Raw genomic sequence first — 144179 nt, 5'->3', positions numbered from 1 at the left:
GCTGATAACATCTTTACATTGTCCCCTGTTGCACCTCTCCCTTCCTCAGCCAGTGATACCCAAGGGACGTGGGATGCTGCTGATAACATCTTTACATTGTCCCCTGTCGCACCACTCCCATCCTCAGCCAGTGATACCCAAGGGACGTGGGATGCTGCTGATAACATCTTTACATTGTCCACTGTCGCACCACTCCAGTACTCCGTCAGTGACACCCAAGGGACGTGGGATGCTGCTGATTACATCTTTACATTGTCCCCTGTTGCACCTCTCCCATCCTTGGCCATTGACACCCAAGGGACGTGGGATGCTGCTGATAACATCGTTACATTGTCCCTTGTTGCACCTCTCCCTTCCTCGGCCAGTGACACCCAAGGGACGTGGGATGCTGTTGATAACATCTTTACATTGTCCCCTGTCGCACCACTCCCATCCTCGGCCAGTGACACCCAAGGGACGTGGGATGCTGCTGATAACATCTTTACATTGTCCTCTGTCGCACCTCTCCCATCCTCGGCCAGTGACACCCAAGGGACGTGGGATGCTGGTGGTAACATCTTTACATTGTCCCCTGTGGCACCTCTCTCATCCTCAGCCAGTGATACCCAAGGGACGTGGGATGCTGCTGATAACATCTTTACATTGTCCCCTGTTGCACCACTCCCATCCTCCGCCAGTGACCCCCAAGGGACGTGGGATGCTGCTGATAACATCTTTACATTGTCCCCTGTTGCACCTCTCCCTTCCTCAGCCAGTGACCCCCAAGGGACGTGGGATGCTGCTGATAACATCTTTACATTGTCCCCTGTTGCACCTCTCCCTTCCTCAGCCAGTGATACCCAAGGGACGTGGGATGCTGCTGATAACATCTTTACATTGTCCCCTGTCGCACCACTCCCATCCTCGGCCAGTGACACTCAAGGGACGTGGGATGCTGCTGATAACATCTTTACATTGTCCCCTGTTGCCCCTCTCCCATCCTCAGCCAGTGATACCCAAGGGACGTGGGATGCTGCTGATAACATCTTTACATTGTCCACTGTCGCACCTCTCCCATCCTCGGCCAGTGATACCCAAGGGACGTGGGATGCTGCTGATAACATCTTTACATTGTCCCCTGTGGCACTTCTCTCATCCTCAGCCAGTGATACCCAAGGGACGTGGGATGCTGTTGATAACATCTTTATATTGTCCCCTGTCGCACCACTCCCATTCTCGACCAGTGACACCCAAGGGACGTGGGATGCTGCTGATAACATGGTTACATTGTCCCCTGCTGCACCACTCCCATCCTCGGACAGTGACATCCACGGGACGTGGGATGCTGGTGATAACATGTTTACATTGTCCCCTGTAGCACCTCTCCCATCCTCGGACAGTGACACCCAAGGGACGTGGGATGCTGTTGATAACATCTTTACATTGTCCTCTGTCGCACCTCTCCCATCCTCAGCCAGTGATACCCAAGGGACGTGGGATGCTGCTGATAACATCTTTACATTGTCCCCTGTGGCACCTCTCACATCCTCAGCCAGTGATACCCAAGGGACGTGGATGCTGCTGATAACATCTTTACATTGTCCCCTGTGGCACCACTCCCATCCTCGGCCAGTGACACCCAAGGGACGTGGGATGCTGTTGATAACATCCTTACATTGTCCTCTGTCGCACCTCTCCCATCCTCAGCCAGTGATACCCAAAGGACGTGGGATGCTGTTGATAACATCTTTACATTGTCCCCTGTCGCACCACTCCCATCCTCGGCCAGTGACACCCTAGGGACGTGGGAGGCTGCTGATAACATGTTTACATTGTCCCCTGTGGCACCTCTCACATCCTCAGCCAGTGATACCCAAGGGACGTGGGATGCTGCTGATAACATCTTTACATTGTCCCCTGTGGCACCACTCCCATCCTCGGCCAGTGACACCACAGGGACGTGGGATGCTGCTGATAACATCTTTACATTGTCCCCTGTGGCACCTCTCTCATCCTTAGCCAGTGATACCCAAGGGACGTGGGATGCTGTTGATAACATCTTTACATTGTCCCCTGTCGCACCACTCCCATCCTCGGCCAGTGACACCCCAGGGATGTGGGATGCTGCTGATAACATGGCAACATTGTCCCCTGTTGCACCACTCCCATCCTCGGACAGTGACATCCACGGGACGTGGGATGCTGGTGATAACATCTTTACATTGTCCCCTGTGGCACCTCTCCCATCCTCAGACAGTGACACCCAAGGGACGTGGGATGCTGTTGATAACATCTTTACTTTGTCCTCTGTCGCACCTCTCCCATCCTCGGCCAGTGACACCCAAGGGACGTGGGATGCTGCTGATAACATCTTTACATTGTCCCCTGTGGCACCTCTCATCCTCAGCCAGTGATACCCAAGGGACGTGGGATGCTGTTGATAACATCTTTACATTGTCCCCTGTCGCACCACTCCCATCCTCGGCCAGTGACACCCAAGGGACGTGGGATGCTGCTGATAACATCTTTACATTGTCCCCTGTTGCACCTCTCCCATCCTCAGCCAGTGATACCCAAGGGACGTGGGATGCTGCTGATAACATCTTTACATTGTCCACTGTAGCACCACTCCCGTCCTCCGTCAGTGACAGCCAAGGGACGTGGGATGCTGCTGATAACATCTTTACATTGTCCCCTGTTGCACCTCTCCCATCCTTGGCCACTGACACCCAAGGGACGTGGGATACTGCTGATAACATCTTTACATTGTCCCTTGTTGCACCTCTCCCTTCCTCGGCCAGTGATATCCAAGGGACGTGGGATGCTGTAGATAACATCTTTACATTGTCCCCTGTCGCACCACTCCCATCCTCGGCCAGTGACACCCAAGGGACGTGGGATGCTGCTGATAACATCTTTACATTGTCCTCTGTCGCACCTCTCCCATCCTCGGCCAGTGACACCCAAGGGACGTGGGATGCTGGTGGTAACATCTTTACATTGTCCCCTGTTGCACCTCTCTCATCCTCAGCCAGTGATACCCAAGAAATGTGGGATGCTGCTGATAACATCTTTACATTGTCCCCTGTTGCACCACTCCCATCCTCCGCCAGTGACCCCCAAGGGACGTGGGATGCTGCTGATAACATCTTTACATTGTCCCCTGTTGCACCTCTCCCTTCCTCAGCCAGTAATACCCAAGGTACGTGGGATGCTGCTGATAACATCTTTACATTGTCCCCTGTCGCACCACTCCCATCCTCGGCCAGTGACACCCAAGGGACGTGGGATGCTGCTGATAACATCTTTACATTGTCCCCTGTTGCACCTCTCCCATCCTCAGCCAGTGATACCCAAGGGACGTGGGATGCTGCTGATAACATCTTTACATTGTCCACTGTCGCACCACTCCCGTCCTCCGCCAGTGACACCCAAGGGACGTAGGATGCTGTTGATAACATCTTTACATTGTCCTCTGTCGCACCTCTCCCATCCTCGGCCAGTGATACCCAAGGGACGTGGGATGCTGCTGATAACATCTTTACATTGTCCCCTGTGGCACTTCTCTCATCCTCAGCCAGTGATACCCAAGGGACGTGGGATGCTGTTGATAACATCTTTACATTGTCCCCTGTCGCACCACTCCCATTCTCGGCCAGTGACACCCCAGGGACGTGGGATGCTGCTGATAACATGGTTACATTGTCCCCTGTTGCACCACTCCCATCCTCGGACAGTGACATCCACGGGACGTGGGATGCTGGTGATAACATGTTTACATTGTCCCCTGTGGCACCTCTCCCATCCTCGGACAGTGACACCCAAGGGACGTGGGATGCTGTTGATAACATCTTTACATTGTCCTCTGTCGCACCTCTCCCATCCTCGGCCAGTGACACCCAAGGGACGTGGGATGCTGGTGATAACATGTTTACATTGTCCCCTGTGGCACCTCTCCCATCCTCGGACTGTGACACCCAAGGGACGTGGGATGCTGTTGATAACATCTTTACATTGTCCCCTGTCGCACCACTCCCATCCTCGGCCAGTGACACCCCACGGACGTGGGAGGCTGCTGATAACATGTTTACATTGTCCCCTGTGGCACCTCTCACATCCTCAGCCAGTGATACCCAAGGGGCGTGGGATGCTGCTGATAACATCTTTACATTGTCCCCTGTGGCACCACTCCCATCCTCGGCCAGTGACACCACAGGGGCGTGGGATGCTGCTGATAACATCTTTACATTGTCCCCTGTGGCACCTCTCTCATCCTTAGCCAGTGATACCCAAGGGACGTGGGATGCTGTTGATAACATCTTTACATTGTCCCCTGTCGCACCACTCCCATCCTCGGCCAGTGACACCCCAGGGATGTGGGATGCTGCTGATAACATGGCAACATTGTCCCCTGTTGCACCACTCCCATCCTCGGACAGTGACATCCACGGGACGTGGGATGCTGGTGATAACATCTTTACATTGTCCCCTGTGGCATCTCTCCCATCTTCGGACAGTGACACCCAAGGGATGTGGGATGCTGTTGATAACATCTTTACATTGTCCTCTGTCGCACCTCTCCCATCCTCGGCCAGTGACACCCAAGGGACATGGGATGCTGCTGATAACATCTTTACATTGTCCCCTGTGGCACCTCTCTCATCCTCAGCCAGTGATACCCAAGGGACGTGGGATGCTGTTGATAACATCTTTACATTGTCCCCTGTCGCACCACTCCCATCCTCGGCCAGTGACACACCAGGGACGTGGGATGTTGCTGATAACATGTTTACATTGTCCCCTGTTGCACCACTCCCATCCTCCGCCAGTGATACCCAAGGGACGTGGGATGCTGTTGATAACATCTTTACATTGTCCTTTGTCGCACCACTCCCATCCTCGGCCAGTGATACCCAAGGGATGTGGGATGCTGCTGATAACATGTTTACATTGTCCCCTGTTGCACCATATTGTCCCCTGTTGCACCACTCCCATCCTTGGCCAGTGACACCCAAGGGACGTGGGATGCTGCTGATAACATCTTTACATTGTCCCCTGTCGCACCACTCCCATCCTCGGCCAGTGACACCCACGGGACGTGGGGTGCTGGCGGTAACATCTTCACATTGTCCCCTGCTGCACCTCGCCCTTCCTCGGCCAGTGACACCTAAGGGATGTGGGATGCTGCTGATAACATCTTTACATTGTCTCCTGTTGCACCTCTCCCATCCTCGGCCAGTGATACCCAAGGGACGTGGGATGCTGGTGGTAACATGTTTACAATGTCCCCTGTTGCACCTCTCCCATCCTTGGCCACTGACACCCAAGGGACGTGGGATGCTGCTGATAACATCTTTACATTGTCCCCTGTCGCACCTCTCCCGTCCTCGGACAGTGACATCCACGGGATGTGGGATGCTGGTGGTAACATCTTTACCTTGTCCCCTGTCGCACCTCTCCCGTCCTCGGCCAGTGACATCCACGGGACGTGGGATGTTGGTGGTAACATCTTTACCTTGTCCCCTGTCGCATGTCTCCCATCCTTGGCCAGTGACACCCAAGAGACGCGGGATGCTGGTGGTAACATGTTTACATTGTCCCCTGTCGCACCTCTCCCATCCTCGGCCAGTGACCCCCAAGGGACGTGGGATGCTGGTGGTAACATGTTTACATTGTCCCCTGTCGCACCTCTCCCATCCTCGGCCAGTGACCCACAAGGGACGTGGGATGCTGCTGATAACATGTTTACATTGTCCCCTGTTGGACAACTCCCATCCTCGGCCAGTGACACCCACGGGACATGAGATGCTGCTGATAACATGTTTACATGTCCCCTGTCACACCTCTCCCATCCTTGGCCAGTGATGCCCAAGGGACGTGGGATGCTGCTGATAACATCTTTACATTATCCCCTGTCGCAGCTCTCCCATCCTTGGCCAGTGATACCCAAGGGACGTGGGATGCTGCTGATAACATCTTTACATTGTCCCCTGTCGCACCACTCCCATCCTCGGACAGTGACACCCACGGGACGTGGGATGCTGCTGATAACATGTTTACATTGTCCCCTTTCGCACCTCTCCCATCCTTGGCCAGTGATGCCCAAGGGACGTGGGATGCTGCTGATAACATCTTTACATTGTCGCCTGTTAGACCTCTCCCATCCTCGGACAGTGACACCCAAGGGACGTGGGATGCTGCTGATAACATCTTTACATTGTCCCCTGTCGCACCTCTCCCATCCTCGGCCAGTGATACCCAAGGGACGTGGGATGCTGCTGATAACATCTTTACATTGTCCACTGTCGCACCACTCCCGTCCTCGGACAGTGACACCCACAGGACGTGTGATGCTGCTGATAACATCTTTACATTGTCCCCTGTCGCACCTCTCCTGTCCTCGGACAGTGACATCCACGGGATGTGGGATGCTGGTGGTAACATCTTTACCTTGTCCCCTGTCGCACCTCTCCCGTCCTCGGACAGTGACATCCATGGGACGTGGGATGCTGGTGATAACATGTTAACATTGTCCCCTGTCGCACCTCTCCCGTCCTCGGACAGTGACATCCACGGGACGTGGGATGCTGGTGGTAACATCTTTACCTTGTCCCCTGTCGCACGTCTCCCATCCTTGGCCAGTGACACCCAAGGGACGTGGGATGCTAGTGGTAACATGTTTACATTGTCCCCTGTCGCACCACTCCCGTCCTCGGCCAGTGACACCCCAGGGACGTGGGAGGCTGCTGATAATATGTTTACATTGTCCCCTGTGGCACCTCTCACATCCTCAGCCAGTGCTACCCAAGGGACGTGGGATGCTGCTGATAACATCTTTACATTGTCCTCTGTCGCACCTCTCCCATCCTCGGACAGTGACACCCAAGGGACGTGGGATGCTGGTGGTAACATCTTTACATTGTCCCCTGCTGCACCTCGCCCTTCCTCGACCAGTGACACCGAAGGGATGTGGGATGCTGCTGATAACATCTTTACATTTTCCCCTGTTGCACCTCTCCCTTCCTCGGCCAGTGATACCCAAGGGACGTGGGATGCTGCTGATAACATCTTTACATTGTCCCCTGTTGCACCTCTCCCATCCTCTGCCAGTGACACCCAAGGGACATGGATGCTGGTGGTAACATGTTTAAATTGTCCCCTGTTGCACCTCTCCCATCCTCGGCCAGTGACACCCAAGGGACGTGGGATGCTGGTGGTAACACCTTTACATTATCCCCTGTTGCACCACTCCCATCCTCGGCCAGTGATACCCAAGGGACATGGGATGCTGCTGATAACATCTTTACATTGTCCCCTGTTGCACCTCTCCTATCCTCAGCCAGTGATACCCAAGGGACGTGGGATGCTGCTGATAACATCTTTACATTGTCCCCTGTTGCACCACTCCCATCCTCGGCCAGTGATACCCAAGGGACGTGGGATGCTGCTGATAACATCTTTACATTGTCCCCGGTCGCACCACTCCCATCCTCGGCCAGTGACACCCAAGGGACGTGGGATGCTGCTGATAACATCTTTACATTTTCCCCTGTCGCACCACTCCCATCCTCGGCCAGTGATACCCAAGGGACGTGGGATGCTGTTGATAACATCTTTACATTGTCCCCTGTGGCACCTCTCTCATCCTTAGCCAGTGATACCCAAGGGATGAGGGATGCTGCTGATAACATCTTTACATTGTCCCCTGTCGCACCACTCCCATCCTCGGCCAGTGACACACCAGGGACGTGGGATGCTGCTGATAACATCTTTACATTGTCCCCTGTGGCACCTCTCTCATCCTTAGCCAGTGATACCCAAGGGATGAGGGATGCTTCTGATAACATCTTTACATTGTCCCCTGTCGCACCACTCCCATCCTCGGCCAGTGATACCCAAGGGACGTGGGATGCTGCTGATAACACAATTCTCACTCTACAGCCAAGAAGGGAGCTGCATCCATTTTTCAATCCTTGAGATGGATGGTGGAGTTAGGACCAGGTGTCAGCTTGGAGGGATCATAAATCAGAGGAAATCCCTGGGTTCAGCCTAACGCCGCCTTCAATGTAAGGTGAGCACAGACTGGCCTTTGAGGAGCCAAGTGACCTCCAATGCCTGCTCAGAACCAGGAAGTGATGCAGTAGGCTAATGGACCTGGACCCGGCTACTCTTGAAACTTGAGCTTGTAAACAATAGTCGCTGTTTGAATAGGAACTTAGTGCTGATCGGGATCACCAGATCCAAATCTACAGACTGATGCAAAGAAGACCGCGTGGGCATTTCGATCATTGCTTATATATTTGGGTGGCTTGGTCCTACAAGCCCCCAAGAGTCAGCCTCAGAACACTTTGGGGCATATTTATACTCTGTTTGCGCCAAATTTGCGTCGTTTTTTTCTACACAAATTCGACGCAATACTAACTCCATATTTATACTTTGGCGTTAGACGCGTCTAGCGCCAAAGTTCATGGAGTTTGCGTCATTTTTTTGAGTGAACACCTTCCTTGCGTTAATGAGATGCAAGGTAGGCGTTCCCGTCTTAAAAAATGACTCCGATGCTATTGCGTCGGATTTATACTCCCGGGCAAAAATGACGCCCGGGAGTGGGCGGGACTAAAAAACCCGCATTTGCGCCGGATTTTAGCGCCTGGGTCAGGGCAGGCGTTAAGGGACCTGTGGGCTCAGAATGAGCCCAGAGGTGCCCTCCCAAGCCCCCAGGGACACCCCCTGCCACCCTTGCCCACCCCAGGAGGACACCCAAGGCTGGAGGGACCCATCCCAGGGAAGAAAAGGTAAGTTGTGGTAAGTTTTAAAAAAAAAAAAAAAAAATTGTGGCATAGGGGGGCCTGATTTGTGCCCCCCTACATGCCACTATGCCCAATGACCATGCCCAGGGGACAGAAGTCCCCTGGGCATGGCCACTGGGCAAGGGGGCATGACTCCTGTCTTTGCTAAGACAGGAGTCATGTTAATGGCGCCTGGGTGCCAAAAATAAATGGCGCAGATCGGGTTAAGACGATTTTTTTGCCTCAGCCTGACTTGCCCCATTTTTGGACGCCCAAACGCCATTTTTCCCTACGCCGGCGCTGCCTGGTGTACGTGTTTTTTTTTCACGCACAACAGGCAGCGCCGGTCGACTAACGCCGGCTAACGCATTCAATAAATACGGCGCCCGCATGGCGCTTCAGAATGGCGTTAGCCGGCGGAAATTTTTTTGGCCCAAAACTGCGTTAGCGCAGTTTTGCGTCAAAAAGTATAAATATGGCCCCTTGGATCTGATGTCGGAGTTCCGTAATCCACCAACACTGATACAGTTAACAACAAACCATTAACCATCTCATGTTGATAGACAAGACGGTGACGTCACGGGGTGGTTACTACAGACTGAATGGACCTCTGGAGGAAGTTTACGGCTGGCGTCCTAGGGCCTCAACACTGCTGCACTCAAACTGGAAGACTAAGGGGCATATTTATACTCCGTTTGCGCCGAATTTGCGTCGTTTTTTTCGGCGCAAATTCGGCGCAAAACTAACGCCATATTTATACTTTGGCGTTGGACGCGTCTAGCGCCAAAGTATGAGGAAAGAGCGTCATTTTTTTGCGTGAACGCCTTCCTTGCGTTAATGAGATGCAAGGTAGGCGTTCCCGTCTAAAAAAATGACTGCGACGCAAATGCGTTGTATTTATACTCCCGGGCAAAAATCACACCCGGGAGTGGGCGGGGCAAAAAACCCCGCATTTGCGCCGGATTTTAGCGCCTGGGTCAGGGCAGGCGTTAAGGGACCTGTGGGCTCAAAATGAGCCCACAGCTGCCCTCCCATGCCCCCAGGGACCACCCCTGCCACCCTTGCCCACCCCAGGAGGACACCCAAGGATGGAGGGACCCATCCCAGGGACATTCAGGTAAGTTCAGGTAAGTATAATTTTTAATTTTTTTTATATTTTTTTTTGGCATAGGGGGGCCTGATTTGTGCCCCCCTACATGCCTCAATGCCCAATGACCATGCCCAGGGGACATAAGTCCCCTGGGCATGGCCATTGGGCAAGGGGGCATGACTCCTGTCTTTACTAAGACAGGAGTCATGTAAATGGCGTCTGGGCGTCGTTAAAAATGGCGCAAATCGGGTGGAGGCGATTTTTTGGCGTCAACCTGACTTGCACCATTTTAAGACGCCCTAACGCCATTTTCCCCAACGCCGGCGCTGCCTGTTGTACGTGGTTTTTTTCCACGCACACCAGGCAGCGCCGGTCTGCTAGCGCCGGCTAACGCCATTCAATAAATACGGCGCCCACATGGCGCTTCAGAATGGCGTTAGCCGGCACAAAACTTTTTGACGCTAAACTGCGTTAGCGCAGTTTAGCGTCAAAAAGTATAAATACGGGCCCAAGGGGCATATTTATACTCCGTTTGCGCCGAATTTGCGTCGTTTTTTTCGACGCAAATTCGGCGCAAAACTAACGCCATATTTATACTTTGGCGTTAGACGCGTCTAGCGCCAAAGTATGATGAAAGAACGTCATTTTTTTGCGTGAACGCCTTCCTTGCGTTAATGAGATGCAAGGTAGGCGTTCCCGTCTAAAAAAAATGACTGCGACGCCAATGCGTCGTATTTATACTCCCGGGCAAAAATCACGCCCGGGAGTGGGCGGGGCAAAAAAACCCGCATTTGCGCCGGATTTTAGCGCCTGGGTCAGGGCAGGCGTTAAGGGACCTGTGGCTCAAAATGAGCCCACAGCTGCCCTCCCATGCCCCCAGGGACCCCCCCTGCCACCCTTGCCCACCCCAGGAGGACACCCAAGGATGGAGGGACCCATCCCAGGGACATTCAGGTAAGTTCAGGTAAGTATAATTTTTTATTTTTTTTATATATTTTTTTGGCATAGGGGGGCCTGATTTGTGCCCCCCTACATGCCTCAATGCCCAATGACCATGCCCAGGGGACATAAGTCCCCTGGGCATGGCCATTGGGCAAGGGGGCATGACTCCTGTCTTTACTAAGACAGGAGTCATGTAAATGGCGTCTGGGCGTCGTTAAAAATGTCGCAAATCGGGTGGAGGCGATTTTTTGGCGTCAACCTGACTTGCACCATTTTAAGACGCCCTAATGCCATTTTCCCCAACGCCGGCGCTGCCTGGTGTACGTGGTTTTTTTCCACGCACACCAGGCAGCGCCGGTCTGCTAGCGCCGGCTAACGCCATTCAATAAATACGGCGCCCGCATGGCGCTTCAGAATGGCGTTAGCCGGCGCAAAACTTTTTGACGCTAAACTGCGTTAGCGCAGTTTAGCGTCAAAAAGTATAAATACGGGCCTAAGTCCTCCGTTTAGCACGGACTCTCTCAGGGTAGCAGGCCTAGCTGGAAGCGCCTACTCCAGAAGAAAGGGTTCAAAAGTTAGAAACTCAAACACCCATCCTGCCTGGTAGTGGGGGCACATATGATGCCCCCCATCCTATAACGCTCCTGGCTACTTTCAGAAATCTACCCTCCTGGTTCCTGCTCTCACGGATCTGAGGTGCGGTCTGTGGAAAATGCCACCCCATTGTACTTTGTGCTGGAGGAGCAGGAGGGCAGAGCATGTCCTTCAGGGGTCCTTACCCTGAGATGTGCCCTCTGTTATTAAAATCCATACTCCAACTCTCTTATTCTGACTAGTTATTCATTTAGTATTCACAGAGATAAGATTCACCGTCCCTGCGCACTGAAGGACCTGAAGTCAGTTACCTACTATGTATGAACCTACAAGCCTACATCTGCTCATCCAGGTGAGACGTGCATCGATGTTGCCTGCCTGCTCCAAGCCTACATCTGATCATCCAGGTGAGACGTGCATCGATGTTGCCTGCCTGCTCCAAGCCTACATCTGATCATCCAGGTGAGACGTGCATCGATGTTGCCTGCCTGCTCCAAGCCTACATCTGCTCATCCAGGTGAGACGTGCATCGATGTTGCCTGCCTGCTCCAAGCCTACATCTGCTCATCCAGGTGAGACGTGCATCGATGTTGCCTGCCTGCTCCAAGCCTACATCTGATCATCCAGGTGAGACGTGCATCGATGTTGCCTGCCTGCTCCAAGCCTACATCTGCTCATCCAGGTGAGACGTGCATCGATGTTGCCTGCCTGCTCCAAGCCCACACCTGATCATCCAGGTGCAGATTTAATTGTGCCGTCCTTGCCTGGAGGTTTTCGGCCTTCCTGCTCTGCCGCTGTTTGGGCCCTCGGCGCCCTCCTTAGGGACTCTGATTTTCTCTGGTCGCAGTGCGGGTTGTGAGGCCCCACTACAATGTTGCCCTACAACTCAGGAGCCTATCCAAGATGCCATATTGCAACACCTAAATATCTGAAAACTCCTCCAGAATATCTCCTCTAACAAGGAAAACTCTTGATGACACAAGAAGTATCTCTGCCACTCAATTGGAATCCATTTATTAACATCTAAGGCACAGTTCGGATAAAAGTGTGCCCTGGTCACTTGCGTGGAACTGGATCCACCCTCCAGTTAGCCACCCCTTAACGTATCCAAAAATGCAGCAAAAAATGTAAAACAAACTTCTTAAACGAAATCCTGAAACACTAATTTCTGATATCTATTTATTTTGTCGCAACAAAGGAGGGATAGTTACTGATCTTATCTTCTTCACCAATAAAAGAGCACATTGGAGGAGAGCCGTTGCCTCAACACATCCAGGAAACCACAACATGGCCTTAGAATATCCACAACATCCTCACTGCTCTATCATCTCGCTCTACAAGGGAAATGTTCTCATTCAAGCATCGGACCTTAACTTAGAGCTTTTTTACAAGATATTCTTGAGAATCAAAAATACAATATTGAATGATGCCCACATCATCTGAAAAAAGTTTACTTTGCCCCTCATGCTCCATGTTGCAAACCCAGGCCTCTCCCAGAACTCCTTCTATCACTTCACCTATCTTACATCATTCCAACACTGGAACCCTCGTCGACAACCCCATACCACCCTCTCAAGGAAACGTCTCTTGCCTTTCCCTTAAATCCAGCTATCAAACCTGTCCCAACCCATAGTTCATAAAAACAATATTACCCACAGCACTAGAACTGGAAACGAACCCTGCCAGGGGACCTTCTTGGATACTATCCTGTCTCCCCCATTCAATGACACACCCTCTTCTCTCCCATCTGCTACCCAAGGGGTGAATCGCTCGATCATTCCAGTCTCCAACCTGTTACCAATGATCCATCAACATTATGGCCCTCATTCTGACCCTGGCGGTTTGTAACCGCCAGGGCAGAGGGCAGAGGAAGCACCGCCAACAGGCTGGCGGTGCTTCTGGGGCAATTCTGACCGCGGCGGTAAAGCCGCGGTCAGAAAAGGGGAACCGGCGGTTTCCCGCCGGTTTTCCCCTGCCCCAGGGAATCTTCCATGGCGGCGCTGCAAGCAGCGCCGCCATGGGGATTCCGACCCCCTTCCCGCCAGCCTTACCCTGGCGGTTTACACCGCAAGGAAGAGGCTGGTGGGAACGGGTGTCGTGGGGACCCTGGGGGCCCCTGCAGTGCCCATGCCACTGGCATGGGCACTGCAGGGGCCCCCTAACAGGGCCCCATTAAGATTTTCAGTGTCTGCAAAGCAGACACTGAAAATCGCGACGGGTGCCACTGCACCCGTCGCACCCCAGCAAATCCGCCGGCTCCATTCGGAGCCAGCTTCATCTTTGCTGGGGCTTTCCCGCTGGGCCGGCGGGCGATCTGCTTGAGATCGCCCGCCGGCCCAGCGGGAAAGTTGTGATCACCGCCGCGGACATTTGACCGCGGTGCGGTGTTTGGGCGGTTTCCGCCCGGTGGGCGGCGCCCGCCGGGGTCGGAATGACCCCCTATGTGCCTCCAGCTGTTGGTGATCTTAAGATACTTTTGCCGACCACTCTTATCGACTGCCCTCTTCCCATTTCCATCCCTAGCAGCTCTTTTAGCAATCCTCTCCCTCCTATCACGTCTCCTATCACACAACTCTCCACCTTTGCTCCCGCTCACCCACTGTCCCAACTGATGGCTCTGGAGGAGGTATACACGTCATCCGTCCCTAGGCCACATAACATTCTCCGAGGTACAGATCACCTCACTTCACTGGAGAACAAACTTGTTGATCTCAGTCAAGACTTTCAATTAGTTAAAGCCAATATCCAGAACCTTATTCACACCACCTCAAAGCTTGAGAAGCTTCTGAAACTCAACCTTACCTCCTGGGATAACCAAACCATCATCACCAAACATTGCTCACCCGCGATGGATGGCTGAGCCATTCTACATGGTAAACTCTCAGAACTTCATCTGAAAAATTCATCCCCTTTGCATTTCCATCTCCAGACCCCAGACGATTATTCACCACCTATCGGACGCTGACATCCACTCCCTTTTGTTTCCTTATACCTCTACCAACATGGATTTGCCATCCTTGCCAGCTACTCTCAAGATGATTCCCTCCAACCCACTGAGAGAACCAAGTCACAACTACAGAACCTTAAACGTGCACAACCTAGTTCAAGTTCCCATAACTCACGATGAAGTCTCTGAAACTAAGGCCCGTATTTATACTCCGTTTGCGCCGAATTAGCGTCGTTTTTTTCGACGCAAATTCGGCGCTAAACTAACGCCATATTTATACTTTGGCGTTAGACGCGTCTAGCGCCAAAGTATGGGCAAATAGCGTCATTTTTTTGCGTGAACGCCTTCCTTGCGTTAATGAGATGCAAGGAAGGCGTTCCCGTCTAAAAAAATGACGGCGACGCAAATGCGTCGTATTTATACTCCCGGGCAAAAATCACGCCCGGGAGTGGGCGGGGCAAAAAACCCCGCATTTGCGCCACTTTTTAACGCCTGGGTCAGGGTAGGCGTTAAGGGGGCTGTGGGCTCAAAATGAGCCCACAGGTGCCCTCCCATGCCCCCAGGGACCCCCCCTGCCACCCTTGCCCACCCCAGGAGGACACCCAAGGATGGAGGGACCCATCCCAGGGACATTCAGGTAAGTTCAGGTAAGTATAATTTTTTATTTTTTTTAATTTCTTTTGGTGGCATAGGGGGGCCTTATTTGTGCCCCCCTACATGCCACTATGCCCAATGACCATGCCCAGGGGACATAAGTCCCCTGGGCATGGCCATTGGGCAAGGGGGCATGACTCCTGTCTTTACTAAGACAGGAGTCATTTAAATGGCGTCTGGGCGTCGAACAAATGGCGCAAATCGGGTTGAGGCGATTTTTTTGCCTCAACCTGACTTGCCCCATTTTAAGACGCCCTAACGCCATTCCATAAATACGGCGCCCGCATGGCGCTTCAGAATGGCGTTAGACGGCGCTAAATTTTTTGACGCTAAACTGCGTTAGCGCAGTTTAGTGTCAAAAAGTATAAATATGGGCCTAAATCTCATATCAGGTCTATGCTTCTCATTTGCAGGTCTGCAGTTAAACATTGCCTCATCATATTAATGGAAACGTGGCTCACAGAGACCTCCTCACCTATCTCGGACATACTAGTCCCTCCAACTATGCCATCATCAGACTGGATAGATCTGGAAATCGGGGGAGGAGGGATGGGGGTGGGACTAGCATGCATTTACCATTCCATGCTCACCCTGAAACATTCTAGAACCGTGCCAATGCCACCTGAGGATACCTAGGTGTTGAAACTTGGAGTAATAACAAGATAGTTTGGAAACTTCACATGATTTACCACCCCCAGGTTACTTTTCATTGAACAATTTATGAAAGCCATCTCCTCTGACTCGGATAAGCCTACCAATCATATCTTCCTAGCAGACTTGAACATACGCTGACCCCATATCAAACACTTTCAAGACCTTCCTCATTGACCTCAACCTCACTCAGTTTTGTGATGGCCCCACACATATTAGAGGCTCCACCCTCGATCGTATCATATCTAAAGACAGCACCATCCAACTTGAACCCATAATCCCCTGTGACTGGTCAGACCACTACCTAATCTCTTTCCTAATCCTGGAGAAGGTGTTGACTAGAAAAGGTCAACCTCTTGAACCCAGACAGTGGACCCTCTACTGTCAACAACTCCCTGCTGCCCCCCACAAACATGACTAATTTTAATGATCTTACCGAATACTACTTACAATCTATGACTGATACCCTAGACATGATCGCTCCTAAGCAGCTAAGAAGAATACCGTGCCGACAGTCCAAACCCTGGTTTAACAACAGCCTTAATGAGGAAAGACGCAACTTAAGGCTAGCAAAAAGACCTTGGAGAAGCTCTCCCTCAACCTCTAGCTCCTGAGGTCGGCAAGAAGATCCTAGAATAACCACATCCGAAGTTCCAAAGCAGATTATTTTAGGTCACAATTAGACAATGCCAAAAACAGACCCAGGGAACTTTTCGAAATCATCAAACAAACACTATGGAACTCTAACTTACATTTGGCTGATATTGGACACTTACCAAGTGGCAAGGACTTCTCCACCTAGTTCATTGAAAAAATAGGTAGAATTGAAACTGATCACCACGACTCACAGCTTCTACTAATTCGAGCCCAACCTAGGCTCCTTCCTCAGCAGCAGATTAGCTCCCCCCTCTATGACTAGACCACTAACAGCAATGCCTCATGGAGTGCCTTCATAATCCCGGATGAATCAGCTTTACTCAAAATATTTACTGCAATAAATCTAATAATTTCATTGATCCTCTGCCCCCCAATTTCTTCAATCACCTCAGCCCTTCCTTACTCCCTCTCTGGACTAAAATTATCAATGCATCTCTCACTTAGGGCATGTCGCCAGACTGCTCAAAGACAGGACAGATCACACCTATTCCAAAAAAACGAATGTAGACCTAGCCAACCTTTCCAACTATCGCCCCATCACCAACATCCTGACACTTCCAAATTGTTTATAGGAATATGCACATATTGAACTTTGAAACCACATCAAACAATTTCAACTCATTGATCATAATCAATCTGGATTCAGAACCGGTCATAGGACATATTGTCACTGACGCCTTGAGAATGCTCGACCAGAACGAACCCTGCCTGCTTATTCTACTGGATCTTGCCTCTGCTTTCGATACGTTTGAGAAGAGGATGGGACTATCTGGTCCTGTATTAAACTGGTTTGCCTCGTTCCTTCACAATAGATGACAGAGAATCAAAAGTAAATCGAAACCTATCTGACACCACACAAGTCATGTTTGGTGTTCCACAAGGATCCTCGCTCTCTCCCACCCTTTTCAACCTGCTCGTTGAACAGCATAACGAACTTCTCAAGCTCTCTAACATTTACTACCACATGCACGCTGATGATATTTAACTGTGTTTGAAAACATCCTCTCCTGAAGACATCAAACTGCTTAACCTTACCATGTTGAAAACACAACAACGGCTGACCCGTAATCACCTCAGGCTTAACACGCTCAAAACCGAATTCCTCCTGATCACCCCTCACAATCACTTGGCCCCCATAGAAGAACGGCTAAAACAACTCACTGTCCTCAATTGCACACCTCACACGATCGATTCTACTAGATCTCTAGCTAAAACGCTTGATAAATACCTGAACATGGTAGATCAGATCAGTTCCACTACCAGGGGAGCCAATTACCAACTAAATATACTGAGGAAAATAAAACCTTTCCAGACCCCGGTTGACTTTCAGCTAGCTGTCCAATCTCTGGTCATCTCCGGCTTAGATTTCGGGAGTGCTACACTGGCAGGTTTACCTAAAGTAAAGCTTGCACCTCTGTGTGGCACTTTAAACTCAGCTGATAGGCTCATTACTGGTTCAACCAAACGCAACCACCGTTCCCCAGTCCTCAACCAATTAAAATGGCTCCTGTTTGAAGCTAGAGTACAGCTGAAAATAGCCTACATGACTCACAGGGCCCTTCATTTCAACACACTTGTCTACTTGGCCAGTAAACTTCAACTATCAAGTGGCAGTCTCCCCTCAAGAAGCTCTAACACACTACTGCTGAAGCCACAAAAGTATAAAAAAAAAACTTACAACCGCTCTTTCCCTGGTCTTACTCCCAAGAATATGGAGCACGCTTCCACCTGAAACTTCCATCAGAAACTGGGGCGAATCCCTCTCTACAGTCTTCAAGAAAGAAGTAAAAAGCTTCTGCTGAATTGGCTTCTCCACTAGTTACACGTACTGTTCGTGCGAGTTCATTCGAGTGTGGACTCCTTTTGGATCATTGACCTACCGAGCAGTGGAGATCGTTGACCTACCGAGCAGTGGAGATCGTTGACCTACCGAGCAGCCAAGATCATTGACCTACCTAGCAGCCGAGATCATTGACCTACCGAGCAGCCGAGATTGTTGACCTACCTAGCAGCCGAGATCGTTGACCTACTGAGCAGCCGAGATCGTTGACCTACCGAGCAGCGGAGATCGTTGACCTACCTAGCAGCCGAGATCGTTGACCTACCTAACAGCCGAGATCGTTGACCTACCGAGAAGCCAAGGTTTACTGCATCTCTTTTTGTGTTTGCATTATTCCCTATGCGTTTCCTTGCACCACCCTTCCTGACCTGACCTGACAGCTACCTGTACAAGCGCTTTGAAAACCAGATGGGTCATGTTCTTGCTTTATAAAACTCTGCAAATAAATAGATAAACAAGTGGGAGCATTGATCTTACCATGGCCACTGAAGAGACCCCCATGTAAATACATCCAGAAATCTAATTAAAGAAATGTAACCACAACTGCTTAACCTCCTGACCTGCAATAGAAAAATCCTGAACTTTTTTCCATAAAGATCCCACTCCACCCTGAGCTCGACTCAGTGGCTAAGATAAGATGCAGGAGCGATGCCACCCCCCACACCGCACCTACCTGACTCCAACTTCCATCCCGGCCCCCAGTCCCTCACCACGTTGTGCCTCCCATACTCAGCCTCCCTCCTGAAGATGCTGTGGTATACCAGGTTCCGAGAATGCGAAGGGATCTGTCACAAGGTCACCATCCAAATCACCCCACTTGGCAGACAAGAAGAGGGGACAAACAATTAACAGAGGAGGCCGCGTCCCGGCCTTACTCTCGCTTCTACATCATCATGTCCTCACCCAGGTAACCAATGGACATCTGTACCCAGATTCTTTACCTCAGGGTAATGTTTGGGACATTTTCCAGGTTAACCTTCTACGGCCTGACCACTTCTCTTCTTGAGCAGTCAAAGGAAAAGCTGAATGGGTAAGTCAGGCACTATTTTATCTTTTCTTGGTGCGGCCTGTCCGTCATAGGTCAAACCATTTGTCTACCGGTAACCCTGGGGCGTGGCTGAGGGTGCATGCTGGAAGAGAGACCTTTAAGCTCCTGAAATGTCTTATTTTTCCGTCATGCAGTCTCCAGGGCCTCTTCTTTCTGCTAGTAACAATGAACTTTTGCAGAGGTGTGTTGTAGTTTCTGCTGAGGACCGGCCCCTCTGACCTTCTTCCCGAAGAATAGAAGAGTAAATGGTGACTAGGAAAGCCTCCAGGTCTGTCCCTCTGCCCCCTCTTGCAGACCCCCTCAACCTAATATTCTCCCGCCTGCAGCGGTTCTTCAGTTCCTTCCAGGGTAAGGCAGCTACCTCTGCACAGGTTCTCAGAACCCCCAGGGAATCAGCTAATAGCTGCTTTGCACCTTCAAGGCGCCCGACTTGTCCTTCCAGGTCGATGACCTTTGTGACTATGGCATTAACTTCCAATCACAAAGTGTCTCTCTTCGTGCTCGAGTTGACCCTGTGGCTGTGCATATTGAGATCAACGTAGTTTCAGGTTTCATCATCCACAGTGCTGCCAGCAAGTCCTCTTTTGTAAATGTCAAGGTGACAGCTTTTTTTTTTAACTCTTCCTTGCCAAAGGGAAGACCCTGCTTTTTGCAGTCGGTGTTGTCTCAGTCCCCTTTGCAGGCACATCACTCTGGTTTTCACAGATACACTTACTGCTTTGTCACTCCAGGGCTAGACCCCATAGAGCGCCACCACACTGTGGGCCACCAGGAGTGATGCGGAGCGCTCCGCAACCAGACATACTTGAGACTTAGCACAGCATTCATAACTGGTTCCCCGCTCTCCAGAAAAGGTCTTGCCACTGGCCATAGCATCCCTACAATTGAGAACAGGGTCTCTTTGGCATCGGATGAAGTACAGATCCTCTGCCCAGGAGGGCACTGAGAGAAGCCGGAATTGAACAAACAAACAAACAGAGTTAACGTGAACAATGAGCTCTTGGTCTGGTACAATCTCACCTTTTCTTACCCATCCGCTCTAACCACCCCCTTCTTGCGCCCACAAACCTTTCTTCCTACCACTTTCTCTGACCCTAATTTCCCTTCCGTCTAACCCCAGGACTCCCATGCACAGCCCTCAGAGGCACCCTTTGTTCATATGTTAACCAAGGCCCTAGATTTAATCATCTCTAAGACTGACATGCTCATCATTGATGTCCACGTTCCTGATGTTATCTAAAGTCCTCCTGGTATCTGGGTTAGTGGCCACAATATTTTAAGGAATGTTCCCTGAATTCTGCTGAAGCCTCGGTGAGAGTTCCCTGTTAGGCAGTTTGTTTCCTGCTTTGTTGGATGAAGCCACATTTTCTGGAGAATAAAAGTGCTGATGGTCTACACCAGTGTTTCCCAAACTGTGGGTAACAATCCATGGGGGTGGGGGTGTCGCGAAGGAGCAATATATAAAGATGTATTTACATTTTGTATTTATCTCGTCACATTTGCTGCACTTCACACACACAGGCTAAAGGACAGCCTCTGTCTTCCGACAAATTGCTGCTTTTTCTTTTAGCATCGTGATTGGTGTTTACTTTTCTTTCTCTGACTGCAAAGTGAGAGGAGTTTTTAAAGTGAACAGTGTGACAATCTTGCTGAGGCACAGGGAGTGTATAAAGAAACAGGGGGAACCCTATAACCCTACCCTGTCCAGGGTAAATACAACATCAAACAAGAAGAAGATGACGGGTAGGGACAAATTTAATCCTAAATTATAAGAACAGTCATTAATTCTGTTGCTCCACAATTTATTTATTTCTCATATTTATTTCAAAGAAGATTTAATAGTAAAAAAGGAACTATGATTGTATAGTACAAAACTTAGTACACATACCATAAAATGAATAGACCGTTACTCAAAGAAAAATATTCACAAATAAACCACAGTGAAAAAACATCCAAGAAAGATACCCTACATATTTACATAGTGGTCACTTTTGTCTAATTCCACATGTGATCCACTACTATTAACTAAGACAATGGGTTTTTCATGCACTTCACTATCAACATATTGTGTATTTCTTTCACACAAGCGTGATATAGTGCATCTTAAGTCTTTATAAAATAGTCCATTATTCGGCAAGCCCAATCCACTTGTAATACAATGAAGTCAACGCGTTTCGGCCTACTAATTTAAGGCCTCATCAGGACTGGCGAAGGGCAATCATAATTTTGTAAGTGAACGGACGAAGAAACCCAGTCACTTTTACTGTCTCTTGTCCTTAAGCGGTGGGCCAAGCTTGTTATTGCTTATTTAAACCGCTGTCACCTAACGAGGCTCACACCAGCTATTGGGTACGGCGTGTCCAGACGGCACTTTCTTTGTCGGCACAACTGCCTTGGAGGCACAGGGAGTGGGCAAAATAGAAAGGCTCTAGGATGAAAGTTGTTTTCTAATCCATAATTACATTTAAATACCTGCAAAAGAACTGTCCATATTTTATGTGCAGTTAGGAAAGCAAACATGAGGCATATTTTATTAAATGAGATGGAAACAAAGATTTTAGCAGAATCAAAGCAAGAGACTTGGTGCTATGCAAATGAAATGCACTGAAACCCGATTTCCACACATCGTTTGTGTGCTCTATAGCTTTATCAATAAAACTGTATGTCCGTGCAATTTCAATGGAAAATGTGCTATCTATAAACGAGTGGCTACCGCATGACGCTTCAGTAACATATTTGAGACGCTGCACTCAACAAATGCACCACCAGCGACACACTACACCCTTACCACTCTCCTCCTGAATACATTTGCTACACTTTGTGTGATGCTAGGATTGTTAACAGGCCTTGTGACTTCAGTGATGTAACACTGATGTCAGCAACCACCGCCCGCCCCACCCTCTGAAAAGCACCACAGGTGGAAGGATGCTAAACAATGGCCCCAAACCCAGTTTTAAAACAAACACGTGCAAGTATTCCCAAGCAAGCCTATGGATGAACCTTCCAGTATTTGTTCTGTGTTTTTTTTTTTTTCAACAGAGAATGTGCAAGATCATACACAATCACCTTACTTGCGTATGACTTTCACACACAAATTGAGATATATGGATGTGGACTAACAGCCAGAGCTGCGGACTTCGGATCTGGGGAACGAGGTACGAGTCTTAGCGTTGGCTTTGGGAAAATCATGTATGCCAGATTTATCAAGATTTTGTATCACCCTTGCTTCACACAATGGGGCACAAGGGCGATGCAAAACCTAAGTGAGTTTTATCAAGCAATGCAAGGCCACCTTGTGTGGCCCTACATGGCTTGATAAATCTAGAGTAATGTAAGGCAGCACAAACCACTGTGTTGCGTTACTCTTTCCCAGGGAGGCGTTCCACGGGTGGAGTGTGGGTGATCCCACGCCATCCACACATAGATTCTGGCACAGTCCTGCATTTACTGTTAGTGGTAGGGCTGGGAATCTGCTGAAATGCTACACCTTCCCAGGGGAGGAGTGACAAGGAGAAATATCTGTATTTCACATTTTTCTTCCTCTACGAGTGCTGCCTTCTGCCTACAATGAAGGTACCCTGGCACCATGAAGCAAAGGTTCCTGTGTTGGCGCTGGGCAGCCAAATGTGCGCCAGTGCTAGGAAAGGACAGGAATGCGCCGTACAATGGTGAATACGGTGCACTCCTGTCCTTTCCCTTCCATGCTGCGCAGCGCAGCAAGGGGGAATGAAAGATTGATAAATCTGCCCCTTAATCTCCTGCGCTTAGAATAAAATGAATCTGTCATTGTCCATCAATCAGGATTTGTAAAGAGTGACTAATCACCCAAATGAGTATTCGGGTGCTTGCAGGTCCTGGAGAAAGCGGTGAAGATGAGGGGAAAAGCAAGAAGAAGGCACACGAGAAACAGGAGGAAAAGCAAGAAGGCGGAACTCAAAAACAGGGAAAGAGCAAGAAGACCTGAGCACAAGGGATGTGATGCAATGGCTCGTGAGAGCTGGGCCTGGGCCTGGTGTTACGGAATGCAATCTGCTGCCCTGGTAAAGCGCTCCAGTGCCTGGGCAGTGTTCATGCTATATGAAAACTGATTATATTTATAGTCCAAACTGTACCACTGGGCCTTGTTTTCACACAAAACTGGATGAGGCCTTACCACATACTCTGCTGCAGAATGAGTTTTTCAGATTTGCTAAACACACTAATACCAGCTGTAGGTCGTTGGCTCCGTATGTACCAAGATGAGGTGTAGTGTGAACAGAGTCCAGGGGTTCCCCAGAGGCTTGACAGAGGCTAAAGTAGATAATACTAACGCTCTCTTTGTGGTAGTGTGCTCGAGCAGTAGGCTTATCAGATGGTAGTGCCAAGCATTTGTTGTACACACAGGCCAATTGTTTTTATAACAAAAACATATTTGTTACTTTATTACTAGAACCAAAGGATCTTTGTTGCAGGTAAGTACAGTTGTAAGTAATTATCAAGCATATGTATCAAATGTACTTTGTTTGGGTTTTGTAGATACAGTAGTTTACAAGTAACACTTTCCAGTTTTAAAAGTTGACACACTGCAATTTTCCATAAGAGTCAATAGAGTCCTGGGGGTGGGGAAGTGTGAGTACAGACAACAGGTAAGTACACAACTTACGATTCCAGTCTTCAGGGATCAAAATGCCCATAGGTTAAAGTTAAAGCGGACCCCAAAAGTGCACCATCAGCAACACAGGGCCGGCTGGGTGCGGGGGTCAAAGCTGGGTTTGCGATGGATTCCTATGAGGACCTTGGGGGACTTAGTAGAAAAGAGATTGCAGGTAAGAACCCACAGTTTCAGGACACAGGACTTGGGGTTTAGGTCAGCACTGGGGTAGGCGGGGACACAGGTCAGCACCAAGCACACAACCTCACCGGCACAGGGGCGGCTGGGTGCAAACACAGCATTGGCGCCCAATGCTTTTCAACGAGGGAACCCCGGGGTCACAAAGATGCAGCAGGGTGGGTCCGGGGGGTCAGTTCCGGGAAACTAATGGCTGGACAGGAAGGAGAGGTGCCCGCTGGACGGTCAGTCAGTTTCCCCAAGGCCAGGGGGCTGGAGGTGGGGCACAGGTCAGCATCAAACACACAACCTCACCGGCACAGGGCGGCCGGGTGCAAGGAGCAAACACAGCATCGGGTGCCCACTGCTTTTCAACGAGGGAAACCCCGGGGTCACAAAGATGCAGCAGGGTGGGTCCAGGGGGTCGGTTCCGGGAAACCAAAGGCTGGACAGGAAGGCGAGGTGCCCGCTGGCGGTCAGTCGGTTTCCCCAAGGCCAGGGGGCTGCAGATGCAGGGATACCTTTAGGCGTCAGGAATCTTCATCAGATCCGTTCGCGGTCAGTGGGAGCCTCTGGATTCAGGCTGCAGGCGTGGTCATGCTGGCCAAGAGGGGTCAACCCAGGATGGACTCGATGCACATTTCTAACTCTATTGGTTCCTAGATGGAAGATTCTGCAAGGAGGGGGTCACTTCAGCTCTGGACATCTTAACCCCTTCGCTGCCAGGCCTTTTCCCCCTCCTGTGCCAGGCCTTTTTTTGCCTATTCGGGGCAGTTCGCGCTTAGGCCCTCATAACTTTTTGTCCACATAAGCTAACCAAGCCAAATTTGCGTCCTTTTTTTCCAACATCCTAGGGATTCTAAAGGTACCCAGACTTTGTGGGTTCCCCTGAAGGAGGCCAAGAAATTGGCCAAAATACAGTGAAATTTTCGTTTTTTTCAAAAAAATTGGAAAAAGTGGCTGCAGAAGGAGGCTTGTGGTTTTTCCCCTGAAAATGGCATCAACAAAGGGTTTGTGGTGCTAAACTCAGCAGCTTCCCAGCTTTCAGGAACAGGCAGACTTGAATCAGAAAACCCAATTTTTCAACACAATTGTGGCATTTTACTGGGGCATACCCCATTTGTGCAATTTTTTGTGCTTTCAGCCTCCTTCCAGTCAGTGACAGGAATGGTCATGAAACCAATGCTGGATCCCAGAAACCTAAACATTTCTGAAAAGTAGACAAAATTCTGAATTCAGCAAGGGGTCATTTGTGTAGATCCTACAAGGGTTTCCTACAGAAAATAACAGCTGAAAAAGAAAAATATTGAAATTGAGGTGAAAAAAACATAAATTTTTCTCTACGTTTTACTCTGTAACTTTTCCCTGCAATGTCAGATTATCGAAAGCAATATACCGTTACGTCTGCTGGACTCCTCTGGTTGCGGGGATATATAGGGTTTGTAGGTTCATCAAGAACCCGAGGAACCCAGAGCCAATAAATGAGCTGCACCCTGCAGTGCGTTTTCATTCTATACGGGTATACAGCAATTCATTTGCTGAAATATAAGGAGTAAAAAATTGCTATCAAGAAAACCTTTGCATTTCCAAAAAGGGCACAAGATAAGGTGTTGAGGAGCAGTGGTTATTTGCACATCTCTGAATTCCGGGGTGACCATAGTAGCACGTGAATTACAGGGAATTTCTCAAATAGATGTCTTTTTTACACACACTCCTATATTTGGAAGGAAAAAATGTAGAGAAAGACAAGGGGCAATAGTACTTGTTTTGCTAATCTATGTTCCCCCAAGTCTCCCGATAAAAATGGTACCTCACTTGTGTGGGTAGGCCTAGCGCCCGCGACAGGATATGCCCCAAAACACAACGTGGACACATCACAGAAAACAGAGCTGTTTTTAGCAAAGTGACTACCTGTAGATTTTGGCCTCTAGCTCAGCCGCCACCTAGGGAAACCTACCAAACCTGTGCATTTCTGAAAACTAGAGACCTAGGGGAATCCAAGGAGGGGTGACTTGTGTAGCTCGGACCAGGTTCTGTTACCCAGAATCCTTTGCAAACCTCAAAATTTAGCTAAAAAAACACATGTTCCACACATTTCTGTGGCAGAAAGTTCTGGAATCTGAGAGGAGCCACAAATTTCCTTCCACCCAGCGTTCCCCCACGTCTCCCGATAAAAACGATACCTCACTTGTGTGGGTAGGCCTAGCGCCCGCGACAGGATATGCCCCAAAACACAACGTGGACATATCACAGAAAACAGAGCTGTTTTTAGCAAAGTGACTACCTGTAGATTTTGGCCTCTAGCTCAGCCGCCACCTAGGGAAACCTACCAAACCTGTACATTTCTGAAAACTAGAGACCTAGGGGAATCCAAGGAGGGGTGACTGGCGGGGCTCGGACCTGGTTCTGTTACCCAGAATCCTTTGCAAACCTAAAAAATTGGCTAAAAAAACACATGTTCCTCACATTTCTGTGGCAGAAAGTTCTGGAATCTGAGAGGAGCCACAAATTTCCTTCCACCCAGCGTTCCCCCACGTCTCCCGATAAAAATGATACCTCACTTGCGTGGGTAGGCCTAGCGCCCGCGACAGGATATGCCCCAAAACACAACGTGGACATATCACAGAAAACAGAGCTGTTTTTAGCAAAGTGACTACCTGTAGATTTTGGCCTCTAGCTCAGCCGCCACCTAGGGAAACCTACCAAACCTGTACATTTCTGAAAACTAGAGACCTAGGGGAATCCAAGGTGGGGTGACTGGCGGGGCTCGGACCTGGTTCTGTTACCCAGAATCCTTTGCAAACCTAAAAAATTGGCTAAAAAAACACATGTTCCTCACATTTCTGTGGCAGAAAGTTCTGGAATCTGAGAGGAGCCACAAATTTCCTTCCACCCAGCGTTCCCCCACGTCTCCCGATAAAAATGATACCTCACTTGCGTGGGTAGGCCTAGCGCCCGCGACAGGATATGCCCCAAAACACAACGTGGACATATCACAGAAAACAGAGCTGTTTTTAGCAAAGTGACTACCTGTAGATTTTGGCCTCTAGCTCAGCCGCCACCTAGGGAAACCTACCAAACCTGTACATTTCTGAAAACTAGAGACCTAGGGGAATCCAAGGTGGGGTGACTGGCGGGGCTCGGACCTGGTTCTGTTACCCAGAATCCTTTGCAAACCTAAAAAATTGGCTAAAAAAACACATGTTCCTCACATTTCTGTTGCAGAAAGTTCTGGAATCTGAGAGGAGCCACAAATTTCCTTCCACCCAGCGTTCCCCCACGTCTCCCGATAAAAATGATACCTCACTTGCGTGGGTAGGCCTAGCGCCCGCGACAAGATATGCCCCAAAACACAACGTGGACATATCACAGAAAACAGAGCTGTTTTTAGCAAAGTGACTACCTGTAGATTTTGGCCTCTAGCTCAGCCGCCACCTAGGGAAACCTACCAAACCTGTACATTTCTGAAAACTAGAGACCTAGGGGAATCCAAGGAGGGGTGACTGGCGGGGCTCGGACCTGGTTCTGTTACCCAGAATCCTTTGCAAACCTAAAAAATTGGCTAAAAAAACACATGTTCCTCACATTTCTGTGGCAGAAAGTTCTGGAATCTGAGAGGAGCCACAAATTTCCTTCCACCCAGCGTTCCCCCACGTCTCCCGATAAAAATGATACCTCACTTGCGTGGGTAGGCCTAGCGCCCGCGACAGGATATGCCCCAAAACACAACGTGGACATATCACAGAAAACAGAGCTGTTTTTAGCAAAGTGACTACCTGTAGATTTTGGCCTCTAGCTCAGCCGCCACCTAGGGAAACCTACCAAACCTGTACATTTCTGAAAACTAGAGACCTAAGGGAATCCAAGGAGGGGTGACTGGCGGGGCTCGGACCTGGTTCTGTTACCCAGAATCCTTTGCAAACCTCAAAAATTGGCTAAAAAAACACATGTTCCTCACATTTCTGTGGCAGAAAGTTCTGGAATCTGAGAGGAGCCACAAATTTCCTTCCACCCAGCGTTCCCCCACGTCTCCCGATAAAAATGATACCTCACTTGCGTGGGTAGGCCTAGCGCCCGCGACAGGATATGCCCCAAAACACAACGTGGACATATCACAGAAAACAGAGCTGTTTTTAGCAAAGTGACTACCTGTAGATTTTGGCCTCTAGCTCAGCCGCCACCTAGGGAAACCTACCAAACCTGTACATTTCTGAAAACTAGAGACCTAGGGGAATCCAAGGAGGGGTGACTGGCGGGGCTCGGACCTGGTTCTGTTACCCAGAATCCTTTGCAAACCTCAAAAATTGGCTAAAAAAACACATGTTCCTCACATTTCTGTGGCAGAAAGTTCTGGAATCTGAGAGGAGCCACAAATTTCCTTCCACCCAGCGTTCCCCCACGTCTCCCGATAAAAATGATACCTCACTTGCGTGGGTAGGCCTAGCGCCCGCGACAGGATATGCCCCAAAACACAACGTGGACATATCACAGAAAACAGAGCTGTTTTTAGCAAAGTGACTACCTGTAGATTTTGGCCTCTAGCTCAGCCGCCACCTAGGGAAACCTACCAAACCTGTACATTTCTGAAAACTAGAGACCTAGGGGAATCCAAGGTGGGGTGACTGGCGGGGCTCGGACCTGGTTCTGTTACCCAGAATCCTTTGCAAACCTAAAAAATTGGCTAAAAAAACACATGTTCCTCACATTTCTGTTGCAGAAAGTTCTGGAATCTGAGAGGAGCCACAAATTTCCTTCCACCCAGCGTTCCCCCACGTCTCCCGATAAAAATGATACCTCACTTGTGTGGGTAGGCCTAGCGCCCGCGACAAGATATGCCCCAAAACACAACGTGGACATATCACAGAAAACAGAGCTGTTTTTAGCAAAGTGACTACCTGTAGATTTTGGCCTCTAGCTCAGCCGCCACCTAGGGAAACCTACCAAACCTGTACATTTCTGAAAACTAGAGACCTAGGGGAATCCAAGGAGGGGTGACTGGCGGGGCTCGGACCTGGTTCTGTTACCCAGAATCCTTTGCAAACCTAAAAAATTGGCTAAAAAAACACATGTTCCTCACATTTCTGTGGCAGAAAGTTCTGGAATCTGAGAGGAGCCACAAATTTCCTTCCACCCAGCGTTCCCCCACGTCTCCCGATAAAAATGATACCTCACTTGCGTGGGTAGGCCTAGCGCCCGCGACAAGATATGCCCCAAAACACAACGTGGACATATCACAGAAAACAGAGCTGTTTTTAGCAAAGTGACTACCTGTAGATTTTGGCCTCTAGCTCAGCCGCCACCTAGGGAAACCTACCAAACCTGTACATTTCTGAAAACTAGAGACCTAGGGGAATCCAAGGAGGGGTGACTGGCGGGGCTCGGACCTGGTTCTGTTACCCAGAATCCTTTGCAAACCTAAAAAATTGGCTAAAAAAACACATGTTCCTCACATTTCTGTGGCAGAAAGTTCTGGAATCTGAGAGGAGCCACAAATTTCCTTCCACCCAGCGTTCCCCCACGTCTCCCGATAAAAATGATACCTCACTTGCGTGGGTAGGCCTAGCGCCCGCGACAGGATATGCCCCAAAACACAACGTGGACATATCACAGAAAACAGAGCTGTTTTTAGCAAAGTGACTACCTGTAGATTTTGGCCTCTAGCTCAGCCGCCACCTAGGGAAACCTACCAAACCTGTACATTTCTGAAAACTAGAGACCTAGGGGAATCCATGGAGGGGTGACTGGCGGGGCTCGGACCTGGTTCTGTTACCCAGAATCCTTTGCAAACCTCAAAAATTGGCTAAAAAAACACATGTTCCTCACATTTCTGTGGCAGAAAGTTCTGGAATCTGAGAGGAGCCACAAATTTCCTTCCACCCAGCGTTCCCCCACGTCTCCCGATAAAAATGATACCTCACTTGCGTGGGTAGGCCTAGCGCCCGCGACAGGAAACGCCCCAAAGCGCAACGTGGACACAACCAAAATTTTTGAAGAAAACAGTGCCTACCTGTGGATTTTGGCCTGTAGCTCAGCCGGCACCTAGGGAAACCTACCAAACCTGTGCATTTCTGAAAACTAGAGACCTAGGGGAATCCAAGGAGGGGTGACTTGCGGGGCTCGGACCAGGTTTTGTTACCCAGAATCCTTTGCAAACCTCAAAATTTGGCCAAAAAAACACTTTTTCCTCTCATTTCTGTGGCAGAAAGTTCTGGAATCTGAGAGGAGCCACAAATTTCCTTCCACCCACCATTCCCCCAAGTCTCCCGATAAAAATGATACCTCACTTGTGTGGGTGGGCCAGGTGCCTGCAACAGAATAAGGCCCAAAACCTGAAGAGATAGAAGGGAGAGGTATTTTTGCAATATATCATTTTGATGTGTGCACATATGTCCGTGATGTGCCAAACACTAAAATAGTGAAAAGAAACACACTTAGGTTATGTGAAGAAGACCCCTCACCCACCAACCAAGTTGGTGGCATGCTTCATCATCGGGGTCCCACCCGAGGCACCTAGCGTGTCACAGGTGTGCTGCGACGCCTGATTACAGCGGAGCAGGTTTTGTCATTTTTTACAACACATACTGGTTGGATTTGGCACGAGGGTGAGTGATGGTTCAGTGGATCAAATTTTATTAACAAGAGATTTCACAAAAATGAAATGCACTGCTAATAACTGAAAGGCAAAAAAGTGAACCAATGACTCACAGCTCGTGAGCTGTAAAGCCGCGACAAGGCACCAACCGCTTTACAGTCCATTCACACACCTTTCATACATGACACGCACAAGACCATTCACACCGCCAGCCACGGGCCCAGCACATTACAACACTCACATCGACAGACCGCGCCACTCAAGGGCCCATCACTTACATACGCCCACATGCCTGATACAAGAATCACACCAGCTGATGGGAGAGTGGACTGCCGTTTGGCTGGCACCGCCAGCCAAGCGCCACCCCACGCACACCGCCAGCCAAGCGCCACCCCACGCACACCGCCAGCCAAGCGCCACCCCACGCACACCGCAATCACTTTTTTTAATTTATAAACAACAAATAAACTACTAATTATAAAATAGGCACTAAACTACAAACACAAAACCTCAAACTAAATACACGACAGATGCCAACCGTGAAACATATGAAAATATAAAACAGACAGCTTACGCTCACGGTATTTCCCAAAAGTTTTTCCTTGTGTGGTAACTTCTAAAACAGCTGGGCACACACAGCCCAGGCTTTGAAGGGCATTCGGGGCAGTACATCCGGCTCTCCCTCCGGATTGATCTCCGGGCACATACTCTACATTTCTTTGTGGGCATGTCTTTTTTGGGAGTGAGAGGAATGTGATCTGGAAAGTGCCGATCTTTCAATCTAGCCACATCCTCCACCACTTCTACTCTAGGAACTCTTGCCGGTTCCACCACAATAAGGCTTTCTATCACCGACTCCTGAAATTTAACAAAAGTCATCCTTGACTCAGGTGAACAATCCTTGTATACAATAAAGGCATTAAAAGTTGCCAAATGAAATAAATGTAGGGCCAACTTATTATACCACACATACGACTTACGAAGAGCAGTGTAAGGTTCCAACCTCTGATCTACTCTATCAACACCACCCATGTGCCTATTGTAGTCCAAAATGCACGCAGGTTTGCGCACTTCCGCAACCTGACCCCAAACAGCCACAGGGGAAGTACTCTCATCGTGGATGGTCGATAGCATGTACACATCCCTCCTGTCTGAAAATTTCATAGCTAACAGCTCATTATTCCGCAAGGCACTGCACTGTCCCCTCTCAAGTTTTTTACAGACAAGCTCCCTTGGATAGCCTTTGCGGTTAGAACGGATTGTGCCACAAGCAACAGTGTCCACCGTAAACAACTCCTTGAACAACTGCACTCCAGTGTAGAAATTATCTACGTACAAATGGTGACCTTTGTTAAACAGCCGTCTAGCAAGTTCCCACACAATTTTTCCGCTAACTCCAAAAGTGGCCGGACAACCAGGAGGGTCAATACTGGAATCCCTACCAGTGTAGACCCGGAAATTATAAACATATCCTGTACTGCTTTCTGACAGCAGATACAATTTAATCCCATACCGTGCCCTCTTACTAGGGATGTACTGCTTAAAAACTAAACGCCCCTTGAAAAGGACCAAAGACTCGTCCACACTTATCTCTTTGCCTGGAACATAGACCTCTGAAAACCGATCCACAAAATGATCAAGGACAGGCCTAATCTTAAAAAGGCGGTCACAATCAGGGTGATCTCGTGGCAAGGCTAAAGCATTGTCTACAAAATGCAGCATACGAAGAAGAAGCAAATACCGATTACGTGTCATAGTTGCAGGAAATATAGCAGTTGCCATCAAGGGACTAGTAGACCAATAAGAAGCCAGTGACGGCTTCCTGATCAACCCCATCAAAAAAGTCAAACCTAAAAACCTTTTCATCTCTTCCAGATATGTGGGAACCCAATGAGTAGCTCTAGACTGAGGCTTAAGTCTGGCAGCGTTGTCCCGCAAATATTGCTCTGCATACACATTTGTCTGCTCCACAATCTCTTCCAAAAATACATCGTCCATAAACAAGTGAAAGAATTGGACAGGCAGAAAGTTTTCCGTATTAACTCTACACCCTGGGAGACCAGTAAATGCAGGTAACTGTGGCTGCTCCATGTTTGGGGCAATCCAGGTGTCAGGTCTTCCAATGGGAAACCCTGCAGCCCCAGGCTGCTGCACTCTTGGCACATCAATGTCCTCCTCTAACACAGGCCCTTCATCTGCACTGAGAGTAGCTTCCTCATCAGAAGAATGCTCTTGGACAGAAAACTCACTTCCAGAATCTCCTGCTTCCTCCTCTGCCTCAGATGCAGAGTCAGTGTCGTAATCATGGTCTGAAGACGACTCAAAGAGCATGCGAACAACCTGCTGAGCGGTCACTTTGCGGCTAGCCATGATCCTAACAACAAATGGATTGCCAACAACAACTAGCACTAAAATAAGTAATGAACAAAGTGTAGCTTTATCACAAAGAGTTATGTACTACAAAAAACTATACCACACAGTTGCCTGAAATAGCTACTCACCAAGCAACTACTCTGCAATCACCAATGATATCCCACTAAAAAGAAAAAAGAAAAAAGTAATTTAGACATATGACAACACAAACACCACTGTGCTCAAATCTAAGGACAATGTCAAACACACAATACTGCATTTAGTACACCACCTACAAACATGTCAACAATACTCCTTTGGAGTAAATTGCGTTCACTTACCTAAAACATGCAACTATGCAAACCACTGGACAACTACTGCCAAAACCTCAAAGATCCACAGCAAAGGAAGCAAAAGCGTTGAACTAGAAGAAAAAGAAGAAATAAATTGTTATAATCACAAATACAAATACTTTGCCAGTTGACAAACACCCCACCACCAAGAACTTAGAAGTTGTCCCTGGTACCTAAGTGGATCCTGCCCCCCTCGGGGTAGATGGGCGTAAAAGAATTGGCCAATCGGACCCCAAGGGGGGCAGAAATGGGCAACACCTCTGTGCCCCCTTTCAGGGGGCGACCCTTCCCCAAGGGGTCGCCCCCAAAAACACACACAAAAAACGATATCCCTGGTGTCTAGTGGTTTTCGCCCCCCCCTCGGGGCAGATCCGCCGAAAAAACTGCCGATCGGCCCCCAGGGGGGGGCGAAATACAAATAAAAATTGCCCCGGGGGGGGGGGCGACCCTTGCCCAAGGGGTCGCCCCCAAAAACAAACATAAAAAAATATATCCCTGGTGTCTAGTGGTTTTCGCCCCCCCCTGGGGGCAGATCCGCCGAAAAATCGGCGAATCTGCCCCCAGGGGGGGGCGAAATACAAATAAAAATTGCCCCCGGGGGGGGGGCGACCCTTGCCCAAGGGGTCGCCCCCAAAAACACACACAAAAAACGATATCCCTGGTGTCTAGTGGTTTTCGCCCCCCCCTGGGGGCAGATCCGCCGAAAAAACGGCCGATCTGCCCCCAGGGGGGGGCGAAATACAAATAAAAATTGCCCCCGGGGGGGGCGACCCTTGCCCAAGGGGTCGCCCCCAAAAACAAACATAAAACAATACATCCCTGGTGTCTAGTGGTTTTCGCCCCCCCCCTGGGAGCAGATCCGCCGAAAAAACGGCCGATCTGCCCCCAGGGGGGGGGCGAAATCCAAATAAAAATTGCCCCCGGGGGGGGCGACCCTTGCCCAAGGGGTCGCCCCCAAATTTAGTAAAACAGAAAATCCCTGGTGGCTAGTGGAGATTCCTGCTCCACGATCGCGGGCCCTGCCCGCGATCGTGGAGCAGGAATCTTGAGAAAACAGACACAGGGGGAAAGGAAAAACCCTTTCCTTTCCCCCCATGTCTGTTTTCTCAAACCCCCCGCCCCCCAAAAACGGAGAGGACTCACCTTAGAGCTCCTGCTCCGAAGACGCGCTGGAAGCAAATGGCTTCCAGCGCGCCGGCAACACTCGATGACGTCAGCGCGCTGAGCGCGCGCTGACGTCATCGGATTGCCGTGGGGGGGGGCGGGGGTGGAAGGGGAAGGTCTTCCCCTTCCATCCCCGCCTGGGGGGGGAAGGGGGGTGCACGGGGGGCGCGCTAGCGCGCCCCCAAGTTCCCCTGTGCCATGGACGAGATGATCTCGTCCAAGGCACAGGGGAACTGTAGCCTTGGACGAGATCATCTCGTCCAAGGCACAGAACAGGTTAAGGGTGGTCTCAGCTGAAGTGGTCACTCCTTGTTTTTCCTAATTTTCCCACCGGACTTGCCGCCAAAAGTGGGGGTTGGTCCAGGGGCGGGCATCTCCACTAGCTGGAGTTCGTTGGGGCAATGTAACTGGAGGAATGAGCCTTTGAAGGTCACTGCTAAGTGTTACAGTTCCTGCGAGGGGGAGGTGTGAAGCACCTTCACCCAGAACAGGCTTTGTTTCTGACCCTTAAGCACAAAGGTCCTCACCCTATAGTCTCAGAAACTTGTCTGTTAGTGGCAGGCTGGCACAGACTGGTCAGTCCTGCACTAAAGGGTTGGGTAAAATACAGGGGGCGTCTCTAAGATGCCCTCTCATTGCATTTTACATTAAATCCAACACTGGCATCAGTGTGGGTTTATGGTGCTGAGACGTTTGATACCAAACTTCCCAGTATTTAGTGTAGCCATAATGGAGCAGTGGAGTTCGTTTTGACAAACTCCCAGACCATATACTCAATATGGCCACACTGTACTTACAATGTCTAAGAATGGACTTAGACACTGTAGGGGCATATTGATCATGCAGCTATGCCCTCACCCGTGGTATAGTGCACCCTGCCTTAGGGCTGTAAGGCCTGCTAGAGGGGTGACTTACCTATGCCACAGGCAGTATTTTGTGTGCATGGCATCCTGAGGGGGATGTCATGTCGACTTTACCTTTTTCTCCCCGCTAGCACACAATCTGCAGTGGTAGTGTGCATGTGCTAGGTGAGGGCTCTCTTAGGGTGGCAGAATACATACTGCAGCCCTTAGGGGACCTCCCTGGCCACACAGCCCTTGGTACCACTAGTACCTTTTACAAGGGGCTTAACTATGCCAGGGCTGTGCCAATTGTGGAAACAATAGTACAGTTTAAAGAAAGAACACTGGTGCTGGGGCCTGGTTAGCAGGATTTCAGCACACACAGTCAAGTCAGCATCAATACCAGGCAGAAAGTGTGTGTGTTTGGGGGGGGGGGGAGTAACCATGCCAAGAGGGGCACTTTCCTACATCAGCATCAAGATATTTCAGAAGATTTGTGATTTTAGTGAACAGATGCCACAGGACAGCGACCCATCTTCAATGCAGTTCACCATCTGACAGTTCAACATCTTGGCCATGGCTGAGAAGAAAGGGTGTGGTCAACTTATTGACATTTACAAACAAACAACTGCTGTTAGGGAGGAATGTAAAAATTGAAGAGTATGTTATTTGGTAATTCACAGCATTTTGAAAGCATGTCTACTATTACATTCAAAAATTGCCCCGCCTCATGTTCATTAAAGCTAGGCAGGTAATTAAAGTATGCCACAGAAAGTAGCATCCTAAAAAGTTTGGGAAGCACTGGTCTGCACCTCTACAAGAAGTTTCACCGTTTTGGTTTAAATCCCACACTCTACACCTCGGCAAGGGGTTTCACCGTGTTTGTTTACATCCCATACTCTACAAGAGATTTCACCGTGTTTACATCCCACACTATACACTTCTACAATAGGTTTCACTGTGTCTGTTTACATCCCACAATCCAACCTTTACAAGAGGTTTAACATGTTGGTTTACATCCCACAATCTACACCTCTATAAGGTTTCACCATGTTTGTTTACATCCCACAATCTACACCTCTAAAAGAGGTTTCACTGTGTTTACATTCCACACTACAACTCTACAAGAGGTTTCACTGTTTGTTTTCATCCCACACTATACAAGAAGTTTCACGGTGTTTGTTTACATCCCACACTACACATCTACAAGAAGTTTCACCGTGTCTGTTTACATCCCACAATCCAACCTCTACAAGGGGTTTAACATGTTGGTTTACATCCCGCAATCTACACCCCTACAAGAGGTTTCACTGTTTGTTTACATCCCACACTACACCTCTACAAGAGGTTTCACTATTTGTTTACATCCCACACTACAACTCTACAAGAGGTTTCACTGTTTGTTTACATCCCACACTACAACTCTACAAGAGGTTTCACTGTTTGTTTACATCCCACACTACACCTCTACAAGAGGTTTCACTGTTTGTTTACATCCCGCACTCTACAAGAGGTTTCACTGTTTGTTTACATCCCACACTATACCTCTACAAGAGGTTTCACCATGTTTGTTTACATCCCACACTACAACTCTACAAGAGGTTTCACTGTTTGTTTACATCCCACACTACACCTCTACAAGAGGTTTCACTGTTTGTTTACATCCCACACTACACCTCTACAAGAGGTTTCACTGTTTACATCCCACACTCTACAAGAGGTTTCACCATGTTTGTTTACATCCCACACTACACCTCTACAAGAGGTTTCACTGTTTGTTTGCATCCCACACTCTACAAGAGGTTTCACCATGTTTGTTTACATCCCACACTACACCTCTACAAGAGGTTTCACTGTTTGTTTGCATCCCACACTACACCTCTACAAGAGGTTTCACTGTTTGTTTGCATCCCACACTCTACAAGAGGTTTCACCATGTTTGTTTGCATCCCACACTCTACAAGAGGTTTCACCATGTTTGTTTACATCCCACACTACACCTCTACAAGAAGTTTCACGGTGTTTGTTTACATCCCACACTATAACTCTACAAGAGGTTTCACTGTTTGTTTGCATCCCACACTCTACAAGAAGTTTCACGGTGTTTGTTTACATCCCACACTACACCTCTACAAGAGGTTTCACTGTTTGTTTGCATCCCACACTCTACAAGAGGTTTCACCATGTTTGTTTACATCCCACACTACACCTCTACAAGAGGTTTCACTGTTTGTTTGCATCCCACACTCTACAAGAGGTTTCACCATGTTTGTTTGCATCCCACACTCTACAAGAGGTTTCACCATGTTTGTTTACATCCCACACTACACCTCTACAAGAAGTTTCACGGTGTTTGTTTACATCCCACACTACAACTCTACAAGAGGTTTCACTGTTTGTTTGCATCCCACACTCTACAAGAAGTTTCACTGTGTTTGTTTACATCCCACACTACACCTCTACAAGAGGTTTCACTGTTTGTTTGCATCCCACACTCTACAAGAGGTTTCACCATGTTTGTTTACATCCCACACTACACCTCTACAAGAGGTTTCACTGTTTGTTTGCATCCCACACTCTACAAGAGGTTTCACCATGTTTGTTTGCATCCCACACTCTACAAGAGGTTTCACCATGTTTGTTTACATCCCACACTACACCTCTACAAGAAGTTTCACGGTGTTTGTTTACATCCCACACTACAACTCTACAAGAGGTTTCACTGTTTGTTTGCATCCCACACTCTACAAGAAGTTTCACGGTGTTTGTTTACATCCCACACTACACCTCTACAAGAGGTTTCACTGTTTGTTTGCATCCCACACTCTACAAGAGGTTTCACCATGTTTGTTTACATCCCACACTACACCTCTACAAGAAGTTTCACAGTGTTTGTTTACATCCCACACTCTACAAGAGGTTTAACTGTTTGTTTGCATCCCACACTCTACAAGAAGTTTCACGGTGTTTGTTTACATCCCACACTCTACAAGAGGTTTCACTGTTTGTTTACATCCCACACTACACCTCTACAAGAGGTTTCACTGTTTGTTTACATCCCACACTCTACAAGAAGTTTCACGGTGTTTGTTTACATCCCACACTCTACAAGAGGTTTCACCATGTTTGTTTACATCCCACACTACACCTCTACAAGAAGTTTCACGGTGTTTGTTTACATCCCACACTCTACAAGAGGTTTAACTGTTTGTTTACATCCCACACTCTACAAGAGGTTTCACTGTTTGTTTACATCCCACACTACACCTCTACAAGAGGTTTCACTGTTTACATCCCACACTCTACAAGAAGTTTCACGGTGTTTGTTTACATCACACACTCTACAAGAGGTTTCACTGTTTGTTTGCATCCCACACTCTACAAGAAGTTTCACGGTGTTTGTTTACATCCCACACTCTACAAGAGGTTTCACTGTTTGTTTACATCCCACACTACACCTCTACAAGAGGTTTCACTGTTTACATCCCACACTCTACAAGAGGTTTCACTGTTTGTTTACATCCCACACTACACCTCTACAAGAGGTTTCACTGTTTGTTTACATCCCACACTCTACAAGAAGTTTCACGGTGTTTGTTTACATCCCACACTACACATCTACAAGAAGTTTCACTGTGTCTGTTTACATCCCACAATCCAACCTCTACAAGGGGTTTAACATGTTGGTTTACATCCCGCAATCTACACCCCTACAAGAGGTTTCACTATTTGTTTACATCCCACACTACAACTCTACAAGAGGTTTCACTGTTTGTTTACATCCCACACTACAACTCTACAAGAGGTTTCACTGTTTACATCCCACACTCTACAAGAGGTTTCACCATGTTTGTTTACATCCCACACTACACCTCTACAAGAGGTTTCACTGTTTGTTTACATCCCGCACTCTACAGGAGGTTTCACTGTTTGTTTACATCCCACACTACACCTCTACAAGAGGTTTCACCATGTTTGTTTACATCCCACACTACACCTCTACAAGAGGTTTCACTGTTTACATCCCACACTCTACAAGAGGTTTCACCATGTTTGTTTACATCCCACACTACACCTCTACAAGAGGTTTCACTGTTTGTTTGCATCCCACACTCTACAAGAGGTTTCACCATGTTTGTTTACATCCCACACTACACCTCTACAAGAGGTTTCACTGTTTGTTTGCATCCCACACTCTACAAGAGGTTTCACCATGTTTGTTTGCATCCCACACTCTACAAGAGGTTTCACCATGTTTGTTTGCATCCCACACTCTACAAGAGGTTTCACCATGTTTGTTTACATCCCACACTACACCTCTACAAGAAGTTTCACGGTGTTTGTTTACATCCCACACTACAACTCTACAAGAGGTTTCACTGTTTGTTTGCATCCCACACTCTACAAGAAGTTTCACGGTGTTTGTTTACATCCCACACTACACCTCTACAAGAGGTTTCACTGTTTGTTTGCATCCCACACTCTACAAGAGGTTTCACCATGTTTGTTTACATCCCACACTACACCTCTACAAGAGGTTTCACTGTTTGTTTACATCCCACACTACACCTCTACAAGAGGTTTCACTGTTTGTTTGCATCCCACACTATACAAGAAGTTTCACGGTGTTTGTTTACATCCCACACTCTACAAGAGGTTTCACTGTTTGTTTACATCCCACACTCTACAAGAGGTTTCACTGTTTGTTTACATCCCACACTACACCTCTACAAGAGGTTTCACTGTTTACATCCCACACTCTACAAGAGGTTTCACTGTTTGTTTACATCCCACACTACACCTCTACAAGAGGTTTCACGGTGTTTGTTTACATCCCACACTACACCTCTACAAGAGGTTTCACCATGTTTGTTTACATCCCACAATCCAACCTCTACAAGAAGTTTCACGGTGTTTGTTTACATCCCACACTACACCTCTACAAGAGGTTTCACTGTTTGTTTACATCCCACACTACACCTCTACAAGAGGTTTCACTCTTTGTTTACATCCCACACTCTACAAGAAGTTTCACGGTGTTTGTTTACATCCCACACTCTACAAGAGGTTTCACTGTTTGTTTGCATCCCACACTACACCTCTACAAGAGGTTTCACTGTTTACATCCCACACTCTACAAGAGGTTTCACTGTTTGTTTACATCCCACACTACACCTCTACAAGAGGTTTCACTGTTTGTTTACATCCCACACTCTACAAGAAGTTTCACGGTGTTTGTTTACATCCCACACTCTACAAGAGGTTTCACTGTTTGTTTGCATCCCACACTCTACAAGAAGTTTCACGGTGTTTGTTTACATCCCACACTCTACAAGAGGTTTCACTGTTTGTTTACATCCCACACTACACCTCTACAAGAGGTTTCACTGTTTACATCCCACACTCTACAAGAGGTTTCACTGTTTGTTTACATCCCACACTACACCTCTACAAGAGGTTTCACTGTTTGTTTACATCCCACACTACACCTCTACAAGAGGTTTCACCATGTTTGTTTACATCCCACAATCCAACCTCTACAAGAAGTTTCACGGTGTTTGTTTACATCCCACACTACACCTCTACAAGAAGTTTCACGGTGTTTGTTTACATCCCACACTCTACAAGAAGTTTCACGGTGTTTGTTTGCATCCCACACTCAAGGTTTTACCGTGTTTGTCATCGTGTTTGTTTACATCCCAATGTATTTCTTTCTGATGAAGATGCTTTAGCAACTCAAAAGGGAGCTCTTCTGATGGATGACGCCTCAATTTGTGAAGAAGATCGCTGCAAGATGTCTCCCATCTCTCTTTACACCCCACATTTTGGTGACAAGTGGAGAGAGGGACTGCTTTGCTGGGTTTTTCTGAGTTTTCAACTTCAAATGTCTCCCTGCCACTCCCTAAGGTACAGTTTTACAATGGAATGCTTCTCCTCTATAGCACTTTGCTGAGTATAGCGCCTGTATAGAGTGCCGGCCTAGGGCGGGGCAGGCGCTCATCTATGGAAACGACCTACCTCCACTTGCAGACGGTGGCCTCAGAGATCTCTCACTACTCCTGCATGGAGCACTCATTCATTGTTGCTTGGCGCCACCTTCCTCGCCCCATTCTCCCTGCAACGCATTTACTAACTCAGTCAACACAACCTCGTCCTTCCAATCCACTCTCTCCCCCCATCTCCCCTCCCCCGCGGCTTCTGTAAAATCGTAGGATTTGCAGTTTTTTGTTTAGCATTTTTCCTTTTCAGGTTAATTTCCGGTTCGCCATCGAATATTGTGTATCAGAGATCCAGATTCAAGCTTTATATATTTATGTGTGGTACTAAAAGTGAAATACTGCACAAAATGGAATATATACAAAAGTAATTGCCCTGATTAAACCTATATCATTGCTATTTATATGCAACATATTGTGATGCAAAACATCAGTGCACCCCTGGTTTTATTTTTCGTGCATCTCCGGGTGGACTCATCAGGAGCTGAGCTAAATGGAAAAACTATCTGTAAATTATTTGAAGGCGTGTGGATAAAACTGCTGAAATGAAACCATCATTGCTCTTGCATTGTTTGGGCTCAGAAGAGAATCCGCCAGACCCCAGGGACGACGATGCAGACAATGTCACAGCAAGTTTGGATTGAGTGAAAATAAAAAAATAAAAACTATACAGGAAACTTTATCTCCCCCTATCAGAAAATAATGTACAATTCTCCTGATACCCTAACACATCTCTGGGACAAGTGGGCTGAAGATCTTGGAGACCTGGACGATGCAGACTGGGCGGAAGCCATGATTCCCTCCGGGAGACTGACGTCACATCCAGACTCGACTAATCAAATTAAACGTACTAAACTGCTCAGACTACTCCCAGACAACTCCATACAAAATGGGGAACAGTAGGGGAACTTGTCAGGCACCTCCTATCAGGTAGTCTGGGGGTGCCCAAAAACCCAGGCTTATTGGCAGGCAGTTCTGAACTGAATGAAGGGGGTGCTGGGCTCTGCCTTGGTCCCATTGCCAGAACTGTGTCTTCTGAGAAGGGGGTGGTCCTGACTGACACATGGGCCGGATATGGGCAGCTTCTAACATCTATTGCTAAGCAGAAGATTGCCAAATGTCGGGCGGTGAGGATGCAGCGAGATTACTCGAATGGGACAGGGATATGGACCGGTGCATGATGGCCGAAAGCACAATATACGAGGGACGAGGTTGCCAACAGAAATGGGGCATAAGCTGGACTGTCTGGAATACTTATAGGAGTAATGTGTACAACACATTGAAACATCAGTCGATTTGACCTCCTGGAGCCATCGTTCTAGGGGACCGCGCCAGAGGCTCACCCTCCATGAAGTAAGCCAAGAAGGGAATGAGGGAGATTCAGATTAACCTACTACGTAGAAGGTGAGATGTTTTTCTTTTACGTGCTGTTGTGGTTGATTTATGTAAATCATCAATAAAAAGATTTACCAAAAAAACCATCTCCCCTAACGTGTGAACAGTATTAGAAAGGCATCACTTTGAAATGCATGTTCAAAAGGATGGTAAATCTGTTGAACTCACAGCTTTGTGTAGACTGGCTTTCACCTGTAACTTTGGTGGCATCACTGATCAGCACACAAGGGATCAGGTTATGCTGCGGTGTAAGAACGTTAAAGTAAGCGAGGAGCTGTGACTTAGGACTATTCAAAGTAACTTGAAGTGTGCTCCACTACAAACAATTAGAACATTCCTTGGTTTGCGATCATCAATCAATCAATCAATCAGAGTATTTGTAAAGCGCACTACTCACCAGTGAGGGTCTCAAGGCGCTGAGGGGACGGGGGTGGTCCTGCATGAACTATGCAAAATAAAATCCTCTTCTGAATGCATTCCAAATGAAAGGCCAGATCTACACTGACAGCTAAACCCAGAGATTTACAAACGTTTAGAGGAGTTTAAGGTGGGGCAACAAAGGTCACTTGGCCAACCACTAGGATTGTCCTACCATTGTGTTTACAAATCTTGTTGGAGATGGCACTGCTGCCTGCAAGGTCATGTAAATCACTTCAAACTCAGGACGCACCTTTTCTCATACTTGAATACTGAGCAGCATTCGTTATAGTGCTAGAGATGCTACTGGAAAGGAATTGGATTGTGAGCAGGAGGCGCCATTGAGCAGGATGAGGCCACAGAGTGGCTGGTACCTTGGGTAGTAGCATGGAAGGCCAATGGTGATATCAAGCTTTGTGAGGACTTAAGGGAGATAAGCACACATTTTCCTTAACCAACATAGCTGAGATTCTGGGTATGCCAACTGGATCCACATAGTTAACCACTCTTGATCTCATGAAAGTGTAGCACCAATTTAGGTTGAGTAGCCTAAGCATCTGACTTCCTTCATTACACTTTTAGGAACCTTCTGGTTCAACTGCACGCCATTAGGTCTTTGTTCTGTGACCTCCAAGTTGGCAGAGATTGAGGACTAGCATTCTTGGAAACAACCCTGAGGAAATATTTTCCCAGGATGACATTTTGATTTTTGGGTATACTCTGGTCATATGGTTTCTGCTAATAAGAGGCTCACCCTTAGCATGATTTCATTAAAACAATTCAGGATAAGCTCAGTCATGTGAAGAAAGAGGAAGTAACATATTTTGGGAATGCACAGATCAGTTCTCAATTTGTGCCTGATCTTGCAAGTCGATTCTGTGATAAATTGTGTTACTTGTTTGGGGGTACTTAAGGTGACTTCCAGATGCAGTCCATTCTAGCCCCCAAGAAACAGCCTAATTGTGGGCTTAAGTTTGAACTTCAGCAGCTCTAAGTGCTAAGTTAATGCAAGTCCCCAACAGGCCTGTCTGCCTGGAATGGTCTCACCTGAACAGGTGGCAGCCAGCAAGTGCAGGAACACAGGGTGCATTTCTCCAGACTCCAGTCTCTCAATTCTGAGGGTCCGCGACCTCTTGTGGTCTTTCCCTGATGTTGTGTTGATTCTTCTCAGTCACCAGACAGCACATGTCTGTCAGATGTCCTCTCCGTGGCTCCTTCGGCAATAGTCAGTTGTAGGAAGTTGGCTCTGTATGCACTATTTCAAAGTAAGGAATAGTATGCACAGAGTCCAAGGGTTCCCCTTAGAGGTAAGATAGTGGCAAAAAGAGATAATACTAATGCTCTATTTTGTGGTAGTGTGGTCGAGCAGTAGGCTTATCCAAGGAGTAGTGTTAAGCATTTGTTGCACATACACATAGACAATAAATGAGGTACACACACTCAGAGACAAATCCAGCCAATAGGTTTTTGTATAGAAAAATATATTTTCTTAGTTTATTTTAAGAACCACAGGTTCAAATTCTACATGTAATATCTCATTCGAAAGGTATTGCAGGTAAGTACTTTAGGAACTTCAAATCATCAAAATTGCATGTATACTTTTCAAGTTATTGACAAATAGCTGTTTTAAAAGTGGACACAGTGCAATTTTCACAGTTCCTAGGGGAGGTAAGTTTTGGTTAGTTTTACCAGGTAAGTAAGACACTTACAGGGTTCAGTTCTTGGTCCAAGGTAGCCCACCGTTGGGGGTTCAGAGCAACCCCAAAGTCACCACACCAGCAGCTCAGGGCCGGTCAGGTGCAGAGTTCAAAGTGGTGCCCAAAACACATAGGCTAGAATGGAGAGAAGGGGGTGCCCCGGTTCCGGTCTGCTTGCAGGTAAGTACCCGCGTCTTCGGAGGGCAGACCAGGGGGGTTTTGTAGGGCACCGGGGGGGACACAAGCCCACACAGAAATTTCACCCTCAGCGGCGCGGGGGCGGCCGGGTGCAGTGTAGAAACAAGCGTCGGGTTTGCAATGTTAGTCTATGAGAGATCTCGGGATCTCTTCAGCGCTGCAGGCAGGCAAGGGGGGGGTTCCTCGGGGAAACCTCCACTTGGTCAAGGGAGAGGGACTCCTGGGGGTCACTCCTCCAGTGAAAGTTCGGTCCTTCAGGTCCTGGGGGCTGCGGGTGCAGGGTCTCTCCCAGGTGTCGGGACTTGGGATTCAAAGAGTCGCGGTCAGGGGAAGCCTCGGGATTCCCTCTGCAGGCGGCGCTGTGGGGGTTCAGGGGGGACAGGTTTTGGTACTCACAGTATCAGAGTAGTCCTGGGGTCCCTCCTGAGGTGTTGGATCGCCACCAGCCGAGTCGGGGTCGCCGGGTGCAGTGTTGCAAGTCTCACGCTTCTTGCGGGGAGCTTACAGGGTTCTTTAAAGTTGCTGGAAACAAAGTTGCAGCTTTTCTTGGAGCAGGTCCGCTGTCCTCGGGAGTTTCTTGTCTTTTCGAAGCAGGGGCAGTCCTCAGAGGATGTCGAGGTCGCTGGTCCCTTCGGAAGCCGTCGCTGGAGCAGGATCTTTGGAAGGCAGGAGACAGGCCGGTGAGTTTCTGGAGCCAAGGCAGTTGTCGTCTTCTGGTCTTCCGCTGCAGGGGTTTTCAGCTGGGCAGTCCTTCTTCTTGTAGTTGCAGGAATCTAATTTTCTAGGGTTCAGGGTAGCCCTTAAATACTAAATTTAAGGGCGTGTTTAGGTCTGGGGGGTTAGTAGCCAATGGCTACTAGCCCTGAGGGTGGGTACACCCTCTTTGTGCCTCCTCCCAAGGGGAGGGGGTCACAATCCTAACCCTATTGGGGGAATCCTCCATCTGCAAGATGGAGGATTTCTAAAAGTTAGAGTCACTTCAGCTCAGGACACCTTAGGGGTTGTCCTGACTGGCCAGTGACTCCTCCTTGTTTTTCTCATTATTTTCTCCGGCCTTGCCGCCAAAAGTGGGGCCTGGCCGGAGGGGGCGGGCAACTCCACTAGCTGGAGTGTCCTGCTGGGTTGGCACAAAGGAGGTGAGCCTTTGAGGCTCACCGCCAGGTGTGACAATTCCTGCCTGGGGAAGGTGTTAGCATCTCCACCCAGTGCAGGCTTTGTTACTGGCCTCAGAGTGACAAAGGCACTCTCCCCATGGGGCCAGCAACATGTCTCGGTTTGTGGCAGGCTGCTAAAACTAGTCAGCCTACACAGATAGTCGGTTAAGTTTCAGGGGGCACCTCTAAGGTGCCCTCTGGGGTGTATTTGACAATAAAATGTACACTGGCATCAGTGTGCATTTATTGTGCTGAGAAGTTTGATACCAAACTTCCCAGTTTTCAGTGTAGCCATTATGGTGCTGTGGAGTTCGTGTTTGACAAACTCCCAGACCATATACTCTTATGGCTACCCTGCACTTACAATGTCTAAGGTTTTGTTTAGACACTGTAGGGGTACCATGCTCATGCACTGGTACCCTCACCTATGGTATAGTGCACCCTGCCTTAGGGCTGTAAGGCCTGCTAGAGGGGTGTCTTACCTATACTGCATAGGCAGTGAGAGGCTGGCATGGCACCCTGAGGGGAGTGCCATGTCGACTTACTCGTTTTGTCCTCACTAGCACACACAAGCTGGCAAGCAGTGTGTCTGTGCTGAGTGAGAGGTCTCCAGGGTGGCATAAGACATGCTGCAGCCCTTAGAGACCTTCCTTGGCATCAGGGCCCTTGGTACTAGAAGTACCAGTTACAAGGGACTTATCTGGATGCCAGGGTCTGCCAATTGTGGATACAAAAGTACAGGTTAGGGAAAGAACACTGGTGCTGGGGCCTGGTTAGCAGGCCTCAGCACACTTTCAATTGTAAACATAGCATCAGCAAAGGCAAAATGTCAGGGGGCAACCATGCCAAGGAGGCATTTCCTTACACAACCCCCCCCCCAAACGAAAGAGGATGAGACTAACCTTTCCCAAGAGAGTCTTCATTTTCTAAGTGGAAGAACCTGGAAAGGCCATCTGCATTGGCATGGGCAGTCCCAGGTCTGTGTTCCACTATAAAGTCCATTCCCTGTAGGGAGATGGACCACCTCAACAGTTTAGGATTTTCACCTTTCATTTGCATCAGCCATTTGAGAGGTCTGTGGTCAGTTTGAACTAGGAAGTGAGTCCCAAAGAGGTATGGTCTCAGCTTCTTCAGGGACCAAACCACAGCAAAGGCCTCCCTCTCAATGGCACTCCAACGCTGCTCCCTGGGGAGTAACCTCCTGCTAATGAAAGCAACAGGCTGGTCAAGGCCATCATCATTTGTTTGGGACAAAACTGCCCCTATCCCATGTTCAGAGGCATCAGTCTGCACAATGAACTGCTTAGAATAATCTGGAGCTTTTAGAACTGGTGCTGAGCACATTGCCTGTTTCAGGGTGTCAAAGGCCTGTTGGCATTCCACAGTCCAGTTCACTTTCTTGGGCATTTTCTTGGAGGTGAGTTCAGTGAGGGCTGTCACAATGGATCCATATCCCTTCACAAACCTCCTGTAATACCCAGTCAAGCCAAGGAATGCCCTGACTTGAGTCTGGGTTTTTGGAGCTACCCAGTCCAGAATAGTCTGGATCTTGGGTTGGAGTGGCTGAACTTGGCCTCCACCTACAAGGTGTCCCAAGTAAACCACAGTTCCCTGCCCTATCTGGCATTTGGATGCCTTGATAGAGAGGCCTGCAGATTGCAGAGCCTTCAAAACCTTCTTCAGGTGGACCAGGTGATCCTGCCAGGTGGAGCTAAAGACAGCAATATCATCAAGATAAGCTGTGCTAAAGGACTCCAAGCCAGCAAGGACTTGATTCACCAACCTTTGGAAGGTGGCAGGGGCATTCTTTAAACCAAAGGGCATAACAGTAAACTGATAATGCCCATCAGGTGTGGAGAATGCTGTTTTCTCTTTTGCTCCAGGTGCCATTTTTATTTGCCAGTACCCTGCTGTCAAGTCAAAGGTACTTAAGAATTTGGCAGCACCTAATTTGTCTATGAGCTCATCAGCTCTTGGAATTGGATGGGCATCTGTCTTGGTGACAGAATTGAGCCCTCTGTAGTCCACACAAAACCTCATCTCTTTCTTTCCATCTTTGGTGTGAGGTTTGGGGACTAAGACCACTGGGCTAGCCCAGGGGCTGTCAGAGCGCTCAATTACTCCCAATTCCAGCATCTTGTGGACTTCCACCTTGATGCTTTCCTTAACATGGTCAGATTGTCTAAAGATTTTGTTCTTGACAGGCATGCTGTCTCCTGTGTCCACATCATGGGTACACAGGTGTGTCTGACCAGGGGTTAAGGAGAAGAGTTCAGGAAACTGTTGTAGGACTCTCCTACAATCAGCTTGCTGTTGGCCAGAGAGGGTGTCTGAGTAGATCACTCCATCTACTGTGCCATCTTTTGGGTCTGATGACAGAAGATCAGGGAGAGGTTCACTCTCTGCCTCCTGATCCTCATCTGTTACCATCAACAGATTGACATCAGCCCTGTCGTGGAAGAGCTTAAGGCGGTTTACATGGATCACCCTCTTGGGGCTCCTGCTTGTGCCCAGGTCCACCAGGTAGGTGACCTGACTCTTCCTTTCTAGTACTGGGTAAGGGCCACTCCATTTGTCCTGGAGTGCCCTGGGAGCCACAGGCTCCAGAACCCAGACTTTCTGCCCTGGTTGGAACTCAACCAGTGCAGCCTTTTGGTCATACCAAAACTTCTGGAGCTGTTGGCTGGCCTCAAGGTTTTTGGTTGCCTTTTCCATGTACTCTGCCATTCTAGAGCGAAGGCCAAGTACATAGTCCACTATGTCCTGTTTAGGCTCATGGAGAGGTCTCTCCCAGCCTTCTTTAACAAGGGCAAGTGGTCCCCTTACAGGATGACCAAACAGAAGTTCAAAGGGTGAGAATCCTACTCCCTTCTGTGGCACCTCTCTGTAAGCGAAAAGCAGACATGGCAAGAGGACATCCCATCTCCTTTTGAGCTTTTCTGGGAGCCCCATGATCATGCCTTTTAATGTCTTGTTGAATCTCTCAACCAAGCCATTAGTTTGTGGATGGTATGGTGTAGTGAATTTATAAGTCACTCCACACTCATTCCACATGTGCTTTAGGTATGCTGACATGAAGTTGGTACCTCTGTCAGACACCACCTCCTTAGGGAAACCCACTCTGGTAAAGATACCAATGAGGGCCTTGGCTACTGCAGGGGCAGTAGTCGACCTAAGGGGGATAGCTTCAGGATACCTGGTAGCATGATCCACTACTACCAGGATATACATATTTCCTGAGGCTGTGGGAGGTTCCAGTGGACCAACTATGTCCACACCCACTCTTTCAAAGGGAACCCCCACCACTGGAAGTGGAATGAGGGGGGCCTTTGGATGCCCACCTGTCTTACCACTGGCTTGACAGGTGGGGCAGGAGAGGCAAAACTCCTTAACCATGTTGGACATATTGGGCCAGTAGAAGTGGTTGACTAACCTCTCCCACGTCTTGGTTTGTCCCAAATGTCCAGCAAGGGGAATGTCATGGGCCAATGTTAGGATGAACTTCCTGAACAGCTGAGGCACTACCACTCTCCTAGTGGCACCAGGTTTGGGGTCTCTGGCCTCAGTGTACAGGAGTCCATCTTCCCAATAGACCCTATGTGTTCCATTTTTCTTGCCTTTGGACTCTTCAGCAGCTTGCTGCCTAAGGCCTTCAAGAGAGGGACAGGTTTCTTGTCCCTTACACAGCTCCTCCCTTGAGGGTCCCCCTGGGCCCAAGAGCTCAACCTGGTAAGGTTCAAGCTCCAAAGGCTCAGTTCCCTCAGAGGGCAGAACTTCTTCCTGAGAAGAGAGGTTCCCTTTCTTTTGCTGTGTTGCAGTTGGTTTCCCAACTGCCTTTCCTGTTCTCTTGGTAGGCTGGGCCATTCTTCCAGACTCCAGCTCTACTTGTTCACCCTGTGCCTTGCATTGTGCTCTTGTTTTCACACACACCAGTTCAGGGATACCCAGCATTGCTGCATGGGTTTTTAGTTCTACCTCAGCCCATGCTGAGGACTCCAGGTCATTTCCAAGCAGACAGTCCACTGGGATATTTGAGGAGACCACCACCTGTTTCAGGCCATTGACCCCTCCCCATTCTAAAGTAACCATTGCCATGGGATGTACTTTTCTCTGATTGTCAGCGTTGGTGACTGTGTAAGTTTTTCCAGTCAGGTATTGGCCAGGGGAAACCAGTTTCTCTGTCACCATGGTGACACTGGCACCTGTATCCCTCAGGCCCTCTATTCTAGTCCCATTAATTAAGAGTTGCTGTCTGTATTTTTGCATGTTAGGCGGCCAGACAGCTAGTGTGGCTAAATCCACCCCACCCTCAGAAACTAGAGTAGCTTCAGTGTGGACCCTGATTTGCTCTGGGCACACTGTTGATCCCACTTGGAGACTAGCCATACCAGTGTTACCTGGATGGGAGTTTGGAGTGGAACCTTTCTTGGGCCAGGCCTTGTCTCCAGTTTGGTGTCCATGCTGTTTACAGCTATGACACCAGGCCTTTTTGGGATCAAAGTTTTTACCCTTGTACCCATTGTTTTGTGAAGAGGCTCTGGGCCCACCCTCCTGTGCAGGTTTTTGGGGGCCTGTAGAAGACTCTTTACTATTTTTAGTTTTGGTTGTCTCATCACCCTTCCCCTGGGGAGTCTTTGTGACCCCTTTCTTTTGGTCACCCCCTGTTGAAGTCTTGGACACCCTTGTCTTGACCCAATGGTCCGCCTTCTTTCCCAATTCTTGGGGAGAAATTGGTCCTAGGTCTACCAGATGCTGATGCAGTTTATCATTGAAACAATTACTTAACAGGTGTTCTTTCACAAATAAATTGTACAGCCCATCATAATTACTTACACCACTGCCTTGAATCCAACCATCTAGTGTTTTCACTGAGTAGTCAACAAAGTCAACCCAGGTCTGGCTCGAGGATTTTTGAGCCCCCCTGAACCTAATCCTGTACTCCTCAGTGGAGAATCCAAAGCCCTCAATCAGGGTACCCTTCATGAGGTCATAAGATTCTGCATCTTTTCCAGAGAGTGTGAGGAGTCTATCCCTACACTTTCCAGTGAACATTTCCCAAAGGAGAGCACCCCAGTGAGATCTGTTCACTTTTCTGGTTACACAAGCCCTCTCAAAAGCTGTGAACCACTTGGTGATGTCATCACCATCTTCAAATTTTGTCACAATCCCTTTGGGGATTTTTAACATGTCAGGAGAATCTCTGACCCTATTTATATTGCTGCCACCATTGATGGGTCCTAGGCCCATCTCTTGTCTTTCCCTTTCTATGGCTAGGAGCTGTCTCTCTAAAGCCAATCTTTTGGCCATCCTGGCTAACAGGAGGTCATCTTCACTGAGAGCATCCTCAGTGATTTCAGAAATGTGGGACCCTCCTGTGAGGGACTCACTATTTCTGACTAACACAGTTGGAGACAGGACTTGAGGGGTCCTGTTCTCCCTATTTAGGACTGGAGGAGGGACATTGGCCTCCAAGTCACTAATTTCTTCCTCTGTGATGTCATCATCAGAGGGGTTGGCTTTTTCAAACTCTGCCAACAGCTCCTGGAGCTGAATTTTGGTAGGTCTGGAGCCAATGGTTATTTTTTTGATATTACAGAGAGACCTTAGCTCCCTCATCTTAAGATGGAGGTAAGGTGTGGTGTCGAGTTCCACCACCTGCATCTCTGTATCAGACATTATTCTGCTAAGAGTTGGAAGACTTTTTAAAGAATCTAAAACTGTTTCTAGAATCTAATTTCAAACTTTTAACAAACTTTTAAACTCTAAAAGACAATGCTAAACAGGGACTTAACACACAAGGCCCTAGCAGGACTTTTAAGAATTTAGAAAAATTTCAAATTGCAAAAATGAATTTCTAATGACAATTTTGGAATTTGTCGTGTGATCAGGTATTGGCTGAGTAGTCCAGCAAATGCAAAGTCTTGTACCCCACCGCTGATCCACCAATGTAGGAAGTTGGCTCTGTATGCACTATTTCAAAGTAAGGAATAGTATGCACAGAGTCCAAGGGTTCCCCTTAGAGGTAAGATAGTGGCAAAAAGAGATAATACTAATGCTCTATTTTGTGGTAGTGTGGTCGAGCAGTAGGCTTATCCAAGGAGTAGTGTTAAGCATTTGTTGTACATATACACATAGACAATAAATGAGGTACACACACTCAGAGACAAATCCAGCCAATAGGTTTTTGTATAGAAAAATATCTTTTCTTAGTTTATTTTAAGAACCACAGGTTCAAATTCTACATGTAATATCTCATTCGAAAGGTATTGCAGGTAAGTACTTTAGGAACTTCAAATCATCAAAATTCCATGTATACTTTTCAAGTTATTGACAAATAGCTGTTTTAAAAGTGGACACTTAGTGCAATTTTCACAGTTCCTAGGGGAGGTAAGTTTTGGTTAGTTTTACCAGGTAAGTAAGACACTTACAGGGTTCAGTTCTTGGTCCAAGGTAGCCCACCGTTGGGGGTTCAGAGCAACCCCAAAGTCACCACACCAGCAGCTCAGGGCCGGTCAGGTGCAGAGTTCAAAGTGGTGCCCAAAACACATAGGCTAGAATGGAGAGAAGGGGGTGCCCCGGTTCCGGTCTGCTTGCAGGTAAGTACCCGCGTCTTCGGAGGGCAGACCAGGGGGGTTTTGTAGGGCACCGGGGGGGACACAAGCCCACACAGAAATTTCACCCTCAGCGGCGCGGGGGCGGCCGGGTGCAGTGTAGAAACAAGCGTCGGGTTTGCAATGTTAGTCTATGAGAGATCTCGGGATCTCTTCAGCGCTGCAGGCAGGCAAGGGGGGGGTTCCTCGTGGAAACCTCCACTTGGTCAAGGGAGAGGGACTCCTGGGGGTCACTCCTCCAGTGAAAGTTCGGTCCTTCAGGTCCTGGGGGCTGCGGGTGCAGGGTCTCTCCCAGGTGTCGGGACTTGGGATTCAAAGAGTCGCGGTCAGGGGAAGCCTCGGGATTCCCTCTGCAGGCGGCGCTGTGGGGGTTCAGGGGGGACAGGTTTTGGTACTCACAGTATCAGAGTAGTCCTGGGGTCCCTCCTGAGGTGTTGGATCGCCACCAGCCGAGTCGGGGTCGCCGGGTGCAGTGTTGCAAGTCTCACGCTTCTTGCGGGGAGCTTGCAGGGTTCTTTAAAGTTGCTGGAAACAAAGTTGCAGCTTTTCTTGGAGCAGGTCCGCTGTCCTCTGGAGTTTCTTGTCTTTTCGAAGCAGGGGCAGTCCTCAGAGGATGTCGAGGTCGCTGGTCCCTTCGGAAGCCGTCGCTGGAGCAGGATCTTTGGAAGGCAGGAGACAGGCCGGTGAGTTTCTGGAGCCAAGGCAGTTGTCGTCTTCTGGTCTTCCGCTGCAGGGGTTTTCAGCTGGGCAGTCCTTCTTCTTGTAGTTGCAGGAATCTAATTTTCTAGGGTTCAGGGTAGCCCTTAAATACTAAATTTAAGGGCGTGTTTAGGTCTGGGGGGTTAGTAGCCAATGGCTACTAGCCCTGAGGGTGGGTACACCCTCTTTGTGCCTCCTCCCAAGGGGAGGGGGTCACAATCCTAACCCTATTGGGGGAATCCTCCATCTGCAAGATGGAGGATTTCTAAAAGTTAGAGTCACCTCAGCTCAGGACACCTTAGGGGCTGTCCTGACTGGCCAGTGACTCCTCCTTGTTTTTCTCATTATTTTCTCCGGCCTTGCCGCCAAAAGTGGGGCCTGGCCGGAGGGGGCGGGCAACTCCACTAGCTGGAGTGTCCTGCTGGGTTGGCACAAAGGAGGTGAGCCTTTGAGGCTCACCGCCAGGTGTGACAATTCCTGCCTGGGGAAGGTGTTAGCATCTCCACCCAGTGCAGGCTTTGTTACTGGCCTCAGAGTGACAAAGGCACTCTCCCCATGGGGCCAGCAACATGTCTCGGTTTGTGGCAGGCTGCTAAAACTAGTCAGCCTACACAGATAGTCGGTTAAGTTTCAGGGGGCACCTCTAAGGTGCCCTCTGGGGTGTATTTGACAATAAAATGTACACTGGCATCAGTGTGCATTTATTGTGCTGAGAAGTTTGATACCAAACTTCCCAGTTTTCAGTGTAGCCATTATGGTGCTGTGGAGTTCGTGTTTGACAAACTCCCAGACCATATACTCTTATGGCTACCCTGCACTTACAATGTCTAAGGTTTTGTTTAGACACTGTAGGGGTACCATGCTCATGCACTGGTACCCTCACCTATGGTATAGTGCACCCTGCCTTAGGGCTGTAAGGCCTGCTAGAGGGGTGTCTTACCTATACTGCATAGGCAGTGAGAGGCTGGCATGGCACCCTGAGGGGAGTGCCATGTCGACTTACTCGTTTTGTCCTCACTAGCACACACAAGCTGGCAAGCAGTGTGTCTGTGCTGAGTGAGAGGTCTCCAGGGTGGCATAAGACATGCTGCAGCCCTTAGAGACCTTCCTTGGCATCAGGGCCCTTGGTACTAGAAGTACCAGTTACAAGGGACTTATCTGGATGCCAGGGTCTGCCAATTGTGGATACAAAAGTACAGGTTAGGGAAAGAACACTGGTGCTGGGGCCTGGTTAGCAGGCCTCAGCACACTTTCAATTGTAAACATAGCATCAGCAAAGGCAAAAAGTCAGGGGGCAACCATGCCAAGGAGGCATTTCCTTACATCAGTGTTTTTTTTTTTTTTTAATATCAGCCTGGGCACGAGGATCCAGGGCACTCACACTGCCGCCACAGTGGCCCCCTCCTGGCACACATGGGTCACAGATTTCTTCCTCATAAGAGTGATAGCCCTCACTTCGTGGTGACCCCCTCCTGGCATACAAGTGCTGCTGCCTTCTGGGATGATCTTTACTTCACAGTGGCTCCCTACTGGCATACGTGGGGGTCACTGACTTCTGCGCAAGGTTGACATCGCTTTCCCATTATTTTCTATTATTTCTCCGTATAATGACAATAGCCCTAACTTCATGGAGACCCTCTCATGATTCACAAGGTTTGCAGAGTTCTGTGAAGCACCTCACACTTTGGATCCATTCAGCAGGAACCCCACTGGGCCTCACGCCCTACAGGCGCTCTCCTCCTCACAGGGTCACTGGTCGTAGGTGTAGGAAAATGGCACCCTGTTGCAGTTACACCCCCCCACACCTTTTGCCTGATATGATGCTGACTTGAGTGTGTGCTGGGACCCTACTAACCAGGCCCCAGCACCAGAGTTCTTTCACTAAAAAATTTACCATTGTTTTCACAGTTGGCACACCCCTGTCACACATAAGTCCTTTGTAAAAGGTACCAGTGGTACCAAGGAAGGTCCCTATGGGCTGCAGCATGTGTTGTGCCACCCTAAGGGACCCCTCACCTAACACATGCACACTGCCATTGTAGATTGTTTGTGTTGGTGGGGAGGAAAAAGGCAAAGTCGACATGGCATCCCCCTCAGGGTGCCATGCACACAAAACACTGCCTGTGGCATAGTTAAGCCACCCCTCTAGCAGGCCTTACAGCCCCAAGGCAGGGTGCACTATACTTCTACAGTGTCTAAGTCCATTCTTAGACATTGTAAGTACAGTGTGGTCGTATTAAGTATATGGTCTGGGAGTTTGTCAAAACGAACTCCACAGTTCCATAATGGCTACACTGAATACTGGGAAGTTTGGTATCAAACTTCTCAGAATAATAAACCCACACTGATGACAGTGTTGGATTTATTACAAAATGCACACAGAGTGCATCTTAGAGATGCCCCCTGTATTTTACCCAACCCTTCAGTGCAGGACTGACTGGTCTGTGCCAGCCTGCTGCTGAGAGACGAGTTTCTGACCCCCGGGGAGAGCGTTTGTGCTCTCTAGTGCCAAAAACAAAGCCTGCACTGGGTGGAGGTGCTTCACACCTCCCTTGGCAGGAACTGTAACACCTGGTGGGAAGCCTCGAAGGCTCAGGCCTGGTGTTATAATGCCCCCAGGGCACTCCAGCCAGTGGAGATGCCCGCCCCCTGGGAAAGCCCCCACTTTTGGCGGCAAGTCCAGGGGAATAATAAGAAAAACAAGGAGGAGTCACCCCCTCAGCCAGGACCAGCACTAAGGTGTCCAGAACTGAAGTGACCCCCTCCTTGAGAAATCCTACATCTTGCTTTGAAGGATTAGGACCAATAGGGATAGAGATGTGCCCCCCTCCCCAGAGGGAGTGGGCACAAGCAGGGTGTAGCCACCCTCAAGGACAGTAGCCATTGGCTACTGCCCCCTGGCCCTAACACACCCCTAAATTTAGTATTTAGGGGCAACCCTTAATCCAGATCATCAGATTCCTGACGGCCTACAAAGACGAAGGTATGCCTAGCTGAAAAACCCCGCAGAGAAGAAGACGACGATAACTGCTTTGGCCCCAGCCCTACTGGCCTGTCTCCTACTTCAGAGAACCTGCACCAGTGACGCATCCTGCGGGCCCAGCAATCTCTGTCCAGAGAAACCAATGACCCAGAGAGGATCCCCAGGCGACTCTGACCACGTGACCACCCTGGGCTAACCTCTCTGCACCCCCACGAGGACACCTGCAGAGGGAATCCCGAGGACCCTCCTGACGCGACTGCCCAGGACGAAGATATCTGACACCTGGAGAAGCACTGCACCCGCAGCCCCCAGGGCCAGTGAGAAACCGACCACCGGTGTAGCAGCTTCCTACAGTAGGCAGAAAGGTTGTGCTCCAGGCTCAGAGCAAGTGGTCTTGATTCCCCGGGCGATGGCCCGTCACCCAACATGGAGATTAGCAGACCTTGGTCTATAGCCCTGGTTGCAGTAGCTAGAAGCCTTGGTGAACTTCTCTGTTGTACAGTCTTGTTGAACAGTTTGTGGTACTCAGGCTCCCACCTTCCTAGTCCAAATCTAGACATTGAAGTGATTGTGTGGAGTTTTTATGTTCCTGTGGGTGTCGATTCATTTGAAGTGCCCTGTTGTGTCCTTTGCCAAAGAAACAATCTGCCACAGCAGGAGTGGCGAATGTTTGGACTGACCCACAACACAAGCCAAGGGAATAACCACAGAACACATTTGGCCATCAGCCACCACTGAGATATTCCTCACAAAGGGCTCAGCCTTCCGCTCTATCATGATTCTCTGTTCCTACAGTGTCAACCTTGTTAGACCTGCTATGTCACTTTACAATGAGCCCAGGATCCTCTGTCCAGTAACTTTCTCAAATTAAAGCACCTTTGAAACGCACAGAGGAAAGCTCCGGTCCCCTTTCCTCCAGTGTGTGCCCCTACTCCAGGACTCTGGAATGTCAGCAATCCACATCTCCAGTGTGGGGGCTGCAGTCCTCTCCTCCACTAGCCTTTCCTGGCCATGGGCTTCTAAACCGGAACTCACTGCCCCCAGCGCTACACACATTCACCCTGTAGGCTAAGGGTGAGTCAAGTACACATCAGCAGAACTTTACATGAGTCGGCTGGTAGGCACCACTCCAGTGACAGGTAAACAACCTGTCCACACCACCAGTTCTTACTAAACAGAAAATAGGTATCCTGCCGGCACTGTGATTGTGTCATTTAACTGCTTGCAAGGGCATTAGCCATCCCTCCCTATCAGTGTAGCGCTTGGTTTTCCATAGGATGTTCATACATTCCTCAGAAAGTTGAAGACAGTCAAATGTTTAAATCTCAGATAACTTACGTCCAGATTGAGTGACCAAAAGTGCGAATGGAAAGGCCTCTCCTCCTAGAGGCTCACGTGGCACTTGCTGAAAGGCTGTATAGACAACCATGGATGATTGGTTCAATGTAGGTGCAACGAGTGGTGTCTTACCTGTGAACCTCAGGGGAATCTCCATTGAGAGCATAAGCATTGAATCGTCCAGCCCACACGCGAGTGGTCCCCGAGCACTATTTTAAAGTCTCATTTTTGTGTAACATCTTTTCTTTACTTGGCAAAGGCCAGCAAGCATGTGTTGCAAATGCATAAGTTAGCTATATTGCCAATTTCATTCATTTACTTTAAAAGATGGGAAAATGTTACTAGAAAGGGAAAAAGTGAAATTTTAAAAGCATCGTTCATGAACCTTTATTTTCTTTTAAAGTGAATGACAGGGAAGGACATGGCAATGTAGCCCTGTAGGACGCGGCGAGGGAAGGACATGGCAGCGTAGCCCTGTAGGGCACGGCGAGGGAAGGACATGGCACCGTAGCCCTGTAGGACGCGGCGAGGGAAGGACATGGCACCGTAGCCCTGTAGGACGCGGCGAGGGAAGGACATGGCAGTGCAGCCCTGTAGGATGCGGCGAGGGAAAGACACGGCAGCGTAGCCCTGTAGGGCGCGGCGAGGGAAGGACATGGCAGCGCAGCCCTGTAGGACGCGGCGAGGGAAAGACACGGCAGCGCAGCCCTGTAGGGCGCGGCGAGGGAAGGACATGGCAGCGCAGCCCTGTAGGACGCGGCGAGGGAAGGACATGGCAGCGCAGCCCTGTAGGGCGCGGCGAGGGAAGGACATGGCAGCGCAGCCCTGTAGGACGCGCGAGGGAAGGACATGGCAGTGCAGCCCTGTAGGGCACGGCGAGGGAAGGAGATGGCAGCGTAGCCCTGTAGGGCGCGGCGAGGGAAGGACATGGCAGCGCAGCCCTGTAGGACGCGGCGAGGGAAGGAGATGGCAGCGCAGCCCTGTAGGACGCGGCGAGGGAAGGAGATGGCAACGCAGCCCTGAAGGGCGCGGCGAGGGAAGGAGATGGCAGCGTAGCCCTGAAGGGCGCGGCGAGGGAAGGAGATGGCAGCGCAGCCCTGTAGGACGCGGCGAGGGAAGGAGATGGCAGCGCAGCCCTGTAGGACGCGGCGAAGGAAGGACATGGCAGCATGGCGGCGTAGCCCTGTAGGACGCAGCGAGGGAAGGACATGGCAGCGTAGCCCTGTAGGACGCGGCGAGGGAAGGACATGGCAGCGCAGCCCTGTAGGGCGCGGCGAGGGAAGGAGATGGCAGCGGAGCCCTGTAGGGCGTGGCGAGGGAAGGACATGGCAGCGCAGCCCTGTAGGATGCGGCGAGGGAAGGACATGGCAGCGCAGCCCTGTAGGGCGCGGCGAGGGAAGGACATGGCAGTGCAGCCCTGTAGGACGCGCGAGGGAAGGACATGGCAGTGCAGCCTGTAGGATGCGGTGAGGGAAGGACATGGCAGTGCAGCCCTGTAGGATGCGGTGAGGGAAGGACATGACAGCGCAGCCCTGTACGGCGCGGCGAGGGAAGGACATGACAGCGCAGCCCTGTAGGACGCGGCGAGGGAAGGACATGACAGCGCAGCCCTGTAGGACGCGGCGAGGGAAGGAGATGGCAGCGCAGCCCTGTAGGGCGCGGCGAGGGAAGGAGATGGCAGCGCAGCCCTGTAGGGCGCGGCGAGGGAAGGACATGGCAGCGCAGCCCTGTAGGACGCGGCGAGGGAAGGAGATGGCAGCGCAGCCCTGTAGGGCGCGGCGAGGGAAGGACATGGCAGTGCAGCACTGTAGGACGCGGCGAGGGAAGGACATGGCAGCGTAGCCCTGTAGGGCGCGGCGAGGGAAGGAGATGGCAGCGCAGCCCTGTAGGGCGCGGCGAGGGAAGGACATGGCAGCGCAGCCCTGTAGGGCGCGGCGAGGGAAGGACATGGCAGCGCAGCCCTGTAGGGCGCGGCGAGGGAAGGGGCGGCGAGGGAAGGACATGGCAGCGCAGCCCTGTAGGACGCGGCGAGGGAAGGAGATGGCAGCGCAGCCCTGTAGGACGCGCGAGGGAAGGAGATGGCAGCGCAGCCCTGTAGGGCGCTGCGAGGGAAGGACATGGCAGTGCAGCCCTGTAGGACGCGCGAGGGAAGGACATGGCAGTGCAGCCCTGTAGGATGCGGTGAGGGAAGGACATGGCAGCGCAGCCCTGTACGGCGCGGCGAGGGAAGGACATGGCAGCGCAGCCCTGTACGGCGCGGCGAGGGAAGGACATGGCAGCGCAGCCCTGTAGGACGCTGCGAGGGAAGGACATGGCAGCGTAGCCCTGTAGGACGCGGTGAGGGAAGGACATGGCAGCGTAGCCCTGTAGGATGCGGCGAGGGAAGGACATGGCAGTGTAGCCCTGTAGGACGCGGCGAGGGAAGGACATGGCAGCGTAGCCCTGTAGGACGCGGCGAGGGAAGGACACGGCAGCGTAGCACTGTAGGGCGTGGCGAGGGAAGGACATGGCAGCGCAGCCCTGTAGGACGCGGCGAGGGAAGGACACGGCAGCGTAGCCCTGTAGGACGCGGCGAGGGAAGGACATGGCAGCGTAGCCCTGTAGGACGCGGCGAGGGAAGGACATGGCAGCGTAGCCCTGTAGGGCGCGGTGAGGGAAGGACATGGCAGCGTAGCCCTGTAGGGCGCGGCGAGGGAAGGACATGGCAGCATAGCCCTGTAGGACGGGGCGAGGGAAGGACATGGCAGCATAGCCCTGTAGGACGGGGCGAGGGAAGGAGATGGCAGCGCAGCCCTGTAGGACGCTGCGAGGGAAGGAGATGGCAGCGCAGCCCTGTACGGCGCGGCGAGGGAAGGACATGGCAGCGCAGCCCTGTAGGACGCTGCGAGGGAAGGACATGGCAGCGTAGCCCTGTAGGACGCGGTGAGGGAAGGACATGGCAGCACAGCCCTGTAGGATGCGGCGAGGGAAGGACATGGCAGCGTAGCCCTGTAGGACGCGGCGAGGGAAGGACATGGCAGCGTAGCCCTGTAGGACGCGGCGAGGGAAAGACACAGCAGCGTAGCCCTGTAGGACGGGGCGAGGGAAGGAGATGGCAGCGCAGCCCTGTAGGACGCTGCGAGGGAAGGAGATGGCAGCGCAGCCCTGTACGGCGCGGCGAGGGAAGGAGATGGCAGCGCAGCCCTGTACGGCGCGGCGAGGGAAGGACATGGCAGCGCAGCCCTGTAGGACGCTGCGAGGGAAGGACATGGCAGCGTAGCCCTGTAGGACGCGGTGAGGGAAGGACATGGCAGCACAGCCCTGTAGGATGCGGCGAGGGAAGGACATGGCAGCGTAGCCCTGTAGGACGCGGCGAGGGAAGGACATGGCAGCGTAGCCCTGTAGGACGCGGCGAGGGAAAGACACGGCAGCGTAGCCCTGTAGGACGCGGCGAGGGAAGGACATGGCAGCGCAGCCCTGTAGGACGCGGCGAGGGAAGGACATGGCAGCGTAGCCCTGTAGGGCGCGGCGAGGGAAGGACATGGCAGCGTAGCCCTGTAGGGCGCGGCGAGGGAAGGAGATGGCAGCGCAGCCCTGTAGGGCGCGGCGAGGGAAGGACATGGCAGCGTAGCCCTGTAGGGCGCGGCGAGGGAAGGACATGGCAGTGCAGCCCTGTAGGACACGGGAGGGAAAGACATGGCAGCGCAGCCCTGTAGGGCGCGGCGAGGGAAGGACATGGCAGCGTAGCCCTGTAGGACGCGGCGAGGGAAGGAGATGGCAGCGCAGCCCTGTACGGCGCACCGAGGGAAGGACATGGCAGTGCAGCCCTGTAGGGCGCGGCGAGGGAAGGAGATGGCAGCGTAGCCCTGTAGGGCGCGGCGAGGGAAGGACATGGCAGCGCAGCCCTGTAGGACGCGGCGAGGGAAGGAGATGGCAGCGCAGCCCTGTAGGACGCGGCGAGGGAAGGAGATGGCAGCGTAGCCCTGAAGGGCGCGGCGAGGGAAGGAGATGGCAGCGTAGCCCTGTAGGGCGCGGCGAGGGAAGGAGATGGCAGCGCAGCCCTGTAGGGCGCGGCGAGGGAAGGACATGGCAGCGTAGCCCTGTAGGGCGCGGCGAGGGAAGGACATGGCAGCGTAGCCCTGTAGGACGCGGCGAGGGAAGGACATGGCAGCGTAGCCCTGTAGGACGCGGCGAGGGAAGGACATGGCAGCGCAGCCCTGTAGGACGCGGCGAGGGAAGGAGATGGCAGCGTAGCCCTGTAGGGTGCGGCGAGGGAAGGACATGGCAGTGCAGCCCTGTAGGACGCTGCGAGGGAAGGACATGGCAGCGCAGCCCTGTAGGTCGCGGCGAGGGAAGGACATGGCAGCATAGCCCTGTAGGGCGCGGCGAGGGAAGGACATGGCAGCGTAGCCCTGTAGGACGCGGCGAGGGAAGGACATGGCAGCGTAGCCCTGTAGGACGCGGCGAGGGAAGGAGAGGGCAGCGCAGCCCTGTAGGGCGCGGCGAGGGAAGGACATGGCAGTGCAGCCCTGAAGGACACGCGAGGGAAGGACATGGCAGCGTAGCCCTGTAGGACGTGGCGAGGGAAGAGCACAGTCAGACTTCAAGGGCACCTGGACCTCCAGTGTCCTATCGCGCCCTGCAGGGGCAGTTGGCTCCAAGTCCTTTCCGGCACGGAAAGTAAAACTTAGGGATGGATCAGATGTTATTCCTTCCTTCTGAAAGGTGGGATAGGAGCACATGATGCCAGTGGAGATTTACCTGAAGGAGAAGCTAGGATTACATGTTAAGGAACCATCCCTGCTCCCTCAGCGGACCTCCTCGGACAATCACTAGCAGTGAACAGTGGCCAGAATGCCAATGAGTCACAAGAGAGAGGTCAAAAGAACAGACCTCAGCAAAGAGATTTCTTAAGGAGGCCTTCCCTCCTGTAGGCATCTGATCTAGAACCTGAATCAAAACAACAGCTCTGTGTAAAAGTGTCAACAGATCTCCAGGTCGCTGCCCAGCAGATCTCGGAAACTGGGATATTTCTCGGTAAACCAGTAGTAGCCGGAGTACCTCTGGTTGAACAGGCTTCTGGTCCACCTCGTAAAGCTATGCTAGATGTTTGACAGCTCACGGACATGCAATAAACTATTCACCTGGAGAGATTGCTTCAATGTGGCAGCCCTGGCTATAACTGAGCATAGTTGACAAACACCAGTCTACAGTCCAAGTCTTTTGATTTGTCTACGCAAAGCTTTAACACTTCTGACGTCAAGTGTGTGGCGGGACCTCTCTGACGGAGACAAATGATTCTGGAAAAATGTTGGCAAAGTAATAATTTGGTCAGAAAAGAGAATCTGAAAGCACCTTGTGGAGAAGTTTGCTGTGAGTTCCCATTACTACCATATTACTATGAGAGACAGCTTGAGGTTCATGGGAATATACTTCACGTCTCCTTAAACCTGCAAGCGGATGGTGTGGCGACCAGGAAAGCAGCTTTCCATGAAACATGTCGTAAAGAAGTCTTGTGTATAAGCTCAAAGAGAGGGCTCATAAGACAGGAAAGGAATGTGTCCAATTCCCAAGGAGGCGGCGACTTTCGAATAGGAGAAAAAAATGCCTTCCAAGAACTCCTTAGCTACAGAAAATGAAATAATAAAAAATGCGTGAATGACATTCTTTGTAAATTGTGATTACCGTAAAGTGGACTATACCAGGGGAGAACTGCAGCTCTGTATTACCAAATGAAGTAGATATGCAAAGACTGCTTCTTCTTGACAAGGCCAACATTGTTCTGTGCTCATGAGAAGCAAAACCTCTTGTAGATGGTCTTCTAGTGTCCTTTAACATGATCATGTGCTCCTGAGAAAGATCCTAGGGCATATTGCATGAGTTCAGGAGCCAGGCTGCCAAGTTCAAGGACTGAAGGTTGAGGGTGAAATATCTGGCCTCCATACTAGTGCAGAAGGTTCAGTCTTCACAGCCGGTAGATGGAGAAGATCTGTGAACCACTACCGATGCGACCACCCTCGGGGGATAAGAATCATCCTGGCCTTTGAGTAAATCAGCTTGATAATTATGGCCGGCAACAGGGTAATGGGAGGAAAGGCGTACTGTAGTTAGTCTCAACAGTCAATTCACAGGAAAAAGATGTGCAAAAGATGTCACAAAACTACATAATTTATGACCCATATGTGGTTCTCTTGGATGGTTCTGATCAGTCTACTAAAACTTTCTGGATAGCTGGCAGACAACCTGCACTAGACACAGGTTTTCCAGATACAAGCCATGTCCAGATTGTCTGAGCCTCCAGAGACAAGGTTCTGGATTTGGTCTCTCCCTGGGTCGGTCAGGAAATGCATGGTTATAGTACTGATGTCGCGACAAGCATGGAATTTATCTTGAAAGGTGGAAGGAAAGCTTTTGGAGCTAGTGCCACTGATCTGAACTCTAGGAGGTTGACGTGGTAGGTCTGTTCCTTCCGAGACCAATTAGCTTGAATCTGAGGACGATCCATGTGAGCCCTGCAGCCTTATAAGGAGAAATGTTACCATCGTCTGCGTTGGGATGTCCTGCTGAAAAATCATCCCACAAGCAGATTCTCTGGAAGACACAAACTGCGTGCAGTGTTAGGATCAAGCTGTCTTCCCATTCGCCTGAGAACTTGTTCCACTGGTCATCCAGATGTTGTTATGGAGGTCTCTCACACAGACATGCATTTGGTACTAGAAGGATGCAGGACAACATTGTATCTAGAAGAAACTATATTTACCTTGTGGTTGGACGGGCTGTTTTCTTCAGATTGCAATATTTCTAAATTATGGATAATTGTGTCTCTTCCCAAGATCACTTTTGCAGTATTCAAAACCGCTCCCAGATATTGACGGGCTTGTCCTAAGATGGAACTTGATTTTTCATGATTGACATGCAAGCCTAATCTGTCGAGGTAGTGACTGCAACCTGGTAATGATGGCAACCTGGTAATGATGCAAGGTTGCTGATATGTACACACTTTGATCAGCCAATCGTCTAGATAGTGGTAGACGAAAATCTTCAACTTCCTGAGATGTGCTGGAATGAGTATTGAGCATTTTGAAAAGGTTCTGGGTGCGGACTTCAGAAAGGAAGGTAGGACTTTGTATTAGCAATGGTCAATTCCCACTGTAGGCCTCGGAAACTGTCAATGCTTTTTGGCTATACAAATATGAAAATAGGCCTCCTGAAGGCCTACAGAGCATGCGTCCTGATGGAGTTGGGGTACATCTGAAGCAGAGCCAACATCCTAAACTTTATTTTTACGAATCTTTGCACCGTCTTGAGATCTAGACTGGATCTGGATTTGTTTTGCTGCCCAGTTTTCTTCACCAGACAGTAGCACGAATAAACTGCCACCCCTCTGCGAGAAGACTGGACCTTCTCCACTGCCTGCTTGCGTGAGTTGCTCCCGATGGAGAGGGGATGACATTTTTGGAGGATGTTTGGAGGAGGATATTTGAATCAGAGACAGAATCCATTTTGTACAATATTCAGAACCCAGTTGCTGCTGGTTATGGAGTTCCACTCTTCCAGGTCATGAGCTTTTCCTTACTAGAGTGGGAAACACAGATTGGAAGTGGTAACTCAGTGCTTGACACAGTGGTAGGTTTGGTGGCTGCGGCAGATTGCTGGCAACCTCCCCTGCCCCTGGATTGCCATCTCTGCTGAGGTTACCTCTAGTGTTGTTCACTTCAAAGCTGCTGAGAGGTAATGACGCCTGTCGAAAGGTTTGTTGGAGTGGTCCCATAACTCTTTCGGATTTCCAAACCAACTCCTTGCAGTTTCACCAATTCAGCTTTCATCAATCTCACCATCAGCCCATCATCCAAATAATGTGTTCCTCAAAAAGGGCGGTTCAAATCCTGCCCAGTGCTTCAGGTTTGCAACCTGCGAGTCTTAGGAAGAACTGTGAGGCCAGACCATGACTGTATCCATGGGCTGCACAAAGATGTACTGGCTGCAGCACCGATGACTGGTTTGGGTACCATCAGACCCTTGTTTGAGATCTCCTTGAAGTCCTCACACAAGGTCATCCGAGGAGTGTGGGAGTGGGCCCCAGGGGTACCATCAGACCCTTGTTTGAGATCTCCTTGGAGTCCTCACACAAGGTCATCCATGGAGTGCTGGAGTGAGCCCCAGGGGTACCATCATACCCTTGTTTGAGATCTCCTTGAAGTCCTCACACAAGGTCATCCGAGGAGTGTGGGAGTGGGCCCCAGGGGTACCATCATACCCTTGTTTGAGATCTCCTTGAAGTCCTCACACAAGGTCATCCGTGGAGTGATGGAGTGAGCCCCAGGGGTACCATCAGACCCTTGTTTGAGATCTCCTTGAAGTCCTCACACAAGGTCATCCGTGGAGTGATGGAGTGAGCCCCAGGGGTACCATCAGACCCTTGTTTGAGATCTCCTTGAAGTCCTCACACCAGGTCATCCATGGAGTGTTGGAGTGAGCCCCAGGGGTACCACATACCTCACTGGCGTGCCGCCGGTGCTATGGCAGACAGCAGGACAGGGATTCCTGCTTCCTTCACCTCATTGGCGGGGCAGGAGAATCTTCTAGCACTCAGTGCGATGGGCTGTGAAAGGAAAAACACACCTTAAAAGGGCCAAGCGCAATACTCCAATATGTGCGCACAAGCAGGAAGAACCGAGGTAATTGCCACCTTAAGGACATCTTGGAACACTGGCGTCTAGGCGCCCTTGGAAAGCGCTATGTCCATTTTCGCTGCAGAGCTCCATTGCCCTACTCTTCTCTTTCATTCATGTTTAAAGCAAGCACAAAGGGTTGTGAAGGAGGCTTTCATTCTAGTGACGTTTCACCTTTTAAAGTAATGACTGGAATTGGTAATACAGCCTTCTAGGCTTCGAACCTATGCGCTGAAGTCACGTGACCTTTCTGAAGTAAGCAAGTACACACAAGGAACCCCGCACTGACTCCTATGAAACGGGGATCATTCTCATAGGAGCCAGGGTGATCTTCGGTACGACATGAGATAGGAAGGGGTCCGCAAGCCTCCCCAGTGGCCCTGCGTGTGGCCACCGGAGGCATCATTGTGGCAATGTTTTCTACTGTCTGCATGTGGTGGCCCCCATCTTTGAAAATGCATTTGGAGAACCCCTGCATCTGTCAGTGGCTCAGGAACAAGGTCACATTTTGATGCAACAGAGACCACCTCGTAGCGCAGCACAGGCCCGTCACCCGGCGAGTCCCTCCCGGCCACAGGAATCATCAGATCAGTCCACAGACATGTCTCTGCTCCGGTTCACGTGCAAGCGGTCGTCTGTGAGCCCCCCATAGGACTCGCTCCCCCGAAAAACAAACAACTGGTTAACATTACTGTGCCAAAAAGCACCAAGAGAGCAATAATTAATGAACATGCACTGTATAAGGGCCCACCCTCCTCCTGTATAAGGGCGCCCACCCTCCTCCTGTATAAGGGCCCACCCTCCTCCTGTATAAGGGCCCACACCCTCCTCCTGTATAAGGGCCCACACCCTCCTCCTGTATAAGGGCCCACACCCTCCTCCTGTATAAGGGCCCACACCCTCCTCCTGTATAAGGGCCCACACCCTCCTCCTGTATAAGGGCCCACACCCTCCTCCTGTATAAGGGCCCACACCCTCCTCCTGTATAAGGGCCCACACCCTCCTCCTGTATAAGGGCCCACCCTCCTCCTGTATAAGGGCACACCCTCCTCCTGTATAAGAGCACACCCTCCTCCTGTATAAGGGCCCACCCTCCTCCTGTATAAGGGCACACACCCTCCTCCTGTATAAGGGCACACACCCTCCTCCTGTATAAGGGCACACACCCTCCTCCTGTATAAGGGCACACACCCTCCTCCTGTATAAGGGCACACACCCTCCTCCTGTATAAGGGCACACACCCTCCTCCTGTATAAGGGCACACACCCTCCTCCTGTATAAGGGCACACACCCTCCTCCTGTATAAGGGCCCACACCCTCCTCCTGTATAAGGGCCCACACCCTCCTCCTGTATAAGGGCCCACACCCTCCTCCTGTATAAGGGCACACCCTCCTCCTGTATAAGAGCACACCCTCCTCCTGTATAAGGGCGCACACCCTCCTCCTGTATAAGGGCGCACACCCTCCTCCTGTATAAGGGCGCACACCCTCCTCCTGTATAAGGGCCCACCCTCCTCCTGTATAAGGGCCCACCCTCCTCCTGTATAAGGGCCCACCCTCCTCCTGTATAAGGGCACACACCCTCCTCCTGTATAAGGGCACACACCCTCCTCCTGTATAAGGGCACACACCCTCCTCCTGTATAAGAGCACCCACCCTCCTCCTGTATAAGGGCCCACCCTCCTCCTGTATAAGGGCCCGCACCCTCCTCCTGTATAAGGGCGCACCCTCCTCCTGTATAAGGGCACACACCCTCCTCCTGTATAACGGCACACACCCTCCTCCTGTATAACGGCACACACCCTCCTCCTGTATAAGGGCCCACCCTCCTCCTGTATAAGAGCACACACCCTCCTCCTGTATAAGGGCACACACCCTCCTCCTGTATAAGGGCACACACCCTCCTCCTGTATAAGGGCACACACCCTCCTCCTGTATAAGAGCACACACCCTCCTCCTGTATAAGGGCCCACCCTCCTCCTGTATAAGGACCCACACCCTCCTCCTGTATAAGGGCGCACCCTCCTCCTGTATAAGAGCGCACCCTCCTCCTGTATAAGGGCACACACCCTCCTCCTGTATAAGGGCCCACCCTCCTCCTGTATAAGGGCCCACCCTCCTCCTGTATAAGGGCCCACCCTCCTCCTGTATAAGGGCCCACCCTCCTCCTGTATAAGGGCCTACCCTCCTCCTGTATAAGAGCACACCCTCCTCCTGTATAAGGGCACACACCCTCCTCCTGTATAAGGGCACCCACCCTCCTCCTGTATAAGGGCACCCACCCTCCTCCTGTATAAGGGCCCACCCTCCTCCTGTATAAGACCACACACCCTCCTCCTGTATAAGACCACACACGCTCCTCCTGTATAAGACCACACACCCTCCTCCTGTATAAGGGCACACACCCTCCTCCTGTATAAGGGCACACCCTCCTCCTGTATAAGGGCACACACCCTCCTCCTGTATAAGGGCACACACCCTCCTCCTGTATAAGGGCACACACCCTCCTCCTGTATAAGGGCACACACCCTCCTCCTGTATAAGGGCGCCCACCCTTCTCCTGTATAAGGGCCCACCCTCCTCCTGTATAAGGGCCCACCCTCCTCCTGTATAAGAGCACACCCTCCTCCTGTATAAGAGCACCTGTATAAGAGCACACCCCCTCCTCCTCCTGTATAAGGGCCCACCCTCCTCCTGTATAAGAGCACACACCCTCCTCCTGTATAAGAGCACACACCCTCCTCCTGTGTAAGAGCGCACCCTCCTCCTGTGTAAGAGCGCACCCCCTCCTCCTGTGTAAAAGAGCACACCCTCCTCCTGTGTAAGAGCACACCCTCCTCCTGTGTAAGAGCACACCCTCCTCCTGTGTAAGAGCACACCCTCCTCCTGTGTAAGAGCACACCCTCCTCCTGTGTAAGAGCACACCCTCCTCCTGTGTAAGAGCACACACCCTCTCCTCCTGTATAAGGGCACACCCTCCTCCTGTATAAGAGCACACACCCTCCTCCTGTATAAGGGCACACACCCTCCTCCTGTATAAGGGCACACACCCTCCTCCTGTATAAGAGCACACACCCTCCTCCTGTATAAGAGCACACACCCTCCTCCTGTATAAGGGCCCACCCTCCTCCTGTATAAGGGCCCACACCCTCCTCCTGTATAAGGGCGCACCCTCCTCCTGTATAAGAGCGCACCCTCCTCCTGTATAAGGGCACACACCCTCCTCCTGTATAAGGGCCCACCCTCCTCCTGTATAAGGGCCCACCCTCCTCCTGTATAAGGGCCTACCCTCCTCCTGTATAAGAGCACACCCTCCTCCTGTATAAGGGCACACACCCTCCTCCTGTATAAGGGCACCCACCCTCCTCCTGTATAAGGGCCCACCCTCCTCCTGTATAAGGGCCCACCCTCCTCCTGTATAAGACCACACACCCTCCTCCTGTATAAGACCACACACGCTCCTCCTGTATAAGACCACACACCCTCCTCCTGTATAAGGGCACACACCCTCCTCCTGTATAAGGGCACACCCTCCTCCTGTATAAGGGCACACACCCTCCTCCTGTATAAGGGCACACACCCTCCTCCTGTATAAGGGCACACACCCTCCTCCTGTATAAGGGCACACACCCTCCTCCTGTATAAGGGCGCCCACCCTTCTCCTGTATAAGGGCCCACCCTCCTCCTGTATAAGGGCCCACCCTCCTCCTGTATAAGAGCACACCCTCCTCCTGTATAAGAGCACCTGTATAAGAGCACACCCCCTCCTCCTCCTGTATAAGGGCACACACCCTCCTCCTCCTGTATAAGGGCCCACCCTCCTCCTGTATAAGAGCACACACCCTCCTCCTGTATAAGAGCACACACCCTCCTCCTGTGTAAGAGCGCACCCTCCTCCTGTGTAAGAGCGCACCCCCTCCTCCTGTGTAAGAGCGCACACCCTCCTCCTGTGTAAGAGCACACCCTCCTCCTGTGTAAGAGCACACCCTCCTCCTGTGTAAGAGCACACCCTCCTCCTGTGTAAGAGCACACCCTCCTCCTGTGTAAGAGCACACACCCTCTCCTCCTGTATAAGGGCACACCCTCCTCCTGTATAAGAGCACCTGTATAAGAGCACACCCTCTCCTCCTGTATAAAAGCACACCCTCTCCTCCTGTATAAGGGCACACCCTCCTCCTGTATAAGAGCACACCCTCTCCTCCTGTATAAAAGCACACCCTCCTCCTGTATGAGAGCACACACCCTCTCCTCCTGTATAAGGGCGCACCCTCTGCTCCTGTATAAGAGCACACACCCTCCTTCCGTATAAGAGCACACACCCTCCTTCCGTATAAGAGCACACTCTCTCCTTTTGTATAAAAGCACACCCTCTCCTCCTGTATAAGAGCACACACCCTCTCCTCCTGTATAAGAGCACACACCCTCTCCTCCTGTATAAGAGCACACACCCTCTCCTCCTGTATAAGAGCACACACCCTCTCCTCCTGTATAAGGGCGCACCCTCCTCCTGTATAAGGGCACACCCTCCTCCTGTATAAGGGCACACCCTCCTCCTGTATAAGGGCACACCCTCCTCCTGTATAAGAGCACACACCCTCTCCTCCTGTATAAGAGCACACACCCTCTCCTCCTGTATAAGAGCACACCCTCCTCCTGTATAAGAGCACCTGTATAAGAGCACACCCCCTCCTCCTCCTGTATAAGAGCACACCCCCTCCTCCTCCTGTATAAGGGCACACACCCTCCTCCTCCTGTATAAGGGCACACACCCTCCTCCTCCTGTATAAGGGCACACACCCTCCTCCTGTATAAGGGCACACACCCTCCTCCTGTATAAGGGCACACACCCTCCTCCTGTATAAGGGCACACCCTCTCCTCCTGTATAAGAGCACACACCCTCTCCTCCTGTATAAGAGCACACACACCCTCTCCTCCTGTATAAGAGCACACACCCTCTCCTCCTGTATAAGAGCACACACCCTCTCCTCCTGTATAAGAGCACACACCCTCTCCTCCTGTATAAGGGCACACACCCTCTCCTCCTGTATAAGGGCACACACCCTCTCCTCCTGTATAAGGGCACACACCCTCCTCCTCCTGTATAAGGGCACACACCCTCTCCTCCTGTATAAGGGCACACACCCTCTCCTCCTGTATAAGGGCACACACCCTCTCCTCCTGTATAAGGGCACACACCCTCTCCTCTCCTCCTGTATAAGGGCACACACCCTCTCCTCCGGTATAAGGGCACACACCCTCTCCTCCGGTATAAGGGCACACACCCTCTCCTCCGGTATAAGGGCACACACCCTCTCCTCCGGTATAAGGGCACACACCCTCTCCTCCTGTATAAGGGCACACACCCTCTCCTCCTGTATAAGGGCACACACCCTCTCCTCCTGTATAAGGGCACACACCCTCTCCTCCTATATAAGGGCACACACCCTCTCCTCCTATATAAGGGCACACACCCTCTCCTCCGGTATAAGGGCACACACCCTCTCCTCCGGTATAAGGGCACACCCTCTCCTCCGGTATAAGGGCACACACCCTCTCCTCCGGTATAAGGGCACACACCCTCTCCTCCGGTATAAGGGCACACACCCTCTCCTCCGGTATAAGGGCACACACCCTCTCCTCCGGTATAAGGGCACACACCCTCTCCTCCGGTATAAGGGCACACACCCTCTCCTCCGGTATAAGGGCACACACCCTCTCCTCCGGTATAAGGGCACACACCCTCTCCTCCGGTATAAGGGCACACACCCTCTCCTCCGGTATAAGGGCACACACCCTCTCCTCCGGTATAAGGGCACACACCCTCTCCTCCGGTATAAGGGCACACACCCTCTCCTCCGGTATAAGGGCACACACCCTCTCCTCCGGTATAAGGGCACACACCCTCTCCTCCGGTATAAGGGCACACACCCTCTCCTCCTGTATAAGGGCACACACCCTCTCCTCCTGTATAAGGGCACACACCCTCTCCTCCTGTATAAGGGCACACACCCTCTCCTCCTGTATAAGGGCACACACCCTCTCCTCCTGTATAAGGGCACACCCTCCTCCAGTTCTCAATGCTCATTAATCAGCCTTACTGACAAATTATGATCACCTTGTGCTTGGATTACACTAACACCCCCTATCTTGGAGTTGCGGAAGCATTGGTGAATCCGCGGTAGGTGGACCAAAATGTGGCAGCTTGGCTTCTCCTGCGTTTACCTAGATGTTCTTCGATCTTGTTGGCCTTGAAGACTCTACACCGGCTGCCTGCCAGGAAACGGATCTTATTCAAAGCCATGGTTTTGGTTCACAGGGCAGTATATCTCGCTAGCCCTGGGTTATCTGCAAAGAGATTTGTCGAGTACCTCCCTCTAGAGCACGGTGTTCTGTCTCTCTTCTGGCGATCCTTCGCTTTAAGAGCATCCGAAGGGGTGCCAATGCTTTCTCCTTTCGTGCTGCTGAACCCTGGAATGAGCTCCCAATCGATCTGTGTTTGATCTCGTCTGAGCCAATATTTTGCAGAAAACGTCAAACTTGGCTCTTTACAGTGGGGCAGGAGGTTTTGTATTCCAGGAACGTACCATGGGCCGCTTGCGTTGGTGCCTGGACACTCAAGAAAACCTGCATGCTCTATAAATCTCCCATTTATTTATTTATTCATTCAGGCAATACATCATTCATTCATTCATTCATTGTCCTATCACTGTTGGCACCAACTACATATCTTTGCCCTACCATGTGCTTTTTAGTGACTGATTTTAACCCTTCATTGCTCACTGACTTTGGTCATTTGACAGCTACAGGCTTTGACATTACAATGCAACATGTCCTCCAGGACTGTAGATTTTAAACTATTGCTTTACTAAACAGACAACAACATTTTGAGAAACATTTAATCTTGTAAATTATTGAAAATATTTATACAGGACAATATTTAGGAAAGGCAGTATCCTCTAAAATGTCCTGTTTGCCCCAATACTGTAGACACAGTGTACCCCGCCGCCCACATCTACAGTACATCCCCATCCCCAGTTGCTGCCAGAAACCAGGATTATTCCACCTGCTCCAGTCCTTGCAAAAAATGTCTCTTAGTAATAGTTGCTGAGCGCCTCGCTAGAAGCTCACACTAGGCGTAGTACTGCAGGTTGGCCTTCTTCTTGGCTTGAACCTCCAGGATACCTTCCATGTAATCCTCATGGTTCAGTTCTGTAGCTCCTCTGCGAAGCGCAATCATGCCCTGTACAAGACAGAAAGTTCAGCGGATGAGACCCATGCACTCCACTCGCTCTTCTGACTCGGGGGTATCGCTATCATCATGTAAAAACTGCCATCCCACAAAAGCCTCTTCAGGGAAAGATACTCCACCCATTACAGAAACAACTTCAGAGACCAGCAATGCTGTCCAAAGACACGGGCTCTTCAGAGCCAGGTTCTGCCACAGAATTAGAAATTCTGCTCACTACACCCCTCCACTTCTAAACTTCATGAAATTAACATCCTGGGTTCCTTAAATGGACTGATAAAAAGAACAGAAAAATGGCACAAACATGAATACCAAAGTCTTTTAGGAATAGATACATTCTGTTTAAATCTTTCTTTTTTTACTACGACTATATCTAGGTAACAAACAGTATTTAATGATTATTTTCCCAAATGTCAAGGAAAAAATAATTGTTAGTGAAGCATCCTCCTTTTGAAAGAACAAACATGGAATTTTCAGGAGGGAAGATTCATTTTCTTTCCAATGCCCAGCTTCAGTCCGATCAATGGAAGCGCGGAAACTCTTCACTGAAATGCCATGACCCGACTGAGCCATGAGATACCAGGCTTGAGGGACACCATCAGTGCTCACCACCCAACTCAGACCCAAGCAGACGTCATTAAAGAGTCTTAAAATCCAGGACATTAATCCTGGAATAGTCTTCTGTAGCCTTGCACAGGCTCCCAGGGGGCTCCATCACAGAGGCTCTGCAGAGGTTTCCTCCAACTGCATTTAGGCTTCTGCTTTTCTTCTCTAGTGGAACGGGCAAAAACAAGAGGCCGAATAAACCCGACTCTGGAAAGTGTTTCTAAAGTAGGTTGAGCATCTGATCTTAAGAAACCTGCATGTTTAGGTGCCTCCTACCACTTCAGAGGATGAGAACCTGCCTCTCTGCCAAAAGCCAGAGTGTGGAAACATTCAAACCAACAGCTCTATTAGACCTGGGACCAGCTGACAAGGTCTGAATCTGCTGCGACCCAAACATAACTGACAACGTGACTTGAGGTGAGAGCACTGGGAAGCTCAGCTTTGCTGCACCCCTTGTACCGTTTAAGATATTATAGCACCCATGTGAATTCTTCGATATTAAACTACCCCTTGTAACATCTTAGATATTGAAGCATCCCTTGTGAATTCTTAGCTACTGAAGCGCCCCTTGTAAATTCTTAGCTACTGAAGCGCCCCTTGTAAATTCTTAGCTACTGAAGCGCCCCTTGTAAATTCTTAGATATTAAAGCACACCTTGTAAATTCTTAGATATTAAAGCACCTCTTGTAAATTCTTAGATATTAAAGCACCTCTTGTAAATTCTTAGATATTAAAGCACCTCTTGTAAATTCTTAGATATTAAAGCACCTCTTGTAAATTCTTAGATATTAAAGCACACCTTGTAAATTTATATTTTAAAGCACCTCTTGTAAATTCTTAGATATTAAAGTACCCCTGGAAATTCTGAAATATTAGAGCACCCTTTGGAAATTCTTAGATAGCAGAACACCCCTGGTAAAAAACAGATATTAAAGTATCCCCAATAACACCAAATTTATTAAAGAAGTTGTGAGTTTAGAGATAGGTCCTGACTGACTCAAGCAATGTCACTTTTACATGCAATGTGTCTTAAAGGGGCATGAGACCATCTTCATGTCTAACTGCCATGAAAAACATCATGTGATGGAAGACGAGATTCAGGGAAAGATCAACTTGTATTTCTGCTGTTGATGCAAATTCTCTTGGGTGAGGCATCTCTGTTGTAGGTTGTTAGAAAGAGCCTTGGGGAACAGAATCGTCTGCCTATCTACAACAGTGGTTCCTAAACTTTAGACTCCTGAGGACCCCCACAATTTATACCATTTCATTTTCAAACATTAAAACAGTAATTCTAAAAAATAAAAATAAATACACAAACAAGTACACACAAACAAATACTCGATTTACTACAGATATAATTATTTTATATTGAAAAAAAAGGAGAAAAAAAAATCTAAATTTTAATGGGAAGGTTGGCGCTACATCTGGGCGACTAACTTTTAAAAGTTTGGTTTTATTGAGGAAAGCTGAATCCTCAGGTCAGATTCTACATTTCCCAAGGGATTTTTTTTTTTATATTTTAGGTACATAAGATCTGAAAAAGCTTTTTCACATAAATATGTGGTGGGGAAAGAAAGTAAATAAATAAATAAGGGCCTCTCTTCTTTCCATAACTTCTGTCACATGTAATTCATTTGTTCTATAGCACCTCGCATACCAGTGTACGGTGTCGGAGCACTTTACAGGGGACTACAAGGTGTAGGATTCACGTCATCCATACTGGGGCACGTTTTCTAAGAATGCTTGGTCTGGAGAAGTACAAACTCAGGATTCAGAACATAACAGTGGTTAGCGTTGACTAAGATTGTTTTTTATTTTTATTTATTTTTGATTGTAAGAATGTTTTTCTATGCAAGCAAACCTTTTTTAGCAGCAAAAGGAAAATGAAAGGCTGGGGGAAAAACAACTTTCTCATTTGTGCCATGCAGCTCTTTGATGGCGGTTCACAGCTCACTGCGCTAGATTAGGGTTGTAATTTATGAACTGCACAATAACAAAATAATCTGTGACAAAAGCAGCAACCCACTTTGCTATGCACATAAAGTACTGTTCTTTGCATGAGACAGCAGGCATATTAACCCTCTGTGTTATCTTAGATGAGTCAAAACTGCCACTAGACAAAGCTTCCATCTCTCGCCAGCAGGTTAATTAATCACCAGGGTTATCCTGACGCTTTTATTTTTGCCAGAACTATGCTGGATGCACAAGGAACTTTGCAGTGCTTTTAAAACTGCTGCACAAAGGAAGTAATAAACATAAAAACATGCAGCGAGAGGACCTAGCTGGAGAAGTGCCTTTTCGTCCTGACCCAGGACTACAGACCCCTTGTGAATGTGTCACTGACCCCTGGGGGTCCGCAGACCACAGGTTGGGACACACTGATCTATGGCTTAGGCTTTGCTAGGCTGCTCAGATTTGTAAGAAGAGTGAAAGTTAGGTCCATTTAATAAATGGGAGTCTGATGACCTGGCATCTTGACTGTTGAAGTCAATAGTTACACACCAATGGTGGCTTCAATGTCTAATGTGAATACCGCTTTACCCGTGCCTTGTGACAGTATGCTGCAGGTAAAACGCACGGCAGAGGCAGGAAGTAGTTGATCATCACAGGACTGGTAATAGTGCTCCCGCTAGCAGGGAACAGTCCGCATAGACAGACCGAGGGTGTCTCCGCTGCATATCTTTAGAGACGGAGTCCCTCCCTAGCTTCAGACCTACTACATTTACTTCAAGCCGACACTTGCACACACGCCACCCCCTCCTGCAAACTGCAAGAAAGAACGCATCTTCCGATTTCTTTCTGGGAAAGAAAAAGCCACTCATGTTTGATGGAGGAGAAAAACTAATTAACCTGGCTGAAAATAATTTAATGTATTTAATGGAAGTTGACCTTTCAATGCATTATAAGCTATTTGTCCAAGCCTTGCTAAACATTTCATTTTCTATCACAGTAATGTTTCACTCTTACTTATAAAGCTTTTTTTTTTTTAAAGAAATACTAGTGAGACATTTGACTTCTTGGTCACTGAAGTAAACTATTCGTGGAAGCAGACAACAAAAGAAAACAATCTGGAAAAACCAAAGGATAACTTCCCAGTTTACAATCATTGTAAAAGTTCCTCCTAAGCCACTAAAAGGCACAGTGGCATGCCCAGCATTTCCGTCAAAGACAACAAAAAACTGAACTGGAAGCTCAGCTGCCCAAGACCAGCATGCTGTGCCAGTGAAGCTGCCTTTCCATCCAGATGCCCAGTGCTCCTGCCTGCCTGCTTCTATTTACAGGCAGGTCCTTTGTCACCTCAAAGCAGTTTCTCATTAATTTTTAATAAAGTTTAAATTCCATTTGGCGCCTCTTTAATGGAAAAAAATATTAAATGGTTAATGTTGCACACAGATTGACACAAACGGAACAAACATTTCTGCAGAGATGTTACCTCTACACTAGCGCTGCATGAGTCTGCACATGGGCGCCATATTGTTTATGACTTGGCTGAAGATCCAATTCTGCCACGATGTGTGTTCTAATCCCTATTATTTTAGTAATGCTAATCATTAAATAAGACACTCACCGCTTCCACACATACTGCTTTGCACTGAGCTCCATTGAAATCATCTGTGCATCGAGCGAGCTCTTCGTAGTTTACATCAGGGCTGAGTGGAAAGAGAAACCCATGTTACTCACTGTAGGTGGCCACGAAGAATGCCCATGCATGTGCACACTGCCTTCACCCTTCCATGAAAACCCCAAAAGCATGACAAAATGCCTACCTCCCAAAAAGGTCAGCAGCCTTCACAGACTGACTGTTCAAGAGTAGGAGACCAACACCACTGCTCTAGGAAACTGCCGACAGAAAGGTAATCCCCAAAGGCTGTGCACCCCCAAACCATGCCAGAATGTGTTGTACCCACCACACACTTCATCGCACCTCAAGACGACGCCTTGAGAACCAGAACACTATACGTACACGAAGCACCACCCCGAGGTCCCAGACTAAGAGATGCAGCTATAGCTTGGAAGGAAAAGACTGAAAACCCTCAGTAACTTTATAAAGAGCATGTGGCTTCAAAGCACCTACATCACTCAGCCTGTATGCCCTACCTTCTTAAGACCTTCACAAAGAGTCTGCAACACAACCAGGAACCTTCAAGAGCGTAACCTACTCTCTCCAAGAACCTTTGACAAGACCAGCAGAACCCCAGAATGTTCACCCCGAGGACCCTGACCAAAAGGTTACACCCCACGCCCACCCAGCATCTTCATCAAAAAGCCCTAGCCCCCCTCCCACCCTCGAAAAGACACTCATTAAAAGACCATGCACCTCCCTAGGACCCTCACCAAAAAGCCTCCTCCCACCATTCTACAAGGCTTTCAAACAAAAACAGCAAGGTCATGGCCCTCCCATGCCCCTCTCCCTCTGAAGGACCTTTATCAAGAGCTCATGGCACCCAGAGGACCTTAAGAATCTTCTGGCATCTCACTTCAATGGCAAAGTCCTCAAGATATACTCTGGGTTCCCTTCTTCTCCTCCCCCAGGTACAGAGAGTACCAAACGATGGATCCCTCCCTCTCCGGAAGCACATTAACCGCTTTTGTACCTCTCACTGACACCGCTACTACCAACCTTCTTCTTCAAATTAAATCGGGCTCCGCCCTAGACCCCGCCCCTCCTTCCATCCTCTCGCGAGTTTCAGATATTATTGTACCTCCCCTTACAAAAATACTGAATCATTCCCTATCCTTAGGTTTCCTCCCCCCTCTTTTTAAGCATGCCATCATTAAGCCTCTTTTAAAAAAAACGAAATTGAACCCATCTCTGTTAGAGAATTATAGACCCATTGCTCTCCTTCCCATTTCAACAAAAATTCTGGAGAAACATGTTAACCACCAATTAACCAGCTACTTAGAGAGCCATGAACTCCTTCACCCCACTCAAATGGGTTTCAGAGCCCATCATAGCACGGAGTCAGCCCTCCTTACAGTGACGGAGTCAGCCCGGCAACTTCTGGACCAAGGGTCTCATGTAGCCATGATTCTACTTGATCTCAGCGCAGCTTTTGATACAGTGGATCACAACCTTCTCTGCTGTAGGCTCTCTGAATTAGGGATAGGAGGCCTAGCATTGTCCTGGCTGTCCGCTTTCGTCAAAGGTAGATCTTTTCAAGTCCTGGACCGAGCCTACTTCTCTGATATCTTTCCATTGACTTGTGGAGTTCCTCAGGGCTCCTCCCTGAGTCCAACTCTTTTTAATGTTTATCTATCCCCGCTGGCTAAAGTGATCGCTCCCTACAATCTGTCTTTGGTCACCTATGCCGACGATACTCAACTTGTGGTGTCACTATCTAGTTCTGGGGATTTGTCGGCGGCCAACCTTTCGTGTTGTATGAAAGACATTGGAGTTTGGATGATCCAGTCTAAGCTTAAATTTAATGATGGAAAGTCAGAAGTCATTGTACTAGGCAATGCCCCCCCCACCCCCCCCCCCCTTTCACTATACTCTGAGGCCTTCAACAATCTTCCTCCTCCCAAGGACCAGGTAAAAAGCCTTGGTTTTTGGGTGGATTCTCGCCTGACCATGGATTATCAAGCAAAAAGAGTTTCCTCTACATGCTTTGGCATTTTAAGAGTCCTTAGGAAAATCTTTAATCTTCTTCCCCCTATTGACAGAAAAATCCTTGTTCAAACTCTGATCCTTTCCCGTCTGGACTATGGGAACTCACTTTTTCTCAGCGCCCCGGCTTATGTCATAAAAAGGCTGCAAACAGTCCAGAACGCAGCTGCCAGGCTTCTTGTCAATCTTCCCAGACATTTATCCGCTAAGCCTGCTTTTTCCATACTTCACTGGCTCCCTATTAAGCAGCGTATTTATTTCAAGACCCTATGCACTGTTCACAGAGCCCTGCAAGATAAGGGTCCAATGTTCTTAAGAAAGCGGCTATATCTTTATGTCCCCTCTCGAAGTCTAAGGTCCTCCTCCTCTCGACTTGTGACCATCTTGCGGTCTAAGAGAGCCTGGGGGGCCAACTCCTTCTCCACCAAGGCCGCTCGTCTCTGGAAGGATCTTCCCTCTGAACTCCGTCATGAACACTCAGAACTGCTTTTTAGAAAAAAACTTAAGACCATTCTTTTCTGTAGGTAGCTCTCTGAATTCTCCTATTGCTAGCACTGGTCAGGTTAGGTTTAGCGCTGGGATGCCTTCGGGTCACTACGCGCTTTATAAATCCTTAAAACTAAACTAAACTTAAGCAGGAGTCCACAGCCCCCAGTAGCTTCTCCAAGAGCCCTGACCCCTTAAAAAGCTTCATCAAGAGCCTGAAACTATTCCATGCAAAACATGTTCCATGCAAAAGTCCTTTATGAGAATCCTGGGGCTCTTCCAGGACCTAAAGGAAGAGACTGAGGGTCTCCTAACATCTTCAAAAATAGCCTGGCCTTTCCGAGAACATCCCGAGGAGCAACAGACCATTCCAGGATTTTAACAATAACACAAGAGCTCAAGTCCCACCCAGGAGTATCAACAGGAGCCCAAGGCCTCCCATGATGGTCACAAAGAATCTGTTTTTCTATGGGATTAGTCAATATAAAATCTGTTCCAGAGGAAACTTCACACTCATGTACCACAACTTGACCGGAACCACATGTTGCCTCTATCATAATCAACACCATATTTACCAACTATTTTTGGTAATGAAAACCTTCACTTACTTCCAGCCCAAAATGATCTATAAAGTGACTCTTCATGGAGAGGTTGGTTCTTTGTCCTGGCCCTGCTATCAGACAAAGTTCAAACCTCTGGAACCTGCCCCCACTGAACATCAGTCTCCCTGCTTGAGGATGCTCTAATCTGTACAGAGTCTGAGGTTTAGGTGCCCTAGTTTCAGACTCTACACTGCTCACATCTTTCGGATCTGGCCCCTGAGCATCAGTCTTCCTGCTTCAGGATGCTATAATCTCTACATTCTGCTATTGGGTTTACAGACCCCACGCTGCTCTCATTTGTGGGATCTGCCCTTAAGACATCTGTTTGGCCTCTAGTCGGTCACGTGTGAGTACCTGACATTCATTTTTCTGGAATGGATTTGCATGATGCGAGCTCGAGCCTCTTCATTGGGCATCGGGAACTCAATCTTTCGGTCTAGTCGGCCAGAACGGAGCAGGGCTGGGTCCAGGATGTCCACGCGGTTCGTAGCAGCAATAACCTGGAGGAGGTACAAAGAGCAGTATGAGGGGGGAGTATCAGCTGGGAATCAGTTATCCAAATACTGTAGAAAAATGTGTAAATCTCCAGCTACAGTTCAGTGCTTCTTTGCCTACGAGTCACACTGATACCGTGAAGAGTCCACGACGAGCTCAAGCTTTACTTACGCTGTACACAAACCTGGACAGAGTAACACCCTAAACAGACTAACATGAGCGAGTGCCATCCCTCACAGTGGGGAAAGCTGGCTGTGTGTAAATATTTTCATACATGAAGGTAATCGCTAAAAATAATGCATTGAAAATTTTAAAAATGAACATGCAAAGGCAAACAAATAACTATATTGCAATCCAATAACTTATTTTTCTGATTTGTACTTTGTTTTTGTCTTCTTGAGGAAGCCCAAGGCCCTCGTCCTGCGTCACCACTGCTGTCCTGCCTTAAACTTCTCAACCTCCACCACAAAAGAGTTGTCCGTGCACAAGGGACCAGGAATACATATATAAATAATAATAATAATAATAATAATAATAATAATAATAATAATAATAATGCACTAAATTCTCCAGTTTTATTTCTTCATCCTCCCTGGTGCATCACCCGTCACTACCCCCATATGCCCTTCCCTGAGGGTGCCTAGCTCACCACCGGCTGCTACAGCGCACTCCCCTCAGCTGCTGCCTTCTAGCTTCGAGTTCCTCACACACGTCCTCCAACATGGCAGAAAGTTTGACTGTTTAGGTTGGTATTTTTTTTTTCGTTTTTAATGTACATTTGTAAAATGCTGCAGTTCATTTAATCAGACACTTCTGTCAAACTTTTTTCAATCCATGTTTCCGATTAAACACTTCACAACTTTTTTTTTTTTTTTTAAATAGATTTTCACTGCATAGTGGCCCTGTGATTCTCCCTCCCCGCAGCCAAGCCACAGCAAACACTTCAGGTTTTGACAACTGGACCCTTAAAGCAGGGCAAAATCCAAAGTTTCATCTCGGTCCCCTGCATGCGTGCAGAGGACAGAGATGAAATGCTTCGGCAAGCAGGGAGTGGTCACGAGATGTCAAAAGAAGTGCATTACGGGAGCGCCCGTTATAGTTAGCTGAGGTACCTGTAACTGCTGAATTTCTACAAATAAATTCAGAACCTAATTATAACATCCATGTAACCTTTGTTTTTTTCAGTGAACTTCTAAGTTTTTTTAGTTTTTTTTTTATTTCCTAACTATAACGTCCCTGTAACCTTTGTTTTTTTCTGTGTGTGTATATATATATTTATATATTTACATACACACACACTCCAACTCTGTGTTTTCTCAATGTGTATAAATATATTCAGACACAAGCACAGTCTGGATGGAAAAACATGGTGCACTATAGGAAATGTAGTTGATTATCAAGTCACATGTGTCACAAGTTAAAAGCACTGGCTTTATGGACACCTGCAACTACTCTCCTATGATTAAGGCATCCCAGCCGAAACGCGTCAGGAGGACTCTGTGGGAGCTGCTTTTCACATTGTGAATAAATGCTTGGATGTTCTTTGAACTGGTGCCTCAGCATTTTGTGCTGTGATAGATAGATTGATAGATACTATAGATTATATTAAATAGACTAAGAAAAGAGCCACTTGTGAGCCACTATTGTTCCGACGGTGGAAGGGAGTGCCAGAGGGGGCAGCAGCCGGGTGCAGGTTTGCATTTCTCTTGTAGGGATGAGGGAGGGAGTGTTAAGAGGGGCTCATCACCTCTCCATTTTGTAAGTATACCTGAACCCTTTCTTCCAGGTAACAGGAAGCGGGAGAGATCTGGCCCAAGCAACAAAGAAGGTTTTTCAATTTCAGATACTTTATGTGAAAGAGTTTTGCTGCAAGAATTGATGGAAAAATCTTTATGCTAACTTTGTGCAAATGAATTACGGTCTGATATGTCGAGACCTAAAGCCAGTCTTATCCCGGAGTTATGAACCAGCTGATGTTTACAGGTAACATTAGAAGAGCACTTGCATACAGGTTTTTGGGACACCTCAACTTTTTTAATTTATTGTGCTAGTGTAAATATTCTGTGTTTAGTAAGAACTCTGTAGATTAACAATTAAGGGGCATAGAAAGCCACCTGCTTTGGAAATACTTGGCAATATCAACAGAATGCATAGACTGCAGGGTGTATGTTCACTTCAAAGTCAGCAACTGGCACAGGGAGGGCATCTGGAGAACAGACATCCTGGAAAATTCATGACCAGGTGCCAAAGAGAGGCTAAATTCAGCTCTTTTTCAGAGGCAGGTCTGAGAGACCACATAGGGACTAAAGCCAAAAAGCTTTGTGATGGCTGGAATAATCAAAATCTGGCTGGAATAATCAAAATCAAAGTTTTATGAGAAGACTAGAGGTAAGGAGGCACCAGTCACCATGAACTGCAAGTACAGAAGAAGCAGATTATTTTTTTTAGAGGAAACCAAGATGGTGAAGCAAGGATGTTGCAAAGCAAAAACAGAAATGCAGCTTGTGAAGAAGTGTTTCTAATAACCCATAGTCCAAATGAAGTTACAAGTAAAGGACAGCGGTTTCGAGCCACAGTACTTCAGTAACCATTACCTCCAAGGTATGAACATCAGTCTTCGAGAAACCAGGCCTCGAAAAAAACATAAAAATGTTACTAGACCTGCAGGTAGAGTAACTTGAATAATTTACTCAACCATAACAGTGATATAGTGGACCTGGAAACAGGTCTCAATTGTGTGATGCTATGCAAATATTTTACCTCCTTTTTCTTCATTCGCAGATATGAGTGAACCTTCAAATATGTGAGCTCAGCATTTCTCTATACAACAAAAACGTCTTCGTTTGATTAAATGGACTAAACGTTTGCTCCATGTATAAAAAGAATCCAGCCCACATACAGGGGATACTTGCCTATTAGTATACAAATAGCATTGCCATCAAGGCAGGAGTGTTTCTAGGTTTTTGTTTAAACACTCATTTTTAATAAATATTACTAAAGCATGATGTAGCCACACACTGTCATTTACAGAGAGATTTCCATGAAATATCCAAAAAAGCTTCCCACTAACTTGCAGCTTTACTAATGAAAACTATACAATCTGTTAACAAATCTGTGAAAATTGGGTTTCAGAAAACATTTATTCTTTGCACATCACCAAGTAAAGTGCTCTGATTTGTTTTCATCCAATTAAAATAGTTTTTTTATTTATCCCACAGAAGTACAAACAATGGGCTTTCACAACTACTAAATATATTTTGAAGTGTTTCTACAGTTGACTTAGCTATTTAAATGTTGTGTGTTAGGAAAAACCTGACAAAATCCTGGAACGCTGCAGTGAGAAGGAAAATTAATTGTAAGACAGATTTACTTTTGACTTCTGTCTCTGAACACAGAGCAAATGTGGCAAGAAGATTTAAAGGCCTCCTTTACTTTTTAACTGAACAGAACACGTTCTTTGTCAAATCACCAGAAGGGTCGAGTAGGTCCTAAAAATCGCTCGAACTGATAAAATAGGACTCACCACAGCGAGTGGGCAAATACAATTTGAGGCCTGGAGACCATTGCAATGAAAAAGACTTCCATCCCCCAACCACAACCTCAGAAAGCTCACTTGGGATTGTACAATGTGATATGAAATGAAAATGTCACTTACCCAGTGTACATCTGTTCGTGGCATCAGTCGCAGTAGATTCGCATGTTCTGCAATAGCTCGCCATCTGGTGTTGGGCCGGAGTGTTACAAGTTGTTTTTCTTCGAAGAAGTCTTTCGAGTCACGGGACCGAGTGACTCCTCCTTTTGTCTCCATTGCGCATGGGCGTCGACTCCATCCTCGATTGTTTTTCCCCGCAGAGGGTGAGGTAGGAGTTGAATTGTAGTAATAGTGCCCATGCAATGGAGTGACTAAGTATGCACTTATTTAAGGTTGAGATGATACATATATAAATAATTGAAGGTAACTTCCAAACTGCTACAGGCTCCCGGGGAGGCGGGTGGGCACATGCGAATCTACTGCGACTGATGCCACGAACAGATGTACACTGGGTAAGTGACATTTTCAGTTCGATGGCATCTGTCGCTGTAGATACGCATGTTCTGCAATAGACTAGTAAGCAGTTATTTCCCCAAAAGCGGTGGATCAGCCTGTAGGAGTGGAAGTAGTCTGAAATAATGTCCTTAATACAGCTTGACCTACTGTGGCTTGTTGTGCGGATAACACGTCTACACAGTAGTGCTTGGTGAATGTGTGAGGCGTAGACCATGTGGCTGCCTTACATATTTCTTGCATTGGGATGTTTCCTAGAAAGGCCATGGTAGCACCTTTCTTTCTGGTTGAGTGTGCCCTTGGTGTAATGGGCAGCTGTCGTTTAGCTTTAAGGTAGCAGATTTGGATGCATTTAACTATCCATCTGGCTATACCTTGTTTTGAAATTGGGTTTCCTGCATGAGGTTTTTGAAATGCAATAAAGAGTTGTTTAGTCTTTCTGATGTTCTTTGTTCTGTCAATGTAATACATTAATGCTCTTTTGACATCTAATGTATGTAGTGCCCTTTCAGCTACGGTATCTGGCTGTGGAAAGAACACCGGAAGTTCCACTGTTTGATTTAGATGGAACGGTGAAATAACCTTTGGCAAAAATTTAGGATTGGTCCTTAGGACGACTTTATTTTTGTGTAGTTGTATAAAAGGTTCCTGTATAGTAAACGCCTGAATCTCGCTTACTCTTCTCAGGGAAGTAATGGCGATGAGAAATGCCACCTTCCAGGTTAGGAACTGTATGTCGCAGGAGTGCATGGGTTCAAAAGGTGGACCCATAAGTCTAGTTAGGACAACATTTAGGTTCCATGAAGGAACAGGTAGTGTTCTTGGTGGTATAATTCTCCTAAGGCCCTCCATGAATGCTTTAATGACTGGTATTTTATATAGGGAAGTTGAATAGGTAGTCTGCAGGTATGCAGATATTGCTGCAAGGTGAATCTTAATGGAAGAGAAAGCTAGGTTAGATTTTTGTAAGTGAAGCAAGTAACCCACTACATGTTCTGGAGTTGTGTGTAATGGTTGTATTTGATTAATATGGCAGTAGCAAACAAACCTCTTCCATTTACTTGCATAGCAGTGCCTGGTGGACGGCCTTCTTGCTTGTTTTATGACTTCCATACATTCTTGGGTAAGTTGTAAGTGCCCGAATTCTAGGATTTCAGGAGCCAGATTGCTAGATTCAGCGATGCTGGATCTGGGTGTCTGATCCTTTGGTTGTGCTGTGTCAACAGATCTGGCCTGTTGGGCAATTTGATGCAGGGTACCACTGATAGGTCTAGCAGCGTTGTGTACCAGGGTTGCCTTGCCCAAGTTGGTGCTATCAATATGAGTTTGAGTTTGCTTTGAGTGAGTTTGTTTACCAGGTAAGGAAGGAGAGGGAGAGGAGGAAAAGCGTAAGCAAATATCCCTGACCAGTTCATCCATAGGGCATTGCCTTGGGATTGTTTGTGTGGGTATCTGGATGCGAAGTTTTGGCATTTTGCGTTCTCCCTTGTCGCAAACAAGTCTATCTGAGGTGTTCCCCAGAGTTTGAAATAAGTGTTCAGTATTTGGGGGTGAATTTCCCATTCGTGAACCTGTTGGTGATCTCGAGAGAGATTGTCTGCGAGTTGATTTTGTATCCCTGGTATAAACTGTGCAATTAGGCGAATTTGGTTGTGAATTGCCCAATGCCAAATTTTTTGTGCTAACATGCTTAACTGCGTGGAGTGCGTCCCTCCCTGCTTGTTTAGATGATACATTGTTGTCATGTTGTCTGTTTTGACGAGAATGTATTTGTGAACTATTATTGGTTGGAAAGCTTTTAGTGCTTGAAAAACTGCAAGAAGTTCTAGGTGATTGATATGCAGTTTTGTTTGATGTACGTTCCATTGTCCTTGTATGCTGTGTTGATCGAGGTGTGCTCCCCACCCTGTCATGGAAGCATCTGTTGTTATTACGTATTGTGGCACTGGGTCTTGGAAAGGCCGCCCCTTGTTTAAATTTATGTTGTTCCACCACAGAAGCGAGAGGTAAGTTTGGCGGTCTATTAACACCAGATCTAGAAGGTGACCCTGTGCTTGAGACCACTGTGATGCTAGGCATTGTTGTAAGGGCCTCATGTGCAGTCTTGCGTTTGGGACAATGGCTATGCATGATGACATCATGCCTAGGAGTTGTAATACCATCTTTGCTTGTATCTTTTGTGTTGGATACATGCGTTGTATGATGGTGTTGAAATTTTGAATTCCTTGTGGACTTGGAGTGGCTACTCCTTTTGATGTGTCTATTATGGCTCCCAGGTATTGTTGTACCTTGCGTGGCCGAATTTTGGATTTTGTGAAATTGACGGTGAACCCTAGTTTGAAGAGGGTTTGTATGATATGATTTGTGTGATTTGAGCACTCTATTAACGAATGGGCCTTGATTAGCCAGTCGTCTAGATATGGGAACACATGTATTTGCTGCCTTCTGATGTGTGCAGCGACTACCGCTAGACATTTGGTAAAGACTCTTGGTGCGGTTGTTAATCCGAAAGGCAGTACCTTGAATTGGTAATGTATTCCTTTGAATACAAACCTTAGGTATTTCCTGTGCGATGGGTGAATTGGTATATGGAAATAAGCATCCTTGAGGTCTAAAGTTGCCATGTAGTCGTGCAGCTTTAGCAATGGCAATACTTCTTGTAGTGTGACCATGTGGAAGTGGTCTGATTTGATGAAAGTGTTGACTACTCTGAGGTCTAGGATTGGTCTCAGTGTTTTGTCCTTCTTTGGTATCAGAAAGTACAGTGAGTAAACTCCTGTGTTTATTTGTGTGTTTGGCACTAATTCGATTGCATTCTTTTGCAATAGTGCCTGCACTTCTATCTCTAGGAGATTGGAATGGTGTGTTGTTAAATTTTGTGCTTTTGGTGGTATGTTTGGAGGGAACTGTAGAAATTCTATGCAGTAACCATGTTGGATAATTGCTAGAACCCAAGTGTCTGTAGTGATTTCCTCCCATGCTTTGTAATAATGACCTATTCTTCCCCCCACTGGTGTTGTGTGGAGGGGATGAGTGACATGTGAGTCACTGTTTAGTAGTAGGGGTTTTGGGGCTTTGGAATCTTCCTCTATTTCTAGGGAATTGCCCTCCTCTATATTGTCCCCGAAAACCTCCTCTATACTGTCCTTGGTAACTGGACGGTGTGGCTTGTGAGGTGCTGGCTTGTGTGCTTTGACCCCGAAACCCCCCTCGAAAGGGCGTTTTACGGAATGAGCTGTAATTCCCTCTGCTCTGCGGGGAGTAGAGTGCGCCCATGGCTTTGGCAGTGTCCGTATCTTTTTTGAGTTTCTCAATCGCTGTGTCCACTTCTGGACCGAACAGTTCTTTTTCATTAAAAGGCATATTGAGAACTGCTTGTTGAATCTCTGGTTTAAATCCAGACGTTCGGAGCCATGCATGCCTTCTGATAGTTACAGATGTATTAATTGTCCGTGCAGCTGTATCTGCAGCGTCCATGGAGGAGCGGATCTGGTTGTTGGAGATGGCCTGTCCCTCCTCAACCACTTGTTTTGCCCTATTTTGGAAGTCTTTGGGCAGATGTTCAATGAGATGTTGCATCTCGTCCCAGTGGGCTCTGTCATAGCGCGCAAGTAGTGCCTGGGAGTTCGCGATGCGCCACTGGTTTGCAGCTTGTGCTGCGACTCTTTTACCAGCTGCATCAAACTTGCGGCTTTCTTTATCTGGGGGTGGTGCATCTCCAGATGTGTGAGAGTTGGCCCTTTTCCTAGCTGCTCCTACAACAACAGAGTCTGGTGGCAGCTGTGTTGTGATGAAAGCCGGGTCTGTAGGAGGCGGCTTATACTTTTTTTCCACCCTTGGTGTGATTGCCCTACTTTTGACCGGGTCCTTAAATATGTCTTTTGCGTGCCGGAGCATACCAGGGAGCATAGGCAGGCTTTGGTAGGAGCTGTGGGTGGAGGAGAGTGTGTTGAACAAGAAATCATCCTCGACCTGTTCTGAGTGGAGGCTTACGTTGTGAAATTGTGCTGCTCTAGCCACCACCTGAGAGTACGCGGTGCTGTCTTCTGGTGGAGATGGTTTTGTAGGGTATGCCTCTGGGCTGTTATCTGACACTGGGGCGTCGTATAGGTCCCATGCGTCCTGGTCTTGGTCACCCTGGCTCATGGTGGTGTGAGCTGGGGAGTGTGATGGCGTTTGTGCTGGTGAAACGTTAATCACGGGCGGAGGAGAGGGTGGTGGTGTAACTCTTTTCACCACTTTTGGTTGTGGTGCTTGTTCCGTCTGGAACTCCAACCTTCTCTTTCTCCTAATGGGGGGAAGGGTGCTTATTTTTCCTGTCCCCTGCTGAATGAAGATACGCTTTTGCGTATGGTCCGCATCAGTTGCTTGTAGCTCTTCCTCAAACCTATGCTTCTGCATTTGGGAGGTTAGCGAGTGCTGTTCTGTATAAGAGCCTGAAGCTGGGTCGCTTGCAGTTTGTTTCGGCGTCAAAACTTTGTCTGCGTGTTTTTTCGGCTCCGAGGTGACTTTTTTCCTTTTCGGGGCCGAAACCTCTCGGCGTCGATCTGTTTCGGTGCCGCTGTCTCGGCGTCGAGCCGTGTCCACACCGGCATCTCGGTGTCGAGGCTTGTCTCCAGCACTTTCTCGGTCCCGAGAAGGCTGCGTGCCGGTGTCTCGACCGGAGTCGGACGATCTCGGCACTGTTTGGGCCTTTTTCGGTGCCGACGGTCGGTCACCGATTTTATGGGTTGAGCCATGGCCTGGTGGCAGTGGCGTCCCCTGGGCCTTGTAAATGTTTCTTTGTGTGGTTTTCGACGTCTTACTCACGGTTTGTGTATCGTCGAATCCTTCGGAGTCTGAGTCTTGGATCGAGAAGGTACCTTCCTCTTCCTGTTCCTCGAACTCCCGTCGGGCTGTCGGTGCGGACGCCATTTGAAGTCTTCTGGCTCGACGGTCTCGGAGTGTTTTTCGGGACCGGAACGCACGACAGGCCTCGCAGGTGTCTTCGCTGTGCTCAGGTGACAGGCACAGGTTGCAGACCAAGTGTTGGTCTGTGTAGGGGTATTTATTGTGGCATTTGGGGCAGAAACGGAACGGGGTCCGTTCCATCGGCGTTCTTCAGCACGCGGTCGGGCCGACCAGGCCCCGACGGAGGATCGAAAAATTACCCCGAAGGGCACCGGAGCTCTTCGATCTTCGATGCGGTGTTGAATGTAAGTATGCCGATCCCGAACGCAACAATACAGACGAAAATCTTCCGAAATTAACTATTTTTTCTGTTCCGAAACTCGGAGCGACAGGAACACGTCCGAACCCGATGGCGGAAAAAAAAAACAATCGAGGATGGAGTCGACGCCCATGCGCAATGGAGACAAAAGGAGGAGTCACTCGGTCCCGTGACTCGAAAGACTTCTTCGAAGAAAAACAACTTGTAACACTCCGGCCCAACACCAGATGGCGAGCTATTGCAGAACATGCGTATCTACAGCGACAGATGCCATCGAACATAATCTTCCTTTCAATCTATAGCACAATGCAAGTCCTCCTCCTTTATGTATCATAAACAGGATCTAACCTGGAGATACCATCTTGTGTGTGTTTTTCATTACAACCAAGGTTAATATGTACATGTGAACAACTGTCACACTGTTCTTCATAACCACCAGAAGCAGTACAACTGTCGTCATTCTTTCTGACCTCGTACTGGAGCAATGCTGAAGCGATGTGATTCAGAGAAAATCAGCATAGGGGAGTTGGAGAAAGTGGTGAGTGACTGCTCAATGGCTAGACACCCTTTTCTCTTCCCTGCCAGTGAAGCCCCTCTCTCTGTACAAAGACATCCTCTTTTTCTTTCCCGGGACCCACTGTTTTCCTCCTCCAGAGTTAATCACATCTCTGAATTGAAGCTCATCCCTCCAGCAGACTTTGCCCTCCATTTTGACACAGTTTTAAGCCTTGGACGGCTTCAAAATGACTTACTTTGACTTGCGTGTTGGGCTGGAATCCATCCAACTGGTTCAGGAGCTCGAGCATGGTTCTCTGCACTTCTCGATCACCCGCCTTCTCGCTGTCGAACCTGCACCAGAGAGGAAACATGAACAGCTGTAACCTGATCCAACAATCAGCCTGAAGTTATCAGGATAATGCCCAGCTCAGTGTGGTGACCCAGAGGTGATCCAAAAGCTTGTCATAGGCAGGACTTTCAGAGTCTCAACTGTACAGAGCACAAAAACCCTTCCACAATCTACATCACAGCCCAGAGAACACAAAGCTGAAAATGGTCTCCTGTGCTCTAATAACTGTACTACCCATGGTGCCATCCATTTTCCCCAGTCCCCCCAGTACCCCTCTCCCCCGTCACCCCCCTGCATAAGTGGAGACTACCAATGAATTTGAGTTTTTACTACAGGTGAGCAAGAAAATAAATTGGTGAGGGTGGTTGTGGGTGGTGAATTAATGACACTTATGACATCAATGAAGGTTCTGCTGATGAACTAAAAAGTACATCAACCACAGATATATATATATTTTTTATAAAGTGGCTTTACCAAGATTGGAGTCAGCTTTAGTACTGGAACTGAAGCAACCGTCTCAGAAAACTGTGAAAGACTTTCACGCACCTGCTTTACAAATATCAGAAAGAGGAGTGTCTCAGCCAGGCCATGGCTGCTGTTTGCCCTCCAGTGGAACCGGCTCTTGGTCGCCCCTGTAGCGGTTTTATCAGCCACTGACGAACACAGGAGCATCCAGGCTATGATCCAGCAAGAATGTTGGGGGTTGGCTTCTTCAAAGATGTCAAACGAACGGTCTTGCCTGGACAGAAATTCTAGATGAGATGCCAAATTAATGCATCGTTCTCAACAGTATGTGTCACAGGCTGCTATTGAAAAGGGATTCCTTGAAGTAGGTTTGTTCTCTCCCACCACAAAAGACTGTCTTGTGGACATGAGCATGTGGAGTTTCTTAATTGTTTTCCTTCTGAGACCACTGATCTTTCGAACACCGGTTGGAACGATCTCCTATGTAGTCTCACATTCGGGACAACAGATGGACATCAGTCACGTACTCCTCACTAGGGAGGAGATTTGATGTTCCGTTGAACTGTCAGCTTTAAGACGCTGACACTTCTCCGAGAGCAATGACATTCTTAGAGGGAAACACTTTTTCTAACACGGTTTCTAGTGCTGGTCCCAGAGATGTCAATCTAAATGGGGAATGTGACGGTCTCCCAAAAGTTTGTTGATCTAGACTGAGAAATAGAGACTGATCTGAGAGTCCTGCTGAACCTTCTGTGTGCCTTTATGAGCCATCCAGCCCGTAGAGTAAATGAAAACTCAGGTGATGAAGGGCTGCTACTACTGCATAAGTTTTGAAAAGGTCAAGGAGCCAACTTCTGACCATAAGAAGTATTGCATATTGATAGCGTGATGTTTCCAGTATAAAACATACGTACTTCCTGTGTTTTCTTGATACTGGAACGTGAGAGTAGGTGTCTTGTAGACCTACAGCACACACCCAATCTTCTGGTATTTGTTTACAAACCAGGAAATATCTTGAATAAATCCTCTCTCTTATGTATGGCAGGGAGTGATTCGACTGCACAACTTGAAGTTCTTTTCCTCAGGGTGACTTATTGGAACCCCACAGCGTGTGCACGTGTTAAGGTTGAGGTGGGAGATGACAACCTGGAGAACGCGGTGGTAGTGGTAGAATCTCTCATTGGAGACGTAGATATTGATTTCGACACAGTGGGGCCTGTAATGGATCATCTGCAAACCGAGGAGGCCCCAAAGGCGGTGGAGATTGTTCTTCAGCTGGCAACAGTAGCAGCCTCTTCGGCAAATCAGGTAAAAATAACGTCAAAAAATTTCAAGGTGTAGGTGGGTGCGATCACACCGCTGATGAATGCTCCCAACTCTATGGCATCGATCGGCAGACGCTGTTGTGCACTTGGTAGGCTTGAACTACAAGGGAGATGCTGCTGAGCGCCTCACGTGCCTTCACAGTGAAAAGTTACTTGACTGGTGGCAGTAATATCCTGTTGCCAACATTCAGCCAGTCTTCGACAGCGAGCGCGTGGGAGCCAATGCTTATGCTGGAGACTGAGATGGTTTTACTTATAACCTTTGGTCTGAACTCTTCTCCCTAGAGCTCCCTGGGTGGAAGTCCTATGGCATTGTTGGCACTGAACCAGTGGAAGCAGAAAGTTCTCTGGGTAACGCCTGTTTTTTCTTTTACTTTGGCCTCAGATCTTCTCTCTCTCTGTTTTAGATAACTTTTAGACGCCTTGATAACATCATGCTCCTTCCGTGGAGTGAGAAGATGGCAGAGACCCCTCGTACACCTGGGGTGGGTATCAGCAGCTTTTTTACACCCACATGAGCAACATTTGAGGAACAGGAAAGGCACTCTGCCTGTAAAATCCTGCAGAGATGGTTGGAAATGGCTTTACACCTTTGTTAGGCTTAAAAGGCATTGAGCGGAAGCAGAAGAGAGTTCTAAGATATTTCTCTGAAAAACCAGGTCAAGTGTGAAAACACCTAGCGAGTCCAGGATGCCACTCACATAAGCAGGAAAAAAAACGACTGCAAGGCGATTGCTGGTGCAAGGCATCAAGGGTAGTGGAAGGTCAGCAGCCTTACAGGGGTAGCAGCACTTTTTCTCCTCTTATAATGAATGTCTACAGGTTTGCATTTTTCCTCATTATCGGACACGTAGGCAGCAGTTTCTGTCACAGGTGCCACAATGTAGTTTTGAGAAAGGGTTTACAGTCTAAGTTCTCACAACCTTGCCAGTGAAAAGCTTCTGGAGTCCGCTCCACACCACTCACCCATATCGGGCTCCTGACCCTTTCCATTCACAAATGGTTCTATGTGTGTGTTTAGATCTGAAAAGTTCTGTAGTCGCCCCACTTACCATGGAATCATTCTGATGTCTATTACTTCAAGGTTCTGAAGAAAAAGTAGGTCTCATACTAAACCAAATCTACCTGCATTTGTGAAGGGCCCCAAGAGAAACAACTACCATGAGAGCGCAACAGCCAAACCTAAAGGCAAAAAAACCTAAAGAGAACTAATACACTACAGCATAAAAACAAGCCCACAGAGTGGAAGGACCTCCATAAAATGTATGCCTCTTAAGAATCCAACAACGAGCCTGTGGGGCAGAAGGCTTCCTCGAGAACCCCCCCCCCCCCCCCCGAGGTCGGACAGACAGATCCAAGAGGGAGAAACGTTCACACATTCTGCGAAAAGGAAACGTGTATGTCTGCCACCTGCAGATTTGCTTTGTCCCAGACCTGCCCACAGTTCATCAGTCCTCCCTCTCCCATCTGTTGTGATTCTCCTTCCTTCTGCAGTATCCTCTAACCCAGGTTTTGGCACTTCCTCCCTCAGTCTTTTGTAACCCTTTCCCTTAGTTCTTTCACTTGTCGCTACTCTACCACCCCCGATCAGTACTCCTTCAGCAATCTTTGCTTCCATCCCTTCTCTGGCACTTCTAAACTTTTCCCTCGTTGCTTCCCTCTGAATAGTTACCATTCTAAAGAATATTCTCTCCTGACATTCTTATCTGCACTTTCCGCAGGCGCTGTTATATACCTCCGCCATGCGTGGTCTCCAGTCTCACCTCTTGGTACCGATGGCATCCAGTTCATCAATAAAGATGATAGATGGAGCTTTCTCTTTCGCCAGTGCAAAAGCATCTCTGACGAGTTTGGCACCATCGCCAATGAACATCTGCACCAGCTGCGGGCCTGCCAGCTTCAGGAAGGTGGCCTGGAGGAAAGAGACAGAGGTAAGCATGTGACGTGAACAGCCGCCTCACTTACAGCGCCTAAAGCACGATCGGATGCAGATGGGATGGAGACAGGTCGGATGTATGAGATTCTCTTCTTCCCGCACATCTGATTACTTATATTAGTCTGGCCTGTGCATGCCCAATTCCTTGCCGTCTTAAGGTGCAGCTGGTTGAACACATTAAGAAGTGCACACCCTGGTGTATGGAGCGTGTGACCCTTTCCCAACCAAATTTACATGTGTGCAGCGCTTGCCCTTCTCTTACTTTGGTCTGTGCAGCACATGCTCGAGCCAGAAGGGTTTTTCCAGTGCCTGGAGGGCCATACATCAAAACTCCTTTGGGGGGCTGGATGCCAAGGTTCTCAAATTTCTCTCTGTGATTCATGGGCAGCACAATGGCCTCCACCAACTGTTAAGAAAAGACACCACATTTTACAAAGACCAACACCAGATTTTATACAGATCACCTGCAATACTCACCTTCACCAACTCCCAAGACAGAGTCAGAGACCAACAGTTGCCCTCTACCTGCTCACCAACTCCTCATTTTAAGGATCATGGAAAAAAAAAAAAAGACCCCCCCCCCCCCCCAGCTCAGAGGACAGCAGATAAATTGCACCGCAATATGTTGGGCTCAAATGATCAACAGTAAACCTAATTAGGTTTCCTCAAAAAAACAAATATGACCTTAATAGCCAATTAGGGCACATTTTTCTGATAGTCATGGTGCATTGCTCCTAATAGTAACTGGAGGCCATGTCTAGTAATGGTTTTTCGAGGCAGGCTACTGTATGTTATACAAAATTCCTGAGCGGTTTTTAATTCATCCCTGTCATGTTATAGTCAAACCACACACACAACCAGCTGCAGGAATATGATCAAATGAACCCTCAAGGAAATGAGAGGAAGGTAAGTTTGTATTTCCTATAAAGATACTTATAGCTGAAGAGCCATAATTACAGGTAAATAACTTTCAAGGGATGGCCTTAGAGCCACAAAGTGGGAAGAGTTAAACTACATCAGTAGAACTTAAACACAGATTAGAACGCTGTGGATGTATGTGGTTGGTTTTTACACACTAAATACACAACAAAGAGAATTTGGCAGCTGCAAGGACTTCACACCAATGTAAAATCTAACGACATACACCCGAACATGACAGCATAGTGTTCACTGTCACCTTCAAGTGTCCATAGGGAAGGGCCATCAGCGCCTTCTCTGACGTCTCCAGTGTTTAAGGACACCTTCAATGTCGGTATGTTTGCGCCATGGCACCGCTCCTCTTCTCTTACACTCCGACTGTCCTGAGGACAGTTAGGAGAACACTGAGGGCCTTATAATACCAAGTTATGTAAGAGAAGTATCCTCAAAGCACTAACTCACTTTCGTGTTCTGAGCGCCGGACAGGATGTGCTTTGTCAAGGTGACAAGATCAGCCAGAACCTCTCAGTGGTAAAGATCCAATTCTATATGCGGCTTACGGCATCCTTGCGGCAGGTAGTACCGAGGGCTTCTGGTGCATGCTAAAAACACACCATAATGAAAATGTCACTTACCCAGTGTACATCTGTTCGTGGCATTAGTCGCTGCAGATTCACATGTTTCGCACAGTCCGCTGCCTGGTGTTGGGCTCGGAGTATTACAAGTTGTTTTTCTTCGAAGAAGTCTTTTTTGGTCACGGGACCGAAGGACTCCTCCCTCTTCGGCTCCATTGCGCATGGGCGTCGACTCCATCTTAGATTGTTTTCCCCGCAGAGGGTGAGGATGGAGTTGTTTGCTATAAATAGTGCCCATGCAATGGAGTGAATACGTATGTAACATAAAAAGTTTATAATAATTATTTACAAATGTACAAATGTTTAAGATTTAAGATGTACTTCTAAACGGCTACAGGCTTCCCAGGGAGGCGGGAGGGCACATGTGAATCTGCAGCGACTAATGCCACGAACACTGGGTAAGTGACATTTTCAGTTCGATGGCATATGTTGCTGCAGATACACATGTTTCGCATAGACTATAAAGCAGTTACCTCCCCTAAAAGCGGTGGTTTAGCCTGTAGGAGTTGAAGTAGTTTGGAATAATGTTCTTAGTACAGCTTGGCCCACTGTAGCTTGTTGTGCATTTAGTACGTCTACACAGTAGTGTTTAGTAAATGTATGAGGCGTAGACCAGGTTGCAGCCTTACATATTTCGCTCATAGGAATGTTTCCTAGAAAGGCCATTGTAGCACCTTTCTTTCTGGTTGAGTGTGCCTTTGGTGTAATAGGCAATTCTCTTTTGGCTTTAAGATAGCAGGTTTGAATACATCTGACTATCCATCTAGCAATGCCTTGTTTAGAGATTGGATTTCCTATGTGTGGTTTTTGAAAAGCTATGAACAGTTGTTTTGTTTTCCTGATTAGCTTTGTTCTGTCAATGTAGTACATTAGTGCTCTTTTGATGTCTAATGTATGTAGTGCCCTTTCAGCCACGGAATCTGGTTGTGGGAAGAACACTGGCAATTCTACTGTTTGATTTAAATGGAATGGTGAGATTACTTTTGGTAGAAATTTTGGATTTGTTCTTAGAACTATTTTATTTTTGTGTATTTGAATAAATGGTTCTTGTATGGTAAATGCCTGTATTTCACTTACTCTTCTGAGGGATGCGATTGCAATGAGAAATGCGACTTTCCAGGTTAGATATTGCATTTCACAGGAATGCATGGGTTCGAAAGGTGGACCCATGAGTCTTGTTAAGACGATGTTAAGGTTCCATGAAGGAACTGGTGGTGTTCTTGGTGGTATAATTCTTTTTAGCCCTTCCATGAATGCTTTAATAACTGGTATTCTAAATAGAGACGATGAATGAGTAGTTTGTAGGTAAGCAGATATTGCTGCGAGGTGTATTTTTATAGATGAAAAAGCGAGATTCGCTTTTTGCAAATGTAGTAAGTATCCCACTATGTCCTTTGTAGAGGCATGCAATGGTTGGATTTGATTGGTATGGCAGTAGCAAACAAATCTTTTCCACTTAGATGCATAGCAGTGTCTAGTGGAAGCTTTTCTAGCTTGTTTTATGACCTCCATACACTCTTGTGTGAGGTCTAAGTGTCCGAATTCTAGGATTTCAGGAGCCAAATTGCCAGATTCAATGATGCTGGGTTTGGATGCCTGATCTGTTGTTTGTGTTGTGTTAACAGATCTGGTCTGTTGGGTAGTTTGACATGCGGTACTAGTGAAAGGTCTAGTAGAGTTGTATACCAAGGTTGTCTTGCCCATGTGGGTGCTATCAGTATGAGTTTGAGTTGGTTTTGACTCAACTTGTTTACTAGATATGGAAGGAGAGGGAGAGGGGGAAAAGCGTATGCAAATATCCCTGACCAACTCATCCATAGAGCATTGCCTTGTGATTCGCGGTGTGGGTACCTGGATGCGAAGTTTTGGCATTTTGCGTTTTCTTTTGTTGCGAACAAATCTATCTGGGGTGTTCCCCAAATTTGAAAGTACTTGTTCAGAACTTGGGGGTGAATTTCCCATTCGTGGACTTGTTGGTGGTCTCGCGAAAGGTTGTCTGCTAGTTGGTTTTGGATCCCTGGAATAAATTGTGCTATTAGGCGAATGTTGTTGTGAGTCGCCCACTGCCATATTTTTTGTGTTAGGAGACACAATTGTGTTGAGTGTGTTCCTCCTTGTTTGTTTAAATAATACATTGTTGTCATGTTGTCTGTTTTGACAAGAATGTATTTGTGTGTTATTATGGGTTGAAAGGCTTTTAACGCTAGAAATACTGCTAACAGTTCTAGGTAATTGATATGAAATTTTGTTTGGTGTACATCCCATTGTCCTTGAATGCTGTGGTGATTGAGGTGTGCTCCCCACCCTGTCATGGAAGCATCTGTTGTTATAACGTATTGAGGCACTGGGTCCTGAAATGTCCGCCCTTTGTTTAAATTGTTGCTGTTCCACCATAGAAGCGAGAGGTATGTTTGGCGGTCTACCAACACCAGATCTTGAAGTTGACCCTGTGCCTGTGACCATTGTGATGCTAGGCACTGTTGTAAGGGTCGCATGTGTAGTCTTGCGTTTGGGACAATGGCTATGCATGATGACATCATGCCTAGAAGTTTTAGCACAAATTTTGCTTGTATCTTTTGGTTTGGAAACATAGCACTTATTACCTTGTGGAATGCTTGCACTCTTTGTGGACTTGGAGTGGCAATTCCTTTTGATGTGTTGATGGTTGCCCCTAGATATTGGTTCGAGGTGTGACTTTGTATAGTTGATGGAGAAACCCAGTTTGTGAAGGGTTTGTATGACATATGTGGTGTCGTTTGTGCACTTTTTTACTGTGTTGGTCTTGATTAGCCAATCGTCTAGGTAAGGAAACACATGTATCTGTTGTCTCCTGATATGTGCTGCTACTACTGCTAGACATTTTGTGAATACTCTTGGTGCAGTTGTTATTCCGAATGGAAACACTTTGAATTGGTAATGTATTCCTTTGAATACGAACCTTAGGTACTTTCTGTGAGAAGGGTGTATCGGTATATGAAAGTACGCATCTTTTAGGTCTAATGTGGTCATGTAATCTTGCTGTTTGAGCAGTGGAATGATGTCTTGTAGTGTGACCATGTGAAAGTGGTCCGATATGATGTAGGTATTTAGTGTCCTGAGATCTAATATTGGTCTTAATGTTTTGTCTTTTTTTGGAATTAGAAAGTACAGGGAGTAAACTCCTGTGTTTTTTTGTTGTACTGGTACTAGCTCTATTGCATCCTTTTGCAGTAGTGCTTGAACTTCTAGTCCTAAAAGTTCTAAATGTTGTGGTGACATTTTGCGTGTTTTTGGAGGGATGTTTGGTGGGAATTTGTGGAATTCTATGCAATAGCCATGTTGGATTATTGCTAATACCCAATTGTCTGTTGTAATCTGCTGCCAAGATTGGTAGAATTGGCGTAGTCTTCCCCCCACTGGTGTTGAGTGAAGGGGTTGTGTGACTTGAAAGTCACTGTTTAGGTGGAGGTGTTTTTGGAGTCTGGAATCTTCCCCTACTCCTTGGGAATTGACCCCCTCTATATCCCCTGAAACCTCCTCTTTGGAATGAACCCCGATATGGTGTGGTTCTTGTTTGTTGGCTGGTGGTGTGTGGGTTGGCCACGAAACCCCCCTCTAAATGGAGTTTTTCTAAAAGAGCCTCTGCTCTGCGGGGAGTAGAGTGCGCCCATGGCTTTGGCCGTGTCTGTGTCCTTTTTAAGTTTTTCAATGGCTGTGTCCACTTCAGGGCCAAAAAGTTGTTTCTCGTTGAAGGGCATATTAAGGACAGCCTGCTGGATTTCCGGTTTGAAGCCTGAAGTGCGGAGCCAAGCGTGTCTCCTTATGGTGACAGCAGTGTTGACTGTTCTCGCTGCAGTATCGGCTGCGTCCATTGAAGAGCGGATTTGATTGTTTGAGATCGTTTATCCCTCTTCAACTATTTGCTGCGCCCTTTTTTGGTATTCCTGTGGAAGATGGTCTATGAGAAGTTGCATCTCATCCCAGTGTGCGCGGTCATATCGGGCCAGCAGCGCTTGAGAATTTGCGATGCGCCACTGGTTGGCTGCCTGTGATGCTACTCTTTTTCCTGCCGCATCAAATTTTCTGCTTTCTTTGTCCGGAGGTGGGGCGTTGCCAGATGTATGGGAATTTGCTCTTTTGCGAGCTGCCCCTACTACTACGGAGTCAGGTGGTAACTGCGAAGTAATAAACACTGGGTCTGTGGGTGGTGGTTTGTATTTCTTATCCACCCTTGGGGTGATGGCTCTTGATTTTACGGGCTCTTCAAAAATTTGTTTTGCGTGCCGTAACATCCCTGGTAGCATTGGGAGACATTGATATTGGCTATGTGTAGCCGAGAGGGTGTTAAATAAAAAATCATCCTCTATAGGATCGGAATGCAGTTGGACATTGTGGAATTCTGCTGCCCTAGCCACCAGTTGCGAGTATGAGGTACTGTCCTCTGGCGGTGACGGCTTTGTGGGGTATGAATCGGGATCATTGTCCGGCACTGGGGTGTCATATAGGTCCCAAGCGTCTTGATCCTGATTATCTTGACTTATGGTAGTTTGCGCTGGTGAGTGCATTGTGGCGGTGTTTGTGCCGGCGATGCCTGTTGTGGTGGAGAGGGCGGAGGCGTGACTTTTTTAACCACTTTGGCTTGTGGTTGTGCGTCATCCTTGAGAAGTCCGATCCTTCTTTTTCTCATTATTGGGGGAAGGGTTGATATCTTCCCTGTGTCTTGCTGGATGTACAGTCTCTTTTGTGTGTAGTCTGATTCTACACTTTGGAGCTCTTGTCCAAATCTGTGCATTTGGCCACTTATTCCTTGTTCCTCTGTGTAGGATGGAGGTGTGGAACTTTTCGGCGCCGAGAGAGAATCTTTTTTCGGCTTCGCCACCGACCGAATTTTTGTGGCTTTCGGCAGGGTGTCTCGGTGCCGATGTTTTTCGGTGCCGGCATCTTGTTTTTGCCTCTCGGAGCCGCTATCTCGGCTCCGAGGTTGCTCAATGGCGGTCCCTCGACCGGAGTCGGGTGTCTTCGCTATGGGCGTGCCCTTTTTCGGCGCCTTCGACGGCTCGCCGGTTTTATGGGTCGAGCCATGGCCTGTTGGCAGTGGCGTCCCCTGGGCTTTTGTCTTCTCGATGGTTTTAATTTTCCACGTCTTACTCACTGTTTGTTGCTGTTGTTCGACGTCGGAGTCTCCGGATTCTGATTCCGGAACCGAGAATGTTTCCTCTTCGTCGTCGAAACGTTGTTTTGTCGGCGTGGACGCAATTTGTAGACGCCTGGCTCTTCGGTCCCGGAGTGTTTTTCTGGACCGGAAGGCTCGACAGGCCACACAGGTATCCTCCTTGTGCTCGGGGGACAAGCACAAGTTACAGACCAAGTGCTGATCTGTATAAGGATACTTACTGTGACATTTTGGGCAGAAACGAAACGGGGTCCGTTCCATCGGCTTCGATGTCGCACGCGGTCGGGCCGACCAGGCCCCGACGGGGGATCGAAGCTACCCCAAAATCTTCCGATGATCGGTGTCGATGTACCTAACTATCCCGATACCGAACGGAACAATACCGACGCTTTCTTCCGAGATTCTGACTAACTTTCCGAACCGAAACACGGAGCGAAAAGGAATACGTCCGAACCCGACAGCGGAAAAAAACAATCTAAGATGGAGTCGACGCCCATGCGCAATGGAGCCGAAGAGGGAGGAGTCCTTCGGTCCCGTGACCAAAAAAGACTTCTTCGAAGAAAAACAACTTGTAATACTCCGAGCCCAACACCAGGCAGCGGACTGTGCGAAACATGTGTATCTGCAGCAACATATGCCATCGAACCTATGGTACCTTGCCCTCATGCTTCCCACTGATAGATGCTACCCACTGATAGGAGACTCACACATCCATCTTCAGCTATCTCCACACAGTAGAAGAGCTCACAAAGGAAACAGGGGAAATTAGAGGGCAGAGAGTCTCGTCCCAGCATTTCTCAAGTCTAGAAGAAAGTGAAAAAACCAGAAGGGCCTTGGCGGCACCTTCTTTGTTCACTTGGGATTCTACAGGCCCAGCAGGGTGTGTAGGGGTCCTGCCAAGCTTGCAGTACAAGGGAAAGGGAAGGAAGGAACCACCCAAACTCATCCACACCTTTGGCATGGCACCTGCTTTCGGCAGCCTCTGGTATAATACCTAACCGAGAAGTTCTGAATTGTCCTCCTTGCAATGGCACCTTTCAGAGAGCATCAATGCTTACAGACCTCAGTCCTAAATGGCAACTACTCTCCTGTGCTGTTCTTTGACTATCCGTCAACATTCTGCTTCAGTTGTGTTTACTCTTTGGTAAATGCTGCTGGGAGGAAAGCAGTTGAATTGCCATTTGATCTAGACAGGATTAGCTGCAACTTTAGAAGCTTTGTTACTTTTCTTTTTAATCTGGAGTAGCTGCGATGGTTCATCAGGACATTTGAAACCACTTTACAAAGAAGACTACTGGTTTAGCGAGGGTTGTCTGGAAAAGAATAGTTTTTAGTATGACGGTGCCGTCTGCCAGGAGAAGGGCTAATGGCTGCTTAAGCCTTTAAAGGACATCAATATTACAGTTTCTTAACTCAGATTTTACATAAGTGTTACATTAAATACTCAAGTGCTACCAGATTCCTGTCAAATGCCTTGGACACTGGAAAGAAATCCACCCCAACTTCTGCACCCCCTCTCCTTCCAAGCAGCAATATCTGGCAGTGCTGAGTGGCCTAAATGAAGCAGTTTCAGAATTTACAAAATGTAAAGGAACTCTTCAAGCTTAACCAATGTTAAGGCACTTTTTTTTTTTTTTTTTTTCTTTTTTCAAAGGTCCTTTACTGACCTGTTCTTATTACTAATCACCGTTTACGACTTTTGTAGGCCTTAGTTTTTGTATAACTTTGAAAAGCTGTGACATCCTACTCTTGGCATAGTTGTTGTACCTACCTTATCTTTTCATGCGTGCCGCAGGTTGGCTGCTGATCTAATGCAGGTGCTTCTTGTTCTGGTCAGACATGCACGGATCGAGACAATCCGCCTACTAGGTAGGGGCGCATTCTAAGTGTACCACCAACCATAGATGGCAGTAGGCGGCGGCTGATTATAGTTGCAGGGACACAAGGGTGAAGCCTGGAAGGATTTTTCCAGACAAGTGTATTTGAGGGAGTACAAGGTTATTTTCCATCTCTTCTGTTGTCCTTGATGCTCAGGTTCAGTGGTCGGCTCAGGCCAGGGTGCAGTGGTCGGCTCAGGCCAGGGTGCAGTGGTCGGCTCAGGCCAGGGTGCAGTGGTCGGCTCAGGCCAGGGTGCAGTGGTCGGCTCAGGCCAGGGTGCAGTGGTCGGCTCAGGCCAGGGTGCAGTGGTCGGCTCAGGCCAGGGTGCAGTGGTCGGCTCAGGCCAGGGTGCAGTGGTCGGCTCAGGCCAGGGTGCAGTGGTCGGCTCAGGCCAGGGTGCAGTGGTCGGCTCAGGCCAGGGTGCAGTGGTCGGCTCAGGCCAGGGCAACAATTTCCTGGCAGAGGATGTTAGGGAATGCTGATAGATTGAGGCCTAGTGAGTGGCTTTTGCAGCAGGAGGAGTTATTAGTAACTGGTTTTATTCCTACTGTTTTCAGGTGTGTAGAATGTTTTATCTTTGCATCGTGTGTTGAAGTTGCTGTCGAGTTTGAAATTTCCGATGAATGGGAGGTTGGAAGGTGGCAAAGGTGATGGGGCTGGAGGTTTCTTCTAGGAAGTGCTTGTTCGGTCTGGGTAGTCTGTTGATCAGATGAAAGGAGGCTGTTTTGGAGATTGGCAGTAGCAGAGTGTAGGAAAATGGCTCCCTGTTGCAATTACCCCACACGTTTTGCCTGATATTGATACTGACTTGACTGAGAAGTGTGTTGGGACCCTGCTAACCAGGCCCCAGCACCAGTGTTCTTTCACTAAAAATGTACCACTGTTTCCACAATTGGCACACCCCTGGCACACAAATAAGTCCCTTGTAAAAGGTACCAGTGGTACCAAGGGCCCTGTGACCAGGGAAGGTCCCTAAGGGCTGCAGCATGTGTTGTGCCACCCTAAGGGAACCCTCACCTAACACATGCACACTGCCACAGCAGATTGCCTTTTTCTCTCCAACAACACACACAAAGTCGACATGGCATCCCCCTCAGGGTGCCATGCCCACAAAATACTGCCTGTGGCATAGGTAAGCGACCCCTCCAGCAGGCCTTACAGCCCTAAGGCAGGATGCACTATACCCCAGGTGAGGGAATAGCTGCATGAGCAATATGCCCCTACAGTGTCTAAGTCCATTCTTAGACATTGTAAGTACAGTGTGGCCATATTAAGTATATGGTCTGGGAGTTTGTCAAAAACAAACTCCAGAGTCCCATAATGGCTACACTGAATACTGGGAAGTTTGGTATCAAACTTCTCAGAATAATAAACCCACACTGATGCGAGTGTTGGATTTATTACAAAATGCACAGAGGGCATCTTAGAAGATGCCCCCGGTAATTTACCCAATCCTTCAGGGCAGGACTGACTGGTCAGTGCCAGGCTGCCACTGAGACAAGTTTCTGCCCCCTGGGGTGAGAGCCTTTGTGCTCTGAGGACAGAAACAAAGCATGCACTGGGTGGAGGTGCTTCTCACCTCCCCCTGCAGGAACTGTAACACCTGGTGGTGAGCCTCAAAGGCTCACCCCCTTTGTTACAGCACCCCAGGGCATCCCAGCTAGTGGAGATGCCAGCCCCTCTGGACACAGCCCCCACTTTTGGCAGCAAGTCCAGAGGAGATAATGGGAAAAACAAGGAGTCGTCACCCACAATGTCAGGACAGCACCTAAGGTGCCGTGAGCTGAGGTGAACCCTGCCTGTTGAAATCCTCCATCTTGGTTTTGGAGGATTCCCCCAACAGAATTAGGGATGTGCCCCCCCCTCCCCTCAGGGAGGAGGCACAAAGAGGGTGTAGCCATCCTCCGGGACAGTAGCCATTGGCTACTGCCCTCCCAGACCTAAACACCTCTAAATCTAGTATTTAGGGGCACCCCAGAACCCAGGAAATCACATTCCTGCAACCTGAAACAAGGACGACTGCTGACATGAAAGCCCTTCAGAGACGACGGAGACAACTGCTTTGGCCCCAGCCCTACCGGCCTGTCTCCTGACTCAAAAAACTGCAACAGCGACGCATCCAACAGGGACCAGCGACCTCTGAAGCCTCAGTGGACTGCCCTGAACCTAAGGACCAAGAAACTCCTGTGAGCAGCGGCTCTGCTCAACAACAAGCAACAATTTTGCAATTTTATTGCAACTTCTAAATACTTCACTCTTCCCTCCGGAAGCGAGAGACTTCACCCTTTGCACCCGACGCCCCTAGCTCAAGCTCCAGAGAACCAACACCACAGGGAGGACTCCCAGGCGACTGCGACCTCGTGAGTAGCCCGAGACGACCCCCCCTGGATCACCACAGCGACGCATGCAGAGAGAATCCAGAGGCTCCCCCGGACCGTGACTGGCTGTAACAAGGAACCCGACGCCTGGCCCAAGCACTGCACCCGCAGCCCCCAGGACCAGAAGGAACCGAACCTCAGTGCAGGAGTGACCCCCAGGCGACCCTCTGCCTGGCCCAGTTGGTGGCTGGCCCGAAAAGCCCCCCCTGTGCCCTGCCTGCACCGCTAGAGTGACCCTCGAGTCCCTCCATTGAATCCAATACAAAACCTGACGCCTGTTTGAACACTGAAGCCAGCTGCCCCTGAGGGTGCGTTTTGTGTGCCTACTTGTGTGCCCCCCACCCAGTGCTCTACAAAACCCCCCTGGTCTGCCCTCCGAAGACGAGCACCCGTTCTTCATAGGCGCCTATGTGTTTTGGGCACCTCTGACCTCTGCACCTGACCGGCCCTGAGCTGCTGGTGTGGTAACTTTGAGGTTGCCTTGAACCCCTAACGGTGGGCTGCCCATGCCCAGGAACTGAGACTTGTAAGTGTTTTACTTACCTGACAAACTAACCATTACTTACCTCCCCCAGGAACTGTTGATTTTTGCACTGTGTCCACTTTTAAAATAGCTTATTGCCATTTTAACAAAAACTGTATGTGTTATTGCCCTAATTCAAAGTTCCTAACTTACCTGTGTGGAGTACCTAGCATTTTATGTATTTACTTCAAATCTTGAACTTGTGGTTCTAAAAATAAAGAACATTTTTCTATATAAAAACTATTGGCCTGGAGTTAAGTCTGAGTGTGTGTTTCTCATTTATTGCCTGTGTGTATACAACAAATGCTTAACACTACCCTCTGATAAGCCTACTGCTCGACCAACTGTCAAAAAAGGACATTTTAAACACCTCAAAATCAGTGAAATAAGTACAATCACAGCGAGTTACGATCATCTTTCTGATCATGGGAAATGACGGTAGCAGCAGCCCTACCACTGATCGGCCTTTTCTTTGAAGAATGCTGGGTGTTTCAAGTCACACAACATTAAATTTACACTGGAAGGCTCAAAGAGTTAGGAACAAACATCTTAAAACCTGGACTTGAAAATTAAGGGCACACTGAAGATTTATACACAGATTAACAGCTTCTGAAGTGGTATAAAACAGGCCCAACACAATGATGACATGGTCTGATCATAAATCTGGGCTGATCTTTGCTATCACTCAACAACAGGAAAGATACAAGCTTCAGACAGATGCTTTAAACTCCCGTCGCCCTCACTGCCACTCACCTCCTGGATCTGTTTGTCCAATCCACCAATGTCACTGTACTGCTCAGTAGGCCGCTCGTCTACTTCCATGGCCTTCACACGGGAATCATACTCTGTGGGGAGCGTCTCCAGGATCAAGTAGGAATCCTTATTCACACCCTTTAAACAGGCAAAGGAGAGGTGAATTGTTAATAAAAAAACGAAACAAACAAAACAAACACAAGATCTGAGTGAGGTGTAGACAAAACTATTCTTGTTCAAAGTCCACAATTGAGCTCACCTCCCACAGGCAGAGACTAAATACGATGCCTTCTCCCTTCAGGGGTTCAAAGCTAAAACTTCCCTTAATTGTCTGCCCAACTGCGCATCAAAAGTACAGATCAAACTCACTTTTCAACCACAACAAATAATAATATCCCCTGCCAGCCACCAAGAGTAAACCCAAGTTCTGTTGCGTAAGCAAACCAAGCCACCCTCTGTGACCAGCTTTAACACAACCCACTCGAAGGGCAGATGACTCCAAAACCCTCTCCTTACTAAGACCCATCAAACACTACACTGTAGTCCAAGGAAACTAGTTTTAACTCCTCCTCTGCCACCAGCAAGCTAAACTCTACTTCATACCACCATCTATGCAAACATAAGGCTTCCCCCACAAGTGCAGACATCCAGCCCTGTGGTTTTAACAAATGAAAGTACCTTTAATGAGGACACAAACACAAGACCCCTTCCCTTCACTGAAAACTGAAGTGCCATTCCTGGAACGACAAAAACCCAAGTGCAATACCATGACACACAAAACCCTTCCCTAATGATGACCTACACTACCCAAGCACCCTTCTGTGACAAAACAAACTCAAGCACCCAATTCCCAAAATCCAGCCCGTCAAAGTCCCTTTGACAGACAAATCCCAAAGCCCTCTTCCCCCCAAGAGACAAATCACAGTCTCCTTACAACTCTACAGACCCAGTCACTCCCACCAAATAAATTTGCTTTAGAGAGTTTTTTTTTTTTTTTTTTTTAAAACACAGCAGACTGGATATAATCCAATATCAGCATTTGTAGTTATTCAAAATATTGTATACAAACAGAAATCAGTTTGTTAAGAGTCCTAAAGTTACTACAGAAATTTCAAGTGCAAATGGAGCGGCCCCACATCTATGAAGAATTACTTTCTCTTCCAGCTTTCAGACCAAGCATCTGGAGACTCATTCAGGACCAAATAAAGAAAGCGTAATTGGGACTTTGGTAAAGAATAGAGACAACCAGTGCAAGAAAGCGCTTCCCAAGAACCTTCACAGGACAGGAGACCACATCTTTCCTCGCACGATCCAGATTGTGCTTTTCAGTTTCGCTGCATTTGCCACAGAGTTTCTAAAAACTATATTTAGATCTTAAGCTTACGCGCCAAACCTTCCCTGCTGCAGCAGAAACTCTCAGCTCAGAGGCAGTACTAGAAGATAAAAACTGAGTTGCGGGACATGCACCGTACAGCAGACTGTCTTACAAGACTAAGGGAAGCAAAGGCAACTCCTAGTGTTTTTTTCAGCAAAGGTCAAAGTGTCTCTTCATCCAGGTAGTGTTTGGATCAAATAAAGATTTGGGAGGAGATAGGCAAACAATGGGTACATGAAGTGTTTCCATCACTCATGTGTGGTTACCGCTTGTAACCTTCAGTTTCCAGTGTGCAACACCAGTATACAATTGTATCGCTAACCTCGCCAGTCCTTTTGTACCCAGAAATGCTACACCGTGAGTGATTTTTCCTTACCACACGTGCTCTCTCCTCCATATTTAATTGTCTTGGTATCATTTAGCCCCCACAATTGGCATACTGGTGTACCCCTGTAAGTCCCTAGTATAGGATACGTAGGTACCCAGTGCATTGGTACACCAGGGGTCTCCCATGGGCTGCAGCATGTATTATGCCACCCATGGGGGCCCATACAAACTGCGTCTGCCTACCATTTGCAGCCTTTCACTGCTGGTCACTACACCAGGTCACTGTAAGTCACCCCCTATGGTAGGCCCTTCCAGCCCTAAGGGCAGGGAGCAGGTCCCTGTGTGTGGGCACCCCTGCAAGACCTACAAACTCCAGTTCCAATTCCCTGGACTTCATAAGTGCAGGGAAGCCATTTTAGCTATGTACTGGCCACAGGTCATACTGTTCCTGTGGTCCAGCTACATAATGGTAACTCCAAACCTAGGCATGTTTGGTATCAAACATGTCGGAATCACACACCAATACTGATGCCAGTATTGGTGGCATGAGTCCATACACTCTGGGGCCTCCTTAGAGAACCCCCAGTATTGCTCCTACCAGTCTTCCAGGGTCTGCGAACAGCCCACACTGCTGCAGCCCCTCAGACAGGTTTCTGCCCTTCTGCTGCTTGACCAGCTCAAGCAGGGGAGGCAGAACAAAGGATTGCCTGTGGGAGAGGGTGCAACCTCCTCTCCAGTGGAAATAGATGTTACAAGGCTGGGGAGTGGGAGTCGCACCATGCCACGGGCTTGTTTTGAAGAACACATCTGGTGCCCTCCTTGCATAATCCAATTTGCACCAGTCCAGGGATCCCCGATCCTAGCTCAGGCATGAAACTGCACAAAGGAAAGGAGAGTGACCACTTCCCTGTCTATCACCACCCTCAGAGCTCCTCCAGGCGGCCACTTGATTCTGCCATCTTGAAACCAAGATGGGCAGAGGCCCTTGGGAGCATCTGAGTTCTCAGGGTAGGCATATGACGCCAGTGACCTCCTCTGATAGGGGGGGGACACCTATCAAAGTGACCAGGCCCCTTTTTGGGGCTATTTAGGGACCTTTTAGCAGGTGGGTCCCCAGATTCAGCGTGCAATGCTCCACCCAGACTCCTCTTCTGCTCCTGGCTACCGGAACTGCAGCCGGACTCCACAAGAACCGTCCAAGACTGCAACACCCAGATGACTTTGCCTTGCAGCATTGTTTCCGCCTTTCCTATCAGCACTTTGCAACATTTCCATGGCCGTGCATCCTCTGGGGGTCAGCAAGACTTCAGCTGCACCAAAGAAGCAAGAAGGAATCGCCCTTGGAGTGAATGAGTCACTGCCCTGCATCTGCAGGCACCTAAAGCAATGACATACGGCTGCTGAGATCTGCGAAGATTCTCCAACAGCAGTGTTTGAGGGGTCGGTCCCCTGGATCCCATTTATCTTCCATCCAACTTGGTCAACGGTGAGCCCTTGCCTCTTCCTCCAGGACAGAATCCCTGTGCACTGCGACTGTTGCAGCAACTAAGTCTGGTTGACTTCTGCTCCGAGGGCTCGTCAGGCTCCAAGTAGCCCCTGCCCCTACTACTCTACCTCTGCAAGGACAGTCTCCTCTCTGCTGCTTTGGCAACGCAAGACTATTCTTCAGGTGTGCTGCCTGGGCCTTACTGCGACTTACTGTGCCTAATGCCAGTGGGTTGCTTGTGGGGGCTCAACTGCTTCTGCTGGCTCTCCTGTCTTCCTAGGATCAGCCCAGACTCCTCTCCAAAGGTCGAGTCCCCAGGACCTTGCTGCTCCTCTTCAGCCCTGCAAATCTTTTTCAGCTCCAACTTGCATTTGCTTGTTGGTGGTCCTTCTAACCAGTCTGCAATCCGGCAATCACCGAGGAACAGCCCCTAGGCAACTTCAGGGACTCCCCTGCAGCTCCCGGACTCCGCAGCTGGTCTTCACTCATCACCATCGTCCTGGATCTTCACCCACTGAAGGGTGGGCTTTGCCTCCTGCCCCGCCTGGACACTCCTGCATGCACTGGACTCTGTCCCCTTCTTTTACAGATCCATTTCATCCGGACTCCACCATTGCTTTCCACCGGCCTGGTCCTGGTCTTGCATTGTTCCCATTCCAAGTACCCAAGTTAGCCTATGGGTCGACAAGATCATTTACCTCTGCTCTCCTGGTCGTTGGGGGTCTTCTAGATACTTACCTCTTGGGGTTCCACACTCTCCCAGCCCTCTGCTAAGTCCTCCGTATCCTCTGGTGGCGGACCCACTCTTGCATTCCACTTTTTTAGTATATGGTTTGGCCCCCTTACAGGGCCCTCGCTATTTTATGCTATTTCCCAGTACTTACCTGTGTATATTGTGTGTGTGCTTACCCCCAGAAGGGGGTTTGCCTATAGTAATCTAGTTTGGTGTCCCTGTAATAAAGTTTCTTTATTTTTGAAACACAGTGGTTCCTTTCATGTGTGATAAGTTACTGTGTGACTACTGCTGTATTGGAAGTGCTTCACACTCCTCCTGGATAAGTCTTGGCTGCTCACCACAGTTACCACTAGAGAGCCCTGGCTATCTGGACACTGTTACACTAACTAATAAGGAGTGCCTGGATCCAGTATAAGGTTTAACACCATAGGCGTCCACCACACACCAGGCCAGCCTCCTACACATAAAATGTACACTTTCCTCAGATTACACTACTGTAAAGCCAACAGTACCTTATCTTTGTGCCATAAACTTACAGCGGAGCATTCCCACAACCATAACCTATCTCTCTGGAGTTCCCAAAGAAATACAGAAGAGCCACACTCCTAGTGTATAGGGTCCAATACTTCAGAGAGGTGCTACAATCACAAGAGCCAAGAGACAGGGCGGACTGAGGAGCGAGACCACACTCAGTGTGTAGGGTCCGATACTTCGGAGAGATGCTACAATCACAAGAGCCAAGGGACAGAACAGACTGAGGAGCGAGACCACACTCGGTGTGTAGGGTCCGATACTTCGGAGAGATGCTACAATCACAAGAGCCAAGGGGCAGAACAGACTGAGGAGCGAGACCACACTCTGTGCATAGGGTCCAATACTTCAGAGAGATGCTACAATCTCAGCAATCACAAGAGCCAAGAGACAGGGCGGACTGAGGAGCGAGACCACACTCAATTTACATCTTGGTTTGTGGGTAGGAGTCACTGTGTGAGAGCTAAATTCCTGCGAGGAGTATGAATACAGTTGCTATTAGGTGACCTCGGGAGAGTAAACGGACTGTTCTCTTGCGGACATTCAGGGGTTGCCAGAACGATGTTTCGCTAATCAACAATATCACGTTTTACGGTTTATGTTCAAAGTTCAAGACTATGATCGCTCAGACCTTGGTGCAGCTACATGTTCTCACTAATGTCATGAACCATTTGATCTCTTGGTGCGGTCGCTTATCTGTATAGCAAGTTTATGGCTGGTTTCAACCATGAACAAACAAAAAGATAAAGTTGATATGCTTGCAACAAGACCTTAGAGCAGTTGCTACTATCCAGACTGGACCTCGTAAACTGCAGATGCCGAGCTGTGATTACCACGCCTCTCCTAGCCCCGAGGAAAGCCTCACTGCACGCTGCTCCTCACCCGACTACAGGGCTGACTGGTCTGATTGCATCACTTCTATTCTATTTTGCCCTCCTAAGTTGGATGCTCACTTAAGTGGGATCCATGTACCCCAAGCTCAGCAACTTCGGAGTACTCACTCCCAACTACTTGAAATCCTAGCCTCAAGGAAAAAAATAAAACAGACCTTGAAGCAGTCATTAGAAAGATGCAATGATGTGACCTTGGCCTTTAAATAACACCTGGAAGTCTTTCTCTACAATAAATTCTTCTCAAGCTAGATCGGTCAGATGCCCTGAAGCATGATCATCGCTTGTGAATATGTCCGTAAACTAGTCCCACCAACCCTTTGACTGAAGATATGGATTACAGAAGGACTCCTGACTATGGTGAAGAGACTGAGACTGTTCTATTATTCTTTCTGGAACAGAGATAGAAGGGATGATAGTCTCCCACCACCTCCCCGTCGACTAAACATTGTTCTGCTTGAATATAGTCAGATTTAAAACTGACTTAGTTCCGCACTATGGTTACAAAGTGCATGCTCCTCAGTACCTGTACGCCCTCCCATATTACTTTGCAGTTCCCTCATGTAGGAAGTTGGCTCTGTATGTGCTATTTCAAAGTAAGGAATAGCATGCACAGAGTCCAAGGGTTCCCCTTAGAGGTAAAATAGTGGTAAAAATAGATAATACTAATGCTCTATTTTGTGGTAGTGTGGTCGAGCAGTAGGCTTATCCAAGGAGTAGTGTTAAGCATTTGTTGTACATACACATAGACAATAAATGAGGTACACACACTCAGAGACAAATCCAGCCAATAGGTTTTTGTATAGAAAAATATCTTTTCTTAGTTTATTTTAAGAACCACAGGTTCAAATTTCACATGTAATATCTCATTCGAAAGGTATTGCAGGTAAGTACTTTAGGAACTTCAAATCATCAAAATTGCATGTATACTTTTCAAGTTATTCACAAATAGCTGTTTTAAAAGTGGACACTTAGTGCAATTTTCACAGTTCCTAGGGGAGGTAAGTATTTGTTAGGTTAACCAGGTAAGTAAGACACTTACAGGGCTTAGTTCTTGGTCCAAGGTAGCCCACCGTTGGGGGTTCAGAGCAACCCCAAAGTCACCACACCAGCAGCTCAGGGCCGGTCAGGTGCAGAGTTCAAAGTGGTGCCCAAAACGCATAGGCTAGAATGGAGAGAAGGGGGTGCCCCGGTTCCGGTCTGCTTGCAGGTAAGTACCCGCGTCTTCGGAGGGCAGACCAGGGGGGTTTTGTAGGGCACCGGGGGGGACACAAGCCCACACAGAAATTTCACCCTCAGCAGCGCGGGGGCGGCCGGGTGCAGTGTAGAAACAAGCGTTGGGTTTGTAATGGAAGTCAATGGGAGATCTAGGGATCTCTTCAGCGCTGCAGGCAGGCAAGGGGGGGGTTCCTCGGGGAAACCTCCACTTGGTCAAGGGAGAGGGACTCCTGGGGGTCACTCCTCCAGTGAAAGTCCGGTCCTTCAGGTCCTGGGGGCTGCGGGTGCAGGGTCTCTCCCAGGTGTCGGGACTTAGGATTCAAAGAGTCGCGGTCAGGGGAAGCCTCGGGATTCCCTCTGCAGGCGGCGCTGTGGGGGCTCAGGGGGGACAGGTTTTTGTACTCACAGTCTTAGAGTAGTCCTGGGGTCCCTCCTGAGGTGTTGGATCGCCACCAGCCGAGTCGGGGTCGCCGGGTGCAGTGTTGCAAGTCTCACGCTTCTTGCGGGGAGCTTGCAGGGTTCTTTAAAGCTGCTGGAAACAAAGTTGCAGCTTTTCTTGGAGCAGGTCCGCTGTCCTCTGGAGTTTCTTGTCTTTTCGAAGTAGGGGCAGTCCTCAGAGGATGTCGAGGTCGCTGGTCCCTTTGGAAGGCGTCGCTGGAGCAGGATCTTTGGAAGGCAGGAGACAGGCCGGTGAGTTTCTGGAGCCAAGGCAGTTGTCGTCTTCTGGTCTTCCTCTGCAGGGGTTTTTCAGCTAGGCAGTCCTTCTTGTAGTTGCAGGAATCTAATTTTCTAGGGTTCAGGGTAGCCCTTAAATACTAAATTTAAGGGCGTGTTTAGGTCTGGGGGGTTAGTAGCCAATGGCTACTAGCCCTGAGGGTGGGTACACCCTCTTTGTGCCTCCTCCCAAGGGGAGGGGGTCACAATCCTAACCCTATTGGGGGAATCCTCCATCTGCAAGATGGAGGATTTCTAAAAGTTAGAGTCACTTCAGCTCAGGACACCTTAGGGGCTGTCCTGACTGGCCAGTGACTCCTCCTTGTTGCTTTCTTTGTTCCCTCCAGCCTTGCCGCCAAAAGTGGGGGCCGTGGCCGGAGGGGGCGGGCAACTCCACTAAGCTGGAGTGCCCTGCTGGGCTGTGACAAAGGGGTGAGCCTTTGAGGCTCACCGCCAGGTGTCACAGCTCCTGCCTGGGGGAGGTGTTAGCATCTCCACCCAGTGCAGGCTTTGTTACTGGCCTCAGAGTGACAAAGGCACTCTCCCCATGGGGCCAGCAACATGTCTCTGGTGTGGCAGGCTGCTGGAACTAGTCAGCCTACACAGACAGTCGGTTACGTTTCAGGGGGCACCTCTAAGGTGCCCTCTGTGGTGTATTTTACAATAAAATGTACACTGGCATCAGTGTGCATTTATTGTGCTGAGAAGTTTGATACCAAACTTCCCAGTTTTCAGTGTAGCCATTATGGGGCTGTGGAGTTCGTGTTTGACAAACTCCCAGACCATATACTCTTATGGCTACCCTGCACTTACAATGTCTAAGGTTTTGTTTAGACACTGTAGGGGTACCATGCTCATGCACTGGTACCCTCACCTATGGTATAGTGCACCCTGCCTTAGGGCTGTAAGGCCTGCTAGAGGGGTGTCTTACCTATACTGCATAGGCAGTGAGAGGCTGGCATGGCACCCTGAGGGGAGTGCCATGTCGACTTACTCGTTTTGTCCTCACTAGCACACACAAGCTGACAAGCAGTGTGTCTGTGCTGAGTGAGAGGTCTCCAGGGTGGCATAAAACATGCTGCAGCCCTTAGAGACCTTCCTTGGCATCAGGGCCCTTGGTACTAGAAGTACCAGTTACAAGGGACTTATCTGGATGCCAGGGTCTGCCAATTGTGGATACAAAAGTACAGGTTAGGGAAAGAACACTGGTGCTGGGGCCTGGTTAGCAGGCCTCAGCACACTTTCAATTGTAAACATAGCATCAGCAAAGGCAAAAAGTCAGGGGGCAACCATGCCAAGGAGGCATTTCCTTACACAACCCCCCCCCAAACGAAAGAGGATGAGACTAACCTTTCCCAAGAGAGTCTTCATTTTCTAAGTGGAAGAACCTGGAAAGGCCATCTGCATTGGCATGGGCAGTCCCAGGTCTGTGTTCCACTATAAAGTCCATTCCCTGTAGGGAGATGGACCACCTCAACAGTTTAGGATTTTCACCTTTCATTTGCATCAGCCATTTGAGAGGTCTGTGGTCAGTTTGAACTAGGAAGTGAGTCCCAAAGAGGTATGGTCTCAGCTTCTTCAGGGACCAAACCACAGCAAAGGCCTCCCTCTCAATGGCACTCCAATGCTGCTCCCTGGGGAGTAACCTCCTGCTAATGAAAGCAACAGGCTGGTCAAGGCCATCATCATTTGTTTGGGACAAAACTGCCCCTATCCCATGTTCAGAGGCATCAGTCTGCACAATGAACTGCTTAGAATAATCTGGAGCTTTTAGAACTGGTGCTGAGCACATTGCTTGTTTCAGGGTGTCAAAGGCCTGTTGGCATTCCACAGTCCAGTTCACTTTCTTGGGCATTTTCTTGGAGGTGAGTTCAGTGAGGGCTGTCACAATGGATCCATATCCCTTCACAAACCTCCTGTAGTACCCAGTCAAGCCAAGGAATGCCCTGACTTGAGTCTGGGTTTTTGGAGCTACCCAGTCCAGAATAGTCTGGATCTTGGGTTGGAGTGGCTGAACTTGGCCTCCACCTACAAGGTGTCCCAAGTAAACCACAGTTCCCTGCCCTATCTGGCATTTGGATGCCTTGATAGAGAGGCCTGCAGATTGCAGAGCCTTCAAAACCTTCTTCAGGTGGACCAGGTGATCCTGCCAGGTGGAGCTGAAGACAGCAATATCATCAAGATAAGCTGTGCTAAAGGACTCCAAGCCAGCAAGGACTTGATTCACCAACCTTTGGAAGGTGGCAGGGGCATTCTTTAAACCAAAGGGCATAACAGTAAACTGATAATGCCCATCAGGTGTGGAGAATGCTGTCTTTTCTTTTGCTCCAGGTGCCATTTTTATTTGCCAGTACCCTGCTGTCAAGTCAAAGGTACTTAGGAATTTGGCAGCACCTAATTTATCAATGAGCTCATCAGCTCTTGGAATTGGATGGGCATCTGTCTTGGTGACAGAGTTGAGCCCTCTGTAGTCCACACAAAACCTCATCTCTTTCTTTCCATCTTTGGTGTGAGGTTTGGGGACTAAGACCACTGGGCTAGCCCAGGGGCTGTCAGAGCGCTCAATAACTCCCAATTCCAGCATCTTGTGGACTTCCACCTTGATGCTTTCCTTAACATGGTCAGACTGTCTAAAGATTTTGTTTTTGACAGGCATGCTGTCTCCTGTGTCCACATCATGGGTACACAGGTGTGTCTGACCAGGGGTTAAGGAGAAGAGTTCAGGAAACTGTTGTAGGACTCTCCTACAATCAGCTTGCTGTTGGCCAGAGAGGGTGTCTGAGTAGATCACTCCATCTACTGTGCCATCTTTTGGGTCTGATGACAGAAGATCAGGGAGAGGTTCACTCTCTGCCTCCTGATCCTCATCGGTTACCATTAACAGATTCACATCAGCCCTGTCGTGGAAGAGCTTAAGGCGGTTCACATGGATCACCCTCTTGGGGCTCCTGCTTGTGCCCAGGTCCACCAGGTAGGTGACCTGACTCTTCCTTTCTAGCACTGGGTAAGGGCCACTCCATTTGTCCTGGAGTGCCCTGGGAGCCACAGGCTCCAGAACCCAGACTTTCTGCCCTGGTTGGAACTCAACCAGTGCAGCCTTTTGGTCATACCAAAACTTCTGGAGCTGTTGGCTGGCCTCAAGGTTTTTGGTTGCCTTTTCCATGTACTCTGCCATTCTAGAGCGAAGGCCAAGTACATAGTCCACTATGTCCTGTTTAGGCTCATGGAGAGGTCTCTCCCAGCCTTCTTTAACAAGGGCAAGTGGTCCCCTTACAGGATGACCAAACAGAAGTTCAAAGGGTGAGAATCCTACTCCCTTCTGTGGCACCTCTCTGTAAGCGAAAAGCAGACATGGCAAGAGGACATCCCATCTCCTTTTGAGCTTTTCTGGGAGCCCCATGATCATGCCTTTTAATGTCTTGTTGAATCTCTCAACCAAGCCATTAGTTTGTGGATGGTATGGTGTAGTGAATTTATAAGTCACTCCACACTCATTCCACATGTGCTTTAGGTATGCTGACATGAAGTTGGTACCTCTGTCAGACACCACCTCCTTAGGGAAACCCACTCTGGTAAAGATACCAATGAGGGCCTTGGCTACTGCAGGGGCAGTAGTCGACCTAAGGGGAATAGCTTCAGGATACCTGGTAGCATGATCCACTACTACCAGGATATACATATTTCCTGAGGCTGTGGGAGGTTCTAGTGGACCAACTATGTCCACACCCACTCTTTCAAAGGGAACCCCCACCACTGGAAGTGGAATGAGGGGGGCCTTTGGATGTCCACCTGTCTTACCACTGGCTTGACAGGTGGGGCAGGAGAGGCAAAACTCCTTAACCATGTTGGACATATTGGGCCAGTAGAAGTGGTTGACTAACCTCTCCCACGTCTTGGTTTGTCCCAAATGTCCAGCAAGGGGAATGTCATGGGCCAATGTTAGGATGAACTTCCTGAACAGCTGAGGCACTACCACTCTCCTAGTGGCACCAGGTTTGGGGTCTCTGGCCTCAGTGTACAGGAGTCCATCTTCCCAATAGACCCTATGTGTTCCATTTTTCTTGCCTTTGGACTCTTCAGCAGCTTGCTGCCTAAGGCCTTCAAGAGAGGGACAGGTTTCTTGTCCCTTACACAGCTCCTCCCTTGAGGGTCCCCCTGGGCCTAAGAGCTCAACCTGATAAGGTTCAAGCTCCAAAGGCTCAGTTCCCTCAGAGGGCAGAACTTCTTCCTGAGAAGAGAGGTTCCCTTTCTTTTGCTGTGTTGCAGTTGGTTTCCCAACTGACTTTCCTGTTCTCTTGGTAGGCTGGGCCATTTTTCCAGACTCCAGCTCTACTTTTTCACCCTGTGCCTTGCATTGTGCTCTTGTTTTCACACACACCAGTTCAGGGATACCCAGCATTGCTGCATGGGTTTTTAGTTCTACCTCAGCCCATGCTGAGGACTCCAGGTCATTTCCAAGCAGACAGTCCACTGGGATATTTGAGGAGACCACCACCTGTTTCAGGCCATTGACCCCTCCCCATTCTAAAGTAACCATTGCCATGGGATGTACTTTTCTCTGATTGTCAGCGTTGGTGACTGTGTAAGTTTTTCCAGTCAGGTATTGGCCAGGGGAAACCAGTTTCTCTGTCACCATGGTGACACTGGCACCTGTATCCCTCAGGCCCTCTATTCTAGTCCCATTAATTAAGAGTTGCTGTCTGTATTTTTGCATGTTAGGCAGCCAGACAGCTAGTGTGGCTAAATCCACCCCACCCTCAGAAACTAGAGTAGCTTCAGTGTGGACCCTGATTTGCTCTGGGCACACTGTTGATCCCACTTGGAGACTAGCCATACCAGTGTTACCTGGATGGGAGTTTGGAGTGGAACCTTTCTTGGGACAGGCCTTGTCTCCAGTTTGGTGTCCATGCTGTTTACAGCTATGACACCAGGCCTTTTTGGGATCAAAGTTTTTACCCTTGTACCCATTGTTTTGTGAAGAGGCTCTGGGCCCACCCTCCTGTGCAGGTTTTTGGGGGCCTGTAGAAGACGCTTTACTATTTTTAGTTTTGGTTGTCTCATCACCCTTCCCCTGGGGAGTCTTTGTGACCCCTTTCTTTTGGTCACCCCCTGTTGAAGTCTTGGACACCCTTGTCTTGACCCAATGGTCCGCCTTCTTTCCCAATTCTTGGGGAGAAATTGGTCCTAGGTCTACCAGATGCTGATGCAGTTTATCATTGAAACAATTACTCAATAGGTGTTCTTTCACAAATAAATTGTACAGCCCATCATAATTACTTACACCACTGCCTTGAATCCAACCATCTAGTGTTTTCACTGAGTAGTCAACAAAGTCAACCCAGGTCTGGCTCGAGGATTTTTGAGCCCCCCTGAACCTAATCCTGTACTCCTCAGTGGAGAATCCAAAGCCCTCAATCAGGGTACCCTTCATGAGGTCATAAGATTCTGCATCTTTTCCAGAGAGTGTGAGGAGTCTATCCCTACACTTTCCAGTGAACATTTCCCAAAGGAGAGCACCCCAGTGAGATCTGTTCACTTTTCTGGTTACACAAGCCCTCTCAAAAGCTGTGAACCATTTGGTGATGTCATCACCATCTTCATATTTTGTCACAATCCCTTTGGGGATTTTTAACATGTCAGGAGAATCTCTGACCCTATTTATATTGCTGCCACCATTGATGGGTCCTAGGCCCATCTCTTGTCTTTCCCTTTCTATGGCTAGGAGCTGTCTCTCTAAAGCCAATCTTTTGGCCATCCTGGCTAACAGGAGGTCATCTTCACTGAGAGCATCCTCAGTGATTTCAGAAATGTGGGACCCTCCTGTGAGGGACTCACTATTTCTGACTAACACAGTTGGAGACAGGACTTGAGGGGTCCTGTTCTCCCTATTTAGGACTGGAGGAGGGACATTGGCCTCCAAGTCACTAATTTCTTCCTCTGTGAGGTCATCATCAGAGGGGTTGGCTTTTTCAAACTCTGCCAACAGCTCCTGGAGCTGAATTTTGGTAGGTCTGGAGCCAATGGTTATTTTTTTGATATTACAGAGAGACCTTAGCTCCCTCATCTTAAGATGGAGGTAAGGTGTGGTGTCGAGTTCCACCACCTGCATCTCTGTATCAGACATTATTCTGCTAAGAGTTGGAATACTTTTTAAAGAATCTAAAACTGTTTCTAGAATCTAATTTCAAACTTTTAACAAACTTTTAAACTCTAAAAGACAATGCTAAACAGGGACTTAACACACAAGGCCCTAGCAGGACTTTTAAGAATTTTGAAAAATTTCAAATTGCAAAAATGAATTTCTAATGACAATTTTGGAATTTGTCGTGTGATCAGGTATTGGCTGAGTAGTCCAGCAAATGCAAAGTCTTGTACCCCACCGCTGATCCACCAATGTAGGAAGTTGGCTCTGTATGTGCTATTTCAAAGTAAGGAATAGCATGCACAGAGTCCAAGGGTTCCCCTTAGAGGTAAAATAGTGGTAAAAATAGATAATACTAATGCTCTATTTTGTGGTAGTGTGGTCGAGCAGTAGGCTTATCCAAGGAGTAGTGTTAAGCATTTGTTGTACATACACATAGACAATAAATGAGGTACACACACTCAGAGACAAATCCAGCCAATAGGTTTTTGTATAGAAAAATATCTTTTCTTAGTTTATTTTAAGAACCACAGGTTCAAATTTCACATGTAATATCTCATTCGAAAGGTATTGCAGGTAAGTACTTTAGGAACTTCAAATCATCAAAATTGCATGTATACTTTTCAAGTTATTCACAAATAGCTGTTTTAAAAGTGGACACTTAGTGCAATTTTCACAGTTCCTAGGGGAGGTAAGTATTTGTTAGGTTAACCAGGTAAGTAAGACACTTACAGGGCTTAGTTCTTGGTCCAAGGTAGCCCACCGTTGGGGGTTCAGAGCAACCCCAAAGTCACGACACCAGCAGCTCAGGGCCGGTCAGGTGCAGAGTTCAAAGTGGTGCCCAAAACGCATAGGCTAGAATGGAGAGAAGGGGGTGCCCCGGTTCCGGTCTGCTTGCAGGTAAGTACCCGCGTCTTCGAAGGGCAGACCAGGGGGGTTTTGTAGGGCACCGGGGGGGACACAAGCCCACACAGAAATTTCACCCTCAGCAGCGCGGGGGCGGCCGGGTGCAGTGTAGAAACAAGCGTCGGGTTTGTAATGGAAGTCAATGGGAGATCTAGGGATCTCTTCAGCGCTGCAGGCAGGCAAGGGGGGGGTTCCTCGGGGAAACCTCCACTTGGTCAAGGGAGAGGGACTCCTGGGGGTCACTCCTCCAGTGAAAGTCCGGTCCTTCAGGTCCTGGGGGCTGCGGGTGCAGGGTCTCTCCCAGGTGTCGGGACTTAGGATTCAAAGAGTCGCGGTCAGGGGAAGCCTCGGGATTCCCTCTGCAGGCGGCGCTGTGGGGGCTCAGGGGGGACAGGTTTTTGTACTCACAGTCTTAGAGTAGTCCTGGGGTCCCTCCTGAGGTGTTGGATCGCCACCAGCCGAGTCGGGGTCGCCGGGTGCAGTGTTGCAAGTCTCACGCTTCTTGCGGGGAGCTTGCAGGGTTCTTTAAAGCTGCTGGAAACAAAGTTGCAGCTTTTCTTGGAGCAGGTCCGCTGTCCTCGGGAGTTTCTTGTCTTTTCGAAGTAGGGGCAGTCCTCAGAGGATGTCGAGGTCGCTGGTCCCTTTGGAAGGCGTCGCTGGAGCAGGATCTTTGGAAGGCAGGAGACAGGCCGGTGAGTTTCTGGAGCCAAGGCAGTTGTCGTCTTCTGGTCTTCCTCTGCAGGGGTTTTTCAGCTAGGCAGTCCTTCTTCTTGTAGTTGCAGGAATCTAATTTTCTAGGGTTCAGGGTAGCCCTTAAATACTAAATTTAAGGGCGTGTTTAGGTCTGGGGGGTTAGTAGCCAATGGCTACTAGCCCTGAGGGTGGGTACACCCTCTTTGTGCCTCCTCCCAAGGGGAGGGGGTCACAATCCTAACCCTATTGGGGGAATCCTCCATCTGCAAGATGGAGGATTTCTAAAAGTTAGAGTCACTTCAGCTCAGGACACCTTAGGGGCTGTCCTGACTGGCCAGTGACTCCTCCTTGTTGCTTTCTTTGTTCCCTCCAGCCTTGCCGCCAAAAGTGGGGGCCGTGGCCGGAGGGGGCGGGCAACTCCACTAAGCTGGAGTGCCCTGCTGGGCTGTGACAAAGGGGTGAGCCTTTGAGGCTCACCGCCAGGTGTCACAGCTCCTGCCTGGGGGAGGTGTTAGCATCTCCACCCAGTGCAGGCTTTGTTACTGGCCTCAGAGTGACAAAGGCACTCTCCCCATGGGGCCAGCAACATGTCTCTGGTGTGGCAGGCTGCTGGAACTAGTCAGCCTACACAGACAGTCGGTTACGTTTCAGGGGGCACCTCTAAGGTGCCCTCTGTGGTGTATTTTACAATAAAATGTACACTGGCATCAGTGTGCATTTATTGTGCTGAGAAGTTTGATACCAAACTTCCCAGTTTTCAGTGTAGCCATTATGGGGCTGTGGAGTTCGTGTTTGACAAACTCCCAGACCATATACTCTTATGGCTACCCTGCACTTACAATGTCTAAGGTTTTGTTTAGACACTGTAGGGGTACCATGCTCATGCACTGGTACCCTCACCTATGGTATAGTGCACCCTGCCTTAGGGCTGTAAGGCCTGCTAGAGGGGTGTCTTACCTATACTGCATAGGCAGTGAGAGGCTGGCATGGCACCCTGAGGGGAGTGCCATGTCGACTTACTCGTTTTGTCCTCACTAGCACACACAAGCTGACAAGCAGTGTGTCTGTGCTGAGTGAGAGGTCTCCAGGGTGGCATAAGACATGCTGCAGCCCTTAGAGACCTTCCTTGGCATCAGGGCCCTTGGTACTAGAAGTACCAGTTACAAGGGACTTATCTGGATGCCAGGGTCTGCCAATTGTGGATACAAAAGTACAGGTTAGGGAAAGAACACTGGTGCTGGGGCCTGGTTAGCAGGCCTCAGCACACTTTCAATTGTAAACATAGCATCAGCAAAGGCAAAAAGTCAGGGGGCAACCATGCCAAGGAGGCATTTCCTTACACCTCACAAGTCTCAGGACGTGCCTTAAGAAAAGCTTATTAGTTTACTCTGTAGTCTTCAACTTGGCACGGTGCTCTTCCTTTGCCCATCAATCTGAATTTGTGGGCACTTTGCTGTGTTGTGTTAAGCGCTCTCATGCTCTAAGGCCTGGTACGCACCTTATAAATCTATAAATGAAAGAAATTAAGCAGCCTGTCTGGTTCTAGAGCTAACTCCTAAGCATTGTTCAAACGCTAAAACCCTTGATGTACTCTGAACAAAGATCAAATCTATTACATTTTAATTGGCAAAGTCTCTCAAACATGGTGACTGCATTTTACCTTTCAGGGTGATGAGGGGATGTTATTGGAGAAGTCAACCTGTGTTGACCATTCCCAGCATAGACCACTCCCCCTTCCGAGAGTTTAGGATCACCAACAGGTGGGTGAGGGATGCTTGGCGGATCACTTACCACAAGATCTCCAGGCTTCAGCTTCTCTGCATCAACTAGCCCAATCACCGGTAGGAAATATGTCTAGCAAATGAAAAGATACATAATTAGAGGAAAGTAAGAGCTGGACCAGATCCCCACTACTTCCAAAACATCCTGCCACACTCCCTGTACTGTGTAGAGTCCAAAGTATCTTATCTCCCCCCACCGGCCCCCTTCCTGCCCCCCATGAGATGACAGACAGAAGGGAGCTGGTTCCCAGCACAGAAGCTGTAGCTTAGAGTTGAGGAGTACAAGAGGAGCTGTGAAATTTCAATGTTGCGGGTCAGGGTTTAGGCGCCCCAAGAGGTGTGCAAGTTCCAACTAATCACCAAGTCCCAGTGTTGCTTCTCAATATTGAGGAGGAGTGAAAGAGCCGTCCAAGGCACCAACCCTAACCAGAGAGCATGCTGCAGTTCCCAATTCAGCTGCTAAGTTAGGTTTTTTTTATATGACAAAATACACTTGTTTAAGTGTATACACGCACATAGATGCAGATATATGTTCTGTCACTTTAAAAAAAAAAAGTCATCATTAGGCTTCGAAAATGGAATGCATATGAGTAAACAGTAATACGTTTTTAGGGTTGTACGACGGGTAAGGGGTTTTTAGGAATGAGATAGGGTGAGAGGTTTTGGGGTTTTTTAAGGTTTAGGAATAAGTAGGTGCACATGGTATTAACGTTACAGTAGAGGGGTTACATTAATTAGAAAACATTTTTAAAAGGAGGCTATGGGAAAATATATATATTTTTATTAGAAGAGTTTTGTGAAGTCGCTCCCAATTAAGCTGGTATAAATATATTCTTTTAGTATAATGCATTGTAAAGGTCAGCATACTGTATTGCATGCCGCGTAATGTGCTGTAAAGGTGTGCATGGTAACAACTGATATTCAGGCTGAGGGGACGGCTCAGTGAGGTCAGCACTCCCCAAGATGCGGTCATCGCCAGGTCACAGTTGGACTCTCAGTAAGGCTGAGCCAATTGACCATCCTGATGAAGTTGGTAAATTGAGTACCACTGAATTGTATAATCATTTACTATTTACATCATTTAGGACAGTACTCAGTGGTATAAAAATAACAAGTACTACTGAAGTTCAAAGACAGAGCTGTACAACACCTCAGCCCAGCCTGAGACGAGCTGCAGGTCAGGGATGATGATGTTCTGGTGGAGGCTCCAGCTCTGCTGTGGCTTGCTTCCTGGAGTCAGCGACAAGGGCGTTGTGCTGTGATGGTGTTATGATTACTAGAAGCACTGAGGGCCTCAGATCCCGCCCACAAGCCACCAGGCTTCAGTCAAGTTTTCTGGTGTGATGGTTACTCGTGCACAGAATCTTCCACTAGCATGCACACTTACGGTCAGGGATCAGGGTATTTAGAATGTGTGTGATGGTTACTCACGCACTGGTGCACAGTCTTGAAATAGCATGCACACTGGAGGTCAGAAACGGGGGTCTTCAGAATATCTAATGATTAGTCATGAACAGAATCTTGCACTAGCATGCACACTGGAGCTCAGGGTTGAGGGTATTTAGCTTATGTGGGATTGTTGCTCATGCACAGAATAGTGCACCAGCATGCACACTGGAGGTCAAAGGTAAGGGTATTTAGGATGTGTGTGATGGTCACTTGTGCATCGGTGCACGGAATCTTGCACTAGCATGCACACTTACGGTCAGGGATCAGGGTATTTAGGTTGTGTGACGGCTACTAATGCACTGGTGCACAGAATCTTGCACTAGCGCACGTTAGAGATCAGGGATGAGGATATTTAAGGTCATGTGTGACGGTTCCTCGTGCACAGAATATTCCACCAGCATGAACACTGGGAGTCCGGCATCAGAGTATTTAAGTTATGTGTGATGGTTACTCACGTACAGAATCTTGCACAAGCATGCACGCTGGAGGTCAGTGATGGGAGTATAATGTGCATTGCACCAGCATGAACGCTGGTGGTCAGGGCTGAGGGTATTTAGAACATATGAAAAATACTCGTGCACAGAAGAGTATTTTGAAGCTTTAAACTACAATGAAGAGCAACAAGGTCCTGAACTTAAGGGCTCCAGCACCTCAGCACAGCCTCACCTGACGAGTGGATGTTTTGATAACAGCACACTTTCCCTTCCGCTGAGAGTCCAGGTCAATGTTTGCGCCGTCCTCCTCCTGGTCATTGGGGTCAACATCAAGCAACTGCAGAACAAGGAAGACCAAGCTTATAAAAACAGTCAAGGGTGGAGAAGCGCCCCTTAACATGCACCTCTTCAATGAGATGCCTACTGGCCGAGAGCAACGCCTCCCATCTCCCCCAAGCACCAAGAAACTTTCCTCGGGAGGTGAGCATCTGTGCTATACGCGTAAGATAGCAGGTAACACCCTCTGGATATCACACAGCTGAACAGAACCACAGCAGAAGGACCCACATCCAACTTAAAGCCCCTGGCTATCTAGAAGGGCCATAAAAACCAACCAGGTGGCCACACTTAACATCCGCAGTATAATCCAGGGAGGTGCAGAGATACACCCGGTGCAGAGACTAAGCTAACAGATCCTTGAAAAATCAGAGGTCCAGAGAGCTACTTAAGATCCACGCTATGACAACCCCCTACCCATTAAATAGTCAGAGGTGTAGGAAAGTACACTCTTTTTGGCATGGTTACCCACTTTTTGCCTGGTGTGAGTGTGTTTTGACTGTTCACTGGGATCCTGCTACCAGGACCCCAGTGACTGTGCTCTCCCTCTAAATTTATTTGCTACTGACTTTGTACACCCCACAATTGACAAACTGGTGCCCCCATATAAGTCCCTAGTATATAGTGCGCAGGGTCCCAGGGCATTCCCATGGGCTGCAGCATGTATTATGCCATTCATAGGAGCCCATGCTAACTGTGTCTGCAGGCCGCCACTGCAGCCGGCGTGAAGAGGTGCAGATCACTGTAAGTCACCCCTATGGCAGGCCCTCCGAGCCCAGGGTGCAAGTACCTGTGTGAGGGAACCCCTGCATGAGCAGAGGTGCCCCTACAAACTCCAGTTACATTTTCCTGGACTTTGTAAGTGCGGGGAAGCCATTTTACCCATGTACGGGACACAGGTCAGTAGTTGTGTCCAGCGACATAATGGTAACTCCGAACCTGGGCATGTTTGGTATCAAGCATGTGGGAATCATACCCCAATATGGCTGCCAGTATTGGTTGTGTGATTCCAGGCACTCTGGGGGCTCTTTAGAGGACCCCCAGCTTTGCTTCTACCAGTCGGCATCGTTTTCCAGGGCAGCCTGCGCTGCTGCCACCCCTCAGACGGGTTTCTGCCCTCGACCACCTCAAGCCCAGGAAGGCAGAACAGAGGATTTCCTTGGGAGAGGGAGGCAGCGCCCTCTCGCTTTGGAAATAGGTGTTACAAGGCTTGCGAGGGGTAGCCTCCCAAGCCAACACTATGCTTTGAAGGGCACATTTGGTGCCCTCCTTGCATTAACCCGTTTGCACCAGTCCAGGGACACCCAGTCCCTGCTTTGGCGTGAACTGCCCAGACCTCCTACAGGTGGCCACTTGGTTCTGCCATCTTGAATCCAAGGTGGGCAGAGGCCCCTGGAAGCATCTGAGTGGCCAGGTCAGGCAGGTGACATCACAGCCCCCTCCTGATAGATGGTCACCCTGCTAAGTGACACATCCCCTTTCCTGAGCTATTCAGCGTCTCCCTCTTGGGTAGGTCCTCAGATTCGACATTCAAGATTCCTGCAGGACTATTCTGCATTGTTTACTTCGTCTTCTGGCCACCGGGACTGCAAATGGACCCTCCAGGAACCGACAATGCGCAACTCCAGTGACAACTCAGCTTTACAACATTGTTTCTCCGGCTTCTTCCAGCAACCGCAACATTTCCCCTGGCTCTGCATCCTCTGAGGGTGACGAGTCTTCAGCCTGCACAAGAAGGAATCTCCGTTGGAGTGAAGGAGTCACTCCCCTCCATCAGCAAGCACCAACTGCAATGATGACCGGCTGCAAGGATCCTCTCTTCTCCAGAACTGAGTGGATCCTGCATCACAGGTGGGGGCCTGGAGTGGTCCCCCTGGTCCTCTCTACTTACTGTTCAACTTGGGACCCGGTGAGCCCTTGCCTCTCCCTTTAGGACAGTACCCCTGTGCACGGCGACTCTTGCAGCCATCAAGGCTTGTTGACTCTTCTTCCAAGGGATCGTCAGGCTCCGTGTAGCCCTGGCCTCCAGTACTCTTTCCTGCAAAGCACAGTCTCCTGCCTGCTGCTCCAGTGATGTGGGACTCCTCTCTCGTGTGTGCTGAGTGAGCCTCCCTGCGACTCCTGCGCATGCTGCCTGAGTTGCCTGTGGGGGCTGCATCCTCCACCTCCGACTCTCCTCACTGCTGAGGGTCACCTGAGACTCCCCTCCTTGGACCTTCCTGGTCCCCAGCAGCTCTGCAACTCTTCTTCTAAAACTTGCCTTTGCCAAGGTTTGTTGGTGGGTTTTCCACCCCACTGACTGACTGCAACTCTTCTCCTGACTTGGACATCAACTGCATCACTTCTGGAACACTGCTCCTGCTCCTGTGCAGCATAGCCGACTCTGGGTCTTCACCGTCGACCTGATCCTAAATCTCCAGAAGGGTGGGTAGTTGCTCCTGCCCCAACCGGACCCTCCAACTGGAAACAAACTAGACCCCCTACATTAGCAGGTCCTCTTTTGTCAGGATCCATCTTCTGTTTCTTCCAGTCTTGCACAGTCCTTTTACAAAGTTTACCTGTGGGTTTGGGAAAAAACCAGGTTCTCTCTTGACTGGGGGCACCCTGGTACTTACCTTTTGGGATTCCTAGTTCCTCCAGCTCCCCTCTCCTGATTCTACTTCCTTGGGTGGGGGGTATGACCTTCGTATTCCACTTAGTATATGGTTTGGTCTCCCCCTAGGGTCTCCATTATTTTCTGATATTTCACTGTTTTCTATTGCTTTCTATGCCAACTCCTGACTTCTAATGTGTATTTAATAGTGTGTTTACTCACCTGCTAGTGGAGTATTGCCTATACAGTATTTTAGTATTTATGTTACCATAATAAAGTACCTTTATTTTTGTAACACTGTGTGGTTCTTTCATGTGTGTAAGTGTTGGGTGACTGTAGTGGTAATGCATAAGCTTTGCATGTCTCCTAGGCAAGCCTTGGCTGCTCATCCACAGCTACCTCTAGAAAGCCTGGCTTCCTAGACACTGACTACACCACACTAATAAGGGATACCTGGGCCTGGTTATCAGGTGATAACACCATAGGTGCTCACCACACACCAGGCCAGCTTCCTACAAGAGGGACTAGAGACCATCATAGAGGTGCTGACCCTCAACTAAGCAGTCTGGTTAATCCACACTGGATAGTAACCCACCACCGTGGGGCTACTCTCTGGACACCACACAGAGTGACCAGAACCACCTTACAGCGGGCACACCGCACTACATGACACCCCTGAATGAGCCAACAGAGGAGCTGCTTCATGGGATTCCACCCCACAGCTAACACTGGCTGTCCGATGCATTGGGGGCTACAGGTGACCCATAGAGTGCTGTAAACACCACTACAGGGACCCACAGCTAACTAACAACTAGACCATCAGATGATTGGCCAAGAACAACCACATGCTCAACCCTTGGATAATTTACTTGAGGTGCCACCCTCAAATAACAAAATAAGCACATTTCCCCCCCAGAAAAATGTAGTGTCTAAGAATAAACTAAATTGGGCTTGGAATATAGTCCAGGCATACAGAAATTACTCAGTCCATTAACATCTGACTGTATATGCTGCAGAAGGTGCACCACCTTTACACACCAATAAAGGGTTATGTTTCACAATCACATTATGCAGTCTTCAGCCAGGGAACCCTCCTACTGATCTAGGTTTGTGTCTACCACGATGCATACCACCAGACCTGGCGGATGTCTTCCCTAAGAAACAATCAACAAACGCTTCTCTCTGCAGGTCTGAAAATCCCTGCCATCCCCACCGCAGACAACGGTCAGAGAGCACAAACCTCTATGACGTTGGAGACGAGGTAGGGCAGCGTTTTGTTCACTTTGATCTTCTCGCTGTTCTCCTTGATCTTGTCTTTCATGGCCTGCAACTCATGCGTCACCCGGAGAACCTCACTCTTCATGATCTAAGATAAAATAAAGACAAGCTGTGAGATCTGTGCCACTCAGGAACACAAAGCAGCAGTGCTATAAGCATGGAGGAATCGGACCCAGGAGCAGGGAAACAACCAATTCACAAAAAGATGACAACACACCACTGTTTGTAGGACTTCAGAGTACCCACACAACTTCAAAGTGCAGTCTTAAACGTGCATGCACACACAGTCTCGGAGATGGAAACCATCCATGTAAGCGAAAGAACATACATCTACCAGTCAGATGCACTCACCTTGATTTCACTGTCCAGCAGGCGTGTTCGCTGAATAATTTCTTCTGTTGACATTTTGAGAACTTCCTCACCCACGCCATCTTGCTGTTAAAGGAAATTAAAGGTCATGTAAAACCTCTGATCAGGAAACACTGGGAATTGGGGAGTGATTGTCAATAAAATCTGTAGTGGGTACAGTAGATCTTGCATGTGTCCAGAGTAACGTTGGGAAGATACGCGAGATAAATACAGTCAATATCTACACTTCACTGTAGTGCGCAGAACCCCAGCTTTACAACCAAACTGCCCACTGGCATTCTTGAACCCCACACCGTGAGCCATGCCTGCACCCTGGCCAGCTCACGCACCCTCCCCAAATCCAGAACAGAAATAAGGAAGAGCCCAGGTGAACCTCCTAACTTGGTAGACCAGCTTTTTATTTCTGCCTCCGACATCTCATCCTGTGCAGTCATCTTGTAACTCTATATTTATGCTCACATGTATCTGCAACTGAGGTAGAGAACTTTTTTACGTTTTGATTTTTTTAAAGCTACTGTTCATAGCGCTCCATTCGGAAATCAATTGAAAGTGGGAGCCTCCCCACCAGGGCCCATGACCGCTTACAAAATCAGCTAATATTAACAGATTCATAAAGTGTATTTAAAGGGACTAAATGTACAACTGAATTTTTTTTAGCGTACTGTCATGTCAAAGTATTCGAAATTAAATTAGTATTCTGTGATTCGTGGGGCCGCGCAGGTGATTCAGCAGAACACGGTGCGGACACTGTGTGGCTTCAATTGAATTTGGAAAAGCTCCAACCTGCCTATCAAAAGGGAAAAAAAAAATATATTCGGAAATTAAGTAAAATGTGTTATTTCTGTATGTAAGGGGGCAGGGAGCACATCGTCTCATCCCAGCACAGTTGCATCCTGGTAAATGCAGTATGCCTGCTTCAAAGTTGCTAAAGGTTTTCCCCAAAGTTGGCGCAAGTAAGCCCTGTTATCTCTGGACACGTGTTTCTGGCTTTAGCCCTTCATCAGTAGAGAGCAGAAGTGGCAGAGAAAAGTCATCTGAGGTTGCTGATATGCTACTAAAGTCTTCACAGGTCACAGTACCACTCCACAGACACATGCCAGGTCCTCACTGGTCACAGTACCACCCCACAGGCACACAGGTGCACCCCAGGTGAGCTTGTTTGCTCAAGGGAGCCTTTTAAACACAAGGTGGGGAGGGAGCACACTACCTCTCACCCCAGACTACAAATGAAGCAAGCACGAATTTGTATGGTATTTACCATAAAGCAATGAGGCAAACTTCATGCTGAAGTGTGATCCCAACTGTTCCCTGTTTAAAAAGGCTTACCTGAGCCAGCAAGCTGATCAGCTTTGATTAATGTACCTGGGTGACAGTGAGTGGTACTAAGACCTGAGAGGACTTTGGCAGCATTTCCAGAAACCCCAGAAAAAGGCCTGCTGTTCTCTACTGATGAAGGGCTAAACCCAGAAACAAGTGTCTAGAGACATACAGCACTAGCCGCACCCACTAAGGTGAAAAACTACAGACTACAAATGAAGCAAGCACGAATTTGTACTGCATTTGCAATAATGCAATGGGGCAAGCTGCATGTAGAAGTGTAAGGCAGTGTGGTCTCAACTGTTTCCTTTCATTTGTGTACGTGTTTGACGGAATGATTCTTTCTGTATTTTTTGTGTTTCGTTTTGCCGTTCAAAGCATTGACGATGTTTATACCAGGCCCCTAAGCTTCCAGTAATGACTCCGTGGGAGGCCCCCCTAGTCCAATAATGATTCAGGGAGGGTCCCCGGGCTCCAGTAATGATAAAGTGAGGGTCCACAGAAGCCAAAAGGTTCGGAATCACTGTTCTAAATGGCTGAAAAAGTGACAGTTGCTTGACATCTGAGAGGGTTAAAAGTGGCGGGGAACCAAACTATGGGACAGCAGATGTCCCACAGACACACACAGACAGTGGCACTGGAGCAACAATTGGAGGAAAAACTTGCAAAATGCAGAATGGTTACATTTCCTCGGATCTGCGGGGGGTCTGGCGGTGAGCTGCAGGTATGTGTCCGTGGCAGTGGCGAACTGAAGGGGCTAATATGAGCGGGCCATGGGACACCATATGCCACTTGCAGGGAGACATGGGTCACTTACCTGGGGGTTGTTGGAATTTGCTGGGACTCTGTATGGAGTCGGGGGGAGGGGGGGGCTACTGCAGAGCTCTGGGGGCCAACTACAGTGTTATGCAGAGCAGCTGCAGTAGTCCAGAGACAACACTCCTGTGGCTTGAGGTCATTTTATACAGCTGGAGTGACTGCCCTTACTTAAATGACTGTCCTCCCTAAATTCCTCACTAGTTTGTTGACATTCTGGTCCCCCTTGCCAGGTACTTCTTTTTGCCGCCTTCGCTACAACCTCGTCAGCCTTGTCTGGGCAGGCAAAACACTCAGACTTTCCTGGGAAGTACTCATGCTCGCCTTTGTTCAGTGAGGGCTCTGTGCTACTGAGTTGGAATTGTACTACTATTGTGCTCATGCACAATTTAAACACTGCTGGAATCACCCCACACTACTCCAAACACGTCTCTGTTCAAATAAATGTTGCGCCCTGCCCGCTTAACACTATCATTTGCTCCCCTCAGAACTCTCCTTCCCACCCCCCCCACATCAACAGCCCTAATAGCTTGAGATGAGCATACTCACTATCCCACACAAAAAACAATATAGCAACCCTACAGCAGAGCTGAGAACATCAAATGAGACAGTGGTTGTTGGGATACATCCCAGGGAGTGCCAGAGAGGCACGCAACCATCCCATCTAGGGGTAGATGGGTGGCCGAGAGTCCAGTGGTGGAAAAGGCCTGATCTGTGGCTCAGGAGACAAGTATGAGACCCGAAAAAGCTAGTACACACAGCAGTTAGGAATCTCCAGGGAAGGTGAGTTTCCACCTGGTCAGCAGTGGGCAGGCTTGTAAGCTTCCAGGATCAAGAAGTGGATTGTGGTGTGTGGGGGTGCAGCGTCTATGGTCTCCTCACTGCACATATCTGGGTCAGTCACTGTCACCGAGGTGGATTCCTGGGTCGCCACCCCCCTTTCAGAGGTGCTTTCGCAGGGGAAGCTCTGGCATGTCATCGGCAGAAGTTTATGGCCTGTTTGGGTTGCATAAAGATGAGTGGCTTGACATTCAGCAGGATTTTCAGTTTGGCAGTTTATACTACAGCATATTTGATTTCAAATATTATGGGCATCCGCTTGGAAAGGAGGAGCTCATAGTACACCCTGAACAGGGTTTGTAAAGTCCAGATCCTCAATTCTGTTCACCACGGCGGAGTCAGGGAGGCCATTTATCCTGATGTTATTGCGCCCAGAGCGAGCCTCCAGATCTTCATTCTTAGCCTTGATGAGGACTAGTAAGTCTTCCATCTGCAGTAGTAGTTTTTTGTGGGCAACGACACTGTCTTTGTTCTCAGACAGAGTTCTCCAAGTGGCCTAACTGGCATGTTCATCAATCCTTTCTTTTATATGGTCGAGCCTGGCGATAAGAGTTAATTTTGGAATCCATGGTGCTAAAACTGCATTTCTTATCAGGAAGGAGGGTTTTGATGCCTCCAGCAGGAAGATCCCAAGGGGTGTCAATTGGCAGGGCATCTTTGTCTCCCCGTGGAGCCCTCATGGGCTGCTTTTGGTTCTGTTTGCTCATGGTTGTGGTCAGTGTTGGCTGAGACTGGTCTCCCTGCTGGATTCCAGAAAGTCCAGATCACGCCTGCACTACGTGATCTCCCCATGTGCAGTACGCTTGGGTGGTGGTGGTGGGGGCGGGGGCAGGGGGGCTGAGCTGAAGAGTTATTGAGGGGGGGGGGGAAGGTTGCTTATCCCTAGGGAAGGGCAACTGTAGAGAGGTTTGTGGGCCTCCAATATACACAGTCCCGGCACCCCTAACTCCTCATCGTCCAGGTTGTTAGACTAATCCTCGACGCATCCCTTGTGGGCTGCTCTCAGGCCCAACAAGCAATTATGGGTGCCATTGCATGTCAGAGGCTGGCCCCACTGCTGCAGCAGCACCCACTTGGGTGTCTCAGCCGACCACACAAGGCGCAGGTGCTCTTCCCAGGGGTTCCCACAAACCTCCAAGCCATGGTGCAGCTCTCCATGGCCACAGTCGCTGGTGGCAATATGCTTTTGTCTGGAAGCAACAGCCCTAACACGGGGAAACAGCACCAAGCCCCACTCAACAGGCAGTTAAGGAGTCAATGCTGCTCTCTGTTCACCTCTTCAGGGGTCTCCAGGCCTGCAGCACACACCGCACGCCAGCAGGCCACAGAAAGTCTCACCAGTCCCTAAGTGGCACCTCAACAACCCCCCTCATCCTCCCTACCCCCATAGGCCAGGGTGGCAGATCAGGCGTTTATGACATGGATTAATGGTGGACTGTGTTTTCAGCTGTCAGAGCCTCATAAAGGTAAAACATCTTCCAACTGGGCTCTCTGGCACCCCCCAAAATTGTTTTCTTTAGGTTCAAAGATTTGTACTTTTGACAGTATGGTTTCTTAGGCACTCGTTGTGGTGATTCTGCAACTTCTCTTAGACTACATCCATAGTGGATTGCTTGCCAATGCTTTCTATCTTAAGTATTTATCATCTGATTACAAGAAAATGTAAACAATGTTAGTGTGCCTTATAACGTGGTATGTGGAGAGTACATCTGTATTTAAGAAGGAAATGTAATTGATCTTGTGAAGTAGCCTGATGCTGTGTGACGCTGTAAGCCAGTTCTGCCAGACAACAGAAATTCAAGTTTTAGAATTGTTAGTTTCACGTTTACCATTAATCACTACACAACTAATTAGCAGAATACTTGGCCCCTGTAGTATATCAACAATTAACTGTTAAGGAGAATGAGGATATTAGCCTTTACTAAGAAAAGAAGAAAAGGTAGAGAAATAAGAGAGGGCTGCAATGAGGCGAGAGAGAGACAAGGAGAGAACAGACAAAAAAAGGAGACGGAGAAAAAACTGAAGAGGGGAAAGGACAGCTAGAGAAGCGGTGAGATGGGAAAACGAAGAAATACAAGGTAGAACAGACAAGTCAATGGAGAGAGGAATGAGAGAAAAGCATCAGATACTGGGACAGAGCGAAACAAAGATAGGTAACAAAATGGAGCAGGAGATGACAAAGGAGTGGATGGCAAAGATTAAAGAGTGGAAAGGGGGAGACTGGATGGTAGGAATTTTGAATTTAAGAAGGAAAGGCTGGAATCCACTAAATACTAACAAAGTGCTAAAACCAGACGAAAAGCCTCAAATGGAACATCTTTCACCATGAAGAGGTTGTTATGGTGGAGGAAATGCTGCTGATGCATTCTCCTCCAGTTTTAACACTTTCTGAAGAAATTGAATGATTTTTGGCTCCCAATGAACTCAAAATTAGGAGGTATGGCTATCTGATTCCAGACGCAAAACAAGATTCCTTCACTTTCCTGGATGAACTTTATAAGCAACACAAATGCATCCGATCACATTTATTTTGAGAAGTTGTCTTTGTCCCTCACGGTCCATCCAGGGCTTCACAGCGTGAAGAACATCTCAGTAAACAAGCTTCAATCAGCAGTTCGGGGGCACTGCAACTGTTGTCAGGGAGTTTTAGACTAGGACAATCCATAAAAGGGTTTGTGGTATTTGTCTAATTACAAGGATCTAGCTTTACGGGTCACACACAGGACGCTGCAGTAGCAGTTTAGGGGATTGTTAACTTGAGATGTCCGCCTCTGCAAGGAAAGCACTTTGCATCTAGACCCCCGGACACCTTCCAGCACATCCCAGAGGAATTAGACCTCATAATGTACCCCCGCAGCACAGCCCAAGCCCCCCAGTAACACAGCCTTGGGGCCACCGTGCAGTCTTCAACCCCCCTCCCCTCCAGCACACCCCAGGCCCCCAAGTAACACAGCCTAGCCCCCCCCCCCCCCGGCCCTCTCTTCTCCAGCACACCCCCCCCCCCCAGTAATGCAGCCCAGGCCCCCTCCCGCAGACCCCCCCGGTAATGCAGCCCAGGCCCCCTCCCGCAGACCCCCCCGGTCATGCAGCCCAGGCCCCCTCCCGCAGACCCCCCCGGTAATGCACCCCAGGCCCCCCGGTAATGCACCCCAGGCCCCCCAGTAACACAGCCTAGCCCCCCCCCCCCGGCCCGCTCTTCTCCAGCACACCCCCCCCCCCCAGTAATGCAGCCCAGGCCCCCTCCCGCAGACCCCCCCGGTAATGCAGCCCAGGCCCCCTCCCGCAGACCCCCCCGGTAATGCACCCCAGGGCCCCCCCTCCCGCAGACCCCCCCCGGTAATGCACCCCAGGGCCCCCCCTCCCGCAGACCCCCCCGGTAATGCAGCCCAGGCCCCCTCCCGCAGACCCCCCCGGTAATGCAGCCCAGGCCCCCTCCCGCAGACCCCCCCGGTCATGCACCCCAGGCCCCCAAGTAACACAGCCTAGCCCCCCCCCCCGGCCCTCTCTTCTCCAGCACCCCCCCCCCCCCCCCCAGTAATGCAGCCCAGGCCCCCTCCCGCAGACCCCCCCGGTAATGCACCCCAGGGCCCCCCCTCCCGCAGACCCCCCCCGGTAATGCACCCCAGGGCCCCCCCTCCCGCAGACCCCCCCGGTAATGCAGCCCAGGCCCCCTCCCGCAGGCCCCGCACCTCGCTCTCCTCCCACACGGACGTCATGTCTCCGCTCTCCCGGCGCCGCCGCCGCTGACTCTGGTCTCCGGGTTCGGGTGCAGCCGCCTGCGGGTTCCGCGCCGCACTTTCGCCACCGAGCGGCTGGAAGTGAGAGAGCCCGCCCCTCCCGCGGCTCCTCGCCGCTCCGACCCTCCCCGCCTAGAAGCCCCGGCCGCTCCGGTACTCGGACAGGGCTTCGCCGCCGCGCGGGCACCGATCACAGCAGCACGGAGGCGAATCTGCCAGCGCGAAACAGCAGCGCGGTCACGTGACCTCGAAATCTGCTGAGTGATGGTCGGGGCAGAGGAGCCGCCATGTCTGTGCGGGCGGAAGCGGCTGGAAGCCCGAGACCGAGGAGGACGCCATGTTTGTGCGGGCGGAGGTAGCTCGAGAAGACGCCTGGGACACCCCCGAGACCAGTGTTGCCGCCATGTTTGTGCGGGCACACGTAGTAACCATTTTGAAAGGCCGGGATACCGCCATCTTGGAACGGGCTTCTCAATGTAGGGCAGTTCCTGACTTGCGATTCAGAAACTTTTCACTAATATTAACGACACGAAGACGTAATTTATCCCTGCTTTCAATTTCAGCTTGAAAATAATTTTGAGCAGCAATAAATACCATCCACAAGAAAAACCAAAAGGACTATGTTTTCCCGCGAGTCTTGAAAATGATGCTCTAAAGGCCACCAGTAAGGCGCTGACCCACGTACAGGTCTTCGCGGCCACCCAGGATCTTATCACTCACGGGTACACCCAGACCTGCAGCGGGCCATCGCAGCATACCCACAGACATGCCAACACTTCAGAACAGGAAGGCGGGACATTTGGAACACCAAACCGGTGCAGTTTCAGTCGTTGTGTAGGCCTCAGGTTGTTCCTCTGTGACTGAGATCAGGTCTCACCCTCCTGAGCCACCGGGCGCTGCTCACGGGCCGTCTCTGAGAGCTTGGCCTGGTCGCCGACGACATATCGCCGTCACACCCACGGTGTGGACCCTCACCGCGGCCCAGCTCATCTGAAGGTTCCGCAAACGCTGCCTCCGAAACCATGAGACGTTACGAGTCGCTCTCTCGCTCCCTTTTCTGCCATCCCTGGCTCATATGGCGTGCAGAACTTCCAGCCAGGCTTCCGATCTTTGACAATCACCCGCTCACCAATCCGAATCTCCTGTGATGTGACTCGCCGTTTCTTGCTGGCCGTGTCATTCATTTCCTTTCTTCTGGCTTGTGTTTGCTCTGGATAGTAAAGGCCTGGCTGCCACCCGGGAGGAGTGGGGATGGTGTCTCGCCGCTGCCCAGCAAGCATTAGGTACCAAGGAGCTCGGCCGGTGGTACAGCTGGGAGTTCCTCTGTATTCTCGTAGAAATCGATAAAGGCTGAGACCCGTTTCACTACCCTCTAGGGTGGCAATTTGGAGAACTTTATTGAGCGTCTACATGGACTGCTCGACCTCCCCTTTGGCTTGAGCCCATTTTGGCGTGATCTTACGATGCCAGATGCCTGGACGCCCCATCAACTCCTCAAACTCACTTTCTTGAAATGGGGTCCCATTATCAGTCTTGATCTCATCCAGGAGACTAAACATGGCAAGGATTTTCTCAAGGATGACACCAACATGGGTAAAGGCTGTGGATTCGATGACCTCAACAATCGGATATGTAGAGTATCCAGCCATAAGAACCATGGTACTTTGGCCGTCCATAAAACTTCCAGAATCCAGACTGGCCCGTGACCACAGGATGGTGCATGACTCTTCAGTGATGTGATGAATGGGGCAGGTACATCGGGATGGCCGTCAGCTAGCAGGCCAGGCACTATCGCACATAGTTGTCTACTCCCTCTTCAAGGCCAGGGAACAACACCTTCTCCCTCATGCATGCTTTCATTTTTGCCATTCCTGGATGGCCTCCATGCACCAGCATGATCACGTGCTATTGCAATTGCAGAGCAATCACCAGCTGGTGTCCTCGTAAAAGGAGCCCATCAGGGGTCGAGCTCAGTTCATTCCGGACCCTCCATAGCTTTGTTAGTTTTTCTCTCTCAGTCACTGTCCAGTTGTTTGTTTTTTGAAGAAAGTTGTGCCGTGAACCAGCTGTAGGAGGCTGGCCTGGCATATAGTGTGTACCTTGTGGTACTTACACCCTGTGCCAGGTCCAGTCATCCATTATTAGTAGAATAGAGGTGTTTCTAGCAGCTTAGGCTGATAGAAGGTAGCTATTGCAAAGCAGCTTAGACTGAACTAGGAGACATGCAAAGCTCCTACTATACCACTTATATCATATAGCACAATATCATAAGAAAACACAATACTCAGAGTTACTAAAAATAAAGGTACTTTATTTTACTGACAATATGCCAAAAGAATCTCAGAGGATACCCTCACTGAGGAGGTAAGTAATATACACAAATTATATGTACACAAACCCAAAACAGGCAAGTAGCAGTAAGAAAAGTAGTGCAAACAGTGTCGAATCACAATAGGATGCAATAGGTGAACATAGGTCTAGGGGCAAAACAAACCATATACTCCAAAAGTGGAATGCAAATCACGAATGGACCCTAGACCTATGGGAGCTTGTAGAGGGTTGCTGGGACTGGAAGAATACAATCAGGGTGTCCAAGATACCCCACCCCAAGACCCTGAAAAATAGGAGTAAAGTTACCCTACTACCCCAGAAAGACACAATAGTCGTGATAGGGGGATTCTGCAAGAACCACAAGCACCAGCAAAACACTGAAGACGGATTCCTGGACGTGAGGACCTGCAAGGCAAGGGGACCAAGTCCAAGAGTCGCGATAGTGTCCGGGGGGGGGCAGGAGCCCAGGAAACCCCGGATGAAGGTGCAAAAGGGCTGCCTCCGGGTGGAAGAAGCCGAAGATTCTGCAACAAGAAAATGGCTAGGAACTTCTCCTTTGGATGGAAGATGTCCCACGGCGTGCTGGATGTTGCAGAAGTATTTCCATGCAGAAATACCGCAAACAAGCCTTGCTAGCTGCAAGGGTCACAATAGAGGTTTTTGGGTGCTGCTGGGGACCAGGAAGGACCAGGATGTCGCCCCTAGGAGGAGGAGACAGAGCGGGCGCGCAGCAACTCAGAGAGCTCCGCAGAAGCAGGCAGCACCCGCAGAAGTACCTGAGCAGGCACTTAGAAGATTGGTGTAACCGGAGTCACAAAAGGAGGGTCTCACGACGTCGGAGTCCAACTCAGAGGGTTGAGCACTGCAGGACGGAGTGCTGGGGACCCAGGCTAGGCTGTACACAAAGGAATCCTTGGAGAAGTGCACAGAAGCTGGAGCAGCTGCAAATCACGCAGTACACAGGTTTGCAGTCTGCCGTGGGGAGGCAAGGACTTAACTCCACCAAACTTGGACTGAAGGATCACTGGACTGTGGGTGTCCCTTGGATCTAGCTCCTGTGTTCCAGGAACCAGGCTTGTCACAATGAGAGGGGACCCACAGGACCGGTGATGCAGTCTTTTGGTGCTTGCGTTAGCAGGGGGAAGATTCCGTCGACCCACAGGAGATTTCTTCTTGGCTTCCAGTGCAGGATGAAGGCAGACAGCCCTCAGAGCATGCACCACCAGGAAACAGTCGAGAAAGCCAGCCGGATGAGGCGCTACAATGTTGCTGGTAGTCATCTTGCTACTGTGTTGCAGTTTTACAGGCATACTGGAGCAGTCAGCGGTCGATTCTTGCCAGAAGTCGAAGAGGGAAGTGCAGAGGAAATCTGGTGAGCTCTTGCATTCGTTATCTGAAGAATACCCCAGAGGAGAGACCCTAAATAGCCAGAAAAGGAGGTTTGGCTACCAAGAAAGGAGGTTTGGCTACCAAGAGAGGTAAGAGCCTATCAGAGGGGGTCTCTGACGTCACCTTCTGGCACTAGCCACTCAGAGCAGTCAAGTGTGCCCCCAACACCTCTGCAAGAAAGACCGCCAACAAGCCTTGCTAGCTGCAAAGGTCGCGGTTAGGGTTTTTGGATGCTGCTGTGGCCCAGGAGGGACCAGGATGTCGCCAATTGCGTGAGGAGACAGAGGGGGCGTTCAGCAAGACAAAGAGCCCACTCAGAAGCAAGCAGCACCCGCAGAAGTGCCGGAACAGGCACTACGAAGTGGAGTGAGCCGGAGCTCACCCGAAGTTACACAAGAGGGTCCCACGAAGCCGGAGGACAACTCAGGAGGTCGTGCAATGCAGGTTAGAGTGCCGGGGACCCAGGCTTGGCTGTGCACAAAGGAAATATTCGAAGAGTGCACAGGAGCCGGAGTAGCTGCAAAACACGCGGTTCCCAGCAATGCAGTCTAGCGTGGGGAGGCAAGGACATACCTCCACCAAACTTGGACTGAAGAGTCACTGGACTGTGGGAGTCACTTGGACAGAGTTTCTGAGTTCAAGGGACCTCGCTCGTCGTGCTGAGAGGAGACCCAGAGGACCGGTGATGCAGTTCTTTGGTGCCTGCGGTTGCAGGGGGAAGATTCAGTCGACCCACGGGAGATTTCATTGGAGCTTCTAGTGCAGAGAGGAGGCAGACTACCCCCACAGCATGCACCACCAGGAAAACAGTCGAGAAGGCAGCAGGATCAGCGTTACAAGGTCACAGTAGTCGTCTTTGCTACTTTGTTGCAGTTTTGCAGGCTTCCAGCGCGGTCAGCAGTCGATTCCTTGGCAGAAGGTGAAGAGAGAGATGCAGAGGAACTCTGATGAGCACTTGCATTCGTTATCTAAGGAATTCCCCAAAGCAGAGACCCTAAATAGCCAGAAAAGGAGGTTTGGCTACTTAGGAGAGAGGATAGGCTAGCAACACCTGAAGGAGCCTATCAGAAGGAATCTCTGACGTCACCTGCTGGCCCTGGCCACTCAGAGCAGTCCAGTGTGCCAGCAGCACCTCTGTTTCCAAGATGGCAGAGTTCTGGAGGAGCTCTGGCACCTCCCAGGGGAGGTGCAGGTCAGGGGAGTGGTCACTCCCCTTTCCTTTGTCCAGTTTCGCGCCAGAGCAGGGCTGAGGGATCCCTGAACCGGTGTAGACTGGCTTATGCAGATATGGGCACCATCTGTGCCCATCAAAGCATTTCCAGAGGCTGGGGGAGGCTACTCCTCCCCAGCCCTGACACCTTATTCCCAAGGGAGAGGGTGTAACACCCTCTCTCTGAGGAAGTCCTTTGTTCTGCCTTCCTGGGCCAAGCCTGGCTGGACCCCAGGAGGGCAGAAACCTGTCTGAGGGGTTGGCAGCAGCAGCAGCTGCAGTGAAACCCCGGGAAAGGCAGATTGGCAGTACCCGGGTCTGTGCTAGAGACCCGGGGAATCATGGGATTGTCTCCCCAATACCAGGATGGCATTGGTGGGGCAATTCCATGATCTTAGACATGTTACATGGCCATATTCGGAGTTACCATTGTGAAGCTATACATAGGTAGTGACCTATGTATAGTGCATGCGTGTAATGGTGTCCCCGCACTCACAAAGTCCGGGGAATTGGCCCTGAATAATGTGGGGGCACCTTGGCTAGTGCCAGGGTGCCCACACACTAAGGCCCTCATTCTGACCCTGGCGGTCTTTGACCGCCAGGGCGGAGGACCGCGGGAGCACCGCCGACAAGCCGGCGGTGCTTCAATGGGGATTCCGACCGCGGCGGTAAAGCCGCGGTCGGACCGGCACCACTGGCGGGGTCCCGCCAGTGTACCGCGGCCCCATTGAATCCTCCGCGGCGGCGCAGCTTGCTGCACCGCCGCGGGGATTCTGACCCCCCCTACCGCCATCCAGATCCCGGCGGTCGGACCGCCGAGATCCGGATGGCGGTAGGGGGGGGTCGCGGGGCCCCTGGGGGCCCCTGCAGTGCCCATGCCACTGGCATGGGCATTGCAGGGGCCCCCGTAAGAGGGCCCCTACATGTATTTCACTGTCTGCTGCGCAGACAGTGAAATACGCGACGGGTGCAACTGCACCCGTCGCACAGCTTCCACTCCGCCGGCTCGATTCCGAGCCGGCTTCATCGTGGAGGCCTCTTTCCCGCTGGGCTGGCTGGCGGTCTGAACGAGACCGCCCGCCAGCCCAGCGGGAAAGTCAGAATTACCGCCGCGGTCTTTCGACCGCGGAACGGTAACCTGACGGCGGGACTTTGGCGGGCGGCCTCCGCCGCCCGCCAAGGTCAGAATGAGGGCCTAAGTAACTTAGCACCCAACCTTTACCAGGTAAAGGTTAGACATATAGGTGACTTATAAGTTACTTAAGTGCAGTGTAAAATGGCTGTGAAATAACGTGGACGTTATTTCACTCAGGCTGCAGTGGCAGGCCTGTGTAAGAATTGTCAGAGCTCCCTATAGGTGGCAAAAGAAATGCTGCAGCCCATAGGGATCTCCTGGAACCCCAATACCCTGGGTACCTCAGTACCATATACTAGGGAATTATAAGGGTGTTCCAGTATGCCAATGTAAATTGTTTAAATTGGTCACTAGCCTGTTAGTGACAATTTGGAAAGAAATGCGAGAGCATAACCACTGAGGTTCTGATTAGCAGAGCCTCAGTGAGACAGTTAGTCATAACACAGGTAACACATACAGGGCACACTTATGAGCACTGGGGCCCTGGCTGGCAGGGTCCCAGTGACACATACAACGAAAACAACATTTATACAGTGAAATATGGGGGTAACATGCCAGGCAAGATGGTACTTTCCTACACAACCCCCCCCACAAACGAAGG

The 144179-nt window shown here is 49.1% G+C and overlaps 1 protein-coding gene across 1 annotated transcript; it reads right to left on the bottom strand.

Moving 5' to 3' along the window:
- Positions 1–73320: 73320 nt before the first annotated feature.
- On the bottom strand, positions 73321–137760 carry PSMC3 (proteasome 26S subunit, ATPase 3). Its single transcript, XM_069221623.1, has 12 exons — positions 137466–137760; positions 130786–130869; positions 130397–130522; positions 126460–126564; positions 124355–124417; positions 107546–107683; positions 95571–95714; positions 95136–95284; positions 91488–91584; positions 81341–81486; positions 77859–77940; positions 73321–73678 (listed from the first exon to the last, which is right to left on the bottom strand). The coding sequence occupies exons 1-12, from the start codon at positions 137490–137492 to the stop codon at positions 73568–73570; spliced, it is 1272 nt and encodes a 423-aa protein (XP_069077724.1). The 5' UTR covers positions 137493–137760; the 3' UTR covers positions 73321–73567.
- Positions 137761–144179: the final 6419 nt, after the last annotated feature.

Source organism: Pleurodeles waltl, chromosome 3_1 (genome assembly GCF_031143425.1).
Source record: "Pleurodeles waltl isolate 20211129_DDA chromosome 3_1, aPleWal1.hap1.20221129, whole genome shotgun sequence".
In the NCBI taxonomy this organism is placed as follows: Eukaryota; Metazoa; Chordata; class Amphibia; order Caudata; family Salamandridae; genus Pleurodeles; species Pleurodeles waltl.
The sequence above is the reverse complement of the archived record's forward strand: the minus strand, read 5'-3'. Positions and strand labels throughout refer to the sequence as shown.

Coding starts and splice junctions, on each gene's coding strand:
- PSMC3 (XM_069221623.1), bottom strand. CDS start 137,492: ATGACGTCCGTGTGGGAGGAGAGCGAG. Junction 124,418..126,459: donor TCAAAACATCCACTCGTCAG/GTGAGGCTGTGC, acceptor TTCATTTGCTAG/ACATATTTCCTACCGGTGAT. Junction 81,487..91,487: donor AGCCCAACACGCAAGTCAAA/GTAAGTCATTTT, acceptor TACCTCCTCCAG/GTTATTGCTGCTACGAACCG.